We start from the raw sequence: 141,125 nt of genomic DNA, 5'->3' as shown, positions 1-141,125 counted from the left end.
ATTCCACACGTTTACAACAGCTTTCAGCATAAGAAATAAGGTCACTCAACAGAGCAGTCCTAAACAGGTTTCTCAGGCAAAGGGTTCAAGTCTGTTGGCTACTTGAGGAAGAGACGGGTTAGCTCTGCAGTAAGGTGCCCAGAGGGGATTACTGTAAGACCATATAGGTAATCTGATGAAAAAATAACATTGAACAAAACAGATCTACAGTCCTGTGAGATGTCTGTGAATTACAAAATAATATCACCCTGCAATTTTAAAGTGAGGTGTTACAGTGAAGGTTTCTTATTATTGACTCTTACGTTTTATTCCTGCATGCCTTGAGTAGAATCGAGGCTGTAAAAGGAAACCGTTTCTGTTCTGCGACACCGGTTTCAGGCTTCCAATGGAGAAATTCTTTTTCACACTCCAAACTCCTTCCAGAGCCACTGTTAACAATTTGTCAGAATAACACCGTTACAGTTGATTACCTCAACCTGTTCTAGAATCAATGTAAGTTTTAAAAGACGGTCCCTTTGGTCTATACCGTAATTCGAAGTAGTTAAGCAGAACACTATAATCTTCCTCCACAGTTAATGAAAAAAGGATGACATCTTCAGAGAGCAATTCAGATTGCTAAAGGTATATGACGCTCTCTACTGCCTGGAGAACAGCTTAGGACTACCAGGCTCCTAACTGAGGCACAATGCAGCTGATCTATCATGCATAAGAAACAGCAGCAATACCATTGATGTTTCATTGGTCATACTGGAATACCAAATACGCTCAGAAAAAGACAGCAGAATAACACCACCCCCCAAAACAAGACCAAACCAACACCACCAAAACAAAACAAAAAAAGCACATTTATTTTGTGGAAAGCTTGCAATTTACTAACCATCTAATTATGTAAAACAATAAGTTTAGTAATCACCTACACTGTGTAAATCAGCAACCATCCAACCTGACAACTGTTGTTTATCAGAGCCCAGGCCACTTAAGGAGCACTTCTAATTCTCCACACGCATACAGATGAAAAAGGAACTAGGTACTTTCTGAATAATCTGTACACCAACAGCTATTTGACCTTAGTATACATAGCATTGTTGTGCTATGCATATAACATATTGTGCTACACATACCATTTACACACTGAGCTTGTTATACATCCATATTATACCTTCCTGTAATGAATTTTTTTGGTAGTGTTTCTATGTTATCGTTAGTACTTTAAACCTTTGTAACACACATTTCTTTGGGGGGCTCCCCAGAAATCATGAGAACCTATATGGTAGCACCCATTCATACAATCAAACCAAAATAGTCTAGACAATTTTGATGCATTGGCATATGAACGGAGTGAAGTATAGTTGGGTTCAGCTCTGAGTAACATTAGGCACGTGAGCAGACTGAGCAGCCCCATGTCAACACCTGCAGTTCTGCTACTTGCCCAGAACCCCTTTAATCAATGGGAAAAGAACACGCACTTCTAGAGCACAACACACACAACGGTAGGTATCTAGGGCAAGTCAGAAGAATTATGTTTTCAAAGTGCCTTTTTCTCTCCATTTACTACAAACAGAGCCTACGTAGGTAGCTCATTTGCAGGTGTGTGCTGTAATCGTCTATGAAGCCTAATCACAGTAATGGAGTTGCAGGTTCAAATGGTCTTGAAGTCTGACAGGATACTGATTACATCACCTAGCTCATGTACATTTTTGTCTGTGAATCCAACTGTTTTAAATTCATTTAAGACTAAGTTTAGACTTGGGTCTCAATACCACATAATAGAAAAAACTAAGATTTCTTTCAAAATTTTCCAAGTTTGGAAATGAAGGCAAAAATGCCCTTACTACATTTGTGGAGGACGTAACCACAAAATCACAGAATGGTAGGGGTTGGAAGGGACCTCTGGGGGTCATCTAGTCCAACCCCCCTGCCGAAGCAGGGTCACCTACAGCAGGCTGCACAGGACCTTGTCCAGGCGGGTCTTGAATATCTCCAGAGAAGGAGACTCCACAACCTCCCTGGGCAGCCTGTTCCAGAGCTCTGTCACCCTCAGAGGGAAGAAGTTCTTCCTCATGTTCAGACGGAACTTCCTGTGCTTCAGTTTGTGCCCATTGCCCTTTGTCCTGTTGCTGGGCACCACTGAAAAGAGCTTGGCCCCATCCTCCTGACACCCACCCTTCAGATATTTATAGGCATTTATAAGATCCCCTCTCAGCCTTCTCTTCTTCAGGCTGAACAAGTCCAGCTCCCTCAGCCTCTCCTTGTTCCTGTCCCCTCATCATCCTCGTAGCCCTCCGCTGGACTCTCTCCAGTAGCTCTTCATCTTTCTTGAACTGGGGAGCCCAGAACAGGACACAGTACTCCAGATGGGGCCTCACTAGGGCAGTGTAGAGGGGAAGGAGAACCTCCCTCGACCTGCTGGCCACATTCTTCTTGATGCACCCCAGGATCCCATTGGCTTTCTTGGCAGCCAGGGCACACTGCTGGCTCATGGTTAACCTGTCATCCACCAGGACACCCAGGTCCCTCTCCGCAGAGCTGCTCTCCAGCAGGTCCACCCCAAGCCTGTACTGATGCATGGGGTTGTTCCTCCCCAGGTGCAGGACCCTGCATTTGCCTTTGTTGAACCTCATCAGGTTCCTCTCTGCCCAACTTTTCAGCCTGTCCAGCTCACGCTGAATGGCAGCACAGCCTTCCGGTGTGTCTACCACACCTCCCAGTTTGGTGTCATCAGCAAACTTGCTGAGGGTACATTCTAACTCTTCATCCAGGTCATTGATGAAGAAGTTAAACAAGACTGGGCCCAGTACTGACCCCTGAGGGACACCACTAGTTACCAGCCTCCAACTAGACTCAGCGCCGCTGACGACAACCCTCTGAGCTCTGCCATTCAGCCAGTTCTCTATCCACTTCACCGACCACTCATCCAGCCCACACTTCCTCAGCTTCCCTAGGAGGATCAGTAAGTGTAGGTAGACTACGTCCACAGCTCTCCCTTCGTCTACCCAGCCAGTCATGTCATCGTAGAAAGCTATCAGATTGGTCAGGCATGATTTCCCCTTGGTGAATCCATGCTGACTACTCATAATAACCTTCTTTTCCTCTACTTGCTTGATGATGGCCTCCAGGATAAGCTGCTCCATCACCTTACCCGGGATGGAGGTGAGGCTGACCGGCCTGTAGTTCCCTGGGTCCTCCTTCTTGCCCTTTTTGAAGATTGGAGTGACATTGGCCTTTCTCCAGTCCTCGGGCACCTCTCCTGTCCTCCAGGACCTCTCAAAGATGATGGAGAGTGGCTCCACTCTCAAATGATTAGGAGATGTAGCGGTGGGCTCATTCCAACAAAATGCAGCTTAATATAACCAAGGAACAGCTTTACTCTGTGGGAGAGAATGTGGCGCTACAGAATGGGAGCTGTGTATTATGGAGCAAAAGCATCGTGGATTCAGGAGTTAACAGTCGACAAACAGTTCAAGGTCCTATTGCTAACGTTAGCTCTCGTGTAGCTCTATAATAATTAGATGATTTTATCTCTCTGCAGGCTGCTGGTGACACAAATACTGAAACACCATGACAGATTCGGTATTCACATTTTACAAGAGGTGGCAGAACAATTAGCAAGAGTACACAAAGAGCCAAAACCAAATATACGTGTATATACCTTTTCTGGAAGAAAATCCTGGATACTAAAAAAGGCACGATTATCTATCCAAGAAAAGCAAGGAGCTGAATCATGCAAATCCAAATCATTAACCAGGCTTTTTTTTTTTTTTATTAATACACCAACCACTAGAACAAACTAACGAGGGAAGCTGTGGAATAACCAGCTTTACTCAGTGGACTCTAAGGGGAGGTACCAGATGAAATAGAACAGCTTGAAGACCTTGTAGTCAACCAGATAAGATGACCTATTCTTCAACATTACAAACTCCTGAAAAATTAATTTTCTACAATTAGAGTAATAGATCTCACGGCTGCCAGAGACCACCAGCATGAGGTAAGCTTTGTCTTACTTGGGTCACATGGCTTTGGGCTCATTCCTGCACCAAGACCCGTTTAAGTGCAAAATATTTAAAGTGCGTATTAAAAAAGGTGAATCTAGGTGATCTTTGTTGAATTGTTCCAGCGTCAAGTTCTCTTTTTGTTAAAAACCACGCATTATTTCTACTCTGATCTTATCTCATTTTTACCTCCATTTCTCAGAACTTTTAACAGTTTAGCTAGACCAAACAACTTGTTCCCTCTTAGACTTCCATTTCCAAACTTACCTACTGTAACTGTCCCTCCATAACTTCTGCGCTGCCTAAATGGACTGAGTTTCTAAATGTTTTCATTGTTTTCCTGGCTTTTATTTACTCTTCTCATTCTTACCTCAACTCCTTCTTTTCAACACCAATTTCAATTCTGAACAGCAGAAGGGGACAAAGTATTCTAATAACTACAGCTCTTCTTTCAAAGCAAAAGGCAACAAAACCTCCCTACTGCTTGGTATTTGTTTCTGCTTTATTAAACTGATAGATCATACGGAATTCTCCATGTACTCTATGGTCCCGCAATTTCAGACTAAAAAAAAAAAACAAACAGTAATAAAGACTATGTGTAATTCTTCTGTTTCTAAATGATCCCCAGGCTATCACATAAATGTTCTTGGATGTTTTTTTTTAAATAATGATTTTGCCACAGTTCCTCAAAACAATGTACACTCCATTTGCCCTGCCAAGCACTTGTCCTTTGCCGGTAAGGAGGATTACCTGCAGCTGGGTGTCTAAGATGGCACGCCTCTTTCTGGAAGCAAAGCTCTTCTGCAAGTATTTCTCTAACTCTCCTAGACGGCTCAACGTACACAAAGTCCTTCCCTGTTAGTGAAACACATTATGAAAGAACCAGTTATTGTAAACCCTCTGAACGCTAACACGCTTTGCCAAATGCAGTGTCATTTTATGCGCCTCTACTTCTGTCTTTAATACAGCTGAAGAAAAATCACAGAATGGTTTGCGTTGGAAGGGACCTTACAGACCACCTCGTTCCAACCCCCCCTGCCATGGGCAGGGACACCTTCCACCAGACCAGGTTGCTCAGAGCCCCGTCCAACCCGGCCTCGAGTGTTCCCAGGGATGGGGCATCTGCCACCTCCCTGGGCCGCCTGTGCCAGCGCCTCGCCGCCCTCCGCGCACGTCATCTGCAGCCACGCGGCCCTGCTCCCCAGCATCGCGGCGGGTGAATCCCAACCGGGAGTGCTGGTGGGCTCGGGGAGACACGGGCACGGCCTCTGCCCACGGCGAGCCCACGGCAGGGCCGCGCACGGGGTCTCTGAGGAGATGTCCTCGCTGACGGAGATCTCCAAGGAGCCGCAGAGGGACCGGGGCACCTCATGGCGACGGGGGAGCCCCTGCCTGACAGGGCTCCCCCCACCCCTGCCTGGGGGTGCCCGCGGGGGACGAGCGGGGGCTGCGGGGGGAAGGCTCGGTTCCCCGAGGGGACGCTCCGCGGGCAGGCCCGCGTGGGGAAGGGGAACGGAGGCCGCGACGGGCGGAGAGGCGGGCCCGGGGCTCGCCGCGCTCACAGGGCTGCCCGTCTCCCGCCGCCTGGCAGCGGACATCGCCGCCCGTCTCCTCCGCCGCCGCCGCCGCCGCCGGCCGCTCCCCGCTCGCCGCCCTCATGGCCGGCGCCGCGCCCGGGCAGTAGGAGCCGCGCGGGCCGGTTGCCACGGGAGCGGGGCCGGGCGGGGCGGTCCGGGTCTGCCCCCCGCGGCAGGAGGCAGGCGCGGGGCCCCGGCGGGGCGGAGCGGGGCGGTGCCCCCTGGCCGCCCTCCGCCATCTTGGGGCTGCGCCTGGGTCGGGGCGCGGGTGGGGAGCCGAGGGGGGAGGTCGGGCCCGCCATTTCCAGGCGCGGCTGGGGCGATTGACCCCTTCCCCCGGCCAGGGCTCGCACCAGGGGGCGGCCCGTCGCCATCCCCGGGGGACAGCAGGCCACGGCCGCCGCACCGGGTGGGTGACAGCACCTGGGATCACTGACGGGTCAGCGGCTCCTGACAGGTGCCGGTCACCGCGCTGGGCAGCGGGCACGCACAGCGCGGCCGGTTTGTACCCCCCGGGGTGTGGGCACCGGCCTGCCCTGCGACGGGACGGCAATGGCGGACCGGTGGAAGTGAAGACGGAGGAGTCCGGTTGAACTGGATGGACGATGCAGATCTACCCAAAAGCACTGGCTTGGTTTCCATAACGCTTTTCGTAAAATGAGGCATCTTGAGACACTTCATAGGGCCCAAGTAGACTTGACTCTCCAGGCTCCCACTCCCCTGGCCAGAGGCCTTGCCCCACAGCACTTTCCTTGAAATCAAGACTTTGCATGCAGCACTGAGAATTTGTAAGATACAAACCAAGTCTAGTTACACAAATGCATGGTGTAATCCATTTCTTTATTTTTCCTTGATGCATCTCAAGGTGCATTCATCTTCCACAGACAACCTGAAACCAAACTTTCAGAATAGTAAGCATTCAAAATCATTTTGTACCACTCATAGTTCAGAGGCAGTTCTCTATTTTCTAACAGTTGCTGAACAGGGCCTCTAGAAAGGCAAGTGACGGACATGCCCTCCACAGCTGCTAGACCAGGGCACCAAATGTGGGCCAACGCGCCCCAACGCTGCTGCTGCTGCTGCTATGAACGTGCTTCGGCTCTGTTAGTGGTGTCTGGAAGGAGCCTGGGATCACTCCGTAAGGTGTCTGCACGGGACGACAAAGTGGTTTGTTACAGCTCTCAGACCAAGTGACAGTACTTCAGGTCTTACATTCAAGTTTCAGTTCAATTTGATTAACAGAGAGAAGCAAGTTTCTCCACTCCTAAATTACAGGTGGCAAAGTTGAAGCTCAAAATCACGCAGCATCCATTACCATGGGAAAATCTTTAGTATACTAATTCCCATACAACACAGTGCTGTGCTGACAGCATTGCTGAAGTTCTACTGGTATCCTTCTAAACCATTATTGATCAAAAAAGATCTACCTGCTCAGAGTAATTGTTTTGAGATGTACTGCATTCATACTTAAAAACCCTCACTCATTAAATACTTGCATTGAGTAGTAATTTTTGTCTTGAAACTTACACTTGAACCAAGGTGGGGGAAAGAGAAAGAAAAAAAGATGGGAAGTGCACGTTACGGGACCTCTCACAGATAGCTAAATGATCCAGAAACGTTGATCCTCCAGACAAAGTTGAAAGATTGAGAGATGCAGCCTGATACAGCTGATGTGAATAGTAACACAGGTAAATTAAATTCTAAAATCAACTCTAAAAATCATTGGGTTTTTTACTTGCTAGTAGAAAGACTTAACTGACAAACAGAAGCAGCAAATTATGATGTCTCGTGAAAATTTATAGTAGACAAATTGTTAAATAATGCTAAGTTAAACCAAATAGTACTCAGTGCTAAGACCTGCTAAGAATACCTCAGATGAAGAGTCCCAAGTCTTCACTGCAAACCAGTGAGGCTCTAGCTGGCACGACTGCAGAGAGAAGCCGCATGCAAGTGCGCACTAAAGCCCTCAAAATTATTAAGGAACCAACCAACCCACCCACCCCACCAGCTTGAGTTTGGTTAAATGACGGCAGCCAAATCTCTGTCAGAACTTTTGGAAGCCCAGCTCGGATGTGAATGCCTAGGATTAGTAATACAAGCTATCACAAATTTAAAAAGTGTCAAAAAGGAAAATAAATGAATGGTCTAGAAATTAAAGAATTTTGAGGAAAAATACCCATAAAGTTTTTAAACTATGCTGATGTCCTAATAATTGAGTTGGAATGAGGAATTCTCTTTGGGGGTTCAAAAGTGGAAGAGAAACACTGTCGAGCTGTCCTCCAGTAAACTAGCTGTACCTAAATCGGACACAAGAGAACGTTGGCTGTTTGTCCTCACACAGTTGAGGTTCATTTGTATGCCGTATCCATGACATTAGAACTTTACTCAACTTCATTTGCAAGGGAAAAGTAAACAGGATCTTCACAGAAAGCCACTTCCTTGAAAAGTACCAGGAAAATATAAACCAAAACTACTTTATCATCCTATGAATAATGCTTTTGATTTAAGAACAGGCAATTGGATTGATAATTGAGCTTTCAATTAAAAATATGACAACAAAATACTCAGGGTTAAATATTTTATTTCATAATAAGCCTTACACCAGGATCACTAAACATTTTGTGTATCACCCAAATAAGTTACATTCGTTCTGAGCTTTCATGCAGTTGTAAAAAAGTTAAATTTCTCAAAAAATAATTTTCAAGTGAGCTGTAATAAACTCTGCATAACCAAGCCAGAACTCTCTCACATCAAGTAAATATTCCAGTCTTCCCTCCTGCTTATGGCAGTACAGCCCAATTACAAAGGCCCCTCCAAATCTGCGCTAATTAAACGGAGACTCACTGGAATAGCAGTAGTAACGCCTCAGAGTATGAGTGAGACCATGGGTCCGAGCGGCAAGAAGCGAGGTTTTGCCTGAGGAGAACACTGAAGTATCTTAAATGAAAACCTTGTTGCAGAGGGACAGACCACCACCAAGGAGCATGCAGAACACAAACAACGCAGCACAACTCCCACTCGCAAGCTCCGTCACAACTTTTAAGGGGACACAGCATTTATGCAGTCCTCTACTATTTCAAAAAGGTAGTGATAGATATCAGTCCTCCTGGCGATGTCAAGGGCCGTTTCGTCCAAGTTGTTTTTCAGGTCTGGTTTCACGTAGCGATTCATCAGCAACAGTTCAAGGGTTTCTCTGCTGTTCTTGTTCCCTGCGGCGATGTGCAGCGGCGTCAGCAAACCATTCGTCTGCGCGTTGATGTCTGCGCCCTGCTGAAGCAAGAAGGCGGCCACTTTGGTGTTGTTCCACTTGCAGGCGCTGTGCAGGGGCGTCCAGCCGTCCACCGTCTGCGCGTGAACGTCCGCCCCGTGGGCGACCAGCTCGTGCGCAATGTCCAAGTGCCCGCTGTAGGCAGCCCGGTGGAGGGGGGTGTACTGGTCCTCGTCACGAGCGTTAACGGGAGCCAGCTGCTCGGAAAGGAGCCTCTTCACTGTGCTCAGCTATTTAAGGAAAACGGGCAATTTAACACAAAACTCCGCAAGCAAGATGTATGGGGTTTACTGTTGTGAGGTGCAATGAGGAAACAATTCTGTCAGTCTCCAAAAGGCTCAAGTACAATCAGAAATTTTAAAATAAAACCAGTTATTGTTACTTTGTTACTGGAGTGGGGTGGGCTTTTTTTTGTGTGCATTTTTTGTTGTTGATGTTTTGGCGGAGGGGGTGGTGGGTTGTCTTTGTTTGGTTCGGGGTTTTTTTGCTTTTGTTTTTAAAGAGATACAACACGAACAGCCCAGCGCAAAAACACACGGCCCTAGAGTGCCCCACGTTGCTGTAAGTGTTCAGCTGCAAGGCCTGAGGCGCAGCTTTGCCTAGACCTGCTCCCCACTGCCTGTGCAGACGTCGGTACCTCCACAGGACCGCAGATGGAGCTTACGTGCGCACAAAAGGAGCTGTGAAAATGAGCGTACACAGGGGTGCAGCTGCCTGACAGCAACCTCAGTCGTCCCTCCCTCGCTGCCAAGAACAAAAACTTTTCTTTTCCTCCCCATAAAGACAGGAAAGCCGCCACTCATGATCTGCATAGGGAGCTTTTGAGAAAACAAAGTTTCCGATATGCCCCCTCCACCCCAGTTAAAAGGCTTTACTTGCCGTGAAGGAAGCGCACGCCTGGCGCGCCTTCGGTTCACGGAAGTTTAAGAGCGCTGTAGCTTTAACTCTGAACCACGACCAGAGCGTTTGCACTGGCAGCTGATGGATCCAGAGGTATTTCCGTGAGCGTGGGCTACACAGGGAGGCGTTTTACACGCAGCGGCTCTCAAAGCTGGGTCAGGAGAGGTCAGAGAGACACAGGAAAGCGTGGGTAAATTTTTGTTTGTGGATGAAACTGTCAATATCTGCTCAAAACAGCATTCTCGCCAGCGACGCACAGGAACAGAGTAAATGCCTTACCCGGTTGTTTTCGGCTGCCCAGAGCAGCAATTTCCCTGGATTTTTTTCCATTTTTTTTTCTTGCATTTCGTACCATTCCTCACTTCTTTCTTGTTCGTCGTCGTCGTCGTCAGACTGCCCCGACCAGCAGCTCTGAGTCCCTACGGGAATCAGATGCCGGTGCGTCTCCAGCAGCTCCAGCTGGTTGAAATTCTCCATGAAGTCTTCGAACTGCTCGCTGTCGTCATCGTCCTCATCGACCTGCTTGTCCCTGCTCATCCTCAGCTCGCACCTGTAAGCAGCAGGCACGCTGCGATATTTATAGCGATTTTTATTGTTATTCACGCACTGACAGTCGGTAAAAGCCTCCGGCGGGTGGTGCGGCCACCAGCGACGCCACCAACAGCAAAACCCCTCCGTGTTCCTCCGCCACACCGGGCCTGGCCGGAACCTCCCTCCGCGGCACCGCCTTCCCCCCGGCAGCGCGGCCGGGCCGCTGCTCCGCGCCCCCAGCGCCGCAACCAACCGAGCCGGAGAACTGGCCGGGCTCCCAGCCGGCCGCCCTGCCCCGGAGCCAGCCCCGCCGCCGCGCCTCACGCCCCGAGCCAGGCCCGGGCAGGCCCCGCCAGCGCCGGCCGCGCTCCCCGGCCCCGCGCCCCTCCGGCCCCGCGCCCCTCCGGCCCCGCGCTCCCGCCCGACCCGGCCCCACCGCCGCACGCACCTGCCGCCCCTCCTCGCGACCGCGTCCGGGGGCGGAGCCAGCGCCCGGGGAGGCACGCCCACCGCCCGCGCGCGGACGTGACGCCAGCGGTTCCCGGGCCCGGCCCTCGGCTGAGCGGCTCTCGCGAGAGCGGCGGGCGGGCCCTGTCCTTCTGGGCGCCATGGAAACGGCGCGCGGTGGCGGGCGGGCGCGGTAGGCCGCGCGGTGAGGGCCGGGCCGGGCCCGGGCGGCAGCTCCCGCCCCTCCGCGGCGGGGGATCGCGGCCTCCCCCGGCGCCATCCGCTCCGCGCCGCCGCCTCCCGCCCCGCGGCCGTTCCCGTGGGGTCGCAGGTACCGCGCGTGCCTCCGGCTGGCCCCGCCGGCGGGGAGGCGTCGGGAGCTCCCGGCCGGTGGTGGGGCAGCAGTGGGGGGGGTGAAGCCGGGCCCGGTCTCACCGAGCGGGGTTTGCAGGCGGTGGTGGCCGGGGGAAGGCGGGTGGGTGACCGCTCCGCTCTCACGCGTTGGTGTTTTTGTCCCCTGGGCTTTGCCGTGCGGACAGGCGCTGCCTTCCCGGCCGGACTGGGCGAGGAGTCTCGGCGCGGAGATGAGTGCCGTCAGCTCGCAGTAAGCTCCGGGGCTCTGCGCGGTTCTGCGGGCGTATTGGGCAGCAAGTGCTGTGCGTGTCTGGGACGAGTTGAGAAGAGCGCGGATCAGCGTTGGTGTTTTCCCTCGAGTCTTTATCATAGAGCCATGGAACTGTTTGGGATGGAAGGGACCTTACAGGTCATCTCGTTCCAATCCCCTGCCACGGGCAGGGACACCTTCCACCAGACCAGGCTGCTCAAAGCCTCGTCAGCCTGGCCTTGAACACTGCCAGGGAGGGGGCAGACACAGCTGCTCTGGGCAACCTGTGCCAGGGCCTCACCACCCTCGCAGTAAAGAATTTCTTTCCTATATCTAATCTAAATCTATCCTCTTTCAGTTTAAAGCCATTACCCCTTGTCCTATCCCCACATGCCCTGGTAAAATGTCCCTCTCCAGCTTTCTTGTAGGCCCCTTCAGGTACTGGAAGGCTGCTATAAGGTCTCCCTGCAGCCTTCTCTTCTCCAGGCTGAACAGCCCCAGCTCTCCCAGCCTTTCCTCACATCAGAGGTGCTCCAGCCCTCGGATCATTTTTGTGGCCTCCTCTGGCCCCGCTCCAACAGGTGCATGTCTGTCCTGTTGCTGGGGGCTCCAGAGCTGGTTGCAGGACTCCATTTGGGATCTCACCAGAGCCGGGCAGAGGGGTAGAATCCCCTCCTTTGACCTGCTGGCCATCCTGCTTTGGATGCAGCCTGGGATACGGTTGGCTTTCTGGGCTGTAAGCACACCATTGCGCTTAGGATCATCACACTTGCTTTCATATGTATGAAGATTACCAGTGTGAAGAGAGAAATTGAATGTTGATTCACCAAGCCTTTTAAAAGGCAGAAAACATACAAGGGGTTCTTTAGTTTTTTGTTAGATACTTCACAAAGACAGTTGCAGCCGTTTACTGGAGTAGACTGATTGGGATAACCTAATTTTCAAAGGGGTTAGTTTGATGAAGTGCTATTTACCACAAAAGTAGTGAAGTATTTTGTGAATGTTGCAGAATGATACTTTATCGTAGAGTGTTATAACAAATCTCCTGTGTATTTACTGACTTTGGACAGAACAGCTTACCTTAATAAAGCTTGTGTTGAAATTCTTAGGTATATTGCACTCTTAACACAAATTTTCCTGTCTTATTCAGGGATGATGAAGATACCTTTAAAATACTCATTGCTACTGATATTCATCTTGGCTATTTGGAGAAGGATCCAGTTCGTGGAAATGATACATTTGTGACTTTTAATGAAATTCTGGACCATGCTCAGAAAAATGAAGTAAGTGCTGGTTTTTGGGAAGTGAAACAGTGAGGCTGTGGAAAACATGTTCCAACCTGCCAGAAGCAATAGAGCTTAGTCCTGGTGCAGCCTTCAGTAATACCAAATTAAAGGCTAGTGGGATCTTGAGGTGCATTAGGAAGAGCGCGGCCAGCAGGTCGAGGGAGGTTTTCCTTCCCCTCTACACTGCCCTAGGGAGGCCCCATCTGGAGTACTGTGTCCAGTTCTGGACTCCCCAGTTCAAGAAAGATGAGGAGCTACTGGAGAAAGTCCAGCAGAGGGCTATGAGGATGGTGAGGGGACTGGAGCATCTGTCCTATGAGGAAAGGGTGAGGGAGCTGGGCTTGTTCAGCCTGAAGAAGAGAAGGCTGCAAGGGGACCTAATAAATGCTTGTAAATATCTGAAGGGTGGGTGTCAGGAGGATGGGGCCAAGCTCTTTTCAGTGATGCCCAGCGACAGGACAAGGGGCAATGGGCACAAACTGAAGCATAGGAAGTTGTGTCTGAACATGAGGAAGAACTTCTTCCCTCTGAGGGTGACGGAGCCCTGGAACAGGCTGCCCAGGGAGGTTGTGGAGTCTTCTTCTCTGGAGATACTCAAGACCCGCCTGGATGAGGTCCTGTGCAGGCTGCTGTAGGTGACCCTGCTTCGGCAGGGGGGTTGGACTAGATGACCCCCAGAGGTCCCTTCCAACCCCTACCATTCTGTGATTCTGTGAAGAAAGGGCTGCGAGGGGACCTAATAAATGCTTATAAATGTCTCAGGGGTGGGTGGCAGGAGGACGGGGCCAGACTCTTTTCAGTGGTGCCCAGCGACAGGACAAGGGGCAATGGGCACAAACTGAAGCACAGGAAGTTTCGTCTGGACATGAGGAAGAACTTCTTCCCTCTGAGGGTGACGGAGCCCTGGAACAGGCTGCCCAGGGAGGTTGTGGAGTCTCCTTCTCTGGAGATACTCAAGACCCGCCTGGACGAGGTCCTGTGCAGCCTGCTGTAGGTGACCCTGCTTCGGCAGGAGGGTTGGACTAGATGACCCACAGAGGTCCCTTCCAACCCCGAACGTTCTGTGGTTCTGTGACTAAACTGACCTACTTCCTGCAATCACTTTCTGTTTCAGTAGGAGGAATGCTTATTGCTTTGTGAAAGCATTCTTACTAGGTTATGACCCTGGTTGCATTAACAGTGTTTGCAGTGTGCCTACACCAGTTTCAGCGGTATTTGGAGAGGATTTATCACAGCAAGAACAGAAAATATTTGGGGAGAGTGCGGGTAATGATACAAAGTCTTCACACAACTCAGAAAGTAGAAGAAAAAAGTTGGAAACTTTTGAAAATGTTGATTCTGCTTTTAAGAATTTAAGAATATTTCATAGTAAAATTATTTGTAATTTTGATGATTTTTTTTTTTCTAGTGCATTTTAAAAAGCTAAATATATGCAGTAACTTAAGCTAGTATCTTCTCAAAGTAATGTGGAGGTAGCTACTGTTTTCTTGCCGCTAGGTACCACAGTAATGAAAAGATGGTGTATCTCTGTGCCTGTCAAAGAAAACATTCAGGAGCTGACCTGGAGACCCTTACTAAAACACTTCACTTTTATTTTTTTCAACGCTATCTGTTGTTTTCTCCTATACCTCTTCAATGTATAGGTCGTCTTGCGTTTGTTTCTGTTTTAAGGAATAATTGAGTTAGTGTTTGTTTCATGAAGAAATTAAATACAGTGTCTGCAACTAGCAACTCGTTTTACCTCGAATTCCAGATATGAGCCGGTGCGTGGAACTCCTTAGAAGAAATAATTTAAACAATTTGCTTAGAAGTCTTTCAAAGTAGTACAAAATGTTGTATTAAAATAATAGAGCTTTTTGTTACATACAGGTGGACTTTGTTTTATTAGGTGGGGACCTTTTTCATGAAAACAAACCTTCCAGAAAAACGGTACACTCTTGTTTGGAGTCACTAAGAAGATACTGCATGGGTGACCGTCCTGTTCAGTTTGAAATTTTGAGTGATCAAGCAGTTAATTTTCATTATAGCAAGTAAGTGTGTTCCTGCAAATTATGGTGTAAGGTTTGATTTGTGTATTGGGTGAACTTGTTGTGATTTTTATGATTTATACCCTCCATGACCAGAACCTTCAAGTTTTAGGCCTGTTTGTGTCGGACAGTTTACAGGATGACTTCACCTATCATATTTTATAATCTAAACCTATAAAGGAATGTACACATTTTTTTTAGCAACTTTGGGTTGTGACATTTAATGCATTTATGTAATAGATAGTTTCTATCCTGCAAGCACAATGCAAGTAAACCAATACACATGCATTGCCGTGGTAAAATCAGCCGTTCTTTGTGTGCACACAGAGGTTGCCCAGCCCAGTCTGCTGCTCTTGCACTTACCACACAATACGTTGTACAATTTTTTTTCATAGGCTTGCTCTAAAAAAATAGGATCTTTTTGCTACCCCGTTCCCAGCTGGAAGTGCCATTCGGGTCCATGAGTAAGAATCTTCTTACTCTGTGCAGCTTAAGCTTATTCATAGCCACTTAGTACTCATTTGTGTTACTGTCCCAATGTATTTGTGGTGACGTTAATTTGTACAGAATACTGGGAATTTTCCAGAAATTTGCAGATACAGTTTAACTTTTTTTTCCATCTTCTTGTTCAGGTTTCCATGGGTGAATTATCAGGATAGAAATCTCAACATTTCTATGCCAATTTTTAGTATTCATGGCAATCATGATGATCCCACAGGGGTAATTATTATCATAATTGTATTGGAGTGTTGTATTACAAAAAACAGTCTTATAGAAATAGAGGCTTGTATAGAAACATAATTCTTGGGGAGCAGACTGGTTTTAGTCAGTTGCTCCAGTCTTCACATAAGTATTTTGTGTATCTTTAGGAATTCTCTTAATTAGTGATAATAACTTAAGTGTGACATTAAAAAAGAGAATGGAAAGAAATTGAAGGATCCAGATGAACTATGTTTAATTTCTTGATTTAGGTAGATTTGTGTCATTGAGAACATAATCACTTTTCATGCCAAGAAAAGGCAGCCTTTCAGAAAGTTTGCAGAACAAATTCTATCTGTAGAGACTGAAAGCTTTTGTCTTAAAGAACGGGAATTTTGGTGTTTTGACTTATGCGTATAAAATTGATATGTATCTTACATTTTCAAGGAAGATAATCTCATAATGATGAAATGCTAGTTTAAAAATCAACGACTAAAAATAAGCAGGAAAGGGACATTTAGAAAGCCACAAAGTGCATGTGCTGCATTAATAGTTTTGCATTTTATATCAAATAGCAGTGTATCATGGAGATGAATGTTCTAACAACAGATGTTTAACTTCAGACCTACTGTGAAGTAGTTAGCTTAACCAGATAATTTTCTGTAGTAGTTTACAGACTTTGGCTGTTTGGGGCTTTTTTTTTTTTTCGTTTTTCTGAGTTATCTAATGTTTAATTTCATGTGCTTAAAATGAAGCAAGACTTGTAAGGAAAAGGGATTGCTTCTGGACCTGTGAGTACTACCGAAAAAAAAAAAAAAACTATTATATGTGGGAAGGTTTTTGAACTGCAGAAGTTACTTAGGGAAAGATATTCTATCTCCCTTTTGAGACTGTTTTACTTAGACTTTAAAGATTAAACGTTCTGTTCAAAGTGTTTACATTAATTTCTTAATATTTTCTACAGACAGATGCACTGTGTGCGTTGGATATTTTAAGCTGTGCAGGATTGTTGAATCACTTTGGACGTTCAGCTTCCGTGGAGAAAATAGATATTAGTCCCGTTTTATTGCGTAAGGGTAGAACAAAAATTGCTCTGTATGGCTTGGGTAAGTATCAGTCTGCCAGGCAGTGGCTAGACTGTTCGTGTATTACTGAAGCTCAGCAGGTCTATATTAAGTTGGAACACACATAGGATGCTGTGACAAGCATGAAGGTCTAAGTAATGCTAAATTAAAGCATGTCAGTTCTGTGACAGTTTTGTTGCTTAGAAAAGCTCATGCACTGGCTATGTCTGTATTTTCTGACTTTGCACCAGTAACTTCTTGGTTCTGTGACCCCATTTTTGCAGGTCCCCTACCACTTGCAGTGCCTCTTGTCATTTTCAGTTCTCTGCAGGATGTCAGGTTTCTCCTCTTGCTGTGCTGTCACTGGCTGACTGTTTTTTCTTTGGTTTTTTTTTTTTTAATTTATTTTTAAATAAATCCTTCAATAATTTTACTTCTATACTTTTATTGGTCTTAAATGAACCCTACTTAAGTTAGCCATAGATAGTGCCTGTGTATCGAGTCAGAGCAATCACACTCTTAAATTCTCACTGTTGTGTATTAAGCTTAATTCCTCCTGTTTAGGTAAAACTTAAACACTGCATGTTCACGTGCAATTTTGGTTATATTGTAGAACATAAACTGTCTGACCAGAAACCTAACGTCTAATGTGTCTATCTGTAGTGGTTCATAAACATCTGTCACAGGTAATCTCAGTTTCTTTAAAGAAGCTTATGAAGAGTTTCATAATTTAGAGATGTTCTATGGTGGGTTTCCAACTTCAGTTTGTCTGTTTCTGTTTTCTCCTCCACCCTCTACCCTTAGTTCTTACTTAGAATGGTTATGTTTGACTGCTTTCTCTCTAGCAAAGTTAACTATTAATACCTTAATTTTTCCCATTATTTTATGTCCAGTCATGAGTGCTTAAACACTTCTTTCCAAGCTGCTTTTATAGCTATAAGTTAAGTCCTAGTTCGCTGTGACTTTGTGTTTAATGAGATACTTTAACAGCTTGCTAGATGTTCTAAGGGTTAGTAGTGAGGGTTCTAATACCATAATGTAAAAGTTTTCAAAAAGCATTTAAATTTCTAATACCCAAAATGGTTACTGGGAAATGCAGAAACTTTCTAAAGTGTGGATGTTGCTGCATGAAAATGTTCATGAGGTGTTTCTTTGAGGTTGTGCCAGGATTATACACCCTCCTGACATTCTCTGATTTAGAGAGCACTTGTTCATATCCAAAATATCTGAACTTCATATGGGATCTTACTGAAATGCATTGTGAACCCTGGGTATGGATGGTTGGGGGTTTTTTTTTTCTCGTTTGTTAAAAACATCAAGGAAGTAAACAGTGACAAATGGTTCAGAAGTACTGCAGACTTTTTTCTGCTGTGTGTGTAAGTACAGACTTTGGGGTTTGTTTCTTGTTTTGTAGAGAATTTCAAAGTGTGCTTGAGAAATCCTCTACTCAGTAGTGTCTGTTTTTTAGACTCCACCTTACAACAAAATATACTCTTTACCCTGTCAACAAGAAACAAAACACCTCTTCTAATATTTTTAATGCTGCCCACAGTCAATTGTTTGTCACAGAAAACTGATAAGAGGTCTCAAACCAGATGTAGTTAACGAAGCTGCTTTTAGCAGTTGTTTGAAGGTAGCTTTCATGTCAAGTGTCTCATTTTCCAGAAGTATATATAGTAAAATAACTAGATATACTTCTGAAAATAAGACAATTTATACTTTGATCTGTTCAAATTCATAATCATGCCTCAGAGTTCTTAGGCTATGAAAATGAAGATCTGATCTTGCCACAAAGTTATGCTCTTTTTAGTAGAGTTGCTAATAAAAATGCTATCAAAAAGAGTTGATTTACCACACAAAAATGTTTTAATGTTTTTTCTACTCCAGGAGCTATTCCAGATGAGAGATTGTATCGTATGTTTGTCAATAAACAAGTAACCATGCTGAGACCAAAGGAAGATGAAGATAGTTGGTTTAACTTGTTTGTGATTCATCAAAATAGGTAACAATACTGAACCAATTAGTGACTTTCAAACTTACTGTTTTACTTCATTAAATTGCCTTGTAAAGGATAGGTGAGAAAGCCAACTATGCTAGTTGGTTCTTCTTGTGAGTAGCTCGTTTCTTAAGATTTTTCCCAAACAAAAGCATGGCTTTACAGCTGAACTTACAGAAGAATCATAAAGGAAAAGAGCTGTAATAAATGAGCTAGGAATGTTGGGAAGTGGCTTCTGAAACTTTCATATTTGAGGGCAGTGGAGGGTTTGTAGTCTCATGTGCCTATGATTAAGTCTTAAGTCTTCATGTTAGAGCTGAAAGAGCATTAAACTCCATACTGCGTTTTCTGTGCTTGTTTGAACTATCATTTGGCAAGTGCCGTATCTTCACTTGCACTGCTGTACTTTACAGTTTCTCTTGAACAGAGGATGGGTAGCATGTGTTCTTTCTGCCTACACACTTCTCCCAGCAATGTCAGCAGCAACAGGCAGAGTTCTTTTTCCAAATCCTTTCTCATAATTTTTCCTGAATGAGAGTGCAGTCCTCATGTGCAAGTAACGGTTAGTGGAAGTAAACAAATGTAACTTGGATAACCCTGTGTACTGATCTCTGTCCAGTAGGTTGAAGGAGCTCTCTCCTCCTCCATCTCCTTCATCTTCTGGAAAGGCATGGAAAGTGATGTGTCCCATGTCTAATTCAGCCATTTTTACCTCACCAATTAAAAAAAAAAAATGTTAAAACACAAAAAGGAAAAAGCCGAAGAGGTGGTTTAAAAGAATTTATATGGAAGAAACATGAAAGTCTTGCAGCCAAGTAAGAAGAAAAGGGAGGTCCAAATAAAAGGAGGGGAGCAGAAAAGAATGAGCTTCATTCAGAACAAAAATCATAGAATCATAGAACAGTTTGTGTTGGGAGGGACCTTTAGAGGTCATCTGGCCCAACCCCCCTGCAATGAGCAGGGACATCTTCAACCAGACCAGGTTGCTCAGAGCCCCGTCCAACCTGGCCTTGAATGTTTCCAGGGATGGGGCATCGACCACCTCTCTGGGCAGCCTGTGCCAGGGTTTCACCACCCTCATCATAAAGCCTTTCTTTCTTATATCTAATCTAAATCACCCTCTTTCAGTTTAAAGCCATTACCCCTTGTCCTGTCACTACCTGCCATTGCAAAAAGTCCCTCTCCAGCTTTCTTGCATGCCCCTTCAGGTACTGTAAGGCTGCTATAAGGTCTCCCTAGAGCCTTCTCTTCTCCAGGCTGAACAGCCCCAACTCTCTCAGCCTTTCCTCACAGGAGAGGTGTTTCATCCTTCTAATGCTACTGAAAACTTTTCCCTCTGTAAGTTAAGGATCTTTACGAGTTAAATCTGTGTAAGGTGCCTTTTTGTTTAATCAAACACTTTAAACGATTGCCTAAGCAGTAAATATGAAGAGTCCCTGATCTGAAGTGTCAGGTGTTTTTGCTGGGGTTTCTGTACCGCTTTAAACCACACTGATGTTTTTCTCCTCCTTCACTCCCCCCTTGCCCACGCAGGACTGTACACATTCAAATTATTTTTCTCTTTTCTGATGCAGGAGCAAACATGGAGCCACCAACTACATTCCAGAGCAGTTTTTAGATGACTTTATTAATCTTGTCATTTGGGGTCACGAGCATGAATGCAAAATAGCTCCATTCCAAAATGAACAGCAACGTTTCTATGTTTCTCAGCCAGGAAGTTCAGTGGTGACATCTCTGTCCCCCGGAGAAGCTGTGAAGAAGTGTGTGATCTTTTCTTTTTGTTCTTGTTTGTCCCTTGCCTTATGTCTCTAGTGAAGTGTTGAGAAAGGAAAAACACTTGTATTAAGTGTGAGAGGACTTGTATTATAGCGTGGATTACCTTCTGAGTGTGCCATAACAAATGAAGTAGATGGATTCTGTGCCCAGATTAACTTTAGCTTTACTTACACTTAAACCTTACATTTGAAGCACATGTAACTTATCTTAAGAGGAGTTAGATAAATTGAAAAAGGGACCGTGTGCATGTGCTTGTGTATGGAACACACACAATCTAAATCAAAGTTAATTACCTTTCTCCTTCTAGACACATTGGATTGCTGCATGTTAAAGGGAAAAAAATGAAAATGCAGAAGATTGCTCTAGAGACAGTGCGAACTTTCTACATGGAGGATATTGTTCTAGCTGATCATCCAGATCTTTTTAATCCTGACAATCCTAAAGTAACTCAGGCAATACAAGCATTCTGCATGGAAAAGGTAACTTGTAATACTAGTAGTATATGTATAACGGTGTATGGACAGGAAATGTGAACTGTGGATGGTTTTGAGACTGGAAGATGAGAAATCTTATGCTTTGCCCTGTATTAGTTGAGACACTTAGGCAGTATTTCCACAGGAGGCTAATTCCATGGCATTCACTGCAGCCTTGGCTTCCAGATCCCTTGATTGGGATGACCCATTAAAGTAGTCTGGAACTGCATTATAGGGTTCCCTATGATCTTTGTCCAAAAACTGTTTCCTGAGAGTGTGGCAGCGTTGGATGTGCACTTTGGAACCAGCGTAAATACATGTACCTAAACCCTGAGAGCTGGGCTGTGCAGTGTGAAGTGGCCACAATAACTAAGCAGGTTTATTAATTGCTCTTGTTTCTTAGGTCTGTAGAAATCTCTTCCTGCTTTGCCCTGGGACTAGAAATTTAGCAATGGATAATGGCTATAAAGTAAAATAGTACAAGTCATCAGTGGTATAGATACTGCTGGACTGCGGTGTATATGAAAGATAAACCTTTCACTATGACTTTTCTTGTTCATTCTTACGGCTTTTGACTGGACACTGGTTCATATGTGTGCTCGGGAATGAGAGCACATCCTATAATTAATTATTTCTACAGATCCCCACTGCAGCTGGATGTGTTTTAAGTTATACTTGAAGGGTTCAGGCATCTATAAGAGAATAAAGTGGAACTGCAATTCTAATTCTGCTTTGTAGGTTGAACTGATGCTGGATGATGCAGAAAGAGAACGCTTGGGAAATCCACGTCAGCCAGAGAAGCCTCTCATAAGATTACGAGTAAGAAATGCTTCAGTTTGGATTTTTTTGTTTTGAAAGGTCGCTGTGAAAAGTTTCAAAGCGAAGTCATGCTTTTTGTGTAAACAATTAATATGTTAAAATTTCTTACTGTGTACAGGTGAATATAAATTGCCTTCATAGCAGGATTCCGTTTACCTGTGGTATGACTAGTATTCTGTGGTAAAGGATGAGGTTGGTCATAAGTGTGCTTCGCTGCTGGCCTGAGTAAGGGGATTGGAAGTGGCTGTTTACAGAGAAGGTTTTTCTTAAGTCATATTATCCTATGTCTGTTCTTAATCTAATTTAAGGAAAGTTTCCTGAAGACGAGTAAATGATACAAGTTAGGAATCTGGGCTGTTATGAGCTATCCTGCTAATATTATTTATTCGCTATTATTATCTATTAACTATTCTGCATAGTATGGTAAAGCATTAATTTTAGGTGGACTTATTTTTTCTTTAATTTTTCCTTCGAAGGATAACAAACTCGTTTTGTGTGGCTTCTCTGTTTCTGGTTGTTTCATATTTAAATGTTTCTTTTCCTCTCTTAGGTTGATTATACAGGTGGCTTCGAACCATTCGGTGTCCATCGTTTTAGCCAGAAGTACATGGATAGGGTGGCTAACCCGAAAGACATCATATACTTTTTCAGGCATCGTGAACAAAAAGAGAAAGATGGTAATAATAAAGGAAGGAATTGTTATAAAGGAAGAGGAAGGCTTACCTTGGTGTTCATTGTTCTTCCTTTATATTGCTACCCAGCACTTGCAAAGGCTTGGTGTCTGCTGTCTGATGTGTTACAGGAGGAGTAAAGATGTGTAGTTTCATTGAAAAGTGTAAATATTGGACAAGTGTTTCTGTTCCATTTCAGGGTTTGTCTAAAGTTCTGATATTCAGCACAGCATCGTCTGACAGCTATTCATAAATAATTCCTTTTTCTTTGGCCTCAAAGCTTATGGAGTTGGTTATAGTAGTACGTGTAGCCCTGTACCAGACTGAGTTACTCCATATTGCTATGATAAATACTATGAAAGGCATTAAACATCTCATTCCTGGGACTTCTCAGAATGAGACGGTTGGGTTTGGGCGCTCTGCAGGAAGAGAGGTGGCTGTTGTGCTTTTTGCCTTTGATTTTTTAAATTTTATTGCTGTAGTGATTCATTTGTTTATACCTAAAATAGTAATGGAGGGGATGGGCTTGAGAGATGTATATATATTTAAAAAAAACCAAAAAGGCCCGAATGTACAACAGCATTTTGTTTGCCCAAATTAATCATGTGTTTGAGGTGCTCTTGGCTTTTTAGACTGATCCAGGTATTTTTCAAGCATTTGTGCAAAACAAATAATACCTGTTACTGTTGTAGCATTTCTCACTGTGCCTGTAATTTTTAATAAATGGTTAGTAGTTGTTGCCTAAATACTGGATTTGTAATAGTCACTAATGAAGATAGAGCATGCACAAGAATGTACTGTGCTAAAGAACTGTTAATATTTCACATTAGTGCATTGCAAATACTCCAATTCCACTGACAGTTTTTACTTACACTGTCAGTTTTAGAAAGTTCAAAACATCATGTTTCATGAATAAAAACTGCTTTTGCTAAGTTTTTTTTTAATTGTGCTGTATTGATCTCGTTTTATTTTGCTTTGTTGGGTTTTTTTAATAGTTGCATAATCTCATCAGCGTTTTTGGAATACAGGATAGTTACATCTGTCGTCATGTTTCATCAATACATTCTAATTTTCCTACTTAACGTGCATCTCAGCCTCAGGAAGGGAGTGTAAAAAGAATACCATGGTTCTTTGCATTACTTATCAGATATCCTCTAATACAAGGGAGCTGGCTAATAAAGCAGGCAGAATTTTCAGTACATTTGTGCATAATGCTGTGGTGCAGCACAGGTGATGTTAAGAGTTCATGAATTCAGAAGTTATTGTTTCTTATGTCATAGCTGCTTATATGACAAGGGTAACAAAACGACGATTTGTGCTTGCCTGTGGCGAGTGTCTAGAAGCAGTCTGTAGTCGCTTTGTATTACTTTGCATGGTATGTGGTAACCTCAGTTGATTATCTGTTTCATTCTTCTGTCGTTCCGACCTTGCTGCCCGAGAATGGGGGGTAGCCTTAACGAGCTATGAACGTTTTCTGCTGAAAATCAGTCAATGTACTTTGGAGGAAAATTTCTTCTCTAGTAACAGATTTATGAAAAAAACCCCTGTGCTTTGATGGTTCCTTTGATTTTTCTTACAGTTGTGATCTTCTAGAGTTCGTGTATAATAACCTTCAGGGCATAGTGTTCAATTTATAATTCCAGACATTTGGTAGTTAGAAGAAGACTATATATCTGCTGGAGGTGGAGTTGTCTTGTACAATTATTGCATCCGTTATTCTTACCTGTGTTTCCAGACAATAGACTCTACAATTAGAACAAAAAACCTTTATGTACAAAAGGGACCACAATTCTTGAGAGGCCTATATTAACCTTTTTTCCTATTACTGTCAGTGGGATGGTAATAATTAAATGCTGCAAACGTGGGTGACAGTGCCACTGTGCTTTTCTTTTCTAGACAATGAACTTAATTTTGGAAAACTGGTTAGCAGACCTGCTTCTGAGGGGACGACACTGAGGGTGGAAGACCTTGTCAAGCAGTATTTTCAGACAGCAGAGAAGGTATCTTTCTAACTTTTATGATTTTTTTTTTTAAAGTAATATAATATTTTTATCTTTGCTTTCTCGATGGAGGTAGCGTGCCCTGAAAAGATTCAGACATTCACCAAGAAGAGTATTTATTTCCTATATAACTGTATGTGAATTCCCATATGAAGCGTATGTCTTAGGTTAAGGAGCAACTGTTGTGTATAGGCTGTATAGGGTGTGTGAACTTGTGCTGGCTTGAGAGCATTGTGATAACTCCTCATGTGAACTTGCAGTGTCTGCCCTGTACTAAATGATGTGTTGTGTTCTTACAGGAGGAAAATGTGAGGCAGCAGTGAGAAGCTATCTTAATTTACTATAAAGTTAATGTGAGACTGTACTGTTTCCTATTACCAGCTGACTTGGACATTACTTGACATTACTTTGCAGTATATTTGTGTCCTCAGAGATAGTGCAGTTGCACATTGTATTTAAAGCAGAGCAGGGAGAAGGAAAAGAGCCCCCCAGTAGTTTGTGTGCTCCCCACCCCTTCATTAAACCTGACTTATTTCCCTTTCCCAGCACTGGGGCAGTAATGTATCAGAGGTAAAAACAATAATAACCAGAGAGTCAGATGCCCAAATGCCCCATCTGGATGATCTAGTATAACTTACAGAAGCTACTTTGGAGCATGCTTTATAGAAAGTCATTAGAGCAAGGATTCCTGATGTAATGATCCCCCAGATTATATCACCTTGCCTAACCTTAGACACGTTAGGTGTCAGTACTGGGATGGCATAAATCATGCCTTGGAAGGGCTGTTTGCCTTCTGAATATGATGGGACACCCAGGGTGACTAGTTCAGAAGTAGGTACCTCAAATATATGCCACCCCTAAATCCAGTGGGGAGGGGTAGCAGTGTCAAAGACAGGGCATTGTATTATTCGATGAAAAATAAATTTTGCTTTTAATCTTTTTTCCTCCCTTATTCTGCCAAATTGTCCCTGTTAGACCATCTTTCCATCTTGTTTGTATGTTCTTGTATAAACAGCTCAGTTACTGGTCCCTGTGTCTGAGCCCGCCTTCAGCAGCTCAACAGCTGTAAAGACCTGAACAAATCCGTTGATGCTCTGGGAAGGCTTGCAGTAGGGGGATAGTATGTTTTAGGCCAACACTGGTAATGAAAGAGGGAGGGGAGAAGCACGTGGTGCCCCAAAATGATGATAGGGATCTTAAACATTATGTTAAGATAGCTTATGCTTCAGGCTTTGCTGGGCGCCTGATCTTGTCTGATTAGGGAAACAAAAGAGTCCTTGGACCCTGAGGTGGCACAGGGCTGTGGCTGGATGTTCAAAAACTGGTAGGCCAAAACTGTTTAACAAACAAGTACCAGACTCTTTCCAGTTCCAGTGTTGCTGGTAAGCTGAGGCCTAGGAGTTGAAATCACTGCTATTTGTCTCTTCAGCAAGCTTTTTTTTCCCTTTGGAAAAAAGCTTAATTGCTGAAAATCAAGAGGAACATTCTGCATCGTTACAATTAGTCACTCTTTTGAGATGCTTGTTTTATTTTTTTCCAAATTCCTTATTTTATAATAGCTGTAAAATTTATTCCTCTGCACAGCATTATTTCAGTGGAGGTGTTATGCTTCCGATGCAACCTTCAGAACATTTCCTAAAGGACACCTGGAAGGATCAAAAATCATTTAATAAGCATATATAATGCTTATTACCAAGAATTCATCTGTGCTATAGTTTACAGACAAAAGAGGCTGCTGTTTAAACGTTACTATCCGTATAGGGGTTTCATTCGCAGAATGTCTCTACTTACTGTATTGGGAACGAGGGTAGAGAAGATAATGGCTGCGAAACACCACCAGTGGCATCTACGACTTTTACTAATTAGTGTTTGTAGTGTAATATCTTCATGTAGAATATTGATGAATATCATGTCACTTGATGAGCATGTGAGAACTATTAGTATTTACAGAATTGCATTTCAATAGACTTCTGCATAATAACTCTTAATGCTTCGTAATAATAATTTGCCCTACTCTGTACCAGCCAGGTTTTTTTAATGTTAGAATTTTACAGTAAAGTTAAATCACATAGCACCTGTAATGATTCAGGGCCTGTTTTTAATAGTGTTTTTATGTCTCTGCAAGTTGATCTTAACCTTAATTTAAATGAAGAGGGGAGGGGCCTGGGAAAGAATACAGTTTACCTTCTCTCCTCTCTCAACAATACATTTCAGACAAACTACCACTGTAGTTTCTTTACCGTTTATGAAACTTTTCTTCTTTCAGTTTAGAAAATACTCTGTTAAGTAGCTGTAATGTGCTAGTAGCAAGAGGGCTTTAACTATATTATGACGAGTAATGTGTTTGCTTATTGCTGTGCTTTTCTCTGATTGAAAGTTTTTGGAACCAGCTTAATGCAATATTTGTCTGAAACAGCAGGAATATTACTCGCTTTCTTTGATGGCAGATGCTCCTTAACAAATGTTTTCCCCAATTATAAAGAAAGTACAGCTTTCACTTCTGACTGAAAGAGGAATGGGAGAAGCAGTGCAGGAGTTTGTGGACAAAGAAGAAAAAGATGCCATAGAAGAGTTGGTGAAATTTCAACTGGAAAAAACACAGAGGTTTCTTAAGGAGCGTCGCACAGATGCAGAGGAAGAAAAAATAGACGAGGAGGTAATACTCCGTTAGTATTAATTCCTTAGGAGAGGTGAAGACAGACAGTAAAAAAACTAGTGCTCAAACCTGGTTTAATGGATTTGCTTGTGTGGAACATGTGCAACACTCTAACAACTTTCTGCAACTAATAAATGTGGTGATGAAGTTTCAAATGCAGAGTTTAAAAGCTTGTATTGAAAATGGGGTTTAGGTGTACTTATACCGATTTTCACTTTATTTGCGCATGCATGCATAGGAGAGCTCTGTCACTAATAATGTAGAACTTGTGCTGTAGCTGTGTGCAAGCACTTACTTGCATTCACTGTTTCACTTCTATACTAAACAACGTTAGATTTTAAAAAAATCCATTCACTGTTGTATTAATCTTGCCATGAAGGGCTGAGGCTAAATTGATCATTTATCTTTATTGTGAGAAAGATCGATAGATAAAATCTCTTGTTAGCTTTTTTCTTATTAGTTTAGGGAAGAGTACAAGAACAGGGCAAGCATAAAGGAAACTTATCCTTCAGGTGCTCTACTACCGTCTAACTGCTTGCAGCTCAGGGTCTCACAGAGCCAAACCTGGTTAATGTGTAGCTAGTAACCCTTAACAGGCTTCTCTGTCAACTTGTTGAGCTTCCACATGAGCCCACGTATTTAATTGTGATATTCAAGCATCATATGACAAGTTGTTCTGCAGCTTAACTGTGCCATGTCGAAAGAATAATTTAGTGGGGGAGGAAGGTTGCATCTACCTGTGTTCTTGTTGACTGCTTGCATTCAAAGAGACCGTAAACAATCAGTGCCTGGAGACTTTCTGTACCACTTCTGGGGTTTTTTGCATTTGTCTTTTAGGCTAATACCTTCTTTCTCTCTCACCTATCACATCTTTTTCCATACTTGACAAGTTGAGCTTTCTTAGTTGTACATGTATTGCAATGTTTGTCTCTTCTCCATATCATTTTTTTCTATCTTGCTTTATCATCTCTACCCCAGCTTTTCAAGTTATTCCAATTTTGCTGTCCCTTATTGTCAAATTATGTATGCTTTTGTTCTCTACTTCTCATATCTCCTACTTTTTCTTCATGTCCCAAACTTTTTTCTACCCGATGATGTAACTCCAGTTATTAATAGAATGAGATTCTTAAACTAGAACAGCATGAAAAGGCTCTAAAAATGTTCAGTTATTCTTGCAGTCTTCTTCACTTCTCACATGAGCTTGACTTCATAATTCAGTGATCAAGACTTTTCACAGTATTTTGATTATTGTATGAAATGAACTGTTATTTTGATGGGAACTCTTTTTTTATTGTTGTTATTATTCAGGTGCGAAAATTTAGGGAAAGTAGAAAAAAGAATACCGAAGAAGAGGATGAGGAAGTTCGTGAGGTAACTCCTTTGAATTTTGAACATAGGCTGAAGAACGGAATAGTGACTTCTGCATATAAATGAAGTCATTTAGCAATACTTCAGCGTTGTCCTTGCCAAAAAGTCCCTATCTGCCCAGGGAAGATTAGTAAGTCGTCTTGAAATCTTTCTTGGTATAATACGTGCCTAAGCTACGGCTCGATTTGGCTTTTGAGATCTCCTTTCTTGTGCAAATTTGTGAACCTGAATACTCAGGTGTTCTTGCTTTGAACTGAGGTGAGACCAGCTAGGTGAGATCTGCCATCTTAAACTATTTGTGATCCCATCACCAGTGGATGTGTGGATGGGCTGTATTGAGTGATGTAACTGGAACAAATTGGTATTATTGGTAAACCTTTAGATACTATTGTCCTTCTCAGCAATCTTAGATCTTAGTCTTAGATCTCCCAGAGATTCATATCTAGATTGCACAAGTCTTTCCAAAGAGAATTTTCAACCACTGACAGCATTGGTGCTCCTTTGTTTCTGCAAGCTATATGAAACCAGAATGATATTTTGAGAAAAAGGACACCTGGGGTGAGATTCAGTTCTACTAATTGTAGAATTACAGAATGCTTTGGATTGGAAGGGACCTTTAGAGGTCATCTGGCCCAACCGCCCTGCAATGAGGAGGGACATCTTCAACTAGACCAGGTTGCTCAGAGCCCCATTCAACGTGGCCTTGAATGCTTGGAGGGATGGGGCCTCCACTACCTCTCTGGGCAACCTGTTCCAGTGTTTCACTACCCTTATGGTAAAAAATTTCTGCCTTATCCAGTCTAAATCTACCCTCCCTTGGTTTAAAACCGTTACTCCTTGTCCTCTCACAACAGGCTTTGTTAAAAAGATTTTCCCCGCCTTTCCTATAGGCCCCCTTGTAAGTAGTGGAAGGCTGCAATAAGGTCTCCCTGGAGCCTTCTCTTCTCCAGGATGAACAGCCCCAACTCTCTCAGCCTTTCCTCACAGCAGAGGTGCTCCAGCCCTCGGATCGTTTTTGTGGCCTCCTCTGGCCCCGCTCCAACAGCTCCATGTCTGTCCTGCACTGTGGGCTCCAGAGCTGGATGGAGGACTTCATTTGGGATCTCACCAGAGTGGAGCAGAGGGGCAGAATCCCCTCCCTTGACCTGCTGGCCACCCTGCTTTGGATGCAGTCCAGGGTACGGTTGGCCTTCTGGGCTGTGAGCGCACATTGGTGGCCCATGTCCAATCTGAGGTATCTTTGTGTGAACTAATTGTCCTAAGTACCCACTGTCATCAATGAAGATCAAGTTAACAGAGCCCAGAGGGTGCTTCCCGTGAGCAGATGTACACAGCTGACATAGGACGATGGGAACTGTTCACCAAACTCCACTGAAAATATATTGACTAGCTCTGTTCTGTATGAGAGCTTAGCTAACTACTTTGTAGGTACACATCTAAATAGACAAAAAAATGTTCCTGTCTTTGACAAACTTCCTTGCCTTCTATAAAGCTGTGGATTTGGGCTTTCCAGGCTTCAATGGTTTAGAAATACGTATCGCAACTAGGATTTAACACTGGTGCGTTTCATCATTTAAGATTATTGTTCCTATAGCACTTATTGTTCCTTTTCAGGCAATGACCAGGGCTAGAGCCCACAGATCAGAGGATGTGGTTCTTGTCGCAGCCTCCAGTGATGAAGAACTCATGGATACGGGGATGAAAGGCACTGGTGATTCAGATGATGGCCTTCCTGCAACAGTGAGCCGAGGAAGGGGTCGGGCAAGAGGTAGGGCAAGAGGTGGAAGAGGACAAAGTTCAACAGCAAGGGGCTCATCTCAGAGGGGAAGAGGTAAGAAAAACTTCACTTTATACTGCAGTTACTGACTTTTACTTCTTTAAAAGGGGACTCTTCTGATGCTTCCATCAAGTGGAAATTTGTTGCTTAAGGACTCCTACTGGAAAAAAATAATCTTTACAAATGTTTTTGGTATCACGTTATATATAGTTGACTGCCTTACAAGGCTGAAGTTGTGACTTTTACACAGGGTGATTAAATGGAAAATGTCTTGCTTCCCAGCTGTGGAAACCTAGTAGACTCTTAAAAGTTGCATTATTGGGAAGGTCTGTGCAATGAAGGGCATGGATAAACCTTTGTTACTGCTAAAGGTAATGCATTTGATCGGTATAGAGAGGAGGTGCAGGTTATCTCTATCCTAATGCAATTTGCAAGAGACTTCATGGTTCTCTGGTGACTGAGAAAGTGGGGAGTGTTTCCTAAGGAAAATGAATTAAATAGCTCCTTGGCTATGTGTGATTGTGCACTTTACAGTGGTGGCAGTAATTCCATTACGTATGTACTTCCATTATATATGGAGATATATATATATATATAATTAAAAGAAGAAACATGAGGTCTTGCAGTAATATACTCCTTTGAGTTGTCTCAGTAATATGCCCAAAGGTGTAAGAGCAGGATGAGTAAAAACAAAGGCAATCATCTTAGGACTGATCTGGTTGGTGCCTTTAAACCGGTTCCGCGAGCGTGCACTGCAGCGCTCTGTGATCCCGTCAGAGCAGGGCCCGGTGTGGGGAGGCTCTGTCTGCAGAGCTTCGAACGCTTGACCCGCAGCAGTTCTTCTGCATGTAAGGAGGGCTTTGATTCAAGGAAGAAAGTGGAGGAGTAAAGAGGAATGTAGGTTTTTAAGTGACTTCCCACTCAGTAATGACAAACTAAAGGGGAAGAAAAATTAAAAATAACCACTGAACAGATTTGCATATTGTTTCTTTTACCTACAGGAAGCATTAGCCAAGTGTCAGCTACTAGCAGCAGAACCTACAAGCCTGTGTCTGTGCCTGCCAAGAATAAGACTATCATGGATGGTAGGCCTTCAGTCTGTCCATTACTCTAATTTGCTCTTCGAATTGTAATGAAGGTGTTTGTTTAATGATGAAGGGCCTTAACTCTGTTAGTCCAATTCAGATGTGAGGGATTCTTTTGGTTCTAATGAAATAGAACAACTAACAGTGATGAGAGAAAGAAAAATGCCGCGGAAAAAAAAAGAACAGCGATATCCTGCTGTGATGGGGTAAAATTAAATGTGTCAGGATCTCCTGACTAGAACTGCAGATGGGGAGCATCTTGCTGTATGCAGTTCCTTAAGGAAGAAGTGTAGGAGGAGTGTGGCTTAATAGCATCTACTCTGGGCACAATATTCCTCAGTGGATAAAAAGTTTAAACTTGAGTGTTTACAAGTTAGTAAGTTTTAATGTAAATCCATTGAGTCTTATATTGTAGCAAGTTTTAGAAACACCAGTTTGTACTAGGGAAGAGAAACTTACCTGTGATTTAAGCCGCGTATGTGAGAGTAGCCCTTCCTTGCTACAGAGGACAAGCTCTGAGGAAACAGCATAGGTGATCTGAGTATTAAACAACAATAATACTGCTCACAAATCTATATGTGAATCCTACACAAAGTCCCCAAAGGTAGAGAGAGTTGTAGATTAATCAGCAAATTACCTGAATTTTAAATTGCTCGGCAAACAACCTAAAATATGGCAGAGAAATAAATTTTAGCAGACATGTTAATATCTAAACTAAGTGTTAGACATACAGGAATATCAATTATAGTAACATTTTTCTCCTCTTCTTAGCCAAAGTTGCTGAAGTTTTTTCAGCCAGACTGGGAGGCACTGGCTGCTTCACGGGGCTAGGTCCCTGGGTTGTCAGACTATTGGCAAAGGCTTATTTTATGTTTTGGCTTGGATTTTGGGGGTTTTGCTTGGGCTTTTTACAGGGTATCTTGGAGAGGAAATGCACGCTAAGCAGGTCTTTAAAATAATGATACAACATTGTTTGCATTTTATTGTGTGGGCACTTAAAAAATTTTATGTTTGTTTTATTCTAGCCTTTAGGTCTTTGAAACCAGATGCCTCCTTGAATTCATCTAAATCTTACTCTGAGGTAAGAGCCAGTTGTCATGAAATTGTGCTGCCTTTTGCTGTCTTCTCATCTGAAAAATAAATATATGGTCAAAACGTTAGCTTAAAGCAGATGTTCCTAAGCTATTGGTTCCAGCAAGAAGTTTCTGCATGTTAATTTGTAGACTTCTTGTACCTTTTTTTGGTATGGGTTCTCTCAGAGGAACAAAGACCATGTTTTATTTGTGACCATAGTCTTAAGATACAGAGTGTATATACATGAGTGTTTTGTGGGTTTATGCAAGATCAAAGATCTGCAGAGCAAATCTTGTGCTGCATTTGCACATTGTACAGTTGTAGCCTGGACCCCTGTCAAGCGTATGTTATAACTAAACAGATATATAGTTGGAAAAAAACCGAGAGGTTCTATGCTGTAGGACTGTAGTATTTGCTGTATCTCTGTAAGAATAAATTCTGTGAAAAAGCTTTATAAATTACATTTTTTTTTTCAGGATATTATAGACGATGACTCTGATCTAGAAGACATTTCTATTGTTCCCTCTTCCAAAGTAAATCAGAGGTCAGTATGTTTACTTCATGAATGCTACCACAGCTGCCTTATTTCTGACTGGCAGTCAGCAAAGTCCAGGGATCTGATCCACTACCTGAAAAAGACAGATTTTTAAGAAAGTCATAACACTATTAGAGAATGTCTATAAATATATACCTATTAATGTGGATGATCTTTCTATAACAATAAATTGGTCTGGAGATTGAGATAAGCTAGATCAGAGTTTTAGAATTAATATGCTAGTCTGAGAATCTGAATAATCCTACTTATGTTTATTACTGTTTATTCTTAATCTCTGTATTGGTGGTCCACATCTAAGTTGAAGGGAAAGTTATTGGAATGTCTGGTGATTGAGAACATGCTGATGCCTCTTTTTTCTCTTTGTATGTTTTAAGGTTGTCCACTACACCTTCACTTAGTAAAAGAGGTTCACAAAGCCAGACATCTAGAGGAGTTGATTTTGAGTCAGATGAGGTATGGTATATAGTGGTCTCTTCTTCTTTTGTTTTGTGTGAATTTCTATAGCTTACTGTTTTGCAGTTACTTGAATAAAGCATTTCAGAGTAAAATTGATTTTTTTGTTTGTTCATTGGTTTCTTTACTAGGAGGGCTCAATTATTGCAACCAGCTTTAAATAGAATACATATTCATCAAAAATGAGGTTAGAAGGGTCCTCAGGAAAATATCCAGTCCTTTTTTCCCTTCAATCAGTTAATTGTCATTCCTGAAATGTATGGAATAGGTTATTTTGCCTGGGGAAGAAAGTAATTGTAATCTCTTCTAGTGCTTTCCTATGCCCTTTCAATTATTTATGTATTTTATTCTTGTAAAAAGGAAGAATTTTTTTTTTTTCATTTAAAATGGCTGTTTTCCAGGGCACTTTATTTACTGTTGCAAATTATGTAAATACACTTCAAAAAAAAGTTTAAGGCACTGTCTCGAAGTTGAAGATTTCTGTTCTTGCAGTGTATATGTCTGAACTGCTAGGAAATGGTTTCTTCCGTAAGTAGACAAGCAGAACTTTGTTCACAGTTTTGCACTGCCTAGAACACACATTACACGATCAAGCAGCGTTTTCACAGACTAGCAGGCTGTCATGTATGGTCAGGACCCCAGCCTCAGCAGTGTCAGATGTTTGCCACTTCAGAGAAGATGTTAAATTCTTGTCCCTTCTCCACTGTGCTCTCTCTGCTTGTACCTGAAATACAAAACCACGTGTGTGCTTGAGCATGCAGAGGGAAGCAGTATTTTTCATTCATGCAAATCTCAGTAAATTCTGATGTGTGACCTGTATGTGGGTGTAACTTCACTGAAGTGTGTGCTGCTCATAATAATGACGTTTTCCTAGGTCACGCCTGAAACATAGATGGTTCCTCATTTCAGAGTCATTGTTCTGAGCATATTGACTTAAACTCAGTTTCTGTTCTCTGCACATTAGTGATCTGGACCTTTAAATCAATGGATAATCTCTTTCATACCAAAACCAACAAAACCAGGTCTGTCAGAAAACATGGAGTAATGTGACCAGGCTTTCTAGTTTAATCTAAAGGCGACTTGACTATTTATGACTCGGAATGCATGCTAGTTGTAGTAATCCATATCTGTTTACAAATTGCAGGATGAATTTGATCCATTCAAAAGCACCGCAACATCAAGAAGAACAAAGTGATTTCTGGCTTGCTGTACAAGAGAGAAACGTGAAAGTTAGTGAAGAAAGTGGAAAGCAGTTTGCAAGGCATTCCCTATAGGACGTTTCTCTGTAAATGATGGCTTGCCTTCAATTCGCACTTCTCTGAAATGTTTTTGGTTTGGTGATGGTTTGTGGTTTTTTTTTTCTTCCCCCAGTGGCACCAAATTTGGTACAACTTGGGTGTGGCATTGCTTGATGCATTAGACTAGAGGGTCTAATATTCTGAAGTATTGCCTGAAACTGCAAGTTCTTTCCAAACCTTCTAAAAGTCTGTTTTCTTTCTTGGATGATGATGTAAATAACAATCATATTTTTTATAGAGAACTCCATCTCTTGGGCTTGAATTTTGCAGAGCAGTAAATTCATAGTAATGTGCAAGTATGGATATGGACACAGACTCAGTCAGCATAACAGAACTTCTACTTAATTGCAATTTTTTATGGATACAGTTGAAAACTCTGACGAGTAATAGTTTGACCCAAAAATACAATTCTTAGTATTGAGACTGGAAAATGTTTGAATACTTTCAACTCTACTAGGAGAACTAAACCCACTATTGCACTGTTAAATAACGTAGTGTACGGGAACGAATTCTGCGCTGTAATTCAAGAAGTGCCAAAGACTTCAGATTGGGTTGTGTTGTTTTACCCTGTAAATAAAATGTAAGGGCTAGAACCATACAGCTTCACTGGGAATGCTGCCTGAAGAATAAAGCAGTCGAGCCAGTAATGGGCAGGACGTTGCCTCTTACCTTTTTTCTTAGCTGAGGTTTTTTTGGGTATCTGTTTCCCCAGCCCCCTGCTTCACTAACCCTCCTAAAATGTCATCACTATTTTCCAAATATTCTGCAAACAAGGCTTTAAAAATACAGAATTGTATTCATGGGGGGGAACTACTCCTTCTGTTGAAGGAGCCAAGACCTTATTCCTCCTCCCTCTTCTTCACCTCCTTACACCCCACGCCCCGAGAAGTGCTGTTCTGAAGCGTTGGAGCTAATCGAGGAACAGGCCTGAAGAGTTCATCGGCTGCTGGCCCCGCGTGCCAGAGAAGCTCTCAGGACGCTGAGCAGCTGCAGCCATGCCTTTGCGTTTTCAGTTTGCTCCCCCAAGGAGATGGGAGTGGGCAGCCGTGTTTCTCTGGCTCTCGCTGAACATGGCTGCTGTTACTTTGTCTGCACATGTTCTGTAGCAGGGAACTGAAGTGAGCCTTGAGCATCCTGAAGACCTCCACGAAAATGGTCAAGACCTGTGTATTTCTAGTGTAGAGCTTAGTAGCAACTTACAGAGGAGTGCGATCGCTTAAGGTATCAGCACATAATTTGGTAGCCTGGCTCTTTCCTTTTGTTAAGGGCTGTCAAAGCTGTAATGTTACCTATGCAATTAGAAAGCTGCTGTAATACCTTTCAAGGTGAGGATTTAGATTTTTTTTTTTTTAAATAAACTATTTCTGTTGAGTAAATTGTGAATGTCAGTTGTATGGGCTACATTGAATCTGAGGGACTGAAATCTTTAGAAACACTTTGCTGCTTTCCGTTGCGATCCGCCTGTGGTGGGTCTGGCCGGGGTGCTGTTACCTTCCTCTGTAGCAGCCCGGGCGCTGCTGTGCTCTGCGTTTGTAGCTCGGAGGCTGCTGCTGCCGTGCCAGCGCTTTGGCTGCTGTGGAGCAGCGCGCAGAGCGTGGAGGCTGTCTCCAACGCCCCTGCAAAGGCCACAGGCTGGGGGTGGGCGAGAGGCTGGGGGGACACGGCCGGGACAGCTGACCCCGACCGACCAGAGGGATGTCCCATACCCTGAGACATCCTGCTCAGCAGTAACGGCTGAGAGGGGGATGACATTTGTTATCAAGGCATTTGTCTTCCAACCCAACCGCTCTGCCTACTGAGGCCCTGCTTCCTAGGAAGTGGCTGGAAATTGGCTGCTGATGGGACGCAGAGAATAAATCTTCTTCTTATTCTTTGCTTTTATATACAACCTTTGGTTTTTTCCATTAAACTGCCTTTATCTTGACCCACAGGTTTTTCATCTTCTTTTCTCCCGCTGTCCTACTGAGCATGGAGAGGGAGCAGCTTGATGGGCACCTGGCAACCCTCCAAGGTCAACCCACCACAGCCCATTAAACCTGTTTTGTTAGAAAGGCTTCAGAAGCACCTAGTTCATTGTCTTGTTAAGGTCCGAAGGAGACTCTGCCTTTCCATGTTGCAGGCACATAGTAGGCAAAAATTTTAGCCAAGCATATGGGGTTAATAACAGGAATTGTATCTAAGGTTCTTTTTGCCTTTTTCACAACCTTTTTTCAGTCAAATACGCAAAGGCTTTGTTTATAGCTTTCAGCTGCAGCAGTTCTCAAAATTGGCTTGTACAGAAGATAGAGATGGCATCCTTCACTTCGTGGGGACAGACCCAGCCTGGTGTGTGCGGAAAGACTGGGCTGTAGACAGATCCTTCTAATCGTCAGTGGGATCTGCTGTACGGGGGGTGGGTGGTAAGATGCTCAGGAAATCAACCTTATTTCTCAGAGATGGTGCTGGATAGCTTTTGAAAAGTTGCTTCTCGCTTGTATAAATTCCATTCCACCTGCCCAAGGAAAACTCAAAAATTCAACAAAGCCACGGTAGTGAAAGAAAGATCGTTCCTAGGGAAATGGCGGTGGGGGGCTGCGCGCTCTGCTCTGTATTTAAAAAGAAAAAAAGGCATTATTCATTATTCCTTTGTTTGAATACTTCCAAACTGCGTTTTTTAGTGTGTCTGGGTTATTTTTTTTATATTCCACTGATAACCTTTTTTTTTTACCAGGCCTGTTTTCTAATTTATTATAGTTTTCTTCAGTGCTATTGCACAGATGTTTTGATGACTTTCTTTGACTACCGGAATTCATGAACTGTATAGCTTTATTTCAGACATTTTCTAAATACTTTTCACTTTATAAATTGCATCATTTCACAGACATCTTTTATAAAAACCGGGTACAGCGTACCTAATCCTGACATTGCTGTGTGGCTGCTGCTTCTGCTGTCCGTGGGTGCCGGGTGTGGTGGAGCCAGGATGAAGCCAGCAGGAGCAGGCGCCAGGCCAACAAATCTCCTGCAGCCTCGTCTCTCGCAACAACCGCGCGTAGGAGAACTGTTCAGGCAGTCCATACCGGCGTGTGTGTAGATGCGAACTAAACCAGCAGGGCTCCCAGGTGATGTGAGGAGCAGTGTGACCCAAGGAGCTCCCACTGGGCTTTCTGGTCCAACTGGCGTTGTGGGTGGGCCTGCCCCATGTGCGGTGGGACCACCTTTGGATCACAAGATGCTGGGTCCAGCTTGGAGGAGGGTGGGCGAGGGTGGGCTTGGGCTGCGTGCGGGGAGATGCCCACCCTGCACCTGGCATCTTGGCCAAGGAGGTGAGGAGAAGGCTTCCTGCTCTTGGAAGCACCTGGTCTGTAAAGGCAACAGCAGCTCTGGCTACGCGTGCAAGGGTACCCTGCTAGAAATGCAGAATTAGATTAAGAGGAGAAAGCAGACAAAACTAATCATTTTTGCGGAAGATGGATTATAGTACAGGGGACCAGGATCTGGTAGATGTGAAAGAATAAGAGCTGGAGTTTGAGTGTCAGAAGACAGAATACCCGTATGCGTTGGCCAGCAGCACTGAAAGGGAGGGGGACCTGGGAGCTGCTGGAGCAGCCCAGCAAGAAGAGGGACTTTTGCCACCGACCGCTCTGTTCTCATCCCAAACCCACACCAGAACACTGCCCTGCCCAATTTTCTGCCCTTTCCCTGGGCCTTGTGCTACATTGTGAGACTGTTTTCCTGGCAGCATCACGTCAGGGAACGCCCTCGCTGGCCCAGCATTTCTGAGCTGGACACAGATTTCTTTCTTCTCTCTGAATGGTCACAGGTGACTGCCACCTTACAGCTCCAGCAGCTTCCCTGGAAAGCTTCCTCTGAGACAAGAAAACTGCTGAAAGAGCTTGAATTGGACAATTTTGTGGAAGAAATTGATGCTGGCAGCAGCTTGCAGAGGAGCGCTGCGGGCTGGCCGTGCTGCTTGTCCAGCTGTGTTCAGCCCCTGCACAGCGGTGAGGAGAAAGCAGCCTGAGTGGTTCCCTGGGGGGGTCACAAGCATCTTCTGGAAGTGGTATTCTCACCAGTGAATGACCGGCTTATAATATAAGCTTTTTAGATAATGGTCTTTTAATTCATGGTTAAATAAAGCCTTTCCTGTACGAAACCCGCTCTGGCCCGGGTTAGTTGACACCACCCAAGCAGATCTGTCCCCAGCAGCGGGGCAGCCCCTTCCACCCGCCCTTGTGGAGGGGCACATCTCATCTTTCTGTGCTGCACAGGATTTGTGCCTCTTGGTCTCTTGCTACTGATCTTAAATTTCCCGGTGGTTTTTGGGGGAAGCCTCAGGGAACATGCGTGCTGCCATCTCACCAGTGCTTGGGTCCAGCGTGCAGCTGCTTGTTGCTGTGGATACTGGGCTTACTGGGCTGGGATATCCCTTCCCATCCTCTATCGCATATAATCACCTCTTTGTAACTACTGCTGTATTTCTAACAAGACCTAGAAAGCACAGTTTCACATCAAGCTTTTTATCCTCTTGGCCAAGATGAAATCCCTGCCAAGGCAACGCTTAAGTATTTCTCTGTCTGTCTGAGGGAAAAAAGGTCTTTGGAAAAATACTGTAAGTACAGTAAGCTGGCTTGTTATGTTCACAATTCATCTGCTGTTCCCCCATTCTGTGCTAGTTAGCAAGTGTCATGCTGTGAAATAGATAGGCTGAAACTTGCCTGCCAGACCTTTAAAACCGAGCTTAAATTTGAACTGCGTCCTGGAAGACAGCAGAGCTGGCGTGCATGCTGCTGGTTTCTAAACAGCACGGTGTTTGCATAGCTGGGCTGCTGGTGGAGAGAAAGGATGCTGACGACTGGAGAGATCGATCTGCCTTTCTCACAGATGTGCTTGTCTCGGAGTAGCGCCCGGGGGAGCGTGAGAGCGTGGAAAAGCAGCACGTCAGAGCAGAAATAATGCCACGCTGCCCAATGGCTGCAGAAGATCCCGGCTCGGAGCTCGCCCGGGGGGTATAAATCTGGCTGAAGGAGCAAAAGTATCAGCGAGCAGAGCGGGAGAGGAGCTCGCTGCGGGAGGCAGGAGCGCCCGCTCGCTCTGCGGCTTGTGTGCCGTGTCTGCATCCGCAGCCGCCGAGCACGCCTGGGCTGAGCGAGGCGAGGACGGCTCTCCCGGCACACAGCCTCGGCTCTGCTCTCACAAATGAGCTACTTCCAAACTGGAGGAGCAGAGCAGCGTTTCGGAGATGCTGTCCTGTTTTGTCTGGCTCTCCTTCCCTGACTTGGTTAACGCCTTTGCTGCCACAGGAAAATTGTCCCTCCACAGGACTCTGGATGAGCCTTTTAAAATCCCAAACATCTCGGGTTTCTTTTCCTGGGATAACGACAGCCTAGCCGACTGGCAGAGCTTCGTGGGCAGGAGCCGGTACGGAGCGGAGTCACAGAGCATCACGGTGAAAGCCCTGCTCGTCACGGCGTACTCCTTCATCATCGTCTTCTCCCTCTTCGGCAATGTCCTGGTCTGCCACGTTGTCGTCAAGACCAAGCGCATGCACTCCGCCACCAGCTTGTTCATTGTCAACCTGGCTGTAGCCGATCTCATGATCACGCTCCTCAACACGCCTTTTACACTGGTAAGACGGGGGCAGAGGTGCCATAAAGGCATCGCGGTTACTTCGGTGGCCTTTTCTTCTTTACGCCGCTATAGGCAGCGCATGAATGTCCTGCAGGTGACTGTCCAGTCCAGGTTACAGCCTTTGGAGTTATGTCTGGAAAACTCCACGTGTCTTTTTCTTCTCTAATTCCTGTTACCTAGTTGAAGATCAGAAATTATCCATTTGATAAAAGTGGCCCTGACAGCACTTCAGCAATAATAACCTCACAGTGATTATTTTGCACTTTGTAGTATGTGGTCTTTCCCCTCCCCGCCCCTTCTCTGAAGTGTTTCCAAGGTAATACTCTGAACCTCTTGAAAAAAAGATTGATGCTTACCATCATTTTACAAGCCGTGTTGAAATGTTGTAGTTTGCTTTGAAGTAAGATGAGGCGTGCAGGTCAGTCCTATCCTGTAAGGAAGGCTTAGAAGGGAAGAATGGATGTGTTGGCTCAATAGTTGGACTGCAGAAGGACACACTGTGAATGAAACAGAGCAAACACTTTTGGTACTGCCCTGCTGGGTTGTCCTGGACGGTATTGCTGGGCCACTGAGCAGCACTAAACTATCTCCTCAGGGTTCAGCAGCCAGAAAATCATACAATTATACAAAGAACCTGCTATTTTTAAAATATCTTTTACATAGCACCAGGAATTATGTGCCAAAGGTGTCTCAGACATCTATAAGCACGTGGAGATGTGTGGGGTTGTGCACAAATCTAACGGTATTCTGGTTTTAGGCTCGTTTTGTGAACAGCACCTGGATCTTCGGGAAGGGGATGTGCCATGTCAGTAGGTTTGCGCAGTACTGCTCCCTCCACGTCTCTGCCTTGACCCTCACGGCCATTGCCGTGGACAGGCACCAGGTGAGAGCTCTCTGCAACAGGCAGCCGGGAAGCTTGGGAGGGTATAATGGAAACGAGAAGGGATGACCCCGTGTCCTTTCCTTCTCAGCTCCCAGGTTAATGTCAGATGCATGAGGAGCTGACAGGGTAGAGGAGCAGTTGTTGATGTCAGATGGAAAGAATAGTTTCAAGCCCACAGCAAGGCAGGAGATGGGAGATGTCCATCACCTTGCGATCGCTTCCAGCTGGGGAATGGGAGCTCTTCTGTGCTGGGCAATCCAGTAACTCTCAAATGAGGAGAAAGTCCAAGATCCTGACAGGAATTCCTGTGGGCAAACCTCCGCTGGGGTGGTTTGTCTGGCCCAGTGAGGAACAGCATCATGGATGCAGGGCCATCCCGGTTGGCTTCCGCAGCTCTGTCCGCCTTTGCTCAGGGATGCCTCGCCCCTTGTTACCCCCAATACCAGAGAGCTGACTGTACTATACCGGTATTTGTCACAAGCGGTGGAGAGCCGACTGTACCATGCTGGCGTTTGTCACAAGCAGAGCTGTGGCTTGCTGCTGGTGGTGGGCTCAAAACTGGGGACAGCCAGGCATGATCAGTTTGGAGTCACCCAACAACTGTGCAAAACAGACCAGTACAGTTGACATTTTCTGCTAGAAAGCTTCCAGGTTTCCAGACAACGCACTGGCTGTCAGGAGCATCCCCAGGGAGCTCTGGTTAAGTCACAAACCTGTGGCATTTTGGATCGCTGATAAGGAAGAGTCTCTGACTATTTTCTGCCCCCCCCCTCTTTTTTTTTTTTGCTATTAAGTAAACTGAACCTTGAAATGAACATGTCTGCAAGACCCACTGGTAGCTAGTTCTCCCACCTAAACACAAACAATGAAATGAGAGGGTAGGACTGGGACCTGATTTTGCCATTTCCAGGGAGGAAAAATTCAGGCTTTCATGTACAGTTTACAGTCAATGGGAGCTGGGTGAAGACAGTACTGCTTGCATGCTAAATTCCCACTTCAAGTAATAGATTTAAGGCTGGAAGATTATATGAAAAAATGATCTATTTATTTCCTGCAATGGCATATCCCTGAATATTGGTTTATTTTGCACAGGTTATAATGCACCCTCTGAAACCTCGCATATCTACTGCAAAAGGTGTTATCTACATCTCTGTAATCTGGATCATGGCAGCTTGTTTTTCCCTACCACACGCTATCTACCAAAAACTCTTTACCTTTGAATACAGGTAAGGATGTGCTTTGCTTTCCTCCACAGCCTCCCTGGAGGCCAAACTCTCAGTGGCCAGACTTTGGCATCTTCTGCTGAAAGCCCTGAAGTTATGTTGAGGTCAGCCAAATATGGATCTAGTCTGTAATTTTCATCAGATTCCTATTGCAAAAGCTGATCTCCTGTTCTAGTTTCTATTTTTAATTATTTTATCTTTATTCTGTCACACTGATCACATGAAATAGGCTAAGAAGTTAGAGGATCTGGCCTGGTCCCTCTGTCTCTACACACTGGCATTTTACACAATGTACAGGTCTGACCTATTTGGGCACACCAGAAATGGGGAAAAAACTTAAAACTTAAGTTTTTTATCTACTTTGTAGCCTTGGGAAAGTGAAAAAATCTGCCTCAGCTGCTTGTTCCATAAAACGCTGTCCTGAGCCTTGATATTTGGAAAGTGCTTTAATGAGGGAAAGGTCCTTAATATGTGCAGAGACTGTGCTTCTGTTTGCCAAAGGACAGAGAGTAAAAACCTGCTTCTGTGCAGCTGGAAATGTTGTTATTGATGAAATTCATCAAATTATCATAAGGTCATGAATACCCATGAGAAATTACCACCACATTGCTCACAGGCTGCTCCATGGCTCAAATCCTTGGACAGCAGAGCTCCACGTACTGGTGACACACATGCATAAACAGAAGGTCAGCTTCCAGGCTTTCTGGCAGGAGCCCTCTCCCTCCTATCCCCCTGTTTCTGAGGCCCTTTTCCCGCGGTGCCCGGCCATACTCGGTCTCACCCCCCATCCGGTATCTCCCCTTGCAGTGAGGAAGTTACCAGGTGCCTGTGTCTGCCAGATTTCCCCGAGCCTGCGGACCTCTTTTGGAAGTACCTCGACTTAACCACCTTCATCTTGCTCTATGTCCTGCCCCTTCTGATCATCTCTGCTGCCTACATGACAGTGGCCAAGAAACTCTGGCGGCGCAATGTCATCGGGGACGTCACCACTGAACAGTACTTTGCCCTTCGCAAAAAGAATAAGAAGACCATAAAGATGCTGATGCTTGTTGTCATCCTCTTCGCAGTCTGCTGGTTCCCCTTAAATTGCTACGTCATCCTCCTCTCCAGCCAGACCATCCACACCAACAATGCCCTGTACTTCGCCTTTCACTGGTTCGCAATGAGCAGCACCTGCTACAACCCCTTCATCTACTGCTGGCTCAATGACAGCTTCCGATCAGAACTGAAGGCTTTGCTCAACATGTGCAGAAAACCTCCCGGACCCGCAGAACAGAGGCTCCACTCCGCAGTACCATCCTACCAACTGGCTTGGCCAGAAAATGGCAACTTCAAGAGGTTGCAGGTCTCCCATGTCCTTCCGTCAGCCTCCAACGTCCAGCTGGGGAAGACAGACATCTCTGCAGTTGAACCGATAGTAGCTGCAAGCTAAACAGCGGCCCTGGGAAATCTAAAGGACCACACTTGGATTTGGCTGGAGCTAAAATGACGGGAAGATGTGGAGCCCTGGCCTACTTAAGGACTGTGCAATCACACGTGATCAATCGCAGAAGGATGTTCTGAGGAGGTAGTGTGAGAGAGCTGCATGTCTGATGGAGGCTAACGACAATGGCATGGAGCTCCTAAAGGGAGGAAGCAAACTCTTCCCAAAAAGGAACTCTCTTTGTCAAGTTGACTTTGGATTGGCTTGAGGGACAGGATTCTCTGCATGTGTGTCGCTGTTCTCCGCATGACTAAGCCTTTTTACCACTGGGGCTGTGTGTGTGTTTTGCTGGTATTTAAACACTAAAGCAACAATCTAATCGCATCAGGCCTCCCTTCCCGTTGCTTAAGTCTCTTAGTAGCAGCGTGGAAATGGTCGAGATGTAGGTCTTTAGGCTTCTGGCTTAGATCCAGCGCAACTGGGTAGGAAGATATCCCTTCTGAACTGGGGTCTGACAGGTCAAGATCTGTTCAGAATGAATGAGCAGATATATTTCACAAATTCGTGTTTTGGTGGAAATACCCTCAGAGAAGTGGAGGTATGATGGACATGGATAAATAGAGCAGTTTCTTACGTTGCAGGCATTCTTTCTAAGGTAGAGTTGAAGAAAAATGGATGCCTATTCTTTGCGTAAGTAGATGGCGAACACCAACCTGTTAACTCAGCATCTGTTGGCAGTGCTAAATCACACAGAATTTTTCTTTCCTAAGGTAAAGTCATGAATATTCAGAAAGCTTTTCTTCAAACCAAGATCTAAAACCTCAAAAAGCTTCTTCTGAAAATATTGGACATACCATCCACAGTTAGAGCACTGATAATTAAACACTACTCTGAGTTTGGATTAGGAACTTTTGATCAGAGCATCTCTGCATTGTTGTCAAATGGCAGGTCAAGGATCACACTGTTTGTCTTTTGAATTTGTCTATGAATGTTGCGATTTTACACTGTAAAGCACCTGGGTACTTCTCAGATCAGACATTTGGCACATTTCATCCCAACTAAGACGTTAGGTCTCTGGAATCACTTCATAAATGCACTGCTTTGAGAGAACAGATAATATCTGTGATAGCGAGTACTAACAGTGGAAAATTTCTCTGCAAGATACCCTCCGGTGATAGCACAATTTTGGTTCATTTAAAGACAAGTGAGATGTGTCCTTCTTGGGGTGGCTAAGAAAATTGGTGTGACTGCAGTTGTCTGGAGTAGTTTGCAGAACTTAATGTTCTTAGCAGAATAAAATCTGATTTAGAATAACTCACACCTGAGTATTTAAAGAGGCTGAAATGCCTACCACTCCTTGCAGCCAGCCTGTCCTTTCAGAAGGTGTTACCAGTCGCTCATGTTGAATCCAGTGCTGTTTCACTGCCCTTTATCAAGGCCCCATGAGTCAGGGTACTGTGTATCACCAATATATAGAATCGAACCTTTCCTCCTGCCTGCTTTGACCCCTCAAGCCAAGTCCCATTTTCTCAGTTCTCATGTGCAACTTCAGCCCTGAAGTGGTCAGGGAGTTGGACTAGATGATCCTTGTAGTCCCTTCCAGCTGAAACAGTTCTATTCTATTCTATTCTATTCTATTCTATTCCATTCCATTCTACTGGAGATTGGTCTGTGTTTACATGCAGAGTCTAGCAGCAAGTGTTCACTCACTGGTAGCAAAGACAAGGGAGAAGAGCAGTAAGGAGGGAGCCGAGTGGGGAGTGAGTGTATGATGGCAGCAGGAGGAAGAAGAGACTCAGAGAGAGGACAGAAGGGAAGGGGATGGCATGAGATTCCCTGTCTGGGGTAAAAGGAAGAGAATGAGAGGAGATCAAGAGACCCTTCCCAAAAGCATCCTGTCTTCACTCAGGGCAATAAATTACCAGGGCTATGGTTGGGTTTATCTATAGAATCACCTGGCTTGAGGAATGGAAAATGTGGTGTACTTGGTTTTTAAAAAAGTAGTCTGCCATTAGGGAAATGCAGTATTTCAGATAATCATATAATATCCAATATTCTTCAGGATTCTTTCTCTGTTTGGTCACGAATGACTTGAGAGAGGAAGTCTTCCTGGAAATCTACTTCTGACAGTTAGATTTTGCTAGTAGCTTGACCTTCTGCTCTGATCCTTCAAAGCGTCTTCACTCCTGCACATGGCCAGGTGCCTCCTGTGGCTCCTGCCAGACCAGCAGTGCCGGGGCTCTGCCAGCATCGCCTGCCTGCCACAGAGAGCTGACTGAGCACGGGGCTGGGCAACTCTCCTCAGAAAATTAAAGCAAGGCATTTTCAAAGTATGATTCTGCTGTTGCCAGTCTTTTAAAAGAGCAGAAGGAAAAAATTTATTTTGCATTTTGTATTCATCTTTTTAGGTTTTAATGCTTTATTTTTTCTGTCACATCTTTTCTTTATTCCAGTGAGTCTTTTTCTTAAAGCACAAATACTTGCAGGTTAATGGTCAGTTGAAGCTCATGGACAGACTGGCAGCAGAGGTGAGCCCCAAGTGACGCTTGTCCTGCCCAACACTTTAATACAGCTTTGGCAAGCCAGAACCATTTGGACCAAGCCATATTTTACATCAGAGGTCTTTTTTTCCCTTTCAGTGAATGTGGCACAGTTGTTTTCAAGCACATACACATATTACAACAGACCCTGCAGCTAGATTCTGGTATTTAGCTTTGTCTGGGACCAGGGGCTCATGGTCTGAAGTCAGTAAGATGTCCTTTCTGAAGCTGAAGGTAATCTTTCACCATCTTAAGATTCACCTTCACTAGGTGCCGTTATGATCCTTTGAAGAGTTATGCAAGTGGAAACTCGCCGTAACTACAGTGGACAAAATCTTCAAATGCCCAGTCACGACGGTGTTTGTTCAGGTGGGTCTGACCAGGGCTCCGGCAGTTACAGTGCTGGATCCTGCACCCCAGCACCAGGTGGAAAACCTTTCTTCTCCAGGCTCTGCCTAATCCTGGATCCGGGCACAGAGCGGGTGTAAGAAATGCTGAAGCTGTTTGGCTTAATTACAGAGGACAGGAGGGGTGGACCTACTAAAAAGAAAAGAAGAGGCAGATTGCCAATGAGCCTTAACAGCATGCTCTAGGGATCAATCAGGTACAAGTTTTAGGGAGAACAGGACAGAAGCGTGCAAGAGAAAGACAAGCTCATCGTTACAGAGCTAGAAATGGTGCCCTTGATAACTGTATGTAATACTCTGTGCTACAAATTACTTAATTCAGTACAGGACAATTCCTGATGTTTCCTAATTAGCTATTTTTCATTTTCTTCATATCTGAATTGGGATTCTGGAGAAACATTTTGCATTCACGAGTGCTGCTGAAATCAGCGGGGGTTGTGCTCTGAGCACACAAAGCGCACTAGGATGCAAACTATTCAAAAACTATCATGTCCTGGGCAATTTAAATTGAGCATCCAGGCTTCATGGGTATTTTGTCATTCTACCCCAGCTCAGTTGCAGACTAGGGGGTTCTTTTAAAATCTGATTACAGCCTTTGGTGTGTAAAAAACTAAAAAGCTGGGCAGAGAGGAACCTGATGAGGTTCAACAAGGGGAAGTGCAGGGTCCTGCACCTGGGACAGGAACAACCCCATGCACCAGCACAGGCTTGGGGTGGATCTGCTGGAGAGCAGGTCTGTGGAGAGGGACCTGGGTGTCCTGGTGGACGACAGGTTGACCATGAGCCAGCAGTGTGCCCTGGCTGCCAAGAAGGCCAATGGGATCCTGGGGTGCATTAAGAAGAGTGTGGCCAGCAGGTCGAGGGAGGTTCTCCTTCCCCTCTCCTCTGCCCTAGTGAGGCCTCATCTGGAGTACTGTGTCCAGTTCTGAGCTACCCACTTCAAGAAAGATGAAGAGCTACTGGAGAGAGTCTAGCGGAGGGCTACAAGAATGATGAAGGGACTGGGGCATCTCTCCTACGAGAAAAGGCTGAGGGAGCTGGGCTTGTTCAGCCTGAAGAGGAGAAGGCTGCGAGGGGACCTAATAAATGCTTATAAATATCTGCAGGGTGGCTGTGAAGAGGATGGGGCCAGACTCTTTTCAGTGGTGCCCAGGGACAGGACAAGGGGCAATGGGCACAAACTGAAGCATAGGAAGTTCCGTCTGAACATGAGGAAGAACTTCTTCCCTCTGAGGGTGATGGAGCACTGGAAAAGGTTGCCCAGGGAGGTTGTGGAGTCTCCTTCTCTGGAGATATTCAAGACCCGCCTGGACAAGTTCCTGTGCAGCCTGCTGTAGGTGACCCTGCTTAGGCAGGACTAGATGATCTCCAGAGGTCTCTTCCAACCCCTACCAGTCTGTGATTCTGTGATTCTGTGGCTGCACTCAGAAGCCAACTCGGTGAGTGTGAAAGGATGGTCTGAGTGATAAGAAAATAAAATACATGTGCAGGGTGGAGATTATCTTCTTTTATTTTCCCTTTTATGTGTATTTGCCTGTCTGGTGCAGCTGGACTTTTTGCTACCTTTTGATTTTTGGTTTTGTGCAGTGCTTTGAAACAGCCATCAGACAAGTGGTTTAGTACCCACCTTAGAAAAACAGATCTGCAAGAACAAGCCTGTGAGGGACTTTAGTGTGAGAAGGGGCTGGTTGTTCTGGACCAGGGTAAGGATCATGCAGTTGGGAGGCTTTTCATTCCTCTCTGGGAACATAATTAATCAGAGCTAAATCTGAGGCGTTATGGAAAGGGGAGATAATTTTGGTTTATCTGACTTCCTAAGCAAGTCAACTCTTCCCACTCCCACCCTCATACCCACAGAATCAGAATCACCGAGACCTGTGTGTGTGTCCAGGTGGCCTGGCCAGGCTGACTCCTCTGTGACACAGAGCTCAAGGGATGCTGGCTACTGACTCCTTGTTGCGTCTTTAGAGTTCCTTTTTGTTGACAACAATGAACTACATTTGGATGGGTGTCTACTGGATAATGCAGAGTACGAAAGGCGCTCAACATCTGCTCGTTGCAGGAGATCCACGTAACCAGAGCACAGGAGTTTCGTGGAAAAATTCATTGCTTTTAGAGAACGCATCATCTGGTGTGTGAATAAGGGAACTCAACTAAGGTCACGCAGGTGAAGTTAGTGCTGGCATCTCCAAAACCTTGAGTGGTTTGCTTTTCAACTTTCATGTTTTTAAGTGTTGTGTTTTTTCTATTCAAAAGTCAAATTATATGTATTGACAATACTGTTTTCTTGTTTTTCTACTTCCTTGGAAAATATCATAACAGGCCTATGAAAATTAAGTTTCAAATTCTGTGAATTAATGAATGTTAATTCTCTATTTCTCACAATGTTCCTAGTGTTTTATTAGTTTTCTCCACGTAGAATTATGCAGAGACCTTGAAAGGGAACAAAGATGATGCCAGGCTGTATTTGGCAGCTTGTGCTACTCTGAATAGCACTCTGGGAAAAACAAATCCTTGAAGCCTTTCTTGCACTTGTTGATGTCAGATGAGGTTTTTAGCTTCCAGCTTGCATTCCCTTTGTCCCTTGAGGCTCTTGTCCCTAGGCCTGTGGTCCATGGCACCACCACTGGTATTGTGACACTTCCTAGCATCAGTGCTGTGAAGATAAAATGTAGCCTCAGTCCAGGGCTTTGCAGCTTTGCAAGTAAAGCCTTCGCTAAGCGTCTAAGCTAAATTGTTGCTTTTGCAAATGAATTTGGTGGCTTCTTTGTCACATCCTTTGTGAAGAGTTGTCTTTCACTGTTTTTATTTTGGAGAAGGCTTTTCTTACTTCTCCTCATTCTCTCTGACAAAGATCAGACCTCTTCCAGCTTTCCCTTGCAGATGCCATTTTCTAAGCCTCTAAGCCTTCTAAGCTTAATCTTTATGGAAAATCACTATATTGCCTGTAGATCAGTTACTTCTCCTTTGGTTTTGACTGATGAAACATAAACTCAGTCTGGGATTCCCCTGTAAAAACAGGGCAGGGAGAGAGGGAAGGAAGGGAAGGGGAATTGCTTGGTGACACTACTCTTTCCTGTGAATCCCAGGGGCACCAGTGCCCAGCATCCAGTGGCCACTCAGTGCTGGCCTCTTATGTGTCATTTCCAGTGTGTCATATAAGTGCATCTAGTCATGATGGAGACTGAAAGTGCAATGTGTGGCTCCCGTAGAACAGAGCTATAACTTTGCTAGCTGAAATGCTGCAGTTACCCCCAGATGTAAATGTGAGATGGACAGGAAAAGCACAAGTCTGCTCCCTGCAGCCCCACAACCCCTTTGCCCTGTGTCTGCCCAAGGGGAGGAAGGGGACGATGACTCACCAAGACCTATGAATGACTGGGTTTGTCTGAGGAGCCCTTGGTGCTGGTGCAGCTACTGGATTAGCCACACGTTGCCTTTTTGCTGGATTTTGCTGCATGCACCACTAGTGTCTGGGGCCTTTGGCTTTCCTAGGCTGGAAAAAAAAACCCAGTGCACCTCCCTGAAGACAGCCTCCCTGGAGTGTAGATGCAGGAAATGTGAGATTGTAAAGACAGGACAAGACAACTGGACAAGATTTATTATTGAGAATATTGTATAATTTACTATTATTTATTGCTACAATAATTTATATTTATCTCTATGACACTCTGTTCACTTGGTCCCTAGCGTTTATCATTATTCTCTAGTATACCCTGTGCTGGGGGTCCAATGGCGTTGCCTGCAGCTGCACTGTTTGGAAGGCAGGTGCAAGTGGGGCAATGAGCACGTGTTGGAGCTTAGCCATGAGACAGCCTTGGCAGAGGTCACAGCACCTATGACCCATTGCAAACCATGGGTCACAGATGTGAAGCACGCTAGCCCAGGGAGCCTGCATAGCTGATAAATCTGGATGTACGAACAGAAAGGAGGGAAGTCCCAGCACTGGTGTAAAACGACTGTTTGGTACTGCAGGTATAACATGGTGTGATGAAGTAGTAGATGGAGCAGAAGCAGCCTCCTGGACATCAACTGGGCCAGACCTGTGGTGACAGGGATGCACAGGCACTTCTGATCTGGGTATTAGCTTTAGCATGTGGCTCAATAGGTGGGACTTACTGGGTGCAGATGTCTAGGTGTCCTCCTGCGGAGCTGCTGCGAAGGGATCGTTCTCCTCTGCAGAAGCAGCTCCTACCACAGGCTGAACATCTGAGCTGTTTCTCAGGCAGCCTTCCTCCAAATCGCAGTCCAGTGAAAATGCATTTGGTGCTGTGTTTTTTACACCAGCACTTGGCTTACACATTCTTAGCAGGTAGGGAAAATTTATCTTTGAAAAGGTGTTATAGTAGAAGAGTAGCTAAAAATGCAAAGGAGAGGAATTATGTACCATCATTTCAAGACTGAGAAAGACAGAGATATGATAGCTAGGCATTTGAATCACAAAAGACAAACATGGATACTAAAAATGACTCTCAGAGGCATTTTATACCTAAAGTTTAAGCTGAATAAAATGTTCAATACAGTTCTGTTAAGTAATAACCACACTTGTGTTTTTCCTACTTGGGACCAGAGAAATGTAGGATTTTCAAAAGCATATGAACTAATTTAGAAACCCAAATGCAACTAATTTTCAGCCACTTCAGGATGGCATGCACAAGTAGGTAATAATATGATGCTGACACGTATCTTCTCAGCATTCAGCAGATGTACTGGGACCAACACTATTTAATTGCTTCATCAATGGCATAAACTGCGGGATTGAGTGCACCCTGGGCAAGTTAGTCGATGACACCAAGCTGAGTGGTGCGGCCGACACGCTGGAGGGACAGGATGCCGTCCAGAGGGATCTTGACAGGCTTGAGGAGTGAGTCCATGTGAACCGCATGAGGTTCAACAAGGTCAAGTGCAGGGTCCTGTACACGGGTCGGGGCAACCTCCAATATCAACACAGGCTGGGGGATGAAGGAATTGAGAGCAGCCCTGCTGAGAAGGACTTGGGCGTACTTTAAAATTGGACATGTGGATGTAAAATTTGACATGAGTGGGCTGCGTGCACTTGCACCCCGGAAAGCCAACGGTATCCTGGGCTGCATCAAAAGCAGTGTGGCCAGAAAGTCAAGGAAGGTGATTCTCCCCTCTCTATCCACTCTGGTCAGACCCCACCTGGAGTCCTGTGTCCAGCTCTGGAGCCCTCAGCACAGGAAAGGCATGGACCTGTTGGAGTGGGTCCAGAGAAGGCAACAAAAATGATCATAGAATCATAGAATAGTTTGGGTTTGAAGGGACCTTTAAAGGTCATTGAGTCCAACCCCCCCTGCAATGATGAAGGGGCACCTTCAACTAGATCAGGTTGCTCAGAGCCCCATCCAGCCTGGCCTTGAACACTTCCAAGGATGTGGCAACTACCACCTCTCTTGGTAATCTGTCCCAGTGTTTCACCACCCTCATTGTAAAAAATGTTTTCCTTATATCTGTTGTAAATCCATCCTCTTTTAGTTCAAAACCATTACCCCTTCTCCTGTCGCAGCAGGCCCTGCTATAATATTTGTCCCCATCTTTCTTATAAGCCCCCTGTAAGTACTGAAAGGCCTCAATAAGGTCTCCCTGGAGCCTTCTCTTCTCCAGACTGAACAATCAGATGATCCAAGGGCTGAAACATCTCTCCCATAAAGAAAGGCTGAGAGAGTTGGGGCTGTTCAGCCTGAAGAAGAGAAGACTCTGGGGAGACCTTATTGCAGCCCTCCAGTACCTAAAAGGGGGCATATAAGAAACACTGAGACACACCAGGGCCTGTAGTGACAGGACAAAGGGCAGTGGTTTTAAACTGAAAAAGGGTTCATTTAGATTGGACATAAGGAATACAATTTTTTACTCTGAGGGTAGTGGGGCCCTGGCACTGGTTGCTGTGGATGCCCCCTCCCTGGAGGCTGGATGGGGCTTTGAGCAACCTGGTCTGGTGGAAGGTGTCCCTGCCCATGGCAGGGAGGTTGGAGCTAGATGATCTTCAAGATCCCTTGCAACCCAAAGCATTCCATGATTTTATGATTCTACTTTCTGCACGCATTTTTCCTGAAAACTGACACCCAAAACAGGACATTTTAGGTATTTCCTGCCCCACCTCAAGTGGAACAGCAGAGCCATCTCCCATGATTTATACTTGGCATTCGCCCTGTGGTAATCCAGAGTGATGGGGGGATTTGGATGGAGAAGTTGGGGGATTTTATTGCAAAAACATCACAGATAATTTGGTGAGTTTAAATCTCCTCCTAATGCCCAGCTGACTATTCCCTATTTAACTTCTCCCTCCTAAGCGTAGTTGTTATTTTGCATTTGTTGTTATTTAATTTCACCTTCTTGAGTTCAGGCCACTCCTCAAATGATTTGTGCTCGGTAGTCCATCATTCACTTCGGTGCTGAAAAGAGAAAGCCTGCAGGGCCCTACTCAAAGTGTCCTCCCACTTAAATCCTTGAATTCAAACCTTCTCCAGACTATTCATTACAGTATTTGATGTGCACTAGCAACAGTCTCATGGGAAGCAGGCCAGTTCTGTGTCAGTCTCCAAGCCTTTAGCAGTAGAGCACGAGCTGCCGCTGCCATCAGACATTGTGGTGCTCAGCAGGAAAGATCCACAGCTTTCTCTGTTCCACCACATGGGGCTTTTTTGTGACAGAAAAATGTTGCAGCCAAAACAACCGATAAGGGCCAGCTCCTTAGTGGACATAAATGGAGGGTTTTTTCCTCACACATGCTTTGCTATGCCTGCCATGATTCGCAGTAAGTCATCAGAGATTGCCTCATCCAAAGGAAAGCAACAAATAGCTGAAGCATTATACCTGCCTCCATTAGAGGGCTATTTCCTGGAGCACAGGCAGAACTGACAGCACATAGCACAGTCAAAGCTTCTTGCTATAAGAAGTAAAAGGAAGCCTAGACTCCTTGAAGCATGCTGAGATCATCATTCAAGGAAAAGATGACACATTTCTCCCGCACAGAAGAAACGAACCTCTGCTTTGGTTGGTATTGTCTCTGACTGCAGGGCAGCCCACCCCTTCTCCTGCCAGCATGGGAGGATTACATTCTCCTCGCAGTTGATGGAGCTGAGAAGAGGGCTGCTAAAAGTATAGCAATTTCCTGGAACTTCGGGAACGTTAATGCTGTTGTCTCACAGGCATTTTCCAAGGGTATCAGGCACCATCGCCAAACTATCTTTACTTTCAGTGCTCTTATGGGAAAAATACTGTGAGATTCCAGACATTTCAAAGTCACGTTTTTTTGATGAGTATAAACTGCTTCTAATTTCTTTAACGAATGTATTTAACTAGCCGCTACTAGCTAGCAGAAATGTCATCTCTGGAGCTCAAAGCACTTAACAAAGGTTGATACCGTTGTCTACATTTTGGTACCACAAAGAGAGAGCAGTTACTCACCCCCATCATTCAATTACTGAGAGTCTTAAGCATTTGTATATTGAATGTGAAACTTCAGGGTGTGTTTTGATGTATTTTGGGTAGAAAGCAATGAAAACAGACTGGCTATGTCCTGCACAGAAGTCATTAACGGAGCACGGTGCGCTACCCTAACACCTTTGCCAGCTCCAGACTTGGCTGCTCTGTGAGAGCAGAGGCTCCCCGGCTTGCTGCCAGATGCAGGTTACATCAGTGCAGCGAAGCTCCTGAGCCGGGACCTCATGCCGAGCTTAGCAACAGCCGGATGAAGCTGTACAGCTCTTGGACGTGAGTAGACACAGCTGCACTACGCTGAGCCAAGATCCATACGTGGACTTACCAGATGATTTTCAGCTCTGTTTTCTGGACTTGTGTGCTGCAAGCACAGCCGTCACAGGGCCGTGGGCAGATATTCCCACTCAAATTAGACCTTCATGGACTTAAAAGGAAGCAATGAACACCTACTAAAAAGTGTCACGTAGTGGAAAAGTGTTTCGACAGCTTCAGGGATGTCATCCCTGTAAACAGACTGACCTGAAAACTGTATGCAGACACACAGACAGAGCTTTAGACCAGCAGTTTCCCAGGAGACTGAGAGTAACTATTGTTCATGACTGCCTTACTCATAAATCTCTTGCGTGCTGGTGAGAGAGTGTAGCCAGCTCTGCTGCTGCTGACGCCAGCTGCCCGCCTTGCGTTGAAGCCACCGGGCTGTGACAGTCCGCACCCGCTGAGGCACCCACACGACATCACAGCTCTTGAAGGCTGGGCTGGGAGCTGGTGCCTTCCCACAGCCCTGTGTCCATTGCACCATGGCTTGGTGGCTTGCTCCCTCGTTTCCTGGTCTTCCAGGTGGGGATGAGGATGGGATTCTCCCCTGCTTTCCCCATCCTGCACAGCCCAGCAGAAGGGCAGCCCGTGCTCCTTCCCAGGGACGACATGGTGGGCTGGGGAGCAGGTTTGGGCTGAAGCTAGAGAAACAGAAAGAGGGAAATTCTCTGGCTCCTTTCTTCTTCTGTGAACAGTGTGCCCTGCAGCCTGTCCTCTGGTTTGGAGGCTTGAAGGGATTTCTGTGAGCCACGGTGAGTCATGGTGAGGTCAAACCTCCAGCTCTTGCCTGAGGCTCAAAGCCTTTTCATGATCCTTAGGGACACAGAGATGAATCCAGTCATCACCACACTGTCCTGACCAGAAAAAAAAAAAATTGCATTTATCTACAAAACAAATGCATGGAGATTTTCTCCTCCTTCAGACCAGTCTCTCAGCCACCTCCTAAGTGCCTCTTTTCTCTGCAGGCGGTATCTGGCAGGCAGGGCTTTTCAGGATGAGACGGGTGTTTCTATCCAGCTAAACAACTGAAGATCTACAAATCATTCCCAGCTGTAAGGTGCTGGCTCACTTGTTTCCACAGTGTGTAGGACTAGCTCCATCTAGAGCAGAGCAGCTGTGTCATGGTACACAGTCCCTAGGCCCTAGGGTCACAGGGGTATCGGGGTACTAAGACATAATTACATTTTTTGTATGCTTTTCAGTTCAAAGCACTATAATGTGAGGGGTTTGCCAGAGCGCACCAGAAGAATTTTTAATTATACGAAGCTAAGGACATGTATCTGATGTCCTGAAAACATGCCAGCAGAGTCTCTGAAGATGCAAAACTCGATGGGACAAGTTGGAGGAGCTTTTGGGTGGTGGGAACCAAACGGGTACGGTCTCATCCTTACCACCTTTTGGGAGGTGCTCCTGAAGTGAACTGTTCCCAGGGGCTTGCACAGGATTTGCCTTGGAGAAAGGTGGAGACAGGATTCAGGAATGAGCTAACATTTAAACGATCAGGGCAGCAGGGACCAAAACCTTCAGCTGGGTCCCCGGCACGCTGATCTGGCAGTGCAAACATGCGCCCAGATGTCAAACAGACGAGCAGCCCTTGGGTCTGCTTCTCACCCTGCAGCTCAGGCTCCCGGCACAGAGGCGTTGTTCGGAACTGCGCAGCATCACATCATTCTCGCGTGCCAGTTTAGCACAAGTGTAGAGGGAAAAAGCAAACAAAAACCCAAGTTCTTTTATTGCTGGTGGAGAGAATTCACTTCTGTTACTTTAGGTATGTGAGGTTTTGAAGTGTGCAAGAGCTAAAGCAATTAAAAACATAGCAGAAACACCGTGAGCCCAGGCTGTTTTCGTCCCTGTCTGGTTACCCGTTCCAATGCCTGCAAAGACACCTCCGCTTTCCCCGGCCTGTGTGGGGAAGCGAGGCTCTGCCTTTAGAGGCCTCATTCAGCAGGCACCTGAGCTGGGCGGGAGTTTGTTCGCGTCAAGGAGCTGTGTTTACCTGAACGTGTTTAGTTAACCTCAATGATATAAAGAGTTTGTAAACAAGCGGGGCAACTCACACCAAAAAATCTGAAGAAAAAAAGAGAGGATGCAAATTTTGCTACCTCAAAAAAATAAATCAAGTGTCATGAGTTCTGTGTCACAGACCTTCAGGGGAGAGTAGATAGCATGAAAATATTTTGAAGCAAGTGAATGTATGAATATTTATCAATATAAAGCGATAATAGATTTATTCTTTTCATTCCATTGTGTCATTTCAGAAATACACTTTTTTAGTGTTTAACAGAGTAATTACTTCTAAAAATTGTACTAGTAATTTAGTATATTCAGTCAAATATTCCATTATGAGAAAAAACCAGACAAATTCCAATCTAATGCTTTGAAAACTTCTCTCTCAGCCACCCAGCTGGCTGTGATGGGATTGCTTTACAATTGCAATGATGTCCAGAAGCTCTCTACTTCCTCAAGTTATCTAGTATCATCTTCACTACTATGTTCCTCTAAAGAGCGCACTTTGTTTCTCCAATTCTTCCTCACCCCCAAACCTCCTCAGTTCTTTCCCAAAGAGCATCTCCTTCTAGAGGAAAACTGAGAGAAATAACTAATCTTTGGACAGCTTTACCACCAGCAATTGCATTTCCAGTTGTTATAGTCCTGGTACCTCATCCTTGCACTAGCTAGATCAAATAACTCTACAGGCTGCACACTTGCCAAACCAGAGAATCTCCTGGGAGGTGACTAAGTATTAGTCATTTCACAGGGCAACGATATAACAATAAGGAAATCATTTGTGTACAAGGATAACAATCCTCGAAACACTTCAAGAAATCTCTTAGGAAATAATAGTTGAACAAATACCAGAATTTTACCCACCATGTGAAAACCATGATGTTGTGATGTTCGTGGAGGAACCACAGACCAAGTTTCAGGTTTCGCCACATCACTTTAAGCAGCATTCACCCTTCGAGCAGACCAGCACTCCCCAGAAGCATCCAGCTGCAGGAAATAAAGGAAATCTGAAGGGCTGGGGTATTGTTTTGACTGGTCTGCGCCCAGCCCTTTTCTTTCCTTCCAGTGAGTTTCTCCACCTGGGAGAGCCTCAGCACCACGGCTTCCAGGAATCATAGAATCATAGGTTGGAAAAGACCTCTAAGACCATCAAGTCCAACCGTCCACCCAACACCACCATGCCTACTAAACCATACCTTGAAGTGCCACGTCTACACGTTTTTTAAACACCTCCAGGGATGGTGACTCCACCACCTCCCTGGGCAGCCTGTTCCAATGCCTGACCACTCTTTCTGTGAAGTATTTTTTCCAAATATCTAATCTAAACCTCCCCTGATGCAACTTGAGGCCATTGCCTCTTGTCCTATCGCTAGTTAATTGGGAGAAGAGACCAGCACCTGCCTCACTACAACCTCCTTTCAGGTAGTTGTAGACAGCAAGTAGTAGTAGAGGAGTAGTAGGTAGTTGCAGAGGATAAGGGACCTGGAGGGGAGCCAGCCTACGTGTGAAGGGGGCTGCTCAGCACTGCTAGCACAGGCACAGTGTCCTGTCTCCTCTGGACCCACAGCCTCACGTGGTGCAGCTGGTAGCAAGCATCTTCACTCTTCACAATATGTGGATTAATCCCCAAACTGACAGGCTGGAGAAAGGAGATATGGGTAGCACAAAACACAGTAGAAATAAAACCAGTAAAATGTTAGCCTTTCTGACTTCATAACATTTTAATTTGCTTTTCCGTGCATCTGTGCAGCATATCATACTGCAGTGATCAATGGGAGTGCTGTTCTGTCCTGTCTAAAACCTGCTCCCTTGCCCAGCCTGGGGATGTGGGGATGAAGAGCTGCTTTCTGCAGGGAAACAGCCCCAGCCATGCCGGAGAAAAGACTGGGATGGCCATCATCTCCCAGATGCTCCTCCTGAGCCACAGAGAGAGCATGGACTGAGCCTGAGGAGACAGATATAGGACCTGGGAAGGGCTCAGACAGGCATGGGACCTGGCAGCAAGCCAGGGACAGGGTACATAACTCTGGAGGCTGGCATTTTCACCACCCAAGCCTCTATTCAGCAGGTTACTTGTCAATACTTGCCAAGCACTACAAGGGCTGATTTTTAAACTGGCAGGTCCTGCTATATGTCAATCCTCATAAAAGGGCACGGTCAAGAACGATCAGTACAAGATTTTCCTAGTTTTTATAACCAAAGAAATGAAATTAAACCTTTGGGAACACCTTGAAGTACAAGGTGGGAGGTCTCTGTTCTTTTGCAACACTCTTCTAGCGCTTCCAGCCTTGCAGCCTGAAGGAGAGAAACCCACAAAATGCAAATTGCCTATAACAGACAGCTAAATCTTCTTCTGTGCCGTTCTAAGTTGGGTTGTACAGTGGTGCTCAAAGAAAAGATTTCTGGAAAAGTTTACTCCAAAGACACAGGTCTGATTCTGCCCCTCCTTGCACGGCACAGACTCCTCTCTGCCTTTACTGAACTGTCCCACTGACTTGGCACTGGGACAGAATCTGTCATTTGTCTTTGAGCATTATTTTATTCAGCCAGTAGCTCCACTTCTTTCTGTGGATCAGGAATTGTTCTGCAAAGCGCAGGTGTGCAGGAAGCCGGTGGGCCAGGCTGCGTGCAGTGCTGCTCCATGAGCTGTTGGGTGCAACACGAACATGTTGCAAAAGGGTGATAAAGGACTGAGTGCAACAGCACTTTAACCAAACCTCATGACAATCTTTCTGTGGACCATGTGATTTCCTCACCTAGTGTCTTCTGCAAGGTAGAAGTTGTCTGGGTTCACGTAAGCATTGCAAGGGTACATCACAGCACAGTGGACTTTTGAATGGTGAAGTCCTCAAGAATTGCCAAATTCATAAGCACCAACAAGATCGAGTTCTGCAGCACAGAATCACAGAAAAGCATCTTAAAAGCATGGCCTTTCTTTTTAGCATACAAATAAGCAGAAGAAATGGTATTTTCCCTTGTTCTGAAATGAAAGAGAGGAGTTGTCATTAGTTTCGGCTGTGCTTCCTTAGTTAAATAGACTGTACAAACAGCATTGCAGATTCCAGGAATAGACACTCAGAGCCTCAGCACTTCCCTTAGTTAAACTTACTCCTATAGGGCAGTCACTCCGACTCTTCTTCCTCCATCAAGAAAACAGAGGATCATGTTGCTTGGGCTGCCTTTGGAAAGTACCTTAAGACTCAGCGAGAACAAGCATCGCATAGCTGCTATGCGAGGCCCATAAGGGCTTTACAGATACACATAACAAGAAGAAAAGAAGCAATGCTGACCACAAAAGATGTAACACTTGTGGGAAGCACTGTCTAGGGCTGTGTTTGGCAATCCACACTGCATATGTTTCTGTGCCTCTCCGCCCACTGATTTTGTTTAGATCATTTTCTGAAGAGGTGAGTTTTTTGTGTAGTCCTCTGCCTATGTCTGCTGCACGCGAATGAAACACTGTCAAGTCTGAAAAGTCATGCAATTTCTTTCTCTCCCTCCTCTTTAACCCTCAAGCACACAGAAGTTATTGCCACCTAAAGTTGTCCCTCTTCAAATATGTGGCAGAAAATCTGGCCTAACGAACAGTAGGTAAACTACAGAATCACACCCACAAAATGCTAGTAAAGAAGAAAAAAACAAAGGATTTGGGTTTAGCAAGCCTGTGATTTGGGTATTTAGTGGTTAGTACAAGCTCATGCCTCAGCCAGGTAAACAGTCTGAACTGCCCTCAAACCCCACCACACCTGGACACAAGTTACTACTTCCTAAGTCCCATCTTTACATCACCAAGTAACCTGTATTGTCTGTAATGAACTGCTTTCTCACTATGAATTTCTTTCTGAGGAGATCTGAAGAGTGCAAAGGTTTGGAAAAAAACCCAAAAATACTAAACATATGAATTCTTTTCTATATCTAAATCGTAAATTTGTGTTGGTTCACATTCATCCTTAGACCTGGCTGGCTCTGCTCTTTGGTAGCTGGCATGTCCATACACATACTGTGTGTGTTTTGAGGAGCAAAATGAAAACAAAAGTACTGGTGAAACAGAGTCCCATTCCAATTAGTAGTGAAATGCATGAGGAAAGGTCACTTCAGCTAATTTTCTTGGTGCTGCTGATTTGAATCCATAGAAACTGGAGTCGAGCAATTTTAGTTCAGGCCACCAAGGTGTCAGGCTGAAAACACCAAAGGAGGTAGTTCTCTGCATGACATTTAATCAAGCTGTGGAGCTCCTTTGCTGCTAGGAATTATAGGAGCTGAAAGTTTTCAAGGGTTCCAAAAGCAGCTGGAGAAATTTCTGGAAGTAAAATCTACCAGCAATTATCATATATAAATATTTAATAATAGTCTCCATTTCACGATGTCCTTAGTGGTCACACTACTATGGGAAAGCATGGCTACATGCTTGGCCATTAGCTACTACCGCTTGACCTACGCCTACTATTGTCCCTTAGGTAGATACCATTGACCACTCTAAAAGACAAGATACCAGGACAGATGAGTTTTCATCCTGACTGTCCTTATGATGTCTTCTGTAAGATCTATTTGCTGGAACATGGGCTGGAAGAACTGTGGTTGGCAAAAGTGCTGAGGTGAGACTCCTCTGCAGGTAGTTTCTGCCCGAGGGTCCCATGGCGCCTGGAAATGGCTCAGTTAGGGGCATGTTGCCTTGCAAGACTGTGCTGAGTCCGTGGGAAAAAGGGTCCTCAGTGGTGAATGAGAGGCACCATGGGAGTGTTGTTGGCCTTGATTTTAATGCAGATATTTATTTCCTGCTGGCTACCCTTCTGAACGACAGCATCTTCACATTTTATTCTGTATTAGGCCATTTCATAGACCAAGGCTTTTGCTAATTGCACACATCTAGGGCATTCTGCCACCACAAAAGCTCAGTCTTCTCTTTCCCAGTGCTGTCCTTCCTAGGGCACTTTCAGTGCCTCAGCTGTCACCCTTCTGATTTCCAACAGGATTTTGCCTTTGATTCACTTATGTGAACTCTTACCCTATTGCCCTCTGAGGCAAGAAGTCTTCTGAGCTGGCCACTGACTGAAAAGGTTACATAAAGTTTCCAGACAGATAATTTTCTAAAATTTCTTCCCAAGCCAGGAAGTGGTTGTGGCGAGTTCATTTAGCAGGACCGTTCCGTAGTGTTTCTCAGTACTTAGAAGGAAGCTATGCTGTTTTGTTTCCTCATCTTCTTGGTATCACAAGAAAATACCCAAGCTCTAGACCTTTTCAAACCTCTGAATCCAAAGAGCACTCCTGAATAAGAGTCTAATTCTTTGGCTCACTTCATAGACAGCGTGAGGGTTACCTTGTACTCCTCCTAGCATGTTATTTAACTCTTATTCCAGGAGTAAATGCCAGTGACCTCAATATGAGCCTTAGTGAAGCAAGATACTCCTAAGCACAACAGAAACGTGGGGAGTACTTACTACTGAGTTCTTTCATCTGCTCTTGTTCTATTTGCAGCAATTCACTTCTTGGAGCAATGTCGTAGCGGTATGAAAACACCCGTGTAGTGATGACAACCACTCTTTCAGGGGAATACAGTCAAAACTTCATTAAAAGTAGAATTACACACTTTCTTAAGACAGATACAATGCTTCACCTCTCTTTTAAAATACAGTAATTGCTTTGATCCATAGGTTAGAAACAAGTTGGACAACACCGTTCCTGTGAGCCTTTGAAAACAAATCTACATTTCAAGCCTAGCTGCAGAAAAAACGCTGAAAGGCTGGCAAAATCTTTTCAGCATCTGTAGAGTCCAAAGTATCCCTAATTTCTGTCAGTACATTAGAATATACTGCACTTCCATGATAGCAGAAGCCGTTCAGTGCAGACATCTGTTTTTCATGCACAATGCACAGAGATTTCTTGAACACCATTACTGGAAGAATATATGATGCACAGTTCCTATGGATTAAGGTAAATTATGCTATAATTAATAAAATCTCTCACAACAGTTCAGAGAAGGATGAATCAGATTTTGATGCCGGTGGAGTTTGATTTAAGTTGGGTTGGGAAGCATCTGTATCACTGTGAAAGTTCAAGAGTTGTACGTGATGTGAGTTTAGAGCAGTTAGCATGGGATAAAGCATGCGCACAAGACTTCTCCAATTCTTTCCTTAGTCCTCTCGCACCTTTTTGGGCCACACAGCCAGCTTACAAAAAGGTGACTACCACATTTCTGAGCAGGTATTAACATGGTGCATTCCCTTCCCTGGGACACACACAGAAAGCTCAATAGAGCAGTTACAGACTGGTGACGCAGCTCAGCATCCTCCCATGCCCCACGGCACAGCTTCCCTGCACTCCCGCAGGTCATCTCCAAGCCTCTGCTGGTGGCCCCATCCCCAGCAGCCCGTGGGCAAGGTGCTGGTGGTGAGTCACACCACTCCTGGCTTTACAGCTGCCCCTTCTCGAGCAGGTGGCTGCACGTGGCTTTGATGCTATTTGCCTTTCAGGCAATCTAAAAATCAAACCAGTACCCAGCACCATAAAATCAGCTTACATTACTTAGTGGGAACTCAGTGAAGAAGAATAATGAACAATGAGCTTCCTGTGGCTTGTGCACGCTGCTGAGGAAGTCTAGGTGATGCAGGTATGATAAGGTTAGATAGCTAATTAGTCCATAGGGTGCAATAGTATAATTTTGAGTATTCATATCAGTAACATGACACTCATTACTGAAAAATATTTACACCAAGTGGCTTCCTTCTTAGAAAGTTTTAACTCAGACACACAGAGGTCACCACAGAGAGTAGACAGGGGTGGTGGTGTGGTGGAGGTTAAATCCCTCTTACCACCTCCATCTTCAGAAAACCACTCATGACCTGATTCCTATCTTCATGTTCACAAAGTGCAGCCAGGACATCCTTTGCTCGTAGGCTCATTAAACGGGGCTCTAGGCTTGGGCCCTTCACTTGTCATCAAAACTGCTACTAAGAAAGCCATCCACTGCTCCCAGTAAGAGAAACAAGACATGGGCCTAAAATACAGAGGAGGAAGAGCAGCGGGGTACAGCTGCTTTTAGAAGCACACATCTGCTATTAGAATCAACATTTTTACTCTCTCTCTGTGTAATGCAGTTTAAAATCACAAGTTTTAAACCTCACAAAGTAGCGAAGCGCCACTGGACGGTGTTATAAGGCAAAGAGCATGCAGAGCAGCTGGCTGCAACTCTCCTGCTTTTGGAGGACTATTAATATCCAAGTGATGGAGAGAGAAGGGTCGGACAGAGGACAGCACGGACCAAATCTGAATCTCAACATTGCTATTATACTTTCTGGGGTATTTAAGAAAAGACAGACAGTTGTAGCTGTTTCTAGAAAGAGCATAGTGATGAAGAGGCTGAAGATTGACTCTTTTCCTTAAGACCTAAATTGGAATTTAGCTCATCTTTCAAAAAGGGCAAAATACAGAAGGAGAGGTGCCACTAAAATGTAAGTAGAACTGAGCTCAGCAGTTGCAGCAACACATCCTAGAACAGTAAGATACAGCTGAAAATCTCAAACATGCTGAGACTATGGCCAATTTTTAGATGGTAGCTCACACAACGGATAGGCTATTTATGTGCTGATGTTTTCTCAACAGTTTTTAAAGGTTAAACAGATTTTGTACCAATTCATGTTGCTCTGACAATTTTATGAGAACAAAAATTAAAAGAACACAATTCTAACTACTGTTCCAAAAAGTTTGCTCAGGGTTTAGCATCAAGCCACATATACCACAGTACTGGTTTTCAGATGGTGACATGCAACTGTTCCCAGAACCTTCAGCCACTTACGCTGCTGTAGTTCACTAAATTCATTTTATTTAAATAACCAAGAAGAATTGATACATATTTGATTGAGCACTTTATAAGACAGTGGGAGATTCACTGCAGCAAGTCATAGTTTTAAATACAAAAGGAGAATTAGTAAAAAGTTAGGTTCATATCCAACATAAAACATGAACATGTTGCTTTCAGGAGCTTTGAATTTTAAAGACTGAGAACTCTACTTACATCAAACAGTTTAAACACATCCACATCACAAAATCTTAGTATTGCACTATGGCTCCTCGTCCAAAACACACAACGCACAATGTGCTTCTGCATTACCCACGTACAAAGGACCACCAGCAACACATCAGCACAGCCAGACAGAAACAATCTAGAAAAGGTCAGAGGGGCTGTAGGTTTGCTGGGAGACGTACGGCAGTAAAATCGACCAGTTGGGACCACCAGTACCCAACACAAGCCCTTTTTTTTGCTGGTAATGCAACAGACATTAGAATTGCAGCTGTGCTACTGTCCTATGCAGAGGTAGCACAATACTATGGCTTTAAAGGCTTTCTTTTAAATAAGGCTTGTCTTACCTGAAAGCCATATAATAACCGAAGAGCTCTTTAATGCTAGCACAAAGTACAGTGTGGCAGCACGTAGGGATCCGCTTGTTTAGCAGCGGCTGCCAAATCCAAGTAGGTACATTACTTCTTTGAAACCAGCCGCAGCACACAGAGCTCCGTGCAAAGGTAGTCACACCAGTTACTTCTTTCTCCCCCTCCTCCTCAGCCGTACAGAGAACACTGCGGTCGAGAATACAATAGCGGGTGACACAGATGAACTGGAAGTCCTACCTAGCTATAAAAGAGGTCCTGCTTTGTCCAAAGAGACAACCCGGAAGAGGTGACAGGCAAAACGTTTCATTTACATGGACAATATGGAAAAACAAGTGAGTGTGTCACATTTGTGAAAGATACACACTACCACTGTGGTGCTTCAACCCCCCTCACCCCACCTTGCATCTAGAATTCGAGACAAAGGTCACTTTAATCTTCATTGAAGGTAGGGGCAGGGGGATGATGATATTAAAGCTGAATGCTACTCTCCCCAAACAGCACAGCAACAAACCAAGACAGCTTTCCAATATACAAACATTTCCTCTTCTTTTGCCTGTTCCAGTCCACTTCAGTATCTTATCCTTAATCAAAGTTCAGCCACAGCGTGTGTAGGGAGAACAACTTTTCATCGCATTTACATCTGTCTCGCTTCGGCCGTCAGGCGCTTGGTTCTGCTGAGGCACTCAGGTGCTGCTGTAACACCAGTGGGACTGACTTCTCGAGTCGGGTTTGGAAGACAGCACAACTAATATTGCATTTAATAGTACGAACATGTTGGTTGAAACAAATTCCACACATACAAACGTTACAAAACAACATCCACAAACCATTACAAAAATGGAACCAGCTTCACTGATCTTCAGTCCAAACTCCAAGGTGGATTTTTTCATCACTAAGGACAAAACAACTGAGAAATAGAAATTAAACTAACATTTAGCTTACCTACCATTACGTTTCTTATAAAAAAAACAACAAAAAAAGTGTTAAGTCATTATTAATTTATGAATACATAAAAAATTCAGAATCCCTAACAATTACAGTACCCCCTCATACTAAGCCTGTTTGTAGTTTCGTTTCCATCAGTGCCAAGTAACAATCCCAGACATCAGTGTTGAGCTGGCTAACCAAGACATCTCAGGCTGAACAGAGCAACCTCTGTTTTTGCTGTGAAGACACAGCCAATATCAGTGGCCAGCCACCACCTGGTCCAGATTAACCAGACTCATTAAAAGAAAAACAAACCCAACCTTTTCCAGGGCAGAATGCCCCAAGAGGCCTCACTTCAACCCCAGACCTGAGATGGCCGCTCCCAGCAGAGCAATACTTCAGAATGCAGTGGGGCCATCACTTTGTTACTGACAGGGTTCTGTTTCCCATCCCTGTACAGCACAGTGCTAGTTCTTTCCTGCTGCCAGCTTCTGTTGCATTCAATGCATGTCACTTGTTACTCATGACAGAAATTTTTTGTTCTTCTTGTTCCTTGTGTGTTTTTTTTTTTTAATAAATTATGAAAGTCTATAACATGCTTTTTCAGGTACATGATTTCTGATTATTATACAACAAGTAGTCTGTTTGTATACAAACAGAGTAGTTTGGCCTCTGAGGAACTGTCAGGCTATCGCGACGGTTGATTTAAGAGCAGCACCTTGCGTCGAGCGCAGTGAAGGCAGCGGAGAGGCATCAGCAGGAAGAATCAATAAGTCTTTGGCGAAGTCTTTTATCTTCTCTTGGACTCACGTTGCCACTTGCACCACGGTCTGTCAAAACTAAAGAGAAAGTAAACCTTTAGAAGCGAAAGGGCCATCAAACCACCCGACATATTCTCATTCGCAAGGGGACGGCCACCAAGACAGAGCTGCAAGGGTGGCTGTCCCGCACCGTGCTGGAGCTGCCTCCAGCCGCCCCGCGCAGCCCGGATGCGGCTCCCAGCAGCACGATGCCAGAGCCAGCACCTACCGCCGCTTCATCAACACGGTTACTTATCAAAACATGCTGATGGAACTAGTGACAGAAGAAAAGATGATGAGCCCCAGGCAAGGCTCTGCTGTCAGGCAGTGAAGCCAGCAGCGGCAGCCGGGCAGGAGAGGGCTGCACCAGCCGGAGCTGGCCATGAAACGGCAGCTTCTTCCTGCAACGCATTTTAACAGAGTTTGCAGCTTTGAAGTGTTTTTGTGAGATGAATAGAGTCTCAAAAGTTCTGCTTTCCGATAAAAACGAGTCAGACTTTCTATCAGATTTTTCAGCTCCTTGAGCACAGAGCTCCACCTTGAGCTCTTAAACTCTCCTACCAAAACCCACCCACCTGTCATTTCAAAAAGGGACACATTTAAGAGGAAAACTATTTTCTGTCAGAATCACTCCAAACTGCTTTAACTAGAGCTGGCTGCCAGAAGCGCTGCTTCTCGTCTGAAAAGAATTCTGCTTGTTTGTTCTGAATTTCCCTGTTGTGTAAATTGAGCTCTCCTCCAAACCTCATCCGGCAGCACTGCGCGACCAAAGCACAGAGGAACAGTTACCCTCTGGATGCTGCTGCTTCGTTTTTATTAAGCACAGGGCAGAGCTTTCTGAAGAGAAAGTAGATTTAACTCTTCCCTGCCTTTGAAACAGTTTTTTCACTTGCCCTCGGCATTGTGCTCGCCTACTCAGGTCAGCTGCTAAATGTTTTAGAGCATTTTCACTTCCACGAGTGAAGGACTTTGTGAAGAGGCAGCCCACAGAGTCTCAACTCCTGCGTTCGGGGATGTAGGCGTGAGGGTCCTGCTGCTTCTGTGCGGACAGCTACGACAGCGGTCATGCTCCCATCAAATGGGAAGAAAGCTTTTCCATCCCTTTATGCCTTTCCCTGGATATTTGGCTTCTCTTCTCTAATTCTGCACTTGAGGAGGGAACTGGAATCACATTTAAGATAAGCCACATTTTTTAGCACAGAATCTAAGACTACATCTCATGTAACAGCGATTGCTCAGAGCCAATCGCGTCTCGGAACTGGTGGGAACATTCAAAGAACAGCTGCAGCAATCCAGATCGACTCAGACCATTTTGGCAAAGATCACTTTACAGTCAATCTTCCCTTCTCTCTGTGTAAGAAGGAACAGGAGCGTGTTCGCTGGCCCCAGTCCCACTTCCCTTCTTTTGCCGTTTTCTGTTCCTCCGCCAGCGGCATTTCTGAGCATCGGATGTATTTTTACATTCATCTAAGATTTCTGCCAAAGCCTGAATGAAAAGCAGAAGCAGCACTTACTGCTCTTTTGAGCTAATCTCTGAAAAACAAATGGCCTGGAATCACCAGCTTTCTCACTGGAGCTTCTTAAAGCGCAATCTACTTTAGACCAACGTAGTGCTCCTCTACTGTGCAGGCGGTCTCAAGGAGTTCAAGCTCAGACAGCTGAAGCCTCTTGCTGCAAGAACAAACATGTCAGCAAGGACCACCAACTTAACAGACACTTCAGCATCTAGCCTGTGCCACCGACTTGCACTACAATTTTCTAGCACATACGTGAATTTGCAGACATGGCAAGGTCTGCGCAGGTCCATTTTCTTGTAGAATAAATTAAAATGTTTTTGGTAGGAATATACACCTAGATGAAACCTGCTTTGTTTTGCATGAATGAGGTTTTGGTTTAATGGATTCCTCATCTCTCTATACCAGCAGGTTTGGATGCAGTGTTTTTGTGGTGTTTCTTTCTTTGACTTTTCTTTTTAAAGAAAGAGCAGGTCACCTTACCTTGTAGCTCTGTTGCATTTTTTTCCAGCTCTTCTGCAGGTGTTTCTTCAGTCTTCTGCAACACAGCTGTCCCTGGCTTCCCATCCACGGTATCCGTCTTAATAGTACCAAGGTTTACCAACAGTTGCATGACATCAAACTTCTCAGAAACTGCAATGTTCTCCAGCACTTTGAGGCATTTAAATGATTTCAGTTCACTCACGTTTTCGTCAAGAAAGAGGAGATAAAGGCTTAAGTCATCAAAACACTTTGACTTAAGTTTCAGAACATCAAAAGTTGGCAGGATTTCATACACTTTGAGAATACTCGAACTCCACCTCCACGGAACAAACATTGCATACACTACCAGCGGCATCACTAGAAGATAGACTATCAGGTTAATATAGCTGAGTACCTTGAAGACACCAACAGCAATAAGCTTGCACTGAACCACTTCTGGAACAGTTGTGTCATTCTTTAAGATCCCAGTTTTGATAGTGCAGAGAAACTCATCACTCAAAGAGGAGAGGCTAATGTAGTAGCCCAGGTAGAGGCATGCAATGAAAATAATTACTAGAGTGAGTAAACGGCAGATAATGTATTTAATTATTAGGCATTTGGAATTCTTCTTCGTCTTCAGGTACTGCTCCACAATTGGGTATTTAAAATGGCTTTCAGATATTTCCCACAAACTGAAAGAGAGAGGAAGAAAACCAAATCACATAGATCAGATGCTGCAGCATTCACCTACCTCAAATTTCAAAGAAACCTAGTACTCTAACATAGGCACAAGACTGGATTTCCTCTTACTGGGCTCAATCAAGGGTAGTTTTACCAAAGTCAACAGAAAAACAACAGAATAGCAGGTAAATGAAGAATATTGACACTCTTATACTGAAAAGCCACTTAAGAGACAAAAGAGCTCAGAAAAGGAAAATGGAAAAAAAGTATTGCCTTCGCAGCAAAAAAATATTTTTGTTCTTTTCCAGGCCAGGTATACCAGAACAGGTATAGTAAGCAAACCCATAAGGAGAAGCAAACTTCCCAAGCATCTGTTTGGTAATAGCACGCTGGAAGGCTTTTTACTTGTCAAGACCTAAGTCTGCATTTTAAAGAACAGACTGAAGTCCCCACTGCACTGCCTTCTTACCTGAACATGCCAGGAGAAACAGGTCCCCTGACCTAGGACGAAGCAGAAACTGGATCTGCTTAGAACAGTGCACCAATTTGATCAGAGAGGAGGCTTTTGCTTTTGTTTGTTTTGGTGTTCGCTTTTTATTGTTGGGTTTTTTTTTCTTTATACAGAAGCTTTGCAAACCTAGATCTGAAAGAACAGGAGATGACAGGCTTTGCTCACAGCATGCAAGTGACTGTCAGGAACTGAAGACTACAGCCACCGCTGTTTTCTTGTGCTGTGGTGGGTAAAACTAATTAACACCTAATACAACTAAAGAAACCAGGACATCTCAGGTAATCAGTAATCTGTAGAGCTCATCAAATGTTTTCTTCAAAAAAAGAAAGTTATAAATTCCAGTGCCCAAGTGCCCACAATAATGATTTCAGATATCTTATTTTTTCAACAAAATTTAAAAGCATGTCAAGTCAACATTCAAACCTTTGCAATAAATTTCTAAGAGAGTGCAGGTGTCAAATCTGTTAAGAGCTTAAGGAAGAGAGCAAAGAAAGTCAAGCCCCAGCATCTTACCTCTGAGTCAAGTTCTCATTAACTGCTGGAACCAGGCCAGCAGGGTCCCTGGGGTCTCCACTGCGGATGCTGTTAGCAGCTTTGATTGCCCTGTTATAGGCTTTGTCAAGTTCTTCCATAATAAATTTCAGGTCTGAAGAAAGGTGAGGTGCCGCAGTGAAGCGCCAGAACAAACATGGTAGATACAGCAGGATAGCGATGAGCAGAAGGATGTATGGGAAGAACTGAAGGGAGAAAAAATTCAGATTAGGCTCTACTTGTACATAAAACGTCAGCCAGTCACCATCATTCCCTAGAAGTCTATTAAATTCCCTATAAGCCTATTAAATTCCCCATGATTTCATTTAAATGCTTTTAGTAAAACCCACTTCTGTGGTTATTGGGGATATGCAGGGAAGCAAATTCTCTTTTCAGACAGCTCCAGTAACCTTGCTGCTGCTTAGAGCTTCACAGAAAGGAAAAAAAAAAAAAAAAAAAGAAAGCAGAATAATGTTACCATGATCCTGATAACATTTTCATTGCATATTCAGAACTGCATTGCTGGAGCTGAAATTGAGAGAGGCAGCATTAACCTGGGGAACAAGAAATAGCAAAGGCAACCAAAGCAGCTGTCACAGAGGGTGACTGGAAGAGTAGGACAGCGCCATACAACTCTCCCTCCCAAATGTGTCACCACTGTTGATAGCAACTAAAATGCTCCAAACACCAGCAACATCTCTCCTGCTCTCCATTAGCTGTCAGGAGCTTAATGAATAGTCCATTTATAGTGCTGCATCTGCTGGCAAGCACACACAGAGACTGTAAAGGATGCAACTACGGTTGTAATATTTAAGGGTACTTAACTATTTTTAGATAACTCCTAAATGGAAACCAACACATGGCATCAGAATGGTCTGGTGTTAATGCAGCGCTGAGAAGTCAGCCCTTACACAGTCCCCATTGCTTAGGGAAAGGGCTGAAGCAGGTATAAAATATCACAGAATATCACAGAATAGTAGGGGTTGGAAGGGACCTCTGTGGGTCATCTAGTCCAACCCCCCTGCCGAAGCAGGGTCACCTACAGCAGGCTGCACAGGACCTTGTCCAGGCGGGTCTTGAATATCTCCAGAGAAGGAGACTCCACAACCTCCCTGGGCAGCCTGTTCCAGTGCTCCGTCACCCTCAGAGGGAAGAAGTTCTTCCTCATGTTCAGACGGAACTTCCTGTGCCTCAGTTTGTGCCCATTGCCCCTTGTCCTGTCGCTGGGCACTACTGAAAAGAGCTTGGCCCCATCCTCCTGACACCCACCCTTCAGATATTTGTAGGCATTTATAAGGTCCCCTCGCAGCCTTCTCTTCTTCAGGCTGAACAAGCCCAGTTCCCTCAACCTCTCCTCGTAGGGGAGATGCTCCAGTCCCCTCACCACCCTTGTAGCCCTATAGAACAGTTTGAAGTCTTTCCATCTTTCTTATAGTCATCAGCGAGTAGGAGTTTACACCATGAGATTTAATCTCTAACTCCCTCCAGCTGCTGGGAAGATGGCATTTTCTATCTACTGTGACATCATATTCAAGGTGTACTTTCATACGTAACATTACCCTTACAGAGACATGATGTGACACCACAGAACCATAGAATGGTTTGGGGTGGAAGGGACCTTACAGATCATCTCGTTCCAACCCCCCTGCCATGGGCAGGGACACCTTCCACTTGGTCTAGCTGCTCAAAGCCCCATCCAACCTGGCCTTGAACACTGCCAGGGAGGGGGCATCCACAGCTTCTCCGGGCAACCTGTGCCAGTGCATCAGAACTAGTTAGACAAGCAGTTAGTTAATAAAATGTACTGCAAATTTGGCTAATCTCTAATTCATTACATTCAACTTTTGATAGTAAGCACACTTTACTCAAATCCAGCATCAGGTCCTAAGGAATTTTGAATTAATTGTGGTGAACAAATTTGAAACGGATTTAAGGCATCTTAAATGTTACGGCCGTGCACACATGTATTCACTGAAAAAGCCAATGGAGAATTTTAGAGGAAATTTGGATTGAAGTCATTAATCAGTGCAAGCAGAACAGCTCCACTTACATTTGTAGATATTTAACAAGATGAGAATCTGGACCCAATACTAATATGTGAAGTTGTGTTTGCATTAATCAAGAGAGATTGAAGTTGTGTATGCACATAATAAACAATTTGATGTTATTTAACATTTTATCCAGGAATGCTACTTCTAATATCACCTACCATTAAAGCAAAATCTTATGTTATTATTAACACTAGGAATGCATATGACATATTGGCACATAAATAAAAACTGACTTCTTAAAGGAACTGCATCAGCAACTGAGGATTGTAATAAAGTCCATGACTCGGGATGTGCACGTTCTCTGCATAGCAGTCAGATTGGAAATTTGTGACACACAGTAAGACAAAGCCATGAAAAGCACGAAATAGCCACAGAAAACTGAGGATGTTGTATTAAAAGGTCAGCTTTCCCTTGCAGCCCTTCTCATAAATTCACACTTCAACCGCTTCTGCTCAGTAGTAACATAATTGAACTCGGCCAAAATTGCTCTTCAGTCTCTAGATAAGTCCTCAAGAAAGAAAACTTCAGGAAAGGCTCATCTTTAGAACTGAAACAGAAATCCTGCGGGGATGGGCTAACCAGTAACAAGACTGGTCAGAAGCCTGGTTGACAAAGCAGAGTGGACCATAATGATACCGTGCATCCCACCAGAGGCAGCTCTTCCCCACCAGCAAGGAACCAGCATCAACCCCGAGCCGCTGTATCATAGGCTCACAGAATGGTTTGGGTTGCAAGGGACCTTGAAGACCATCTAGTTCCAACCCTCCTGCCATGAGCAGGCACATCTTCCACTAGACCAAGTTGTTCAGAGCTCCATCCACCCTGGCATTGAACACCTCCAGGGAGGGGGCAGCCACAGCTTCTCTGGGCAACCTGTGCCAGTGTTTCACCACCCTCATGGTGAAGAATTTCTTCCTAATATCTAACCTAAATCTGCCCTCTTTTAGTTTAAAGCCATTCACCCTTGTGGCTGTTTCTACACACCCTTGTGAAAAGCCCCTCTCCATCCTTCCTGTAGGCCTCCTTCAGGTATTGGAAGGCTGCCATAGGGTCTCCCCACAGCCTTCTCCTCTCCAGGCTGAACAGCCCCAACTCTCTTAACCTGTCCTTGTAGGAGAGGTACTCCAGCCCATCATAGCTGTGGCCTGTCCCCTCTCCACTGCAGGGCACTGACCTCACAGACCCAGAGGGATCCAGGGGATTCCTTCTGATCTCCTGGAATTGCTGGGGACTGCTAATCTCCTCAGTACTTCCAGTGAATCCATACTATCTTCTGCACCACTAAACCATGCTCACCGAATGGATTGTCTACAGTCACCATCAGAAATTTCTGCCCTCCAGAACTCTTACCTACTCCAGCACCCAAGACAGCCCTCGGGTACGGGTGCTGCTCTTCTTTCTGAGCTGCTAACTGCTTTTGAGCAAACTGAGCAAGCTCACTCTCTGTAAACCATGTCCTTAGTGGCTGTCACCTCCCAGCTCTCAGGTCTACTTGCTGCACCCTTGACACGATCTTTCCCCTGCTCCAGCAGCCTCTCAAAACTGTGCAGACCCCTGCCCTCACTACCTCCTCTCTTCCCTCTTTCTACACAGCAGATAACCTCCGATTGTTTGGGTTTTTTTCCATCCTTTCCCATTGAGATTTAAAGCTCTGGTATGTCCAATGTTTTGCAGACATCTCGTCAACTCAAACCCACCAGCTCAAGAATCTGCCCTTCGTATTTGTCTCTGTGGACAATGCCACTGGGTCTCTCAGGTGAGGTCCTGGATGCTTGGTCCACCCAAAGCTTTATGGTTTCATGAACAGGCTCTTTCAGTCCTCTGCCTTCTGTATTATGTAGAAGTAAAAATTATTCATCTATAAGCACAGCTTAAACTTATCTAAGCTCCTCTAAGCTGCCACAACACCTTTTTCCACAGGCCTTAACAAATTCCAGCCTGTATAAGATTGCTGCAAAGCCTGTTTGACTTCACTTACTTCTGTCATACAACCCTTAGCACCCTTCCACTGGTGCCAGGTAGGGAAAGAAACAACAAAGAAACATCTGATTTAGTAAGGAGCAGCCAAAGCTTCTTGTATTGGTTTATACCACTTGGCTTTACCACTCACTCATTTGAAATTTCACAGGTGTCAGGAGGATTTATGAATTCCCTTTCTGACCCTCAAAACAGGAAATGCCACCAGCAGTATCCAATTAATCCTTGAGATCTCTTTACCACGAGGCCTACAAGACATGCGGCAAGAGGCAAGATAGTTGACAAACTGAAGTCACAGACCAAAACCTCCAATGTCCCACTCCCCATGTCTTCCTTGATACCTAGAAAAAGACTCTGTGGCCATGTTCTGCACTTTTGCAGCACATTGGCATCAGCCCTGTTGCTCTGCCCCAGATCTCCTCCAATCCCACCCATCTCCCCTGCCTCATTACAGACTGTTGTCTTAGGAAGACAAGCCTCTGCTGTCTTCCCCTGCACCTTCTCCTCTCCCCGACTCCTTCACCACCACCTCTTCACCTAGAAGCTTCACACCACTGGGCCAAAGGCACATTTGCCATGTGTTCGCTGGGCGTCCCCTCGCCACGCTCTCATCAATCCCAAAGCTGCAGCTTATGGCAGCATGAGAAAACACTATGCAGCTCTTTTCTGAATGGTCTCAAAACCAGCGCAGCAGCGTGACCATTAGCCCAGCTCTTTTTGTCTGGAAACAAAAGCCTTTATTAGTCAGCCCTTCCACAGCACTTGATGCACGACTCCATCCTTCTCGGATTCTGGCTTTTTTAGAAATAAAAGATACGCTTGTTCTATCTGTTAACAGTAGGCTTAGATAACTAGCAAATTGTTTTGAATCATTAAAATTTAAGGCCTTGAATCAACAGGCAGAAGTGAAAATGCAAAGTCATCTGGCATGAGTCCTAGGTTTCAGAGCAACAGACCCAGATTATCCGGCTCATCTGACTACATTGCACTGTCACACATAATGACTTCCCATTTTAAGAAGAGGACTCTGTGGCATTCATACACAGATGAGCGTGTGCCCTATGCCTCTTGTATGGTTTATGTATTTACTTCCAAGGCACCAAATACACAAGGAGGAAATGCTACCTCAGTCTTGGATAGTCTGCAGTATTTAACTTCAATGGGAAGCGTCACTGACATCAAGAACTTTACGGTCAAAGATATGCCAGAGAAAGATATTGGCCTAAAGTAAAACTCGTTTTTTTCCTTTGCTGTCTAGTTATCAAGTTCCTATTCAACGGCAAATTCACAATGTTGGATGTTAAGACGGGATGAGACTGCCTAACTGAGGAGAGGTCCTCTGAAAGCAGATTAGAACAGATACATTAGAACATATACATTATCCTTTGGTTCAAAACGTTCCTTTCCGAACTTCATTAGCGAAAGTGCATTGAGGGCTACAACACTGTGCTTCAACCTGGGTGCCCTGAGTCTTCATTTCCACCCAGCTGCAAGGAGGAAAGGACAGACAAAAGCACAGCAAGTTCAGCACTCAAAACCAGAGTAGCAGAGCTTCAGCTAGGCTAATCCAAGTTTCTGGAAGGTACTAGGCATAGGTACTGCGTAATTAATATCCAGCATGTGACAGACAAAAGTAGCAGTGCATGCACCAGGGACTCAAACTAGAGTCCCCTGTATGTTTTCTGCTAAGTATTGCTGAGCTCCTGAAAGCTAAAGATGATGGAAGCAGGTTCACCTGCCTTGCTTGTCCCTTAGTCTGATGTGGGACAGCAAGCTGGGTGGGACAGCAAGCTCCTGAGGAAGCAGAGTGCTAGGAAGCCAGGAGGTCAACTGCCCCTCATCCTGAACTGCTGCAACTCGTTTCACTTGACAGACCTTTGAGCTCTGTATCATGACAGGCTATACCCTTACTCCTCCTGAAAGCCGAGTCTACCTCATACCTGAGCAGGGTACGTCAGGCAACTCAACACCAGCAACTGCCAAAGCCCGTGTTAACCGGTACTGACAGGGCACTGAAATCCAAGCCTCATCCGAGCAGAAATCTGTGCAGAGAAGGATTCCTCCTTCCAGGCTAAAGACGCGTGTGTTCAACATCACTGCTCTGCAACAAGTAACCGAAATGGGAACTGCAGAATTAGTGCCTCTCTGTATCTCACGGCTGTACTCTGAGAGTAACACATCGCACAGGGCAGTCAAAGACGGAGAGAGGACCAGACCTGACACCGGCCGTTTGGAAGCCTGTGCCACAACGCTCCACCAAGCCCTGCAATACAGAAAGCATGATCTTTCTGGAGAACAAGAGCTTAGGAAATTAGACGTCCACGAGTGTTACGATGCAGAGCCCTGATCCCCCATCTCAGCACATCGTTTACAGTCTTGTGTTCTACACGTGCAAAAGCAGCCATAAAGGTTATTGTCAAAACAAATAATTTATGCACATCAAAATGCTTACACTTCATAGATGTGTGCTGTTTTCTTACATCACTGACCATAAACAGGGAACGCATTCTTAAATCCATACTAGCTGCTATGAATGAAGAAGAATAATAACCTGCACGCACGCAGTCCAAACTCCAGAAATCTCGTATCTGTTTAACACACTGAACACTTCTGAAGTCGTGATCATTTATTCAAGTGCCTGCATTTGCTCCTCTCATGAGGATTATCTACACAAACTGAATGCATATTTTCCACAAGTCTGTCTTACCAGAATTTATGAATATCTACATTCAGATAAATATTCAGAATATGAACCATCTTTGCTACATTTCAGTTCCCAGTGCACACACACAGCCATTCACTGATAAATGCATATACAGTGCTAATACTACAAATATTAAAGCGAGTTCCTAATATTCTCATTACGTATTTATTCACCTCTTATTGGGAGGCCAGGGAAACAAGCTTTGAAGACATCAGTCCATTTAAGTTAATTTGTTAGAAATCAGCTAACTGTTCAAAAAGAAGTGTTTTGAGGAATCTGTTTGCATAAGCACATAAGACAATGGAATCATGAAACTGTCTTTTAAAGATGAATTAACATCACACTCTCCTGAAGGTGAAAGGAAAAATCACACTAAAATACAAAATAGTCTATTTTAACATCCCCAGCTTCAACTGTGCTAAGATACAGTAAATACACAGCAAATAAGTTAAAAGGGCATTTAAAAAACTTCTTCATAAGCTCAAATATGATTTTATCCTCCAAAGAAAATACAGGTGACAAGAGTGGTGTGACCCAAAAGGTATTTTCAAGACAACCTTGTCTCTAAATTGGAGAGACATGGATTAGGTGGATGTACCACTCAGTGGATGACAAATTGGCTGGATGGTCACGCTCAAAGAGTTGCGGTCAACGGCTCAATGTCCAAGTGGAGACCAGTGATGAGTGGTGTTCCTCAGGGGCCAGTACTGGGACCAGCACTGTTTAACATCTTTGTCAGCGACACGGACGGTGGCATTGAGTGCACCCTCAGCAAGTTTGCTGATGGCACCAAGCTGAGTGGTGCAGTCAACACGCTGGAGGGAAGGGATGTCATCTAGAGGGACCCTGATGGGCTTGAGGGGCAGGCCCGAGCAGATCTCATGAATATTAAAAAGGCCAAGTACAAGGTCCAGAACATGGGTCGGGGCAATCCCGAACATAAACACAGCCTGGTGAAGAATGGATTGAGAGCAGCCCTGAGGAGAATGACTTGGGGATGCTGGTGGATGAAAAGCTGGACATGAGCTGGCAGTGTACATTCACAGCCCAGAGAGCCAACCACATCCTGGGCTGCATCAAAAGCAGGGTGGCCAGCAGATCGAGGGAAGTGATTTTGCCCCTCTACTCTGCTCTGGTTGAGACCTCACCTGGAGTCCTGCGTCCAGCTCTGGAGCCCCCAGCAAAAGAAAGACATAGACCTGTTGGAGCAGGTCCAGAGGAGGCCACAAAAATGATCCAAGGGCTGGAACACCTCTCCTACGAGAAAAGGCTGAGAGAGTTGGGGCTGTTCAGCCTGGAGAAGAGAAGGCTCCGGGGAGACCTTCTAGCAGCCTTCCAGTACCTAAAAGTGGCCTACAAGAAAGCTGGAGAGGGGCTTTTTACAAGCGCATGTAGGGACAGGACAAGGAGGAATGGCTTTAGACTGAAAGAGGGCAGATTTAGGTTAGATAAAGGGAAGAAATTCTTCACCATGAGGGTGGTGAGGCCCTGGCACAGGTTGCTCAGAGCAGCTGTGGATGCCCCCTCCCTGGAGGTGTTCAAGGCCAGGTTGGACGGGGCTTTGAGCAACCTGGTCTGGTGGAAGGTGTCCCTGCCCATGGCAGGGCTTTAGGCTCCATTCCAACCCAAACCATTCTATGACCTAATCTACAGAAAGCCTGCCAAGGTCTGGATAAAGATGGCTGGCAGAAGATGAGAACTGCTTTAATAGCACTTTTCTAATTTTACTGCATCTTCAGTGCTTATTTCCTCTGGGCAAACACTATTAAAGTCACTGCAAGCATTCTGACTTCTCCCATACCTAACAGTGGTCAAACAGAACTTTAAGTACAATAGCACATAGCTGTTAAGCTGCACAGGTGTCAATCACAGCCTTGAGGAAATTCATTGGCATACAGTACTCAGCAAAAAGGAAGCAGTGAAGTGTCTTCACTCGAGACGAAAATATTTCTCATTAAAATGTAAGATCATGGTGAAGCATCTGCTTCTTCAGCTCCAGATTTCTATTTGGCATGGGGAAGAGCCTGAGCAAAGGCACCAGCCCCCAAACAGGCTAATGACAGCAACGGCATGTTTCCAGCAGCAAAGGTGTTCAGCTCCCTCTTGATATGACCTGTTCCTGTCTGAGTTGATGGGAGATGTTTCACTATTGTACAGGGCAGAAACGTGAGCCATAAATGACTCCTCACTCTGGTTGAAATACTGTCCTGCCTCCAGACCTGAAAGTGAATCTCAAACCACACATGAACCACACATGACCTTTTTTACCCCACCTGTTACTTAGGTTCTGTTTTGATACAGCTTAAAAACTGTATTTCTCCAATTTCAATTAGTAAGACTAACATGACTCAAGTAGCTCTAACACTACACTCTCAAAGAATGGTTTATAAGTGCATCTGCATTCATGTTTCTTTGCTCTGACAGCCCTTACTCCCTCTGGGTGGGACTTTATAGGTGAAACATGAGAAGTCCTCAGCCAAACTAAGAAGTTCTACAAACTGTGAGTAACGAGGACCAGATAACAATCATGATTATAAACATACCAACAACATAATGAAGAACCTCAGGGGATTTTTTTGGTGTACTTACAGACAAGCAATTCAAAGAACAACCCACAGGTCCAAGGTAAATCTTACTTCTATCACAAAAAGTGAGTATTTTCAACAAGATAAGGTTCACTTCACGCATACAAAGACTTCAGACCCGCTCTTTGTATGCAGTACTTTGAGCATCTGAGCCAGACAACTGACCTCTCCTGGCTGTGCCGTATGTGAAGACCTCTTCTTCGTGCTGCCAGTCAGATGAACCATTTGCCTGCATTTCACACTGGTACACATCCCCTCCTTCCGAAGTCCCATCTAATCCCTTTTCCTCTACTTTGCTTGCCTTTATCTTCCTCCTTGATTCTCCCCAATTAATAATAGACTAGAAAATCAAGTAATGAAAAAAAGAAAAATACCTAGAAGTCTCTTGATCATAGGCACCTCTACCCTAGTAATCCAGATTCCTGGACTAGTGAGAAGTCATCACTCCACGTCCAAACGCCCCTCAACTTGCTTGGCTGCTGTCATGTCTGGTGGATGTCAAGAACCAGTAAGATGATGCTCACTGTTCTCCTGTATATGTTTGCATAAATTTCTCTGTGCACTATGGATTTCAAAGGCTTCACAGTGCAGTCTCCTCTTCCACCAGCCTGCAAGGACTGCCCACTCACAATGACCAAAAGCTTCACAGAATCACAGAATGTTCGGGGTTGGAAGGCACCTCTGTGGGTCATCTAGTCCAACCCCCCTGCCGAAGCAGGGTCACCTACAGCAGGCTGCACAGCACCTTGTCCAGGCTGGTTTTGAATATCTCCAAAGAAGGAGAACCCACAACCTCCCTGGGCAACCTGTTCCAGTGCTCCATCACCATCAAAGTAAAAAAGTTCTTCCTCATTTTGCTTCTATTCCAGTTTAAGATCAAGATAAGCTTTATCAAAGTAAGTTGTCAGGTGAAGCATCCATCTTTAGAGACAAAAAGCAAACTATCTGCACACAGGGAGCAAATACATGACTCTTCCAACCTACATCACCACTGTCTGTCTCTCTTTGCCACTCAGCTTTAGAAACCAATATCTCTGTTCTGACACTTCAGATATACACAAGAAACCTCTTGAGGGAATTAAGCCTAAATGGAAAACTCCAGAACAGAGACAACAGAAGAGTGAAGCCCGACCAGACAAAACTTCATCAATGAAAAACCTGAAGATGAGCCTTCTCAGAAGACTCAGCCATACAATCATTTTGTCAGCCTTTTCACTGACAAAGAGGAGGAAATATAGGCAGGACATACGATAGTCTCTTCTTCCCATTTATCTATCTGCAGAAAGTTTGTTTCTTGAATTGTGCGTTTGAGTACACAACTCATTTTGCTTTCTGCTAAGGGCTATTCAGTGTGAAGAGTTCTTCCAGGATCACTGGAAATTCACAACCCCTGTTCTCCAAGGAGAGAGGCCCTGGGCACCCTCTGGCAGTGCACAGACCACTAGAGAGTCAGAGAACCCAGAAAGCTGCAGTCCGCTCCTCCTCTCCACTCCAAAACAAGTTTCCAAACTGACAAATTCAAGTGTTGCCAGAGACCTCCCAGAGCAGAAAGCACAGCAGGTAAAGGTGCCCAGGCTTCGGGGATTGCCCCAAATTGAAACATACATTTTACTGATGGAAAAAAACAAAAATCCCAGTGCAAACATGTACTCTGAAACAGGAGGGAAATGGCAAGGTTTCAGTTTTTCTGTAATGCAGCCTGGGTTTGACAATCCTTAAGGGCAACGAGATGCCCAAAACAAAAGCAGGGCAAGTCACTGCAAGGTGGCTTCTTCACCAGCGAGCTGCATGGTCCTAATTCCTCTCCACACCACGCTGAGCACCGTCCTGGGACGCAAACCTTTGCAGCACTTCTGACAGAGCACAGGGAGTGTGCCGTAAGGAAATCCATCCATTTCAACCAGGAATCGGAGTCTACACCTCATTCCCCAGACACTGTAATATAATCCATTCTTAGGTGTTTTTTTATGGAGCCTTCCAGCATGCCAATATAGTCAGATGCAAAGTGAGTCAGAGTATTAGAAAGAACGTGAGATGCCTTGCAAGTAAAAGCACTGCTGCCCAGAAAGCAGATAAAAAGCTGTAAGTGTTGCTTTCAGAAAAATAGGGTGTAAAAATCTCTGCTGTTCCTCTGTGCGCATCCCTGTCCTTGCACTGCAGAGCCAAGTCTCCTCTCACCGGAGCATAGGAAGGCTCCCTTTCCTCATCAACATCACTGTGCTCCCACAAAGGTTCTGCTCTGCCCATTTTTAAAATGGTTATCTAGCCAAAATCTGCAGAGCAATGAGCTTGTGCGTACCTTGCAGCGCAAGGCTGGGGAGACAACCCTGTTTCCCCACAGAATCAACTGGTCCCCATGGCAAGCCACCCAGCAGCACAGCTGGGAGCTCCTGGCCCTGGATGCAAACAACAGCCAAACACCTTCAGATGTTCCCACCACAGCGGGAAGTGAAGTTCAGTGTTAATAGCTGCAACAACGCTCCTTCGCTGGAAACTTGTTAAGCGTGGAAGTTGATAAAAAACCAGTAGAAGGATATTAATTAATACTGGCCTCCAAACAGCATGTGCAGCTCCCAGTGCCCACTCAGTGGAATGGCAGGCAACTAAGCATGGTTAAGGTTAAGATGAGGCACCCAGACTCTGCTACAAGCTCTGACTCAGCTGTTCAGACATACTTCTTGCAGCCAGTCTGCAGGGTATTTACAAGGAAACATCACACACCATTAAGCTATCAAGGAGAAGCTGTGGGAAGAAGGGTCCTGCATCAGTTCCTGAGACAGCACTACTCAGCAAATCAACATGGGTTGCATCATAGGAGTATGACTACTGTAGCTGTTAGTCATCGCTGGCAAACTAGGAGACTAACAGCTATCAGCAGGTGACTATGGCATAAAATTCAACATAAAGAAATCGGGTAAAAAGAACTAATTTCTTCAGAGAGAGGCAGCAACGTATCCACGTTTGCAGGTGGGGTTTCTACCTATGCAAGCCGCCTACATTACGAGATGTCCCAGCAGTATTGACTGGCCTCTGTAGAAGGCCTGGCTGAAGTAAAATGGAATGCTAAATGAGCAAGGAAGAGTTCAGTCTAGAAACCAACAAGTCTTGCTTTAATATTCATGAAATGCAAGACCGTTGGGTCAAGGTTATGAGTGGCACTAACCGGAGAAGGCAGCAGTAAATTCTTACAGTTAGTGATATGAGACAGCAAACAAATCAGAGACAGCCCTGAATAGTCTTTCAGAGGCGATATCACCACCCAACTGGATAATAAAAGCTGAGGTACGGGATACACCAGCAAAACCCAGAAATACAGGTGCTGCAGGTTCCAGAAGTGAGCTCCCTCTGACACCAGGTTCTCCTCCGCTCCCAGGTGCCAGGGAGTTATTTGCTGGGCCAAGTAATAAAAGGGCTGGGGAAGGCAGCACACAGCACTCCAAATTTGCAGAGCTCCAACAGCATTTGTTGCTTTGGCATCAGCACTGCCCAAGCAGGGCAACACTGCCTGTCGAGCTGAGTCAGCTCCAGGCACTGGCATGGCATTTACTCAGGGTTTGTAACTCCTGACAAAGCTCAGCCAACTGCTTTGAGCCAGCTCAAGTATCTTAGAACCTACTGCACTTTTTACCCATAAAGGAAGTCTCTTACTGTGCATTCAGCATGACGATGCTTTACTCGGAGCAGCGAAAGCCAGCTCACGGTTTGCGGAAGCGCAGAAGAGCACACTGAAGACAGGGGTTAAACCTGTTGGTACCGGTGAGGAATTTCATCTCTCCCAAAATGCCTACCTGCTGTGAGTTCCTCTCCACGCACAACTGGCCAATAAAAACACAAAATATTTTTGCTATCCTGTTTTCCTAAAGTAAGCTTTTGATACAAGCATTAGGGCAGTTGTTGTGTCTTGTATCCTGATTTTAAAATAGTTCCTGGCTAAAGCCAGGTGACGTACTCAGCTCCAGGGCAACACAGCAACATTAATATTACTCTTGTGTCAGATAACTGGTGACCCTTTACTTAAAAGCAACAAATACCTTCTCCAGTACTACTCTCTTTGGAAGTAAGGGAAAGAGAACATTCTCTCTAAAAATAGAGAGTTAAGTCAAAGCCAAGGACTATCGTGGAGCAGAGGAGCAAGAAAAGTCAGACGAAGGCAGATTTCTACACGGAGACAACTCTTCCAGGAGAAGGAGATCTGTACATACTTTATGCAGCCACAGAGGAATGTTTTCTAAGGTGTTCTGGGATGGCTGTCTCTGCTGCACAGCTGCCCAGCAGTAGGAGTCCACATAAGCCGCTTGTCGCCAGGAGAAGGAGCTGGGTGCGAAACAGCTTATCTGAGCACCTGTGAAAACAAAGCAAAAGTTATCATATCCTCAAAAGACTGAAAAAAAAGAAAGCGAGTTAAGGAAGAAAAACTCACAGGCAAGATTTCACGGTACCCAAAGCTATTAGGTTATTTAGGCTGCATTATAGGTTAGGCATTAGGGTGCACATTAGGTTGTTTGGGGTGCATTAAGAAGAGTGTGGCCAGCAGGTCGAGGGAGATTCTCCTCCCCATCCACTCTGCCCTAGTGAGGCCCCATCTGGAGTGCTGTGTCCAGTTCTGGGCTCCCTAGTTCAAGAAAGACGAGGAGATACTGGAGAGAGTCCAGCGGAGGGCTACAAGAATGATGAAGGGACTGGGGCATCTCTCCTACGAGGGAAGGCTGAGGGAGCTGGGCTTATTCAGCCTGAAGAAGAGAAGGCTGAGAGGGGACCTAATAAATGCCTACAAATATCTGAAGGGTGGGTGTCAGGAGGATGGGGCCAGACTCTTTTCAGTGGTGCCCAGTGACAGGACAAGGGGCAATGGGCACAAACTGAAGCATAGGAAGTTCCGTCTGAACATGAGGAAGAACTTCTTCCCTCTGAGGGTGACGGAGCACTGGAACAGGCTGCCCAGGGAGGTTGTGGAGTCTCCCTCTCGGGGGATAGTCAAGACCCGCCTGGACAAGGTCCTGTGCAGCCTGCTGTAGGTGACCCTGCTTCGGCAGGGGGGTTGGACTAGATGACCCACAGAGGTGCCTTCCAATCCCTACCATTCTGTGATTCTGTTAAGCGATCGAATGAAACACAGCAGCTCTTCAGCAAACAGAGTCACTGAGTTCGCACTGCACCCGAAGGGATAAACTCCCCCAGCGAGTCTCTGATGTCTCCTAAGAGTTGAGACAGCATATTGGAAGCACCCATCTTTTGGCCCTATTTTCACAAGCTTTTGGTGTAATGTGACCTCCAAGACCTGTCTCACACTTCACTCAGGTTGGCCAAAGGGGAACCAGTAGATACAAAATGTGGCCATACAAGGCTGGTTTCCTGAGGAACGATGTACCATCACGTACACCACGCCGCCGTGTTTCCCAAACACACAACTTGCCGCTTACACATTTATTGAAACAAGACCTCAGACACCACCCGCTCAGCCCAGCAGTCCTTGCAGTGATGCAAGGGCAGGCTTGGCCCAGGGCGCTGCCAATTCTCCTGCCTCTAAGACCATGTGTGAGTTTTGAGGGGTTCAAGTTACACACGTGAAAATAGGGATTGCCCTTAGGTAGCTTCTGGCAGAGCAGTAGTGGCCCCCAGATACCTCCAAAGGGTGCCAGACCCCTCGCACCAGCGAAGCGATGGGCTGTGCCCAGGGTCCGGCATTCCACTGTCACCCCCACTCACTCCCAGCTCCTTTCTGGCTGCTCCAGAGATTCAAATCAAGATCAGGGCACTAATTGAGAGCAAAAGCAGCTATTTAGCCAGCCTCAGCCTTAGGGTCTAATTCTGCTCCAACCAGCTACAGGCACCAGGTGAGTCTTACCCCAGCATACCTTGGCGAGGAAGAGTGGTTATTAGATGTGGAGTATCAGAGGCTCCTCGGATGAGAGCTTGAAAAACAGGATGAGGGGGTTTGATTTTCTTTCCGAAGCTTTGGCAGTGAAAGCAAAAAAACCCACTCGTTTGCAGCAGGCTTTCCTAAATATTGCAACAAGATAGCTGTTTCACCAAACGATTACACAAAGTGGAGATGGCTCTTCCATGAACATCACTCTTCCAAGAGCAACCTCCAATGCGTCCTCCAACACACCACCAAGAGCAAAAGGGGGGAAATATCGCTACTTTTTATTTTCTTAATATAACCATCAAGATTGGTGCTAATGGCATCGCTGTGTCCTTTATAGGGAAACAGTATCTTGTATAAGACTGTATCATTCCGGCTTCTCATCTGGTTATCTTTTAGAGAATAAGAACTTCTTTTGTAACAGCAGCCAACCCCATTTGCCATGTAACTTGTATAGCCCCTTCACAACGTAGCATAGTCAAGGACCATTATGAATAAAAGTCTTTCCTTATGAGTCACTATTATAGCTATTTATAAGGCTCTAGTATCATAAGGACATGGTTTGACCTGTCACAAGCCTCTCTTATGAAAAACAAATTACTGTTTATCAGACCAGAGCTCATGTGATTTAGCAAAGTTGGCACCAGACAAGCAGTTGTGCTCTCCCAAAGCTTCAGGAGTTTCTGCTTTCCAGTGAATTTCCATTAGCTGTGGAAGCTCAAGAAATAATACACTGCAGGGGGGAAGAAAAAATAAAAGAAAAGAGAATTGGAGTGTATGTTCTCCACTGGACAGGGACTATTTATGCTCTGTTCTCATCACTTCACAAACCTCCTGCTGCTGGCTGTGCCCGGTGTACAGCAGCAAACAAGGGACCCTTTCGAAAGGATGTTCAGAAAGATGCTTTGTCCTATTTATGGCTGTGTGTCTGCAACAAGAAACACACTCCACGCGTTCATTCTCATTAACGGGTGAGAAACCACAGAAAATGATGGAGTGTTTAAATTGAAGAGGGAAAAGGCAGCCAGCCTCCTTCTTCAAAATTAGTGATGAAAAAGGCAGCCAACCTCCTTCTCCAAAGAGTTACGTGCGAAAGTTCATAGCAGAACTGCTACAGCGATGCCAGTGGTGCAGCAGAGCAGTGAACCTTGCTCTTCGAATCCCTGGGGACGTTGGAAACCTTTGGCATCTCGACTTGGGAACCAAGCAGATAGAGTTCGACACCAAGCAGAAGCTGGGGACACTCTGGTTATTGCACTGGTTTTTAACTTATTGCAGTCTTGGCTGTAAACACTTGTTAATGTAAATTGCAAATTTGCACTAAGCGGTAATGTTAAGACTTAAATGGAGAGGATGTTTTTGTGCATAATCTACACAGATGACAGATTATTAAATGCATCTGAAAATGGTCACAATTTTCCACCTTTTTCTCCTTCCTTCTCCCCTCCTCATAGCAATAGTAATAACAATAAATCTATACAGATAATTTACTTTACGTTGGGCTATTCTGGAGGAAGTGAAAAAGAAAATCTGTAGTTTTTATTAGAGAAGAAATTAGGCAAAGGGCCAAATGCCTTCCACCGACCCACTGTGCGAGCATGCATGCACAGGGTTAGTTTATGCAAGGCTTATAGTCCTCTGCTATCAAAGGACCAGCCTCCTGGCTTCGTGACGTGAAGCCATTCCTCATACTTTGCTCCCACAAGTAATAGAAGGGCAAAAGGTAAAGCAGCAGCCAAGCCCATAACAACAACAGGGAGATAAAATACACAGCGAGAAGGATGAGGAATAACAAATGACTGCATTTGTTAAGCAGTTGCCACAACAGTCTTTGGGCAAGTTATCATTACACTTGGCAACACACTTTTTTTTGTAATCATTCCCTGGTACTAAATCAGCTTTGGAGAAGGAGTGATGGGGACTTGACTTACACTTTTGCAAACAAATGAGGATAAAAAAATGCCACTTACTATGGCTGCTCTGAAGAGAAACCACCCAAAAGAGCTATAGAAACTAAAGGCAACGTCTCAATTTGTGCTCTGCCAACAAGCCCCAGCTACCTCCTCCATGTCTCCACCGGGAGAACGCTGTTGCTCTGCAGTGGGCTTCTCTGCAGCTCCTATACAGCACTGTAAAAGCTGGCATGGGCTTGCCTACAGGTGGAGGTCCTGTGCCTTGGTAACACCTTCTCATCCACTTTGCCTAAGCCTTGCAAGCTCCTTTGTGAAGATCCGTCCTCAGGCATCTAAAAGAAGATGCCTCAATCCCAGCTGGGACTTCTCAGAGTTGAGATGCAAGCAGTGGGCCTACTCCGGCTCCTTTTACCCAAACAGAGGTGGAAATTTTGCTGTCAACGTTAAATGAGAAGGATACAAGCCAGTCCTGTGACTCCCACCCTAGCATCCCTGTAGATGCTTTCCAAAAAAGAAACCTACCTACAAAAAGAAACTCCCAGAATCCCAAGGAAAATCTCAGATCTGAAGGAGAGTCCCTGTTCAGTGTCCCACCGCTTTGCTGGGGTGCAAGGTGGGATGAGCAGAGGGCTCAGCATCCTCCGGCTGCATCCCTTACCAGCGAGAGCACAAAGCCAGCAAGCCGGACTGGTTTCCTCCCCAGGGGCTCAACACCCCTCTGCTGACTTCAACATCTAATTAAGAAACTACAAACAACAGAGAGTACTTCCAAGAATCAATCTCAATCATATGCTGAACTATTTTTCCTGAATCAGCATCAGGTGGTTGTAGTTGACAGGATCAAACCTTCAGTAAGTAATTATTTCGTTTCTAATACACTGCAATTACTGGAAAAAATGATTTACATAAGCTTGGATGAAAATCTAGCCATTAATTACTACTATAATTTTCCACATGGCAAAATGAACTAGCCATGATACCTGATTTTATCTAGCAAGAATTATCTATGTTAGCAGCCACTAAAGAAAAACCCACAAACAAGAAAATCAAGGCACACACAGCGTACAGACTGCCAGGCACCACCCAATGCACATCCTCCACCCCAACATTAAAAAAAATTTTAAAATATGAAAAAAGATGTCCCACGCATGCCAAAGAAGCAGCAATTGTATGTGTGGGTGTGCACACATGCATGAAAGTTGATCAGAAGGAATTATTTTATTAGACTGACACATGCCTCTCACGGACCAAAGTGGCAGGTTGGGTGAAACAGAATGAACACTGTGTTTAAGAAGGAAGTATGGAGTGACATAAGATAGCACTGAAGAAAAAAACCTGGTCCCTGACGTTTACTTCGGCAATGGAGTAGTAGCAGCACGTAAAGCTCAGGTGATGCAGTGTTTAAGTGGAGTGGGTCAGAGGAGCCAGCAAGTATCTTAGCCTCTCCGCAGGGCTGCCAGTTATCCCTCATGGAAGTTTCAAAATCATGTAGTGGGAAAAGAGATGGGTGTTTATCAAGCATTGACTTCAGAGCAATAGGTTATTTGATTAATGGAAGAAAATTTGTGAATTAAATTCCCACCAGTGAGATTTAAGGAAAACAAACAGTTTCCCTTTACCCGAAGGAGAAACATCTCCAAACAGTGGTGATCACCATCTGGCTCCACTGCCAACACTGGTGGTACCCCACATCCCAGGCAACACCAGAGGGCCACGATGCTTTTAAAATTAATTCTGGCACCAAAAGCAGCTTACCATCATTGTGTAGGAAATGTAAACCTGGCTCTGTAGAAGTCAAACAGAAAAACTGTTCACTCCTCACCAACAGCCAAACAGGAGAAAAACTCCTCACCAACAGCTGAAGATGTTCACCCAAAGACAATTTAGACTTGACATTAAAGGCTTTTACAGGTGAGTCCTGGCTCCCCAGGCAGGCCCGTTCCTGGTGCTGGTAACTTCTGCTATTTGCTGAGCACTCCTCGTACGCCGAAGAGCGGCACAGCGTCTGCTGCTGCTCTCTGGGGTCTGCACCTCTGACAAACGATGCTCGAAGTTCACAGCTTGTCTGGCTGCTCCAGACTGGTGCTGCTCACACCTCTGTGGTCTCAGTCCTGCCACTAACACCCCGGGTCGCAGAGCATCCTGCTGAACCAAATGCAAGCCTTGCACACCTCAGCTATCAGCACGCAGCCTGCTTCGGCAGCACTTGGAGGTGTTTTCCTAGCTCTCAGCCAGCAGCTGCCACAGTAATAGTCTTTGGCCTAATTACGCCCAACTTCACTCCAGCCCCCAGCTCTTAGGGAAGTGACAAGGCAGGATGCTTTCCCAAAAGCCTCCCCTGCAACTTGCAAATGCGAAGGGAGAGGGACATCAGCAGGGAGGGCCAGCGACGGGGTAGCAGGAGAGGAAAGAAGCCTAATTCAAGAGTTAAGACTTTTTTTTTTTTAATGTTTGTTGTGATTTAGTCTCACAATTGTTTTTTTTATTTTTTACTTTGTATACATTTGATTCTCATGACTGCTTGAGAAACATGATTAACCCATACAGAGAGATACAGGCTCAGCTGGACATGCAATAAGGGATGCTGGAGACGGGCCCTGCTGCTCCCGTGGCACCCACAGAAGCTGTTGGGGTGCGGCACCCAGAGCTCCCCACTAACACCCTTCACCCCATTTTTTCTGCTGGCCAAAGCACCTCAAATCCCGCAGGCAGCCAACTGGAGGGATGGGAACTAAAACAAATTGGGGAAAAAGCCAGCCCAGAATTTACATGGAAATTGAGCGGGCCAGACAAGGATTGTCACCACTGGGAAAGCCCAAAGCGGTCAGTGGGGACATTAATCCCGGTGGTGTGTAAAGCACAGAGGAAGACTCCCTTCCCAGCCTCTGAGTGCCCTCCAGCAAGGAGATGAGATGTGTCAGAAGGAAGTAAGACCTTTTTAGTGCAGCAAATCTTCATTCTGACAGATTCATGCAGATGCTGTGACTTGCTCCATGGCCAGGCAGTTCCTAACCCACCATTCTGTCACAACTGACAAGTCCCCAAACCTTCATGCTGATTATACTCAAGCTTCTTAGGTGACTTACTTCACATATCACAGTTTCTGGGTCCTGGGAGGGTTTCCAAGGTGGTCTGTTATGTTATGAAATAAACAGAGATGCTAAACCAAGAGGATTAATTCATACCAGCAATGTATGAGCCACACACAACCAACATCCAAATGGAACTTGTAGTAAGGACTGTTGGTGGGCACCACAAGATTCCTTTCTTCTCCCCTCTCTAGGTCTCTCCCTCCTTCCTCGTCTCCCTTCCCAGCCGTCCCCTCCCACACGAAGCCGCAGCAAACGCAGCCGGCACACGCTGCCTGCTTAAGCACACCTGAGCAATTCCCAATTGCCTTCCTACAGGAAAAGATGCAAATATTTGATGTTGAGTGGACAGCTCTCACATCTGCTTTTCTTTCGGCTGCAACCCAAGGCAGCCACTGACATTTTTCCCAGAACTAACCTGGAAACGAGCCTCTGCCAAAATTAAGCAGCTTGTTTCGATTTCCTCTCTGCTCAGCTGTCTGTACCTGCTTAGGGCTGCAGTATCCTGGTACGAGCAGTGCCTTGGTAATAAATATCTATGTTTTCAGCTAAGTTGTTGACAATAAGAAAGCGTATCTCGTAATACATACATGCAGAGTTTAAAAACTGGAATCTCAATCCTGGCTCAAAGCTACTCTTATTAAAAACATGGTCATGGAAAAATGGTACAGATAAACTTCTAGTGATTCTCTGGCTTTTACATTGCTGAGGGTGCCCCTATCTTTCTTGTCTCCTTTTCTAAGAGGGATGGGTGATTTAGCCATATTTATACAGTTTCTGTTACTGTACTACCTGACCACCTGTAGTATATTTACCCTAAGAACTGCTAAATAATATAGGGAAATAATTTAAGGCCATAACTTAGGAAATATAAGCATGCACAACGCAATCCTCACAATCCTATTGTTATCTCCATTTTCAAGTTCCCACTATAAAATTATATCAAATTACATAAAATTATATCAAATTGTATAAAACAAGGTCTAGCTGTAAAGAGACAGCAGGTGCAGAATTTCAGGCAGCAAAGCTTCCCAGGGCTGGCAAAGAACAGCTCAATCACAGCTAAGCACTATCAGAACCAGCTTAAAATCATCACAAACCTGCAGCTGACTATGGTTTTCTAAAATATAACCAAGAATAAACTTAGATTAGACCTCTTCTTGCCCCTGAAGGATGCCTTAGTGCGGTGCAGGCACTAACCCGAGGAGTTTCGGCAGTGCTCGCTGGCTACGTGTGGCAGCTGGGTTATCCATGTCTCTGGCAGAGAAATCCTGGAATCTCATTTATTTCCTGAATCTTCTATCAACACTAAAAGTTACTTGGCAGTTTCAGCAAGCCTTCATGGCTCTCATAAACATTTTCATCATTTTGCACAGTGAACAGCAACCGCACGCAGGAGGACAATTGCAGCGAGCTGACACCACACTGCCACGGAACAGGCAAGCAGAGCAGGAAGGGAAGGTGACAGCTCCAGGTGCCAAGAGAATTTTATACCCCAGCAGAAATAGGAGCTGAGTGTTCATTTTTGGAAAGGGTGTTCAATTTTTGTACCTGGAGGCAGAGATACTTCCAGGTTGTGACTCACTGTCACAACCACTTCTGACTTGCTCTTCTTCAGACCTAAAAAGCACCCTACCATTTTCTCTCAGTTTAGCACTCCTGAGCTTTTTCCAAGCACAATCACATCAGGAAGCGTTTGAAAACAATCCTTACTTTCTATTTTATCGCTGGCTGAACACTAGTGGTCACGGAACTGGGCATACCCAGCCCCCAAGATCCTCTCTCCCCCCCAAAAGCCTTAATGGAAGAGCTTCGGGGTCTCCCGTCAGCAGCCAGCCCGCCACGCCGCAAGGACGGTGCAGGAAACAGGCGACAGCCGTAACAGCAGCGTGGCTCATGCAGTATCACTTTCTGTATGGAAACCATGTGGTGTAGTTTCACTCACGCTGGGAGCCGGGCGCATTCCTCATACTTATTTTCATATTTTTAATAGAAGAGCTCAGGTTTAAACCCCATGTTTTCTTTTAACAGGCTGTCAGGATTAGAAGCAAAATAAAACACAAGCAAGATGTAGCACGCATTTTAGCTCTTGCTTTCTGAACCCACTGCAGTCACAGATTCCATCTGAATTAGTTTAACACTGAAACATGTTACATATAGTGTGCACTGAGGCTCCAGTGTTTGATTAGCGAAGATGAAAACTTAATTCATCTGAAAAACAGGCGCACTTGACCAAACTCGGCAACTCAACTGCATGTTGAAGCTTTATGTAAGGAAGGAAAGTGAAAAAATACTTCTGTAGAGCTCATAAAAGAGACCTTGATACACAGGCACTGTTTCAAACTGGATCCAGCGCTTCTGGTGGAAAAGCAGGAGGAAGAAGAATGAAGGGGCCCACATACAAGCTAGTCTATGGAAATGCAAGCCCTCTTTTTCATTGCTTTAAGGGGAAGAAATGTGCACATCTCAGTAGCAGATCTAAAACTAAAAGCAGCAGGTTAGATTACAGAAATATGCTGTACCCATCCAGCCTCTGACTTAACAGAGCTGCCACAGGGCTCAGATCTGGTCTTGGCATTCCCAGCCCGGCTGCCCTCGACTCCTCTGCGTGGGTATTGCAGGCCACAGTGCTTTGGGTCAAACCCACATCTATTGCATCATGCGAGTAGCTAGATGTAACAGCAGCAGTCTGGGGCACCATATCTCTTAAGCAGGCTTGGTATCTGATTGTTGTTATTCTTCATGGTTTTGCAGAGATTCACCACTAATTCACAGTCCCATTCCAGCTTCCGCTCTCTTGACATTCGCTTGACTCACAGAATGGTAGGAGTTGGAAGGGACCTCTGTGGGTCATCTAGTCCAACCCTCCTGCCGAAGCAGGGTCACCTACAGCAGGCTGCACAGGACCTTGTCCAGGTGGGTCTTGAATATCTCCAGAGAAGGAGACTCCACAACCTCCCTGGGCAGCCTGTTCCAGTGCTCCGTCACCCTCAGAGGGAAGAAGTTCTTCCTCATGTTCAGACGGAACTTCCTATGCTTCAGTTTGTGCCCATTGCCCCTTGTCCTGTCGCTGGGCACCACTGAAAAGAGTCTGGCCCCATCCTCCTGACACCCACCCTTCAGATATTTACAAGCATTTATTAGGTCCCCTCTCAGCCTTCTCATCTTCAGGCTGAACAAGCCCAGCTCCCTCAGCCTTTCCTCGTAGGAGAGATGCTCCACTCCCCTCACCATCCTCATAGCTCTCCGCTGGACTCCCTCCAGTAGCTCCTCATCCCAGTCCTATAGACGATGTATCTCAGGTGTACAACGCTGAATGCCAATAAACAGGTGCATGCAGTAAATCAAACTATTCCTGAAAGGGCAGAAGTCCTGTCTCAGAATGGACAGTACTGCTCATTCACCTTTGAAATCTTCAATCCTACAGTGCTATTTAAATTCTTACAAGGAAATAGATGTCATAAGCGAAGCCCCCAAGTTACAAGTCCTTGTCATGGGTATTTAAAAGTCTCCTCATCACTCCAGACTCTGAGCAGGGCTGGCTGCTAGGCTGCTGCACAAGCCCTTCCGCAGCTTGGGGACGGGGCAATAAAAAAAGGCAGACAAATAACGAGGAAACTTGGCCCTTCTCCCGTAAAGCACAGCTTTACCTACCGCCTCGCAGCAGCAGCGGAACGGGCACAGCCGCAGCCGAGCCGGGACAGCTTCTGCGGGCCCCCCGCGCCCGTCCTGCCCGCGGCCCCGCAGCGGGGGCCCAGCCCCAGGGCACCACCGAGCCCTCCCAGTCCCAGCGCGGGGGTCCGAGACCCCTTTTCCCTCGGCACCTGTCCCTGGCAGCTGCCGAACGACAGCGAAACCTTCCGGCAAAACGCTCCGAGCGCAGCGCACGGCCCGGGCCGGGCAGCAGCGGGAAACAAAGAGCAGAGCACACGGCTGCATCCCTCTCCCCAGCCGCCCCGAGACGCGGGGGGGCTCCGGCTCGGGAGGCGCCGGAGAAGGACCGGGGCAGGTCCCCAGGAGGAGCGGGGACGGGGCAGAGCGGGAAGGGCCAGCCGGGATGCCCGGCGGCCAGCGATGCTACCCGGGGGGCTGCTCCCCCCCTCCCGCGCTCCCCACGGCCCAAAGCCGCCTTGTTCCCCCCCCCCCCCCCGAGTGGAAACACCCCCCCCCCCCCCCCCGGCAGCCGAGCCCCACGGAGCGCTGCCCCCGCCGCGGGAGGGGGCCGGTTACCGATGGAGACCTCCTGGGCGAAGGCGAGCGAGATGAGGAGCAGCGGCAGCCCGACGGCGATGCAGGTGACGATCTTATCCAGCGCCAGCTCCAGCCGCAGCCCCTTGTAGCGCGTCTCCGGCGGCTCCTTCAGCAAGAAGTCGGAGAAGACGTACTCGGTGGCGATGTGCGCGATGGCCATGGCGGGCCCGGCCCGGCCCGGCTAGGCTCGGCGCGGCCCGGCGCGGCCCCGCCCTGGCAGCGCGGCTCCGCCCGGCGGGGCGGGGAGGAGGGGGGGGCGGGGAGGAGGGGGGGGCGGTGGGAGGTGGGGTGGTGCCGCTGCTCCGGGTGGGAGCGGGGCTGCGGGCCGGGCCGGAGGGCACCGCTCGGCTGCAGTCGTCGCGGCGGGGAGAGGCGGGCCCGGGCCGCGGTACCCCCCCTCGGGTAAAACCCCCCCCGAGCCGCCGCTGCTCCCGGCTGAGCGGCCCCAGCTCGCTCCCCGCCACCTGAATCAGGAGCCCAGGTCTGGAGCCCCCGGCGCAGGACGGACACGGAGCTGCGGGAGCGGGGCTAGAGGAGGCCAAAGGGATGGTCCGAGGGCTGGAGCACCTCTGCTGCGAGGACGGGCTGGGAGAGCTGGGGCTGCTCAGCCTGGAGAAGAGAAGGCTGCAGTGAGACCTTACAGCAGCCTGCCAGTGCCTGAGGGGGCCTGTGGGAAAGATGGGGAAAGTGTTCTCAGCAGGGCTTGTTGTGACAGGACAAGGAGCAATGGCTTTAAACTGAAAGAGGGCAGATTCAGACTGGATATAAGGAAGGATTTTTTTACCATGAGGGTGGTGAGGTGCTGGCACAGGTTGCCCAGAGAGGTGGTCGATGCCCCATCCCTGGGAACATTCATGGCCAGGTTGGACGGGGCTCTGAGCAATCTGGTCTGGTTGAAGATGTCCCTGCTCACTGCAGGGGGGTTGGGCTAGATGGCCTCTAAAGGTCCCTTCCAACGCAAAGCATTCTGTGATTCTACCTCATCTGGCAGATGCTCCAAGCCCTGAATATACCTACCACCATCTGCTGTGGCATTTCAAAGCGTTTGGTCTCCATCGCCACATCTCCAGTCAATTTTTCTGGGAGCCAGTGGAGTACCTTCACCTTTAATAACCCTTACGCTGTTTTCCCCCTCACATTTTCCCAGTTGCTTTCTGAAGCTCTGTAAGCTCGGAGCACCCTCAGCCCCCTCAGCCCAGGAGTTGCGGAGGTGCCTGTCCACCCCGTACAGAGCTACCTCCCCTGCTGTGCTTTGTAGGGCTCCCCGAGCTCATACTGCTTCTGCCAAAAGGGGCAAATTGTTCCCTTCTCCACTCAACCTTTCTTTTATGAAGCTGCTGTCCTATGTGCTTTCAATTGTCCTTTCCATTTTTCCAAGCCATCATCCAGGGAAATCATTGCTCATACGGAAACTCTTCTACAACACTGATTCCCTTTCTTCTTCTTGCTGTGCTGTTTTTGTGCTGCTGTGTCCTCTCCTGGATGGGGCCGGGGCTCGTGACTCACGCTGCATTCAAGATGCGGGTGCCCCAGACATCTGTGTAATGGTACTAAGTGGTTTTCTGGTTTGCTCACTTCGTATTCCCTACTGATTCCTAATATTAGGTGGCCTTTCTGCCCGCTAAAGGGTACTTGAGCTAACGTTGTCATTCAACTATCACAGCAAAGATCCCACTTCTGGGATGCTTAGACAGTCTGAAGCACGCAAGGCTGGGATTGCTTTTTTCCACAAGCACAGCTGTAAATGCATCAGTATGAAATTTTATCTTTTTGTCACACATTTTTCATGCTACACATACCTATGATTGTCACTCAGCCTGGTCATCCTTACTCACACCCCTTAGAGAAAACGGTGAAGAGCAAAGGTCCTTGCAGCACCCCACGAGTGACTTTCTGCATGAAATCTGGCTGCTTATTTTTGTCTTTTGACCAGTTATTTAGGCTCCGTGGACCCTTCCTCTCCTCCCCTGGTGATTTAATTTCTTTAAGAAGCTTTGACTAAGGACCTGCTCAAATGTCCTATGGAAATGTAAAAATGTAAACAGGCTACTTTCGTCCAGGTCTCTTACCTACATGTTGAGTCCTTCAAAAGCCTCTCTGAGGCACAGTTTTCTTTGAGAGAAAAAAAAAAAAAAAAAAGCATTGATTCTTCCATGATCTGTTTTGTTCTTTTGGACACTTTTCTCAGGTGTTTTTTTTAATAGTTTCATCCAACTTGCATTGCGTGGGTGTCAGAGCTGCTTATTGCTCTGGAAAGTTTGTAAAGATTGCTCTTGCATTTGTCACCTTTTGAGCTTCTGGTGCTAGGACAGCTTCTAACTCCTACCCAAGTCTGTAATCCCGATTTTTCATACTCGAGGGCCTGTTGCGCTCGCTGGAGAACACGCCTGTCCTGATGACTTGTCCATTTTCTTCCTTTGCTTGTTTGGTTGCTTTGCCCTCTGTTCCCGCTGGTCCTTCAGCCCAGCGCAGATGCTGTCCTTCACCGGAGGAGTCAGGGCACGGCTGGCCACGGCGCTGCTGCACCGGGAGGGCAATGGTAGACGCAGTGCTTTACATTGTCTGTGATACTTCATGCTCTCCATGACAGGCTGTGTCACCTGGGCAAGCAGCGGGGACGTCCTGAGGCCCTGAGGACCTTTGAAGGCTTCGTTCTTGTTTCACAGCCACCATCCAGCTAAGAAGCGTGCCAGATGAAATGAACTGTGCCAGAAGGTTCATACAAATAACCAGACTTTTCCTATTGTTGTAGTCACTTTGGCTGGCTTGTTTCTATGGTCAAAATATACTTCTGATTCTGTTTCTAGAAAGTCAGACACGTTAGTTAGTCTAAAAGGAAGTACCAAATAATTTCCTTTATTAACAGTGTATGTTTAGGTGAAAGGCTTTGATTTTGTTTGTATACAGAGAGCAAATGTTCTGCATAGAGCATAGACAGTGGTTTTGCACAGAACAGGAGACCTCAATTTTAATGTTTACAAAACAGAAAGATGAAAGGGCTGAGAGTATCTGTTTTTGTCAGCTCAAAGGGAAGATTTAGAGAAGGAGCTTGGAAGTGTTTGTTGCTGTGGTGTAACTCCTCTTTGGGCTCAGTCCTGCAGTTCTGCCTCATGTGTGCACTCCTAAAAGACTGAGGAAAAAAAGAATCAAGAAATAACCGAGAAACATCCAAGAAACATCAACATATTGGTTAACTGGACAGAAACCCAGGACACCATTAAGCTACAACAAGAGTGATGGGCAGTAAAGTTTCCTACATTTGAACGTACTTCAAAATACAGAAGTGGAAAAAATAAAATAAAATACAGCAACTTGCATTTACATTCAAGATCAAATTTGGATGAACAGCTTCACAGACGTGTTTGTTCTGGAGTTCCTCGGCAAGAGCTGTAGCCCACATGAGTAGGCAAGGGTGAGCACTATCTAATTAAAAATGAGCTATAAATATTCAAGTATCACTAAACGTGGCCTGATTCTGCCTGTCTTCCTCGCAGAGCACAGGGATTGGCCTCCTGATGGCTTCGTTACAGGTATGGAGTGAGGTGCTACTCGGTGCAAAGAAGAGGTGCAGAATCGGGACCACAACGATCAGCAGTTACAAAGTCAACTAACTTTCTCAGAGGTTGCTCAGGGTTAGACTTTTAAAGGCATTAAAAAAAGGTGTTAGAAACTAACAACAGGGGCACTGCTGAACTCCATCAGGTGCTAAATTATATTGGTAGGTCCCTAAATGCCTTTAAAAATCTGTCCCAAACACACAGTTTCTTCATGTAACAGGGCAAAAAAAAGAAAATCGCTTAAATGTCAATGAATTCATTAAGCCAGACTTTGGTAAGCCACGGGGACTTCCAGATTAACGCCTGCTCCGTCAGAAGCCGGCACGCTTATAACAGTCCCTGGCGGTATTTATTCCTTAGCACGAACCCCGTGTTTCTGCACAGAGCGCAGGGACGCCACGCTGCCCGCTCCTTCCTCCCGTGGAAACGCCGTGCAGCCGGTGTGGGTGCCGAGAGGTGAGCTACTCTGCTCGGCTGCCAGATTTGATCTCAGGCGAAGCTCAGCTGAACTCCAGAGGAGTGGAAACGGTGATGGGTGGTACGTGGCTCTCGGAGCTGAACCCTACAGCTCACGTTCACGCGTGTGACCGCTGGCTGCGGGGTAGGACTATCCGTGTATGTCTCCAGTTTTGTTAGCAGCATGTCATGAAATCCAGTGCGGCTCTGCGAATGATGTTAAAAGCGGGGATCTACGGGGAATCTGTTAGAAGTGCACTTTTGTCATGCAGAACTGTGTAATGGATCCTGCTTCCTTGGTGGGCAATGAGGCAGAAGATGGTTAATATTGCTGACAGCAGAACCAGTCCAATGAAAAAGAAGGCTGTGAGTATCAGGCTGGCTTCTCCAGGACTCAAAGTTTTGCCAAAAAAATTGCCCCCTTTGCTGTCATCATCTGTTAAAAGAAAAATAGTTCATAAGAAATCAGCATAATTCATAAGAATTCAGCATAAACCTGAAGAGTTTTAAATGACGTTTTAAGAAATCCTTACCCTCTTCAGTGGTCCTGTTTTTTGCAGTAGCTGTATCGTATGCTCCAGTTGTGAGTCCACCTTCTGAAGGAGCTTCTCTCTCTGTGCAGAGAAAGAAAAAGCAAAGTGAAATTGAAAGCCTTAATAAACACTTTTTGTCTTCTGGAAAAGTACCCCTGATTTTATTTAATTCCTTCTACCTTGTAGCCCTGAACAGAAATCCTGATTAGATCAACACAGCTATTGCTCTGGGCAGCTCCATGGGCAACATCCACCTTCTCTATAGGCACCTCTGTTACTTCACTACTAACTGTAGTGATAGGATGAGGGGCGATGACTTTAAACTGAAAGAGGGTAGATTTAGATTGGACATAAGGAAGAAATTTTTTGTGATGAAGGTGGATGAGGCCCTGGCACAGGTTGTCCAGAGAAGCTGTGGATGCCCCATCATTGGCAGTGCTCAAGGCCAGGTCGGATGGGGCGTTGAGCAACCTGGTCTAGTCAAAAGTGTCCCTGCCCATGGCAGGTGGGTTGGAACGAGATGACCTTTAAAGGTCCCTGCCATCTCAAACCATTCTATGGTTCTGTGATTCAGTTCTGCATTTGCTTGTTCATTTGAAGTTTCACAGCCTGAATGAAGATGTGGCATAAAATAAATACACCATGTCCAAGGAAGGAGTATTTTGGCTATGTTTGGCTTTATGTTTGTCTTCCAGCTGCTACAGGGTTACACATATGAGTTGTGCCTGCTGGAGCTGTTGCAGCCCCTGTGGAGGAGTATAGCAAGCACAGTACAGACCCAGGCAGGAGACGCTGCACCCAGTTATTAAATGAAATTATGTGATGTGAAGAGGTTCACAAAGCACTTCTCACAAGTGGTGGAAGGGACCAGCACCAGTCAGAGAGTTTACCAACTTTTCTTTGCAAAAGATCACCTATTTCTTGGACAGGATGAACAATCATTTTCTGGAGCATCTTGTACCTGTCTCAGCTGGTCTCTGCCTGTGCAGGAAGGAGCTCGAACAGCCCCGTGAGCCAGCAGCGATCGCAGGGAGGAACCAGCGCTGTGCCAGTCTGCAAACCCTCCCATACATCACGTGGCAACAAGGCTCAAAAATAGCTGTGCAGCTGTCTTCTGCACCACCTGAGGGTGACGAATGGCTGCTGCTGTCTTAGAGGGGCTCTTGTGAAGCACCAGCTGTTTAAGCTGCAGAGTGCAGCAAAGATTACTGTTCTTGCCATGTCATGAGGGGTGCTTGTCCTGGCCCTAGACGATGCTAACTGGTCGTGGCAGTGATTTAGAGGTGCTTCCCACTGGCATGTAGGGTGCAGAGTTGACATTAGCTCTCTTCCTTTTCTCCCTGCCTTCCATCACATCTGCTGTGATGCCACCTCCAAGTCCTCGGACATGTTTCTGATACTGCACCTGATTTATTGATGGTGTAGGTCGTCTCCATGCCAGCGTGGATGTGATCGGCTACGTGGCAGTGCAGAAGCCACGTTCCAGGGTTTTCTGCCACGAGCTCAACTGTTTGGAAGGTCCCAGGAAAAAGGTCATACACATCTCCTCTGTGGTCCTTATCTGTCTGTGGTAAGGCAAAGCCAGCATCGTAAGAGTCTTGCCCCCAAGACCCCCCATGGGCACTGAAATATTCCAGTTAGACTTTGGGCTCCTCAAGACAGATCAAATGCTTCTTGTTACATGTTTCTAGTATGCTTCATCCAGGGTAACTGAGGTCTGTGGACACCCCTCATTTAATCAATTCATTAATTAACAACAGGACATCCCTGCTGAGGATTTCAAGTGCTGGTTGAGCATGGGCATTTCTCTGAAAGACAGATTTTTCGGATAGTCCTGCCGGTGTCAAGCTATCACAAGATAAAACCATACTGTAAGCAGGCAAGACTCTCTCTCAGTTCCTCCCTGCATCTTCCCTTATACCCATGCATAAATATAAATTTTTACCCACCTGATCATGTCCTTTAATAGTGACATTTATTCATGATTCATAACAGCTTCAGAGTGGTAGAAGCTTTGCAAGGATCTCATTCATTTTGTATTTCCTTCACATGCAAAACTCCACTGACCTCAGCCTCAGCATCCATGCCCCAGCTGGAAAACCAGGCTAGAATTCGGACTGCTTTGCAGAAATTTCCCATTACACTATAAAGGTTTTACTTTGATTAATTTTACCAACCTTAAAGATGAAGGTCTGTGCGTGGAAGTGAACTGTATGTATATCCACTTCATTGCCCATTCCTATCAAGTACCAGTTTGTCCTATCACCTTCATTCATCGTTAGGCCCAGGAGACTGTTATAAATCTTCCCATTGATTGCTGAAGAATAGCAAAATGAGACTGATTAGTAACTGGCCATGGTACGGGTGATGGTAAGCTCCACTTCAGGCACCCTTCGCACTTTCTCTCCGGGGAGGAGGGGTGCCCAGGCAGAGGGGGGACCCGCATGCGTGGCCAGGGCAAGAGCTCTCCATAGTGACCACTGCCACTGCATGGAGACAGTCACATTTTTGTTTCAGTTGCCAAATCACCTAAGTGCACAGCAGCAACCATTTTTCTGTCTTGAAGAGCATTGGATAGGTTTTTTACTGGTTGAGAGCAAACTCCTGAACAAACAGGATTTATGCTGAGAAGCTACACAGAAAAAAAGGGAATAGAGTTGTTGCCTAAAATGGGTACCATCTGTAGAAAGTGAAGTTTGCTTTGCCAGGGCTGTTCCGGTCCCTGTCCAGGCTGTTCTGCCTGGCTCCTGGGCTGGTTGCTACTACAATCATGGTTTTAAAATGTCATCCTTACAATTCAGCAAAACAAGCCTGCAAGGAACGCAGCTCCCACATGATGAGGGAAGTCTGGCAGGGCAGCCTCTTCCCATGAGTACTAGATTAAACTATCTTGTTAGAAAAATATCTTGGCTGGGCCTCATGAAATCTTTTTCTTTCCCGAGTTGCAGCTGATGAAGTTGTCACTTGGTTGGGTAATTGCAGTCTGAGTCCAATGTCTTCCTAAAAGGGCTGTGAAAAATAAACCTCTGTCTTCTTGGCTGCTGCCACCGAGTCTTACATACCATGCTTGCTGTTGCCTTCTACGAAGTTCTCAGTGGAATTAAACTCATCAGGATCCTTATGAAGGTATGTTTCAATGTTTTCTTTCAAATACCAGGATTCATTTTCATCAAACACCATAAACAGAAGGGTAAATTCACGATCAATGTCCTTCCTTAGACCTCTTTCATCTAGAATTCCTTTTCTGCAAACTACAAGAGGCCCAATCAGACCACTGTATGTGTCCTGAAATAAAATAGATATATGCATTAAAAATCTTCTACTTCATTCAGTTATGAAATAGATACAGAGTAACTACAGATTAAATAAAGATGAAATTCCATTTTCCTATCAGATGAGAAAAAATCATGACTGTCTGATTAGAGATATCTTTCTGTGTGTCCCTATGTTAGTGTAGCAAAGCAAGGTTTTGCCTTCACCCAGATTCCCTTCAGCTATTCTTTAAGGAGGGAATCGCATTGCCATGGTGTATCCCTGGGGTTTTCAGTAGATTAAATTACTCAGGCATGTGCAACTGTTATCAAAGAGGACAAAGCATCTCGCTCTGTAAATCGTTCCTCTAGCCTGTGGTCCTCGCATGAATAAGAAGAGGGATACTTTCAGAAACATTGTGCAAGGCAGGTTGCTTTAGCCAAAGCAATGTAATCTTTAATGACCGTTTCTTGGTTACCTTTACAAAATTCACTGTTGAATAATAAACCCAAGTGATACAGTTTGGATCTGTTTTACCAGGGCCGGATCGTTCTGGGATGTTCCACCTGTAGGTGTTTATTTCCCCTGAAACAGAGAGAACAATTTTACCAAGAGCAGCTGAGTATTAGAGGCTTTGAATAGTACTGAGATCTACTACCCTCCTCATCAGAAAATGATCTGCATCAAAACTATCTGTGGAAGCATGCAGCAATGGAATATGAATGTGATTCTGCCTTCGAGGAGGTCGACGAGGCTCCAGTGGTGTAAATGCAGGCAGATAGCCCCCAGACAAGGAGACCTGCAAATGAGGCGGGCAACAGTGGCATCCTGCAGAGGGAAGTTTGGAGATAGGACTTTTCATCTTTCTCCTTGGTCAAAACTTGTAGCAGATCAATGACCTTGGATACAGATGCTAAAGGTTAGTTGAAGAAGTTGAGAGCCAACTCCAGAAAATGTTTCTTGGACTTTCTCAGTTGAAAAGGGCATGAAGATGTGGCGGTTGCCCCTGGGTTTTTGCAGATGGTACTACAGCAGTGTATCAGCTCTGGGCCAGGAGAGGGGAGCTCAGTATGCACTGACCTGCTGAATGGGAGCAATAGGAGGTTCCTTTCCTCTTCCAGCTAAGCCCGTGCTCCCCAGCAATTACCAGAGAGCCTGTGTTGCTTCCTAAAAGCCATCACCTATGCCATGACCTCTGGCAGAGGCAGAGATTCACTGACCTCTGATTTAAAAAAGTAGAACAATCTGATGGGGAATTTATCTATTTGGGTGAGGATCGGTTCTCTGCACTGAAGACAAACACATCTATGTTCAGATGAACAGCCTGTGCTGTGTTTCCCTGCTCTGTGATTTTGCTGGTACTGCAGGGAAGGATAGGAGACCAAAATGTGGTCAGCACCTTGCCCTTTTCAGTGGTGGAGAAATGTTGAACCAGGCAGTCTCTGGCCCAAAAGTCTTCCAGGATGACAAAAGCCAAGAACAGATGGGGACACACTATGAGTTAAATGAAAACAAGCAAATCACAGAACTGTTGGCCATGGTCTTAGTACAGCCGTAACCCAACAGCTTTCAACAGCTGTGGATATTGGGGCAAAGAAGAATTGTGAAGTGATTAAGCCTCATTTTGTGTCACTGAGCCAACGTACCATTTTGATGGATCATGCAATAGTGTCTTTTATTGTACTGCAATAACTACAAAAAAAGAAATGTTGACTCTCAAATATCATAGATATGAAAGGAGTCTCACTTAAATGTTCCAGTATCATTTAATCTTACATGACAAGCACCTTCTGTTCCTTACAAGCATGGGTTTACACCCTTCAGCAGAGATCACAAGGGCTTTTAAGACACAACACTGCACTAACAGGCCAGAAAACTGGCAAGAAATCCATCGATCTCAGAGGCATTCATGCCTTGGAGACGTACACCAGGAAAGAGTTTGTCATCCGCCTTTATCTAACCTAAACATCATCACCCCTTTTTAGAGGGGTGGTGTGAAAAGAGAGCCCAGCCATGGTCCTTCACCACTTCCTTGCTTTTTACTCTTCACTTCAGGACGTTTAGAGGATGTAGTTGGAAAAATCTCCACTCAAAACCTGAGACACTTCAGATGGCATCAAAGACCCATCTTTGAAGTGCAAATGAAGTATAACCCTTGAAAAGACTGATAAACAAGAGAAGAGCAGATGTTTTTTCCATCTTTGCTGCTGGCTAAATGAAGGAATGGACAGGGAGAGGACAAAGCTGTGGCAGCTCAGAGCTGTTTTGGCTCAGGCTGCTATGGATCCGCTCCCTGCTCCTCTTTACCATGCCACTCATGGTCACTCACAGTCTCTTTAGGAGTAGGCAGTGCTCTCAGGAGCACGATTTAGCAGGGCATACATCCGACTGATGAGTTGTTCAGGATTTACTAGGACTAGATGGGCTCTGAGGATCTTGGGATGAGCAGTCCTGCCTGGCCTAGGAAGACAGACAGTGAGGATTCCAAGATCATGGTGGTGGGGACTGAACTGCCCAAGAATAATTCTTGTTTTGAGGGACTTGTTTTCCATGTTAACTGCTGCTTCCAAACTCCTAAGGAAAAGTCTTTCCCTGGACCTTGCTGAAGAGCCCTTTCCTTTGGCTTACGCCTTCTGTCGTCCAACTCGTCCCAAGCCTGCTCCCGTGTGGACACGGGAGACATGACAGTGGTCTTCCCAGTGTTACACCTCGACTGCCAACAAAACAGCATCAACCACATCATGGAGCAAACAACAAGACAAGCGAACCATATCAATCAGCCCCTCTTTTTTTTTTTTTCCATATATTGACCACACGGATTCATTCATCAAACTCCAGCAAGGCAGACACTGGCTCACGTGGCCATGAATTTGTGTGTGGCTGTGCTGTGTCGATACAGCCACTTACAGGAAAGACATTTCAGCTTTCAAAGAGCTTTAGTACGTCAGAATTTCTTTTCACGTAGTTTCACACTGAAGCTCACAAATACCGTTACAAAAACTGCATGGGTGATGGAAAGCAAAGGCGTGTATTGGATTGACTGTAATGCCCGAGTTTGAGTATGACTGCCCACTAGAATATAAAACCAAACACAAAAATTGAAGCACAAAAATTTTAACAAGTGTGTTTCTATATGAAAAATTTCAGTGTTGTGAGAACCATTTTCCACTAATTTTCTCACTAGAAGCTGAGTCATATTTTGTACACTTTTTGAAAGACTTTTAATCCACATGACATATATTTTGCATGTTATGCATCAGCTCTGAATGCAAATGCTAATTCTGTGTACATTAAGAGAGAGACAAAGTTACCACTGCCAACTGCAACTCTACCATTGAATTTCTTAGTTTTTAAAATGTTGTTGTTAGAGTGTCAGTCTGGAGCAAATGCAGAGTTGGCTTACACTTCTCTTGCCGTGATTCTGGGCCTGCTTCTGCTTTTTTTGGCGGTTGTCCAGTGACATAACATTTGTGTTTCTCTCCCTGATAGGAAAAACATTCGCTCTCTGCCCGGGCATGCTCACTTGATCAAGAACCTACTTGTATAACGACACAGAGTCATATCTGAACAAACGCTGAGTATATTTATAACCGGAAGAACGTATAGGTATGTGATCGCTAGAAAGAGGGATTAACATGCATGTGTTAAAATGCTTTTATATATGGCCTTTGTAGCTCAAATAAAAGAAAAAGAAAAGAACATCCTTACCAGGGAGGGTGATTGGTGTCTCAGGTTGTTCTTCACAACCCACTTCTTCTATACCATGGGCACTTATTGAGTAAGGCCTGCTGGCTTTGTTCTTGAACACGATCAGTACAGAGTCACCAGCCTCGGCATGAAGTAACGGCCCTAAATTAAAAGATGCTGGTCAGTAATGCTGCTTTTCTGAATTTGACAAACTTTCAATATCTTGGCCTAGGAGAGGAGCCAAGGACTTTCTCAAAACCCTCAAGTTCTTCTATTCTTTCAGCAAAGCCATTAAAATCAATTTGTTATCTCAGCTGACAAAAAGCTCCATATGTATAAATAATCTTATTTCTTTTCAGTCAATGAGAAGAATTATTGTCTCTGGGGACAGGTCTTTGGGCAGCTTGTTTTTAAGGAAAACTCTTGTGGATAGTTTTTATATCTTTCAAAATTTTATTTCTTAAGCTGGTAACAGATTTTTTTATTTTTATGTTTTTACCTGTGTACTGCAAAAAAGGAAATGTCAAATATGTTCCTAGAAAGCATTGACTGCTTTATAACTAGTTCTTGCCCACTTCTCACCCCACAAAAAACATTAGTTGACGGTTATTTTATGACATGTGTAAAATTTTGTCTTGCTCAATTTCAGATACAAACCCAGCCCCCTAATATTGACTTAATCTGCCTACAAGAGTCTCCCCTACATTACCTGCCCTGATGTTAAGGTGAATCCTGGAACTGCCGTTTTGGCATCCTCCCCATTAGTACTCCTTAGGAATCTCCTTATTCATGTTTGAGAATGAATTGTCTAATTTGGAAAGCATCTTTACACCCAGCAATAATGCAAATTGTGTGTAAAATCACTGACAAACTGGAACAGGCATCAGTTCCTTGTTTTCCATGTTAACAAAGCTGGATAAATTGTTTTTGGAATGCAATCCTCTCACTTATGAGGCTCGGTCTGTGAGCCGTGAGAACTACTTGCCCAGGATTTCCAAGTGTTCCTCCTCCTGCGTCCTCACTTTGCGCTGCGTGAAATTGCTGTTTGTGTACTCCCTGTAAACCACCTTCTTGTATTTTGAACCGATCAGATCTTCTGCTTGGCTCAGAAAAACATGCCCGTAGCTGCAAAATCAAAAGGCAAAAATTAAAAGCTCTAAAGGCTCGTAAAACTGCTGTGTTATTCACAATAGATGTGACTGATAAGAATATACAGCTTGGTCCAACACGCTGGTTGATGTGAAGCCCTGTGTGCTGCAAGAGATTTAAAACAGTGAATAATAGCAACAGTGATAATCCTCACTAAATGCTCACCTCTGCCAAGAGCTAAAGCTGGCTTTTGGGAACACAAATCCTTCACCAGTGCTGTCAGAGCAGAGATGAATTTGAAGCTATGAGTGGGTTTGGCCACTTTCTCCAGCTGCATCCTCTGCTCCAAAGAAAAGATACTGCCTGTCCCTGCAAACCTGAATCCTCTTACCACCACCTGGGCTGTTAGTCAGCCACAGGAAGATAATAACCAGAGCCTAACCTTGCAAAAGCAAATGCCATCATCTGAGGGGGCTGCTTTGCCCTCCCCTCCTGCTGCTGCATACTGGGGCCGGATGCTTTCCCAGCAAGCAGGTAAAGTGAGAAATGTGTTCTCCCTTCTGCGCTTGGCAGAGGATGCTTTTTTGTGCCCTCCCGGTTTGCAGTCACCCACAGTTCATTTCTGCTACTCCGTGGGCTGCCCCGCCGGCAGAGGACTCTGGCCACCGGCTGCAGAGGAGAGCCTTCACCCTCTTCTGAGAGCAGCCCTGTCTCCTGGCACCTCCTCTCCACCGTGCCCCTGGCAGGGGAGTTGCGAGGCTGGCTCACAACGTAGTCAATAAAAGCAAAAAACGCCCCAGGACTACCACTTACTGTAGTAATATACTGTGTGTGCAACAGCAGCCTTTGATAATACTCTGGTTAATATTTACTTTAAACACGCTTGATGACCTGTGACTCTTCAGGTATATTTTCTACTGACTCCACCACACTCTTCCTCTTTATGGGGTGCGGTTTCCCAGCCACTTCTCTAAGGTTTGTTTATGAGATACATTCTTTGTTCCTTTTTGTTTTCACCAAGTTGTCGCAAAAACCTGCCTATGCAATATGATCTGGAACACGTATCTTCTGCACATGCTTTTTATTCCTTAGCTTTTACTTAGCTTTATTCCTTTGTTGACTTTCCCAGGGGAGCTGGGGGCTACCACACTGCAGTAAAGCAGGCTCAGCACCTCCCTAATGTATCTGCACTGCTTGCAGGGGTTCACATCTGGGACAGGTGGGGGTTCTTCTGGTTTTCTTCTCCATGAAAACCAGAGCACTGGGATGGGGAGACTGGGGAGAGTGAGGAAGGGAGAGAAGGGGGTTGGGGGGCATCATTGTAGGGTTGAGCCAGGGCTCGAACACACACATGGATTAGGGACTTGGAAGCCTTCTTGGGTTCAACAGCACTACAAGACACTCTGAGACAAAAATCATTTGAAAATGCTGTCTATGAACTAGTCTAGTCTGAGACGTTGTCACTTTATAAATATATTTTTTCTTATTTTGTTCACCAAAGAGTACCTCCTAGAAAGTATGAGACTGGCTTCATGAAAGGATGCTTCGAAGTTCCCCCTCCACTATGAGTGTGCTCCATGCCCACAAGCAATTTTTGCTTTGGATACCTTTCCTCATTGCTGCTGATGTTGTAAATATTTGGTGCCGAGCTCTTATTTGAGGCGTAGTCCCACTCCACCTCCTCCGCAGCGATGTAGTAAAGCCTCATGGCTCCACGCTGCTGCTGGGCTCGGGTGGTGTTACGGCAGCTGCTGACCTCGTAGAGATGTTTCATCCCACCAACAAAGTGATCAAAAGTCCTGCAAACCACTTTGAATGTGCCTGGAAAGGAAAGCGTGTGAGACTTTGGCAATTAAAAAATTTTAGAAAGCAGAGTGACAAATTAGGTCCTGTGCCTTGTATGTCTCTGATCTGTCCTCAGACAAACCTCATCGGTGATGCTGTATGGAAAGTCAAGTGAGGGGATGCTTATATCACCCAATGGCTTTCAAAAATTAAGGGGACTGAAGGAGAAACGAGATGATAAAATGGATGTGCACCTTTAGCCACCACTTGTTCTATGGCCCCAAGACACAGGATGACAGGGGTTCAGGCTGACATTCACACACTCAAGGGTAAACATGCACATTAGGCACTGCAGGGCTGTGGCCTGTAACTCTTACATTACAACAGGTTCTTCAACTAAAAGCCAAATGTGAATGCAGACACAAATGGAGATCCGTAAGTCAGCAAGTAATGTTTTTCTCTGTTGGAAACACTAACCTACTCCATCTTCACTCAGAAATCTCCATAAATTACATCTGACTGAGTTAGATTAGCCCAGCCAAGAGGGCTCTGAAAAGCCATCGATTAGAAGTCTGGCAGAAGGAACAACCTTGCCAGTAAGCCTTCACCAGTGCTGCAGACGTGCCCCCAGGTAGCACGAGAGGACGTAGCAGGAGCGTGCGTTGCAAACACCAGTACAGGCACAGAGAAACAGGGTCTGTGTTTCAGAGACGCTGGTCCCTGAGCACGGAGCAGCTGTGCCAGCCTTGGGTGTGTGAGACTCTCCCCTGAGACCCTGTGGTTGCCTGGCGTGATTAGGGTAAAGGAGGCCTCTCTGCAGTACAGATACAGACCCGTTATATGAGAATGCCCCTAACAGAAGGGAAGATGCTGCTTATAACCATTTGTTTATATGCATCCATATGGTATAAAAACATCTGAGTTAAAGCTGCAACTCTCTGACCCTTTGCTCTTCCTCCATGAAAGGCCAAACCACCATGGACCAGCTTTTCTGTAGCTCTGATGGCCAAAGGCTGCTGTGGCAGCAGGAGCGACTTTTCACTTGTCTGTGGGCAGATTTTAACGCTTGTACTCTCCTTCCCACTTACACAAGCAGAAGCTGACCACAATGTAGTCTTGTGTAGCTCCACCTGTTAGCACTCTTGTGAAGGAGGAAAGCACTTTCAGAGTTGTTTCGTGTATGAGTCAGTGATAGAACCAAAATTAGAAGCTTAGCTCTGTCCAGGCTGGATCTCAGTCCATTCCTTGAGCTTTCAGGGTAAAAGTGATGAAAAAGGTAAAATAACATGCAGTTAAGGAAAATCACAGGCGTTAGTGACCGCAAAAATTTGATAATTCATTCAATTTCTCTTATTGCCAGTAAAAAGTTAGCTGACAAAAAATAATAATCTCCTAGAATATATTGTTTAGTGTAAGTCCTGCAGTGCAGTTTCATGACAGATAGTGGAAATGTAAGGGATATGCATAAGAGAAGATTCTGCTGCCTTATAGACACCAGCGCCAGAGGTCTAATCTGGCACACACACAAGGCCAACAGATATTTCTGTCAGGTGCTCCAGCCAAGGGTGGCCCTTGGCATAGCCTTGCACAGCTCTGATGACTCCGTTGATTTAAAAAAGGTTGCACCAATGTAAAGAAAAGCACTGTCTGGCATGAAGCTTATCTGGTGTTGCCAACAAACAATTCAACCCCTCTGAGTATGCAGAAAGTGTCACTGGATTATACATGATCATTAAAAGTATCTTGTATGTATCTGCTTCTGAAGAAAGTCCGAAAGACAAAGTATTGTTGAAGTCCTAAGATACCTTAAATGATGCTATCTGCATAGCAGTGAATATTATCTTTGCTAAAAAACAGCCTGTTTTGAGAGTTCTGGAAATTCTGTGAGCATCTTGTTAGCTATCTGTCTGCTTGCTGCTCTGCCTGTCCAAGGTCATCAAAGCCTCTGCTCTTTGGTGCACATACATACTTGATTTACAGCATCTTGCCAGGAAAGTAGCCTGGCCTGAATTATGAGCTACACCAGGTCCCTGTGGTCCCCACACCTTCAGGCTTCCTCGTGTAGAGTAGAACATCTCACTGACTGTTATTTTGGCTGCTTGACTTCTGCATGTGCCACACTACCAAGATAAGCTCAGGAACGTACCCACGCGGTCTGGCTGCATCAGTGCTGTCCCTGATAAATGAGGAAACAAGGCCAGCCCATCCCTCGTCGTCCCTCTCAGGTCGATGGTGTTTCCTTGGAAATGAACGCCGTGCATGTCGTAGTGACTGCCCAGCCCAATGAGGTGCCAGGAGACCTTGTCGTCCTTGCACATGGCCAGGCCCGGCAGGTTACCAAATAAGTAGCCGTTGACAGCTGGAGGAGAAGGAAAGAGCCCACTTGGCAGAAGGTCGATGGAAATTCATCACAGAACCTCCTACCACCTCCCTGGCAAGAGACTCGTGACTCAGCAAGCCATGGCATTAATAAAAGGGGCATTAGGTGAAGAAAAAGTAGCACTGGATGACAACAAATTAATATCTGAATGACAACAAATTAATATCTAAATGCTATTCCTATAGATTCTGAGCTACTACCTTTTTTTTAGCCTGTAAAATCTTGTAATAGCCCTTTGCAGTGATGTAGCACTTCTCCTCTGAGCTTTTCAGGGTGCCTCGCAGACACCAATTAATATATAAATTAGGTACCTCTTTTCAGCCTGGAGGATGTATAACCAGGTTATTAAGGCCATGGAGTGGCCATAAAGAGTCCAAGTTATATATTCAGTTCTGATGGAGCCTTTTTATGTCATTTTGAACTTTGATTTCCAGTTTTACTTCCAAAATGTACCTCTTTCTTTCTCAAGGGTGTTATGAGGCTAAACTCCCTAGTCCTCAAGTGCTCTCTGTGATCCCTGAGTGAGAGGTTTAGGCAGAACAAAACTTCAGTATGAGATACCACCTCATAACAGAAGAATAAAATAGATAGGTCCAGAAAGCCCCAAAGGTTGTCTAACAACATGTATTCTCAGTGCTCTTCAGAAATCTAAAGCAAAGGGAGGTTATGTGATTTGCTCAAGTCTGTCATGTCAGGAATAACTTGGAGGAGGTCCATGCTAAAGTCAGATACTTACATCTAGAAGTGATGATAACATCTAGGAATGGTGATAAAATATGCCAAATCATCTTCCTAATATGATTGAAGAAAAGATAGAGTTACCAGATACTAGGTATCTCATACCGTGCATTTTGTTGGATTCCTTGAAATCTGCATCATTTTCATCTACTTTTGAAGGGTCTCCAGTAAATGTTTCGATATTCTTGTTCAGGTACCAGCTGTCATTCTCATCAAAGATTGAAAAAAGGAGGTAAAATTCTCTGTCTATTCCTTTCTGTAGCCAAGAAAGAAGACAAGACATTAAAAAGAAGTCTGTGCAGTACTACCCAAGAAAAATTATTTCTTCTTTTAAAACAGAGCTTTCTTTACCCAAAAAATTGCAGCTGCCTTCTTACTATGTCCTTGTAGAGACAGGGATTGGCACTCTGCCATCAGTCAGAAGGATAAATAAAGTGTCCATTACTTACTTAGGGTGGAAAGATGCATTCATTGCTAGTAAGTGCATGAAAAAGATGGAAAACCTAGGGACAAGCCAGAATACTGGGGAATGACAGTTTCATCTTCCTAACCATCCCCTTGGGTCAGCTTTTACCCTTAGGAATGACATTTGTTTAATCTCTTAAAACTGAGCTGGGAACTGGGCAAACTGGCTCATATGGGAACCCCCCCAGTGCACCACTCTGTGGTTAGGGACAAGCAGATGTCCATGCTGGGCACCTGTGTCCCGTCGGGATTCAGCGTGTGCTTCCGACAGACCAGCAAAGGCCCCACCAGGCCGGAGTTGGTGTCCTTGACAGCATCAGTGGCTGAGTAGTACAGATAGGTCAGGCACGGGGGGTCACTCTCTGTTGGACCTCCATTTTCAGGCACCCTCCATTTGTATGTGAAGGTTTCACCTGGCTGAACGTGGGCTCCCGGCTTGAGATAGCCTGTGGAGAGGAAATTGAGAAGCACCAAGGTTACCGGAGGGTTTTGTCTTCCTGAATACAAGAATTAGCTGGGAATCATACAGAGCTGCTGCTTTCTGGGGACCAGCTCCCCCTTGCAGGTGGTTATGGCACTTCAGGACATGGTTTACACAGGATCACAGAATCACAGAATGGTAGGGGTTGGAAGGGACCTCTGTGGGTCATCTAGTCCAACCCCGCTGCCGAAGCAGGGTCACCTGCAGCAGGCTGCACAGGACCTTGTCCAGGCGGGTCTTGAATATCTCCAGAGAAGGAGACTCCACAACCTCCCTGGGCAACCTGTTCCAGTGCTCCATCACCCTCAGAGTGAAGAAGTTCTTCCTCATGTTCAGGTGGAACTTCCTGTGCTTCAGTTTGTGCCCATTGCCCCTTGTCCTGTCGCTGGGCACCACTGAAAAGAGCTTGGCCCCATCCTCCTGACACCCACCCTTCAGATATTTATAAGCATTTATAAGGTCCCCGAGTTTAGCTGGGTATGGTGGTGTTTAGTGGGCATGGTGGTGTTGGGTTGATGGTTGGACTTGATAATCTTAGAGGTCTTTTCCAACCTTAATGATTTTATGATTCTATGAAGGGGCAGAAAGATTGTTAGGAAGAGATGAACCTGGACTCAGGTTCCTCTCCAAAGACCCAGCACACACTGCTGATGAATTGTAAGATTTGGTTTGATTTTGCTTCACACCAAATGGTGCAATGCTGATGGCCCTATTACCTGGGAGCATTAAATGAAAGCATGACTGGACTGTGAGCAGAGGGAAGCTGCACTTTGATCAGAGGACTACATCTGATATGGGTGGCATTAGGATGTGTGCAGGTGACTTCAAGGCTGAACTCAAACCAGTTGTTTCAGGATACAGTGAGGCCTGCTAGCAAATTTGTTGTGTTGCGAAGTCACGAATTAGAGACAACAGAATTTAATAAAGCCTTTTGAATTAATTTTATTGTATGATGCTATGAGTATTACATGTTGACCTAATTGTTTTAGTACAGTTCTCAAAAGAGGGGTTATGTTCTGTGAGTTTCTTTCTGATGTGTTGTACTGGAAACAAGGCAATTTAGACAACAAGAAAGCTACCTTTCTTTTCAGTGCTGCAAATGCAGCAAAAAATTTTCAGAGACCACAATACTATCTCTGTAGACACTATGGATGGGATTCAGCTCACCTTACTTGAGCCCTCTAAAGCTTAGTCCCTAGCCCAAACTCTAGGTTTCTTCTGTAGTCAACGGAGACAGAAAGTCCTCTCCAGAGGGTGACCTACTGTGTCCTAAAATAGGTGTTCAAAGTAAATGGGACTTCTTACCCTCTGAAGGGGTTGTTTCTTGTCACTGACTGAAAATGATGCCTAACAATTAAACATGACCTTTAACTTTTTTTAATGGTTAAACTCAGGAGATAAAGATCCTGTCTTCGAACAAAATGAGAGGAAGCCTTTGGTAAATGGTCCATTTCAGTGTTTACATATCTATGAGGGTTAATAAGGATTATCACTGCTTCCCATTCCAGGTCAATCAAATAAAAGATGCCTCTGACACTGACTATCCTGACAGTGAAGCAAGAGCAATACACAACCTGGGTTAGAGAATCAGGAGTGAAGCAACCCAGACCATGTGGATAGCTATATCCAAAGACTCAGCAGGGGCATCATGCCAGATCCTAAGCTTCATAATTCTGGAGTATGTGTAGAGGAAATCCACTGACTGCAGTTGAGTAATGTTAGATTAGAACTAATATAAATTAGATTGTGCCTGTGAATTTTGCTCAACGTGGACCTCAGCTAGTTTTAAACACCTTGACTGGCACGTGTCCAAGGGGAAGAACCAGTACATTGACAGATTAAGGAGTCCCATAGGTGTGACATGTAGGGTAGATATAAACTAGATAAATCATCCCTTCTGTGCCTTGGCATCCACAAAAAGGGCAAACCTGCAGAGCAACAGAAGATCTTTAGACTCAGGTATTCCGGATGTGAGTCAAAACTTACCATCTAAGTAGGGAGCACCTTCCGACAGCTTACTGAAGCTTACGCCGTGGGCCATAATGCTATAGCTCCTTTTGGCTTTGTTGGCAAAAGTAACTAGCACTGTATCTCCCACTTCAGCTTTTATAACAGGGCCTTAAAAAAAGTGAGTGAGACAAGGTATTAGAAGAACTGCCCTCTAATATATTTCCGTCTAAACAGGAGAGGGCTGACTGGCAGCTGCATGCACAAAATTCCCCTCTGGATCGAAGTGGATCTGCATACAAACCCAATGTAGTGACAGGAGGGGAAATTATTCACTGTACCAAGTATTCCCAGGTGCTTCATGTCCTCTGAGCGAATCTTCTTCTTACTGAACGTTGCGTCAGTGTATTCCACATAGACGACTTTCCAGTATTGCCCTCCTATTCTGTCAGTCCCTTGTGTGAAATATATTGCTGATTCACTGTGAAATTAACAAATTGGACTGGTGAAATAACTGGAGGTTCAGGCAGAACCCTTCATTTCGGATAAAGTTCTTACTCCAGAAATAAGAGAAATGACCCCCAGGTTACTAGTTAGCATACACTTTTCTAGCAGATGAAGGGAGATATTACTGGTCTGAACTACAGTTATAAGTTAGTTAACAAATAGGCATTCATTGTGCATTAGACTTTCATGTGTTTAACCCCAGTTTACTTATGGAGACATTTATGTCAACTTACCTGTAACTGCCTTAGGGCAAGACCCATGCCATTACCTGTGCACAATGTGTCTCTAATCCTTGTTAGCTTTCCCGGAAGGTAATGTAATACAATTCATCTTCATCAATAATAACGGGGGGGGGGGGGGGATCTACGATTATGGCACCTCTGAGCTACACCGATTGCAAGCGTGAAAGCTGCCTGAGGAGTCTCAACGTAAGGTCATTAACTTTGCTGAACTTTGCCCTTCGCACCAGGGCTCAATTTCTGTATGGACTTAATGGAGCAAGATAAGTGCTTCCAGAAGGCAATTCCGAGCATCATAGTTACAAATCTAACTTCCAGACAAGGTTGTTTAAATCCATTCCTCCCTGCCCTTTTCAATTAAAATTAATAACAGTGCAGGACCTAGCCCTGGTGAGTCACTGGTGAAGTCTCACTCAGACTCCTGAAATGAAAGCACAACAGGAGAGGACAAGAAAGCTTACCTGCCAGTGGCGTTTAAACCCTGCCCAGTGAATTTATCATAACCGTCAGGTCCATAATTCCAGAGCACTTCTTCAGCAGCGATATAATATCTTCTCTTGTGACTGAGTGAAGGCCGAGGCAGGTTTTTCTGGCACATCTGAACATCGTACAGTGCCTCCATGCCACCTGGGAAGAGAAAGAGTCTGGAGACAATCCTTGGCCAGCTGCAGAGTCAGCAGTCTTATGAATACAAATGCACATTCAAAACTGTCTAGGGGCTGCATGGATTGGAAACAATTACTAGGGTATATTTCAATTTTTTAAGACTTCCTCTGCCTACACTGGACCATATTCTAGCACCCTTCTCTTGCAAGGTGGCAATTTATGCCACAGGTGAAACCCAGTGACATCAATGACACTCTTTAGTGAGCTTATATACTTCACCCCTTAATCTGGCTAAGGATGGTAGAATGATTTTCAGTGCCTCCTGAAGTGTGCAAAACATCATTGTCTTCCCCTTGATTTTCATTGAAATAGAGGCTGGTTGTTTATTTGTTGCTTGCCAGAATCAAGTTTGCTTTGCCTGACGCAAATCCCACTGAAATCAATGTGCAAGTTCTTAAAAGTAAAAATTCTCTCAGCTCATCTCTGATGTAATTATACATTGCCTGCTGTCATGAGACCTAGTTTATGAAATGTGCTTTTGGGCTCTCATACAACACGAATATCAAAACATCAACATCAAGTTCCTTCACAGAAAGGTTTCTGAAAACACTGTGAATTTTTGTCTGATTCTGTAAAGCAGAAAGCTACAAAGTATTCAGCTGGCATGATTTTTCTTTATATTTAAGTGCTTATCTACAACAAAAAGTGATGATGAAGGCTCCTCTCATTGCTCATCAAATCTCCGGTTTACATAGGAAGTGTGGTGTCAGCTCTGGGTCTAGCAAGCCTTCCTCATATGAGTTACCCAGTAAAGTCATTCATACTAGCTGAAGATTTGGTCCAACTTACATAATTTCCACTGCTGACTAAACTCACATTCATGATGCTTATCTGGTGAAATTGTTCCAAAGCGTTCAGTTAGTCACAAAAAAACTGTCAAATCCTGCTTGCCCTGGAAATGTCTCTCAGTTTTCTTTTCCAAGCACAACAGAGACTGGAACTTCTAAAAGCATCAGGAAGATTTATAACACCGTACCTCGTAAGTGCTCATTAACCTGGCACGTTATCAGCCACCTCCCAGGGTTCCCAGGAGTCATCTCTGCTGTGACGAACGTTGCTGGGAACAGACCGATGACATCTGCCCTCTGGTCTCTGCTAGTGAACGTGTGGCCGTAGAAATACGCGGCGTGGATGTCTATCTCGCTCCCCATGCCAAACAAGTGCCAGGACATGGAAGTGTCAGCACACATCTCCAAGCCGGGAAGATTGCCATAAATATAACCGTTAATAGCTAAAAACAAAAGTATGAGACTTTAAGAGAGGTGAAAGAGAAGTACAGAGTGCCTCTGACCCCATTTCTAAGGGTCATCCTTTCCTGGCCGAGAAAAGAAACTGTCTGAAAGTCCACACTGAATAAGGCCCTCACAGGCTTCTTGATGAAGAGTAACATTTTGAACATGCAGCTTACAGTTCTGGATGAGCAAATGGCCAAAATTCTCTGGTTGGGTCTGTGAAAAATTTGCTGGGTGACATCAAGATGTTGAAAAGGCCAAGTCATCACAAAAAAAGGCCCAATATTGAAGTTAACTTGTTCTGCAGCTATTTTGCATGTCTGAAATCTGTTTCCTCTTATTCTGAGTCATAAATGTACCATTACATGCCAGGCTTAAGCAATTTAGATTTGAAAATGATTATATCAGTAAAATCAGTCTAGTCAGCTCTCACTTCCTCAGCTTGCACATCTGACAATATATCAGGACACTAGGAGAAGAAGCCTCACATTTTGCAAAATATTTTAGCTCCTAGGCTCTGTGGAACAATCGAAATACAGAGAAATATCTAGATTTAACTTCTTACACCAGATCTCCAAATGGCACAAAAAACTATTGGCCAATGGGTCTCTGAAGAGCAGGAGTGGTTGCGCCAGCCGACCCACCATCCACAAGGTCCTTTGAGAAATGCTGGACTCTTCCAACACACGCATCACAAAGTGCTCTGCAGCTTGCTTTTCTTGTTTCATAGTTGGTCAAACAGTCACTAAATGGCTTAAATCTGTTGCCTAAGATAAAATACTAAACAAATGGCAGAGATGGGCATGAAAGCCAAATCTCCTCTCTGCAAGCCAGTGTGTTGTACTGTATTTAGGGAGAGGCTTTTTATCAACACAGTACTTCAACGTCTTGACCCATTCCTTGCTGACCCAGATAAAGGAGAGACATTGCAAGGGATGGAAAGTCCTACTGAAATGAAAAGAGCCTGATCCCTTCTGTAGGTTACCATTTGCTCAAGAGTCCTGCTCACCATGCATTCGGTTGCTGGTCTGGAAACCTTCATCCTCTTTGTCAACTGTGGCTGGTTCTAAGCAGAAGGTGTTTATGTTGTCGTCAAGGTACCAGCTGAAGTTTTCATCTACAATGCTAAACATCAGGGCAAAAGCGTTAGCAGCACCAGTCCCTTCTATTGAGGTCTCATCTGCAGTTCCTAAATTACAAACGAAAAGGAAAGTGATAAAAAAAGCCTTGGAGGGGATTGAATTTAAAAGTGACAATAACTTTGGAGCACTCAAGGAAATACAGTGCTTTGCCCATGATCTATAGGGCAGGATGAATCTCACCTAATTTTCACAGACTCATGGAATGGTTTGGCTTTGGTCCACTAGACCAGGTTGCTCAAAGCCCCGTCCAGCCTGGCCTTGAACACTTCCAGGGAGGGGGCAGCCACAGTTTCTCCAGGGCCTCACCACCTCACAACCTCATAGTAATAAATTTCATTCTTATATCTGATATAAATCTACCCTCTTTTAATTTAAAGCCATTACCCCTTGTCCTATCCTTACATGCCCTTGTAACAAGTCCCTCTCCAGCTTTCTTGTAGGCCCCCTTCAGGTACTGGAAGGCTGCTATAAGGTCTCCATGGAGCCTTCTCTTCTCCAGGCTGAACAGCCCCAGCTCTCTCAGCCTTTCCTCACAGGAGAGGTGTTCCAGCCCTTGGATCATTTTTGTGACATCCTCTGGCCCTGCTCCAGCAGGTCTATGTCTTTCTTTTGCTGAGGGCTCCAGAGCTGGACGCAGGACTCCAGGTGGGGTCTCACCAGAGCAGAGTAGAGGGGCAGAATCACCTCCCTTGATCTGCTGGCCACACTTCTTTTGATGCGGCCCAGGATACAGCTAGCCTTCTGGGCTGCAAGTGCGCATTGCCAGCTCATAGAATCACAGAATCACAGAATAGTAGGGGTTGGAAGGGACCTCTGTGGGTCATCTAGTCCAACCCCCCTGCCGAAGCAGGGTCACCTACAGCAAGCCGCACAGGACCCCGTCCAGGCGGGTCTTGAATATCTCCAGAGAAGGAGACTCCACAACCTCCCTGGGCAGCCTGTTCCAGTGCTCCGTCACCCTCAGAGGGAAGAAGTTCCTCCTCATGTTCAGACGGAACTTCCCGTGCCTCAGTTTGTGCCCATTGCCCCTTGTCCTGTCACTGGGCACCACTGAAAAGAGCTTGTCCCCATCCTCCTGACACCCACCCTTCACATATTTGTAGGCATTTATTAGGTCCCCTCGCAGCCTTCTCTCCTTCAGGCTGAACAAGCCCAGTTCCCTCAACCTCTCCTCGTAGGGGAGATGCTCCAGTCCCCTCACCATCCTCGTAGCCCTCCGCTGGACTCTCTCCAGTAGCTCTTCATCTTTCTTGAACTGGGGAGCCCAGAACTGGACACAGGACTCCAGATGAGGCCTCACCAGGGCAGTGTAGAGGGGAAGGACAACCTCCCTCCTCCTGCTAGCCACACTCTTCTTGATGCACCCCAGGATGCCATTGGCTTTCTTGGCAGCCAGGGCACACTGCTGGCTCATGGTTAACCTGTCGTCCACCAGGACACCCAGGTCCCTCTCCGCAGAGCTGCTCTCCAGCAGGTCCACCCCAAGCCTGTACTGGTGCATGAGGTTGTTCCTCCCCAGGTGCAGGACCCTGCACTTGCCCTTGTTGAACCTCATCAGGTTCCTCTCTGCCCAGCTTTCCAGCCTATCCAGGTCACGCTGAATGGCAGCACAGCCTTCTGGTGTATCTACCACACCTCCCAGTTTGGTGTCGTCAGCAAACTTGCTGAGGGTACATTCTAACTCTTCATCCAGGTCGTTGATGAAGAAGTTAAACAAGACTGGGCCCAGTACTGACCCCTGGGGGACACCACTTGTCACCAGCCTCCAACTAGACTCAGCGCCGCTGATGACAACCCTCTGAGTTCTGCCATTCAGCCAGAATGCTGAATGCTCATGCTGAGCTTCTCATCAACCAGCATCCCCAAGTCCTGCTCCTCAGGGTGGCTCTCAATCCTTTCATTCCCCAGCCTATATTGATACCGGGGGTTGCCCTGACCCATGTGCTGGACCTTGCACTTAGGCTTGTTGAACCTCATGATGATCACACGAGCCCACCCCTCAAGCCTGTCCAGGTCCCTCCGGATGGCATCCCTTCCCTCCAACATGTTGACCACACCACACAGCCTGGTGTTGTCAGCAAACTGGCTGAGGGTGTACTCAATCCCACTGTCCATGTTGCCAACAAATATGTTAAACAGCACCTGTCCCAGTACTGACCCCTGAGGAACACTACTCCTCACTGATCTCTACCTGGACTTCAAGCCATTAACTACAACTCTTGGAGTGTGACCATCCAGCCAATTCCTTATCCACTTAGTGGTCCATCCATCAAATCCATTTGTCTCCAATTTAGAGGCAAGGATGTTGTGTGGGACAGTGTCAAATGCTTTGCTCAAGTCCAGGTAGATGACACCATCTGCTCTTCCCTTAGCCACCAAAGCTGTAGCCCTGTCATAGAGGGCCACCAAATCTGTCAGGCATGATTTGCCCTCCATGAAGCTGTTACGAATCACCTCCTTATATTCCATGTGCCTTAGCATAGTTTCCAGGAGGATCTGCTCCTTGATCTTGCTGGGTACAGGGGTGAGACTGTCTGGCCTGTAGTTCCCCTGGTCTTCCTTTTTCCCCTTTTTAAAAATGGGGGTGATGTTTCCCCTTTTTCAGTCAGTGGGAACTTCACCGGACTGCTGTGACTTTTCAAATATGATGGATAGTGGCATAGCAACTTAATCTGCCAGTTCCCTCAGGACCCATGGAAGCACCTCATCAGGTCCCATGGACTCGTGCACCTTCAGGTTCCTTAGATGGTGTCTAACCTGATCTTCTCCTACAGTGGGTGGTTCTTCATTCTCACAGTCCCTGCCTTTGCTGCCTGCAACTTGGGTGGGGTGGCTGGAGCACTTGCCAGTGAAGACTGAGGAAAAAATATTGTTGAGTACCTCAGCCTTCTCTGTATCACAGGTAACCAGATCTCCCATTTCCTTCTGGAAGGGCCCACCTTTTCACTAATCTTCTAAGACATCTTGACCCGCCTCCAACAGCCTTTCAACAGACGAGTGCCTCCAGAAGGCAGTTCATCTTGTCTAAATCAAGCTGATGTTTCAGGCTCTCTTTGGTTTGACATCAGCACAAGTACCTGCCAGTATCTGTGGTCCCATTTTTCCCATCTTTGGTCCACTGCACCCAACTCTGCCCTTTGGTCAGTGTTAGCATCTGTGTTCCTAGACAGTGAGCCACATCATGGGCCTGATCCAGCCAGTAACATTTTTTTGATGAGCAATTAAGGAGAGGCAAGTGGTAGCCTGCATTTCTGTTGCATTGAAGCAACTGGTGAACCATACCCTCAGAATGTCTGTCTAAATGTGGCTCACTCTCCACAGACTAATGATGAAGCCTCAGCAATTATCTAGGACTAAATACTGAATTTTAAAAAGGCTGAAGGCAGGATGAATATAATCTGTTCAGGCTAGGTTCAGTATCATTATCTGAGTGACCGTTTGGGGAACAACCTGAGACTATGGGAATGGCAATGATGAGCAGTCTGTTATTAACCATTGGCAGGTTTAGACCTCCTCTAATTGTCCAGTCTACGTCTGAGCCCGTGAAAACCTTTGCTTCCCCTGTCTCCTGCAGGATGCAGCCCCAGAGCCTTGCTGTCAGCCCTGTAAGGAGCCACCCACCACCGCTGGACAAAGGACTACAGCAGTAGCCTCATGCAGATATCCACCCTCATGAATTCAAGACTGAACATGCAGATAACCTGGCTTTTCAGTCTAGGATTGTTTTGAATGTGCTGTGTCCTATCTTCAAATATTATCGTACGGTTATAGGCTCAGTTTCACATAATGCAGGCAGTTCCGTGGATTTCAAAGGCTCTCCAGGAGAATACAATTCTGAGATGTCTTAATTGTGTGAGCTAAGTTGGAGACCAAGCCTGTCCTTTCCACATTGAAGTCTTTCTCTTCTTCGTATATAAAATATGCTTCACTTATCTGTTCTGTATATAAAATCAGGGCTGATCTTGTACTGTGGGATGTACTGGAAAAAGGTGGCAGAGTTACATGCGCCCAGGAGGAGAGGGGACAACAGCTCAGCTGATAGAGAGGAGAGGGCTGGTACATGGTCCCTGACAGCTCCAGCACAAAACCAGGAGGCTGTAAAGTATACAGGACAGACTATCACCTCAGCTGTCCAGTGCCATCCCCATATGGTTGTGATACACAACGTGTGAGCAATAATAAATACATAATGTGCATGGGGAAAAAATGACAAAGAACACTGGGGTTTCAAATATGTGAATGTCAATGCTGAAGTCACCAGCCCAGCCCTAATTTCATTCTCTGGGCAATGAGTCCTTTGCTCGTCCTGAAATGATCCCAGTGTGGGAATATTTGGATTTGCTCTCGGCCATGGCCGGCTGGCCACAGAGCATGCTGCAGTCCCTCCACCAGCCGAGGCAAATCTCTCGTGAAGCTAAAGAGGAGCAGGAAGGGGGTTGTCCCAGAGCTACAATACCTACCCTGGGATGCTCCTGGAATGGCCCAGCTATTCCTTGCCCCTTTTTATGGGCTATGTAGGGATAGACTCTAGACCATCATGTTTATACCTGTAAGTAAAAATGACTGTTAAGATGCCAAGCTTGGCAGAGGGGCTTGCTTTATCAGTGTTTCTAGCTCAGTACCTTTTTTACAAACCAGCAGGGGCCCAATTAAACCAGATGCAATATCTCTTGGTGTGTCAATGTGAGAATGGTAAATCCAAGTCAAGCAGTTTGAGTCTGCCAAAGTTGGGGAATAACCTTTCCTTACTGGCCATGTGTACGTGTAATTTCCACCGGGAACAACAAAGTCGTCCTCTTTGCTTTTACCGCCGGTTCCATCAGGATAAAGTGCTCCTAATAGATTAAAAGCAAAAATGAAGATTTTAGAGCCTCCTTAAATGTTTTCCTTATATAAATTGTACTAAATAAAGTCTTATTATTTCTTCTATTTTATCACAAATTTCAAAAATAATAACAGCAGTCACAAACACAGGATCACTGACAAGTTGCGAAAAAATTCAGAGCTTCAGAAGAAAGGTCAAAAAATCTTGAGAGTTAAAATTGATTTATCGGTAGATGAAATTTTAAAAATGCATTAACAGGCTCTAATTTTTCCTTGGCTCTTTACTCTCACCAGTTATCTACACATTTTGTCAGCTAACTTTGCGTATCTTCTCACAGACAACAGATGAGAGTATGAATGTAGACAAATCCATACAGTTCTCCAAACAAAATACACACACGTATGTTTGGGATTCTGAAAATTAAATCATGTACATTACAGCCCTATAAAGAGCAAAGCATTTACTTATAAGTACTCTGTCCATTCAAACAGGTTAGAAATAGAAGGAAGGAGGGAAAATGCTTCTGTGACTTACAGTTCAGGAAAATAATTCAGGTAAAAAGACCCACCTAACCTGTTTTGGTGCTGGATTTATCCCAGGCATTGAAGGTTTGTGGCAAAAAGTTTTAAGAGATGAGGCTATTCCTGGTTTTAGTCATCAGCTGCAATTACTGAGTTTATGAGAGGGTGATCTCAAGCCCTCTGATGTCAATGGCCAGAACAATAAATACTTGGACAAACTTTAGCCATGGTATTAGCTACTCCAGGGGAAAAGGAGAAGAAAAGAGAAAGGGCAAACCAGCTTTTACCTTCAGAGTCCTTGTCATAGAAGACCCCATGTGGATGCACAGAGTATGGGCGGGAGGCAAAGTTCTTCATATGGACAATAAAGACATCCTCTTCTTCTGCCTTCAGGACTGGACCAAGGAACCCCAGCCAGGCTGCTTTGGGGATCTCGTGGGAGTAAGTGTCATCTGTGAATTGCCTGAAAATAGCCTTTTTGTACACACGCCCTATCCGGTTGGCTCCTCTGGTCGCATACACACTTGCAAACCTAGTGTTGGGAAGTGAAAATCATTTAGAGACAAAAAACTCCTTTAAGAGTTGATCAAATAACTGGTGCTTGCAGTGCAGACAAATAGTTCCCTGGGACATATCACATAGCTGGTGGAAAAAAGGCTGAGGAGTAAATCTGGACAGTGCTAGCAGGGTCCAAGCCCCTTTCTGTGTGGTAACAGTCATCCCACATGAAGATCTGGGTGTTAGCACAGTTACTACAAGCCTTCACTTGAAGATCAGTTACTCAGGCCTTTCTGTACAGTTTTAGCAACTTCTCCTTCCTTTGCAGGTTTAAAACCTCACATATGAAAGCATGATGGCTCAGAAGGAGAAGAAAACCAAATTAATTGAAGCCTTTTCTAAAGCCAGTAAGAACTATTGCAACAAACTAGTTTGACACTCCAGAAGAGTAGCATGAAATATTTTTTTGCATGAAATACATAATTTCTACATTCCAGAGCCTATGTTTATAGCAATTTCAAGTGATGGAGAACCCACCAAATGGTCAGTGGTTGACAGATTATAGCTATTAAATACCTGCTCCCTGAATTCTGTTTGTAGTCTCATATCATCTAACTCCACACTCCAACCACTGGTTCCCATCAAGCTGTCTCTCAGATCAAAGAGGCCACATACCATCAAGAGCTTCTTTTCTATGCAGGCACTTGCATAATTTTTAACTAATTGACTGAATTGCCTCCTACCCTTCTTCTGGACAAATGAAGTACACTGGCATTCTTTATGCCACAACTCTTTCCTAAAGCTCTTTTCTGAAAGCCTTCCAATATTTCTCTTTCTCTTTTGAAGTCTGAACACAAGAACTTCACACAATATGCAAGCAATACTCCAGTTAAAGTCAGACGTGCTCCCAGTCAATATTTGTTACACTACTGGGAATTAGTTTTTCCCTTTTAACTATAACATCATACTGGAAACTCAAGTTCAGCACATCTGTTATGACATTAAATCTTTTTCACTTCTCTCCAAGTTACAGCTGACAAGTTTGGTAGACATTCTTCATGGCTAAATATACCAGACAGTGTAGAAACGACCCTCCTTTGCCACACAACCAGCAGTGGACTGTATGACAATTTCACCGTAGTTGACTGCTCCACAAGTTTTTGCATACCCTGAAAACTGTATGAAATTTCATGCTTCCTAACAAACTCATAAAAAAGCTGAGCTAAGTTTCCTGAAGTATCACTGTCAGAAACAGAGCAACTACGTGTTTGTAATGAGTTTTTGTGACTGACCAGTTCACCTGTGAATCTATTTCATTTCGGTGCTGTTGTGCAGTGCCAGCAACCTATGTGTTGGATGTCACATGAGTTGAAAGGTATGATTTGCTATAATTTCTTCACCATAAGATCCATGCTCACCCTTTTTAAGCCATCTCTGTTTGACACCATAACTCACAACATCCCCCATCCGTGGCCATTATACCTCCATGGCCACAGTCTAAACCAGATCCCTGAAGTGATCTGGATATAAAAGCCTCCAAAAAGAATGCTTTTTCGTTTGAAAAGTGTTCTTTATAACAAGCCACGAACTATTTTGGCACAAACAAAAACATAGCCAACGGTACTGCTGTGGCAGGAATGGTTGGCAAGGATGGAGCGGAAGGGACCGAAACTTCTCAGTCTGCCTCTTCACAGAACAACGTATGTCAGATAAATACACCCCAAAACCGTGATTAAGGAACGAGTTGCCAAGAAGTCTGGATTTTCAGTGAATTAGCAGGTCTGTGGTAACTGTCTGTGTATGCACAGCAAGACCTGGCAAGTCACGCTGCGCTCACCGAGGAGAAGTTCCCTTCCACTGCCTGGGGAGAAGAGCTGCTACAAGAGCCCTTACCACAGAGTAGCAGGTGGTGTCAGTAGTAGTGCAGTGTAAATGCACATGATTCCTTTCCTTGTGGCAACGTATTCAGGTGGCTATGCCCCAATTCAAATTATAAGCTGATTTTTAAAATGATTTATAAGAAAATTTCTCTAGATACAATCACACAGATTTTTTTTCAAGTACTTGTTTTGAGCAGAATTTTTTTCACAGAATTTTTTCCATTCCCTTGAGCCACCAAATATTTCAAATGAGGTGCTGCAGTGGCACTGTGTTTTCCCCATGATGACAGTGCCCTTATGTCCCTGGCTTTCTGGCCAGACAGCATCGCACGCCCTCCCATAACTTCACTCGCCTGGGATACGCTGTCTCCTGCAGAAGGAGAACAGTACCCCAGAAAAATGCATATTTTCTGACCAGGCTTTGTCAAATGCTTGACACGAGTTGAACTAACTCCTTTAAATGCATAGAACAGGGATTCCAAAACCCAGTTAGGTATTGAGATTCAAGAAATCATCCTGAGAAAACCCTTAGGCTTAGGCACCAGAGACTTCCCAAGTGCCTAAAGCCATGCTGTAGCATTTCTGTCGGCTAGATCTGTGCCTGACTCCTACTAGAAGCCATCTTGGATTCAGCAAAACAAGTCTTTTTAGTGCCAGTGTTCTGAAAGAAGATCTATTCAAATCATCCATTCAGAGTTGCAGAGCCCACTGCCTCTGCAATGGGTATCAGCTGCAGCCAGCTGCAATGTAGGTGATGCTCTGCTATACAGGGCATAAAGCAGTGCGAGAGCCACGGAGCCAGAAAGGCATCATAGCATGAAAGGAGCAACCTGGCCTCTTTGCCCTGGTTAATTATGGGTTTTGTTTAATCATTGTCCAAAAGAAAACAACCAAACAACTCTGGGAGACAAATTCCTACATGCCACTGATGCACTTGCTGTTGTGTTACAGACTCAGGCTCTTGCATAGCTTTCTTTCCTTCTAGACCCGTGCTCTCCAAAGAGCAGAAGAGTTTCCTACCCAAAATGCCCTGATGTTGGAGAGTTTCCTGGAGTGCAGACACTTCAGCCTCACTCCTTCTACTGTCTGGGAGGGTAGAGCCCAGCTCTCCCACATATACAGAGACATGTATTTTCAGCATGTCCTTTTGGCCACCCCCAGCCCCCAAGGACAGAGCACACTGGTTGTTGTGAGTCCCACTCCAGGGGTCCAGGCTTCCCTGTTTCATTCAGGAGGACTTTTGGGTGCCCTTCTCATCCTTGCAAGTGGCTAGTAGCTCTGTACCTCTTGACAAATGTTGCTGTGCTGCACGATACAGTGCTTAAAGTCCCTTGCAGAAAGAAAGAGTTAATGGTATCGGAAAGACTGGAGCTAATCGTATCGGCCATAGGAAGCTCATAGAAAGGATGAATGGGTGTCCATGCCCTCTCCTCTCCACTCCCAGATGCCTGGATCATGGACATGTGGCCACACTGTGGGGCTGGTACCTCTACCCAGAGCCACAGTGCAGCCAGTAGATGGGTCAGAGGGAGCTGACACAGGCTCAGTGCCACAGTCCCTGCTGCTCCGTCTGTAGGACACAGATGTTTCCTCCTGTCCCCCTTCTTTCTTTCAGTGAGAGCATCTTCTCAGTGCTCCATGAAGTCTCTGCTGCCAGTGCCATTTGTACCAGCGTGGCTCCCACCCCATGGTTCCTTACCACCCATCTCCAGAGTCACTTGGAGGTTTTCATGGCTTCAGGACAGGGTCCTGCTGACCTTTCCTCTGTTGCCTTTGACAACACTTCTCAGATACCATTCCCTGTCTTTTTTTGATGGCTTCTGCTTCTTTGGGAAACACTTCACATTTTCAGTCACCGAGTTAAACATCCCCTTCAACTGCATCTCCTGTTTCATTCTTTCCCACCCAATGACTTTCCAGTATGTTATTGCAATAGTGGCTTCTCCATTTGCTGTGATAATTAAATACATCCAATTCTTTAAATCTGTCTTTGCTCTTTATTCCAGTGGTCACAATGTGCCTGTTTCACTAGACACTCTCTGGCAAAATATCTCCTATCTCTCATTCTTGTCTTGTCACAAGAAGACAAACCTTCTCCCTGCTCACTTAAACCACTTCATCTTCCTGGTGGCTTTGCAATATCACTGTCTGAACCTCTTCCATCCTTCCAGTCTTGTGTGGATGTAAGAGCTGCTCTTCTAAATCTTGACTATCTCCCTCCAACTCGTTGTCAGCCTGCACTTCATGTGCACAAATTTGTGATGTTGAGGCAGCCCCACTTCTTGTAGGGAATGGGAGCCCTCCATCCCCTGGACCTATACCCATGCAAACCTTCAGCCGCACTAAGTCCTTCCTTCGTCTCCTCCAGTTGGGCCAGTTTTGAGTTTGTACATAGAGGCAAGCAGGCTTGTGAATTAGGGCATAAAAAATCTTGTTCAGACTAGGAAAACCATGCAAATCCTTCCTTTATTCCTGTGTCTGATTTCATTTTTCTAGTTGGCATTTCCCAGCAGTTCTTAAGCTCCAAAAAATGTTGGCAATGCACATGAGTGGGACAGGGAGTTATTAATAGGAAATGAACTCTGATTCCTTAAAATTAGTATTAACATAATTACAGTCATCCATCCCCTTGCAATGATGAGCACTGCAACTCTTCCAAATGAGAGAAAGAGTAAAACAGGAGTGTCTTGTAGACTCTACTTCAGATCAAGACTAGACATGCAGATGATCTGCCATCTGAGGGTAGGATGATGAGCTAGGGTAGGACCATGAGTTAAGTATAATTTCTACACCTATTTCTTTTATCATGGAGAAGAAGTATTTTGCCAAGATTTTCACTGTGTTGATGTTACCTTTGATCATAAGAAAGAGAGCTAAATCCAACAGAGGTTAGTTTTTTCAAGAGGTGCTTGCATGAATACTGTGTTGCAGTGTGCAGTAAGAAATGGAGAGAGAGCTACATGTTGTGCATGGTGAAACAGCTCCTCGGTAGACTGGAGCCAGATCCCTCACTGACAAAGTTTTGAGGACTGCTGAGTTTGTTTGCCACTGTAATCACCAGTTAAAAACTAGCACTTCAAATGACTACCAGATGTGGGGTCCCAAATTTTCTCTTACAGTTAACATGCCCAATAGCCACCATACACTCCTGGGTGCAACAGTAGGTAGATGGGATCTTTCTTTTATTACTACTGTTGCACCAATATCCCATAGTTTGTACACTGACAACCACTTAAAGAACTGTCTTTATGGACTTGTTCCCTAGATTCTGTTGATGGCAAAATCTTTCCTATTCTCTACCCTCTTTGCACGCTCTGTGTCTGAGTTTACGACAGCTTTTTTTTCCATGAGTTCCCCATTTCTTCTACGGCTGGAGTAAGCCAGGACAGTCAGTTCCTACAGCTCCAGGATGCCCCTGGGTCATGTAACCTGTTCAGGGTAACGCTCTGCCAAACAATGACTCCTGTGCTAAGGCCAATGCAATGTCTGTGCTAGAGGGATGGCCAGCAGAAGGGGACCAGTGGTGCCAACTCACGTTTATAGATGGTGCCCTGACCACACAGCATTAAACAACAAAGTGAGTTGTGTGTCCTCAAAAGAGAGAGACACAATGTCCTCAGCGGATGTTTTGGGCCTTTTCTGACCCACACAGGCAACTGAAGAGGTCAATCAAACTCACATAGTCTTACATGAAGCTCTGAAATGTGGCTATAATGGTTTCTCTCCCAGGGTAAAGTTCTGCTTCCTGTGAAGTCAATAACAAAACTCCTCTCAGGCTTCATCCTCCCCCACTGCTCTGCCTTTGTGAGACCCAAGTACTGCGTCCAGTTCTGGGCTCCTCAGTTCAAGAAAGACGAGGAAATATTGGAGAGAGTCCAGGGAAGGGCTACAAAGATGATGAGGGGATTGGAGCATCTCTCCTACGAGAAAAGGCTGAGGGAGCTGGGCTTGCTTAGCCTGAAGAACAGAAGGCTGAAAGGGGACCTTATAAATGCTTATAAATGTCTGAAGGGTGGGTGTCAAGAGGATGGGGCCAGACTCTTTTCAGTGGTGCCCAGTGACAGCACAAGGGGCAACGGGCACAAACTGAAGTTCCATCTGAACATGAGTAAGAACTTCTTTACCCTGAGGGTGACGGAGCACTAAAGCAGGCTGCCCAGAGAGGTTGTGGAGTCTCCTTCTCTAGAGATATTCAAAACCTGCCTGGATGTGGTCCTGTGCAGCCTGCTGTAGGTGACCCTGCTTTGGTAGGGGGGCTGGACTAGAGGATCCCCAGATGTCCCTTCCAACCCTGAATATTCTGTGATTCCTTAGAGCCAGGATTTCACTTCAAAAACCCTTTTGATGTTGACCCTTCTCACAATGATCATCTCCCCTGATGCAATTGGGTCATTTGGCTTCGTGATGACTGAGACATTAGTTTAGCATCTGTGACGACTTCATTGTCACTTATCTGGGTGGGTTCTCCTCACAGGCAAATTGCACAAACAGTGTCTGATGCTGTGGTAAGAAAAAGCACCCTTTAGTGTTGGTGGGTGCAAGACTTGGCCCAGATAAATGTAAGATTGGTGGCCTAAAGAGAAGGGATGTGCTGTTTCATCAGGCAAAACTTAATAACATCTACCACCAGCAGAGCAAGATTTAAGTGTCCATCATATAAACTGGTACTAAATTAATTTAAAAGGATTATCAACCAAACTCTAATCCTGAGGCATGAGCCACAGTAGGGAGGGAAACACTGATGTATGTCAAGCCACAACACCTAGGTGTATTTTTCTTCTGAAAGGCTGTTGCCTATGTGGCCACTAAAGGGAGCAGGCAGTGTCTGAGCTCACCCTCCTATTACAACAATGTTCATACCCTAACCCACAAAATCTCACTGGATCTGCAGCACATCCAGCAGCATCGAAAACACCTGGCACTCACTGTGTCCAGTCCACTATGGCTTAATGATGTCTCTCTCGCCAGTTTTATCAGGCTGGAGGGAATGCCGAACACCTTCCCAGCTCGCCGATACTCAGTGGCCATAATTTCGATCTGTCTGTAATTTCCAAAGTCCTGTGTGCTTCAGAAAATCTCAGCTTAATTTTCAAAGGGAGAACCGAGAGTGAGATGTCTTGGCTTCATTCATAACACTCCAGCTATGAGAATTAGTGGGACAGCTTGAGGCTTCAAGCAGACAAATGGCAGAGGCGAACAGCCTCACTACTCTCTTTACATAAGAAGCACTGATGCACAGCAAGGTACTTGCTCTGTTCCAGCAGCAGGCTGGCCTTTGAGCACTGCAGCAACACAAGGCATAATAAAAATCAGTACCCAAGCAGAATAGTTATGTTAACAGAGGACTACGTTTGAGTTCATCAGCTCTGACGAGAGGCAGCCTTTTCAGCTCACACCCAGGGATGTGCTGATGCAGCTCCGCTGCTCCTGGCTGGGGAGGCAGCTCACTCAGCACCAGCACGGCGAGAGCTGAGCAGTGTAGCTGTGCCTCCTGCCACAACCAGCTCAACTGATTTCCAGCCCCATGCCTCAGCTACCAAAGTCTTCCTTCTCCTCATCGCTGCTGAAAAATAAAGGCTGAGGAAGGTATCATTGACTTTGGCACAGCAACACTGAAAGTCATCTCTTAAATCTCACTATCTGATCCAGGTAGCGTAACACTTTCCATTACACACTTGCTAATTCAGCATTTTTATTAGTAGTGAAGAATATGTGGTTTTGATCATATCTCTGTGGGCTAGCCGGAATCAAAGGGAGCATTCCTTTATATCTATGCACTGACTCTTTTAAAGATGATCAGTTTGTCTGCAACCTCTTTATCTTCACTTCCCTATCGATAAAACTGGGATAGTGCCCCCTCAGATGAGTGCTGTGAGGATGCATCACAAGGTGAGAAGTGCTAGGCTCAGCGAGCCCGAGCATTCCTGCTTGCAGAACACAGCTGGTTCAAAATGCATCCCTCTTCCTACCTAGGAATCAATCCTTTAATTTGTTTATGCCAATACATTTTTTTATAATATCCATAGGAACCAATTAATTAGTTGAAAAGTACCTATTAGTATACTGCTTTAAATTTACAGTAGAGGTTATCCTAGAGAACTTAATAGTCAAAATAGCTATTATTTGTTCACTATTTAGCCCACATACTTATGCAGACACAGTATTATTCCAGAATACAGCACTTAATTCTAGCTCAGCTCAATACAGTTTGGAAATGGAGACAATTAGTTACACGAATTACTTTATTATTTTGCTCGTAGGGAGTTCATCACAAACAGATCCCCAGCTTTGAATGTGTAGTCTACCTTAAAATCCTCTGTGGGTAAACACTTTGGAATTAACATTCTGTAATTATTACATTACAGTGATGACTGAAGGCAGAAGCTATCATGCCTCCCTGTCGTGCCATGTAAAAAGCATTGCATTTATGTCACAGACTTTAAAGTAAATGTGCTACTTGATGGAACACAAAGTGCAGGCAGCCTTAAAAGTACAATTTACAGAACAGATTCCAAGTCTCTCTATGGTACTGGGATGGATTTACAGGTAGCTGCCCTTCACTTAAAGCTGAATTATTTTTAGTGAGGGGTCTTCCAGTTTAGGGAGTGGAGGAAGCTATCCTCTGCTAAAAAGAATAGGGAAGTGAGAAATTGAAGTGTTTAACACAACTGAAGAATAACCTTTCCAGCAAAGCGTGTTTTCAGGGGCTGGGAACAAACTATTACCCTGAGTTCTACCCAGAAAAGTAACACCCATTGACTTGGATGCTCTCTGGGACCTCCAGTTTTAAAGAGCATGAGCATAAGCATAAGTTTGTGTTGAAAAATAAAACTCTTTCTTGTCTCCTGCTTGTGGAAAAATAATTTCCTTTATGAAATCCAACTGAGAGTGATTCTGAAATTACCTGCCACTAGAGAGAAGTCTGGCATTTCTTGGGATTTTCTGAAAATTCAGAAAGGGCATTTCCATGTTTCCATTTCTAACTCCCAGGACAAAACACTCAGCTCCAAGTGTGCCTCCAGATCTAGTATGGACATCACGACCTCCTCACTCGCTCACAGCTCCCACTCCAACCGCAAGCCTAGACTCAGAGGAAGGACCCCCAAACTATCTCTAAGGTGTCAAAGATATCAACGAAATGTTAAATATATTCCCATGCAGATTTGAAACCCACACTGTAGAGAGGCTTGCCTTCTGTGGCACTGTGTCATCCCCATCCAATGTCCAGACCAGCTCTCCTGGTGTGGGAGGGACACGCTGCCCACCCCAGCAGTGCGGGCACAAGAAGAGAGGCCTGATTTCCACTGGCTGAGGCACGATTCATCACAGTGCTTACCTATGCATTCCAGTTTCAGCAGGGGTGATTGCCGGGAGTTCAGTGTGACCATTCTCTGTTGTATATTTGAATCTAAATGGATATTCAATCTAAATTTAATCATGTGTATTTAATCTAAATAAATTTCCTCAGCTGCATACATTGCAGGGATATATGGGCCATCCACTTGTATCTCATTCATAGATGCTATACACAGCCAAATTTTACAGTGATGCCATACATACCAAGCCCCCCAACTTTGATCATCTCACATGGAGAAAACTCACAATCTTTTCCCAGTTAAACAGACTTCTATGTCTTATTTTAAAGAGCTGGGCTTAATTATGGCAAAGTTGCAATTTACCTTTGAACAACAAGTCCCAGAAATACCTACATCTCCACCAAACACACACCGGGGATTTTGAACCCACTACCTGACACTTTTTTGAGAAATAACAGTTCCTTAACATCAAACACACACTAACTATCACCCTGCTGATCAATCACAATGGAAGAGAAGTCAACAAAAGTCTACTCTTGCCCTGAAGCTGAAATCCTCCCTATGACAACATCGTTGGAAGAAAAATAAGAAAAAGGCCATCTTAAGAGATTTATAGCAACATTAACCATGTTAGTCAATTTTCTTTGGTGTTGTCAATACACCTCCAATTTACCAGAGACCCCAGGGACTTACTTGTCCTCTAAGAGGCTTTGTCCTGTGATCAGATTTTTCCCGGATGGTGCATAGTCCCAGTTCTCTTCCACAATCCCGAGGTAGTAGGTTCTGGTCTTTGCTTGCACCACTGCAAACAGCCAGAGGAAACCAAGAGCACAAAGGCAGCCACCACGCTGCGCGGGAGGCATTTGTAGTTGAGATTGCGAGGCTGGCAGTGGGCAAGCAGCGGCAGGATGCACCACAGAGAGCTCACCCCTCCCTCCCGGCTCTCAACAAGTTATAAATAAGGAATGGGCAGAGCAAAGCTCCTCCTTTTCTGCAGGTAGAGCTGGGATAGGTAGAGAGCTTGGCTATGCAGAGCAGGGCTAGGGAGGAGGTTGCTGCCATGGCAGGACCTTTGCCAATCCTTCAGTGAACACATAGATTGCTCACTTACCTGTCCAGGCTGGAGCCAGTTGGTGGTTTTTGGAAGTCTGGATGCTTTTTTGTCTTCTCTTTTCCAGACTAGGTGGTATGGCATACTGGAGCAGCTTTTTTTGGTCTTTTTGCCATCCCTGTCAAAACCCTTTTTTTAAAAAAGAAAAAAAATAATTAACTCCTTTATCATGTCTGGGATTTCTAAAGGTAGCATCTTGCTGCTTTTGATGTTTTTTTTCAATGACATAACACTAGGTTACAATCCAGCATTACCAGAGAGAGATTTTTCCAGTACCTCCAATTTCTAGGGTTTTCTGACCTATTTATTAAGATGGGAAGTTATCTGAACATATTCAGTTTTAGAGTGCCCAAAGTTAGGTACCTTTTCACAAAACATTTCTGGAAATTAGAGCCCTTGTAAAGCCTTTCTGTTTGGACACCTAAGAATTCAGACACGTAAAGATCACCCTTTTATTAAACTTGGTAATTAACATGCCCACGTAACTCTCTAGAAAATCAGTCCCTTCCTTTGTAGCCTAACTTCCTTTAAGAGGACATCTCTATTACCATCTTGGCAAAGCCAAATGTAAACCTATACAAGTATGAATTGATAGGATATGTTAAACCATTTAGGTAATATCGCCTAGGTGGCAAGACACTTTGCAAAATCAAGCTGCTCCCATACTAATTTTTAACCAATTAAAGACATTAAAAATTTGCAGTTCTGGAATACAACATTACTCTTAAGACTCACTGCAAGCTTTAACAGTTGTGAAATTCCCCTTTCAACTCCAGAACCGCCTGCCCTCTTCCCATTGAAGCTAATGGTTACTCGTGGCTAGGGGTGTAAGAGGCTTTTCGGATGAACTTGGTAGCCACAGGTTTAACGACATCAGTCAAGACCTAGCTCGTTGATGTGAATGGTTTTTTATGCGGCAGTCATGCAAGGCTCACCCTCTGGCATGCGAACGCAACAGCTACACGTACGGTCAGCCTCTCCCCATCACTGGTGTGCAGGTGTCTCTGAAGTCACACAGAAACAGCTCAAAAAGCAGGTGAGGTTCACAGCAGCCCAGCCTCTAGCTACCTGGACCATCGTAGGTCTCATCTAAATTAAGAGACAAGGTACATAGACATATGGAGTATCTTACTGAAGAAGCTTTTGGTTTAGGCTGTACTTTGCATCTCTTTAGCTGCAAGGACCGAAAGCCCAGTATATGTGGGTGAGGATACAGCCAGACAATTGCAAGTGGTCAGCTCAACATAGCTGTGAAAGCAAGAGTCCCTCAACTGCAAGCTTCTCTCTGATATGTGTTGATGTTCATTATCTCAAGTCAGTTAATTGATCAACAATGAGAAGGAGGAGTGGTGATAGAACAACACGGATATTGTACAAAGAGAGAGCCTGATCCTCAGAAGTGATACCCACACACTTCCTAATAACCTTGGAGACCCTGCTCATCTCCTCATTCTTCTGCTGCAACCACACGCTGCCCAGCCTCTCAGCCTCTCGTGTCAATATATATTCCCCCTTCCAAAATACCGATACTTAAAAATCATCTTCCTTTTCTACTGCTTTGTTGTGTCACTTGGTTACTGAAGTGAAGCCAACTAATAGTACAGTGATTCTAAAAGGCGTAGTTAGAAAAGCAAAAGACAGCGACTGCAGGACAGGCAGAGGTTTTGACAGCCAGTGGCACAGCTATCTAACATGCAAACTTGGTGGGACCAACTGGCCAGCTGGTGGGCTATGAAGGTGTGGAAAGGTCAAGGTGACACTCGGAGGTTAACAGGGTCTCACTCTGATCTTCGCACAGGGCCTGGAACTCTGCAGCCTCCAGAGTGGCTGTCCTGAGCCCAGGCAAGCTACAGACTTCATCTCCTGTCACTCAAGCACCTGAGTTTACAGAACCTTGCTTGTTATGCAAATATTCATTGTCATAATGTAGTAAGGTTTTTGCATTTGAATAGGAAGTACATTTATTTAAAGGGTAACATGAACTTTGAATGAGATTATTTAGAGTTCAATTGCTTAAATCAGCCATTTGTGTGGCATTAGAGATGTTTAAAGACCAGAGGGCCAATTTCGTCCAGACAGTTTTGCTATGACCTTGTCTCTGTTTGCTTTTTTGTAACTAAAGAATTCTGTTATAAGCTTAACATAAATCTGTATATTTGTGGACTCATATAACTCAAGTGCATCGAGCTAATGGAGAATAGGAAAGGGGAGTGTCCAATTCTGAGCTGGCACCTGGCTGCACTGTAGTCATTTAAATAATAATAGTAGTGCCACGTCCTAGTTTTTCTGTTGCTTCTCATGTGCCCGGGACTGGGTCCTCGTTGCTTTGTTGCTAAAATAACTATTCAAAATTCAAATATGAAGTACATTTCTCTGTCTATTACTGTAAAAATTATTTGTGTAACAGGAATGATGTGTGGGCATTAGCACCCTATATCAGCAATGTGTTGTAAGTCTGGTAAACGCCTTAGCTTGGCTTCAGCATTTACTAGATCTGGCAACTTGTATACCCTTTGCATCCACACATTAACACTTAATTACCTTGTCACATCATTAAACCCAGGCACGTTTATGTTCTGGAGAAGTGCTGTAGGCATGACTCAGAAAAAGATTAAAGAACAGCCATTTTGCCCTTGCATCAGGAAAATTTCTGGGAAGCTCTCCTCCGGCAGTGAGGTTATGGGATTAAGTTTGTCGCTTTGTTTAGCATCCTTTCAGCAAAAGGGTTGGATGCTGGTTCCTCTGAGACTTTTTGTCCCTCTGAAGGCTAAAATTAGTGCCTGGCTGGGTTCTGAAGTTTTGTAATGAGGAGCAATGTTCATAGGTCTGAAGGGTGAACATCTGGAGGACTAGTCTGTGAATGAGGCCTGAAACATTACCAATGGAGCTTTCTTTTAAAGTATATCAGGCATGATTGCAATAATTAGCTTAAGTTAAGCCAATAAAGCCCGGACTTGTGCCAAGTAATTTTAGTGAATTAAGTAGGATACCTAAGTTAACCTGGCAATGGCCATAAGGTCAGTGAAAAGAGATGTCGGGTGTGCCGATCTTCTGCAGTTCCTTGAAATTAGGGGACACGAGTTCAGAGATGAGCACTTCATTCGGACTGCCTTCTACTGAAGCCCAGCTTGCATTCTTCATTGAGCAGATGATGAGCTGGTGTTCAAGCAGATTGACTACCCTGTTCCCTCTGCTTCTTCTTGATGGCAATAGAGTTCCCATTTGTAGACACTCCTTCCCGGTCCTTCTGCTGTGTTGGTTTGTGTCTGCATTGCAATCCAGGTTGGGGAATTGGTCTGCCTGTTTCCAGTATAAGATTACCCTCAGCTGGTATTGCCACCAAACCTGGAACTGTGCCTGTAGTGAGCATCCCAATGTGACAAAGAATGTCTGTGGTAAAGCTGGGAACTGAGTTACACCCTCCCAAGTTTCACACCACTCTTCTAACCAAGCCACCATCCCCATTCACAAGTTTTCCCACACTTTCCAGCCACGAACACATACTAAATACAAAAGCCTCATAGCACATCTGTGAAAAACGGTTCCTATTGCACTTTCTAATCATGTTCTGAGTTCCAGTAGTAGTTAACACAAGGTAAACTTCATGTTTTAGTCTTGGATAGTCACACAAGTTGTATCTGAATTGCCTGAATCTTTTGAATTCACCCTGGTAGGTTGGAAATCTCAAAAGCCATCTGCCCTCCAAGGCATCCACCGCTTCTGTTCGCAATTCTGGATAGGACTTTGGTGAGAAAGGCTTCCTTGGCTTATACAGCACTTCCCAGGAGTACTCCAAGTCTGGATAATGAAACTGTTGGAGACAGGAAGACAAAAAAGCCACCAAAACTCCAAGAATAACAAGGATCTGCGATCGGTGAGGATATTAGAAGGGCAGCTGTAGCCCATATTACAGGTGGCCTATTGTGAACCTGACTCACACCTGCCCAGAAGTCTTTGTGGCAGGATGGAGACTGAAGCCAGCCCTCCAGACTCCCATGTCAGAGCCTGCATGGCTCCCCGGCGTTGCCCTCCAGCCATTTGAGCTCCATCCGTGCACCCAGCTCAGGGTCATAATTGGACATTTACCACAATGGTTGTCTGGAGACCATTACGACAGAAAAATTTTCTCTGTACATCTCTGTGCAGACGCTTTCCTTGCAGAACACCTACTTTGGTACATTACCATGAGCCAAGGTGTGAAGTGGAAAAGAGGGCTCCTATTATATCAGAAGCAGCCCACAAATCCTTTCTTCTGCATCGTGGGTTTGAGCCAAATCCTGTATCTGCCATACCGACAATAAAGGATGACACCATGGCTGAATTTTGACTTTAGAGAAACTAATTACACACTGGAAAAAAAGACACATAAATTCAAAGATTGTAAAGGGATGCAAAAATGAGAAGGAAGACATTTAACAGTGTACTGAAAGGAGCTGCAAGTTTGAAAAGATTATAATAAATTGCCATATAGGCTGGGCAAGTGAAATGTGTTCAGCCTCAAAAACTATTAAAGCAAAGCTAAAAAAAAGAAGTTTTGATCCTAATTAAGAGAAGCTTCTTGTGTGTGGTAACTCATACAATATCTGCACTGTTAAAACAAGACTAATACCTCGACAGAACTTCAAGGTACATTATTTATGGGTTTCTATGGTGCTGCCTGTGGTAGCACCTAACAAACATGAAAGAGCTTAACTTTACATAATCACTGTGGGGCAGAGCGTGTTTATTAACCTTATTACACAAATGAGGAAAGAGGAAGGCTAGGTAACTTCCAGGCACTTGTGCAGGAAGACCACCCAGTTTCCTGGCTCCCCATCCAGCTCTGGAAGCCAGGCAACAGCCTTCCTGCCGCACCACCTTCCGTCTGAGCATGAGGGTGATGAAGACCAGGGTCTCCTTGGACTTCCGTTGTTTGTGAATGATGCTGTAACCCTGTTGCATGGCGAAACCCTTTCATACCCACCTTTGCTACCTGCTAGCAGGAGAGCCAGTACCAAGGTCGATCTCAGCTCTCGCCTGAGCAGCTCCACTGCCTGCCCAGCCTTCTCCAGCTGCCCCGTGGGCATCACTGGATCCTCTTCCATCACGTCTCGCGGCATTGACCTACTTACTTACTCTAGAGGAAATGTGGCTCTTTTGTTTTCCTCCTATGAGATCATTGCCCCATTTTCTCTATGGGTAAATAGGGGAGCTGTGGTAAGAAACCCCAGCACTAGTAAACTATCCGGGACTATTTAAAGCAGGTGGCAGAGAGGGAGGTATTGAGCATTGTGGGAAGAAAAGAAAGAAGCAATATGATTGCATCTGCACAAGTGGCTTCCAAACGGTTGCAAACTCACCTCTGCCAGGCAAACCATCCCCAAGAGTGTTGCTATAAACCTGCAAATTCCCAGCAGGCTTGTGACCCTTTACTTGGGGTCTGCTGGTTAAATAGGGGGGGTGTTGTGTGCTGTGAACGAGATAACAGAAGTTACCTGCTGTGCAGACAACTCTTCTGTCTGGTTTCTCTGCCTGAAAAGGAGAAAGCGGTGAAAATGTCATGACCTTGTGGAAGCCTGGATGATTTCCCACTGTGAAATTATGTGATTTATGGGTTCTGCAGATGACTGCCAGCACTTCGAGTGTCTTTCATCTGTGTCTATGAAGCTTTGCAGTAAAGAGCAGCCCTACAGCTCTTCAGTGACTCAGTTGCTTCATATTTGAAGAAGCCTATGTTACAGCCAGAGTGCCATTCCTGGAATGGAAACCTTTCAGGTTTGGTATTAAAAAGGAAAATAATTTCTACAGAATTAGAAATTCCACAGTCTACAGGAAAAACGCTCTCCTTTCCATCAACCAAATTATCACCTTGAAGAAGTTGCTGTGGTCTTCCAAAATGTCATTTGCCTTTGTTCTATGATTCTGAGCTAATACTGAATCTTATATAGTCCCTACTGAGGATTTCTTGTCTCTCCTGTCCAGCTCTTGCCCAGTCTCTCCTTTCCCCTGCTGGGTACCACCCTGGGAGGTGCAGCACACCCTTGGTATTACAGAGGCATGCAGGAGACAAGATAACCGCTTTAAGACCCCAGAGCTGGGTCAGGGCTCTTGTCATCTTCCTTTGCAAGTAAGAGCTTGGAAACACCGTGGCAGCGATGCAGCCTGTTAAGCCCCCACCATGCATACAACACTGAGCAAATTTGCCAACTTAGATGCAGATCCCTGTCCAAAAGGGTTATGAAGTGAAAGGCAGCATGATATGAACACGGCTACACCACCCCTGGGTCTGAGCTGCAGTGTTTCTGCACTGGAGTCCCCTTACATTTCTG

General features: G+C 45.2%; 6 protein-coding genes across 11 annotated transcripts in view; 2 read left to right on the top strand and 4 right to left on the bottom strand.

Annotated features, from left to right (window-relative positions):
• C1H11orf97 (chromosome 1 C11orf97 homolog) overlaps window positions 1-5,682 on the bottom strand; it is a 7,765-nt gene extending 2,083 nt beyond the window's left edge. Inside the window, exons 1-3 of one of the 2 annotated variants that reach the window (XM_075426268.1) lie at window positions 5,552-5,660; window positions 4,740-4,844; window positions 303-428 (exon numbers count right to left, since the gene is read on the bottom strand). In XM_075426268.1, the coding sequence (XP_075282383.1) occupies window positions 303-428; window positions 4,740-4,844; window positions 5,552-5,648 (328 nt within the window). In that variant the 5' untranslated portion in view covers window positions 5,649-5,660. Of the gene's footprint in view, window positions 1-288; window positions 429-4,739; window positions 4,845-5,551 lie in introns of those variants that run through there. The other variant, XM_075426344.1, reaches the window with a different exon arrangement.
• Window positions 5,683-8,130: 2,448 nt separating this feature from the next.
• On the bottom strand, window positions 8,131-11,166 carry ANKRD49 (ankyrin repeat domain 49). Of its 3 annotated transcripts, none has more exons than XM_075417509.1 (3): window positions 11,148-11,166; window positions 10,014-10,284; window positions 8,131-9,064 (listed from the first exon to the last, which is right to left on the bottom strand). In XM_075417509.1, exons 2-3 carry the CDS (start codon window positions 10,269-10,271, stop codon window positions 8,606-8,608), a joined length of 717 nt encoding a protein of 238 aa, XP_075273624.1. In that variant the 5' UTR covers window positions 10,272-10,284; window positions 11,148-11,166; the 3' UTR covers window positions 8,131-8,605. The 3 variants fall into 3 exon arrangements, with proteins under 3 accessions (XP_075273624.1, XP_075273622.1, XP_075273623.1); XM_075417507.1 differs by lacking the exon at window positions 11,148-11,166 and adding an exon at window positions 10,714-10,797 and having other exon boundaries at window positions 10,014-10,302; XM_075417508.1 differs by lacking the exon at window positions 11,148-11,166 and adding an exon at window positions 10,714-10,776.
• MRE11 (MRE11 double strand break repair nuclease) lies at window positions 10,940-35,777 on the top strand. 2 transcript variants are annotated; one of them, XM_075417495.1, is made up of 20 exons: window positions 10,940-11,043; window positions 11,252-11,316; window positions 12,467-12,599; window positions 14,472-14,632; window positions 15,262-15,349; window positions 16,293-16,434; window positions 18,280-18,394; window positions 19,963-20,148; window positions 20,472-20,643; window positions 21,376-21,456; window positions 22,007-22,133; window positions 24,024-24,127; window positions 26,610-26,783; window positions 28,092-28,154; window positions 29,766-29,982; window positions 30,930-31,013; window positions 32,039-32,094; window positions 32,564-32,631; window positions 33,018-33,096; window positions 34,241-35,777. In XM_075417495.1, the coding sequence occupies exons 2-20, from the start codon at window positions 11,297-11,299 to the stop codon at window positions 34,289-34,291; spliced, it is 2,121 nt and encodes a 706-aa protein (XP_075273610.1). In that variant the 5' UTR covers window positions 10,940-11,043; window positions 11,252-11,296; the 3' UTR covers window positions 34,292-35,777. The 2 variants fall into 2 exon arrangements, with proteins under 2 accessions (XP_075273610.1, XP_075273614.1); XM_075417499.1 differs by lacking the exons at window positions 10,940-11,043; window positions 11,252-11,316 and having other exon boundaries at window positions 12,512-12,599; window positions 14,491-14,632.
• Window positions 35,778-39,452: 3,675 nt separating this feature from the next.
• Window positions 39,453-45,273, top strand: GPR83 (G protein-coupled receptor 83). Its single transcript, XM_009932575.2, has 4 exons — window positions 39,453-39,999; window positions 40,759-40,884; window positions 41,977-42,110; window positions 42,915-45,273. The coding sequence occupies exons 1-4, from the start codon at window positions 39,613-39,615 to the stop codon at window positions 43,537-43,539; spliced, it is 1,272 nt and encodes a 423-aa protein (XP_009930877.2). The 5' UTR covers window positions 39,453-39,612; the 3' UTR covers window positions 43,540-45,273.
• Window positions 45,274-63,767: 18,494 nt separating this feature from the next.
• On the bottom strand, window positions 63,768-94,708 carry PANX1 (pannexin 1). 2 transcript variants are annotated; one of them, XM_075417488.1, is made up of 6 exons: window positions 94,490-94,708; window positions 83,594-83,733; window positions 70,057-70,280; window positions 68,373-69,043; window positions 66,294-66,414; window positions 63,768-65,555 (listed from the first exon to the last, which is right to left on the bottom strand). In XM_075417488.1, exons 1-5 carry the CDS (start codon window positions 94,668-94,670, stop codon window positions 66,329-66,331), a joined length of 1,302 nt encoding a protein of 433 aa, XP_075273603.1. In that variant the 5' UTR covers window positions 94,671-94,708; the 3' UTR covers window positions 63,768-65,555; window positions 66,294-66,328. The 2 variants fall into 2 exon arrangements, with proteins under 2 accessions (XP_075273603.1, XP_075273600.1); XM_075417485.1 differs by having other exon boundaries at window positions 63,771-66,414.
• A 4,048-nt stretch (window positions 94,709-98,756) lies between these two features.
• Window positions 98,757-134,569, bottom strand: HEPHL1 (hephaestin like 1). The gene is made up of 20 exons (XM_009932594.2): window positions 134,400-134,569; window positions 124,300-124,544; window positions 123,289-123,501; window positions 118,534-118,713; window positions 117,269-117,523; window positions 116,088-116,253; window positions 115,222-115,361; window positions 114,920-115,051; window positions 112,687-112,898; window positions 112,093-112,243; window positions 111,016-111,228; window positions 108,692-108,905; window positions 106,981-107,120; window positions 106,017-106,157; window positions 102,787-102,893; window positions 102,119-102,341; window positions 101,234-101,373; window positions 100,462-100,621; window positions 99,057-99,137; window positions 98,757-98,959 (listed from the first exon to the last, which is right to left on the bottom strand). The coding sequence occupies exons 1-20, from the start codon at window positions 134,567-134,569 to the stop codon at window positions 98,757-98,759; spliced, it is 3,486 nt and encodes a 1,161-aa protein (XP_009930896.2).
• Between the last annotated feature and the right edge of the window lie 6,556 nt (window positions 134,570-141,125).

Source organism: Opisthocomus hoazin, chromosome 1 (genome assembly GCF_030867145.1).
Source record: "Opisthocomus hoazin isolate bOpiHoa1 chromosome 1, bOpiHoa1.hap1, whole genome shotgun sequence".
NCBI lineage: Eukaryota > Metazoa > Chordata > Aves > Opisthocomiformes > Opisthocomidae > Opisthocomus > Opisthocomus hoazin.
Note: the sequence above shows the minus strand (reverse complement) of the source record. Positions and strands in the feature narration are given on the sequence as shown.

Coding starts and splice junctions, on each gene's coding strand:
- GPR83 (XM_009932575.2), top strand. CDS start 39,613: ATGCTGTCCTGTTTTGTCTGGCTCTCCTTCCCTGACTTGGTTAACGCC. Junction 40,000..40,758: donor TCAACACGCCTTTTACACTG/GTAAGACGGGGG, acceptor TTCTGGTTTTAG/GCTCGTTTTGTGAACAGCAC. Junction 40,885..41,976: donor TTGCCGTGGACAGGCACCAG/GTGAGAGCTCTC, acceptor TATTTTGCACAG/GTTATAATGCACCCTCTGAA.
- ANKRD49 (XM_075417509.1), bottom strand. CDS start 10,271: ATGAGCAGGGACAAGCAGGTCGATGAGGACGATGACGACAGCGAGCAG. Junction 9,065..10,013: donor GGGCAGCCGAAAACAACCGG/GTAAGGCATTTA, acceptor TTCCTTAAATAG/CTGAGCACAGTGAAGAGGCT.
- MRE11 (XM_075417495.1), top strand. CDS start 11,297: ATGAGTGCCGTCAGCTCGCA. Junction 20,644..21,375: donor AAGCATTCTGCATGGAAAAG/GTAACTTGTAAT, acceptor TCTGCTTTGTAG/GTTGAACTGATGCTGGATGA. Junction 29,983..30,929: donor CTCATCTCAGAGGGGAAGAG/GTAAGAAAAACT, acceptor TTTTACCTACAG/GAAGCATTAGCCAAGTGTCA.
- PANX1 (XM_075417488.1), bottom strand. CDS start 94,670: ATGGCCATCGCGCACATCGCCACCGAGTACGTCTTCTCCGACTTCTTG. Junction 70,281..83,593: donor TTCCTCTGTGGCTGCATAAA/GTATGTACAGAT, acceptor TTCTCCCTTCAG/TTCTTCCCATACATCCTTCT. Junction 69,044..70,056: donor AATGAGAACTTGACTCAGAG/GTAAGATGCTGG, acceptor TCTCTCTTTCAG/TTTGTGGGAAATATCTGAAA.
- HEPHL1 (XM_009932594.2), bottom strand. CDS start 134,569: ATGCCTCCCGCGCAGCGTGGTGGCTGCCTTTGTGCTCTTGGTTTCCTC. Junction 124,545..134,399: donor CAAAGCCTCTTAGAGGACAA/GTAAGTCCCTGG, acceptor TCCCAACACTAG/GTTTGCAAGTGTGTATGCGA. Junction 118,714..123,288: donor CCTGCTGGTTTGTAAAAAAG/GTACTGAGCTAG, acceptor TTTGTAATTTAG/GAACTGCAGATGAGACCTCA.